At 43.8% G+C, this 144,179-nt stretch overlaps 1 protein-coding gene across 1 annotated transcript; it reads left to right on the top strand.

The window, feature by feature from the left end:
• Window positions 1–24,551: 24,551 nt before the first annotated feature.
• Window positions 24,552–107,367, top strand: meis1b (Meis homeobox 1 b). The gene is made up of 13 exons (XM_083923589.1): window positions 24,552–25,231; window positions 26,980–27,200; window positions 28,284–28,425; window positions 28,753–28,803; window positions 29,402–29,452; window positions 30,664–30,810; window positions 40,405–40,516; window positions 63,182–63,327; window positions 82,624–82,700; window positions 97,334–97,392; window positions 99,088–99,177; window positions 100,363–100,460; window positions 105,389–107,367. Exons 1-12 carry the CDS (start codon window positions 25,220–25,222, stop codon window positions 100,419–100,421), a joined length of 1,167 nt encoding a protein of 388 aa, XP_083779715.1. The 5' UTR covers window positions 24,552–25,219; the 3' UTR covers window positions 100,422–100,460; window positions 105,389–107,367.
• The last annotated feature ends 36,812 nt before the right edge of the window (window positions 107,368–144,179 follow it).

Raw genomic sequence — 144,179 nt, 5'->3', positions numbered from 1 at the left:
GGCATCAATATCATGGTATCCTGCACATACGTACTGAAATATGCAAAGTTGCTAGGAGCTTAACCGTATTTCATCTGTTGATATAAGTGAGCAGCCAAAACAGCAACGGTCATAACCAAAGGCTTCCCTCCCGTGTCTTACTTATTTTTCCAGGTCTGCCTTCCTTGCCAGAGAGCAAAAGGCCTACAGCATAATTTCCTTTAGGCTAATGACGTCTGTGGAAAAACAGAACAACAGGAGAAGAAATGGTGTTGGTTCACTGCCGCCGATTCTGTGTCAGACCCCGGAGAGAAATAGTGACTATCCCCCACGTCACGTCACGAGGTGTCAGTCAGCCAGGGTTTGTGTGAGGGCTCGCAGCTCCATATTTTAGATGCCACTTGTTTTGGGTGAATAAAACACACGCGTACACACTCAGGCATGAAGACAAATAAAAAAATGAGGAGACACAAGGCTGCCAACACTTGCTGCCAACAGCTCTGGAGCCACTAAAACAGCCAGCTTTGACCAGTTTCAGTGGCAGCAGTGACAGAGGGGGAGAGCTGTGGCTTCTGAGTAGAAAGCCATTCTGCTGCAGCTTGGCAAACGTGTGTGTGTGTGTGTGTGTGTGTGTGTGTGTGTGTGTGTGTGTGTGTGTGTGTGTGTGTGTGTGTGTGTGTGTGTGTGTGTGTGTGTGTGTGTGTGTGTGTGTGTGTGTGTGTGTGTGTGTGTGTGTGTGTGTGTGTGTGTGTGTGTGTGTGTGTGTGTGTGTGTGTGTGTGTGTGTGTGTGTGTGTGTGTGGAGTCTCCAGTGCTGGAAAGGCTTCAGAGAAAATAGAAAGTCTGTGTGTGTGTCAGTGCATGGCCACAGTAGTCTGGCAACCTAACATGCATACGTGCACATGGGGACTTAGTGGTGGGAAAACTCCTCTAACACTAGTGCACGCACGCCACGCACACACGGGCACACACACACAGTCAGGAGTCAGCTGTCTACCTCTGCTTCTCAGCTCATTAAACCAAATCCCAGGGACTGGACTGAAGAATTTAAATGAGAACCCCCCCACCTTTGAAGTTTTGCCCCTTTCAGCTCACTTCAGCCGTAGTTGCACTTCTAGCCTCTAACAGGTACAACACGTCCACCTTGTCAATGCTCCGTGGCCCTTCATTCTGTACTGCGTGTGGCCTGTGCTGCACCTTTGGGCGTCACACTGGTAGCTCAAGCCGACACTGGCGACACTGACAGCCCCTTTTTCCTGGGCTCTGACCTTGGGGAGGGGGAACTTAGTTTTAAACCCTGAAATCTTATATACGTGTAAATCCGACAAAAATCCCCCGCCCAACACTTCCAGCCAGCCCATGTTTGTCTGTGCCTTGTAGCTCCAGGTCCCCACGGAAACTGGATAACAGCAGTGTTTAGAGGAGCTCTGGATTCATTTGGGATAACAGGGCTTGCCTGACAGGCTGAGGGACCGTCCACGGTCTCTTGCAACAGTAACCAGAGAGAGAGAGAGAGAGAGGGGTGAAAGAGAGAGCAGATTAGAGGTTTTCAATGAAAGGACTAGAGGTAACTGTTTTGCAAAAGAGGCTGATCCTCTTGTTTACTTCACTGCCCTGACACTAAAAACACCCAACTGCAGTGCTTGATTTTGTGTGTAGAGGGAATTTCATGACCCTTGGGTAACATAAACCTGTTCACACCCCTCTCTGAATCCCTGTCTCCGGGAAACAATTAGTTTTTCATGTGGTTTACTTACGTTATACTGCTACGCAGCTCGTGTTAAAGAGAAGATGAGGAAATAGGTCAAAAGCTTTTATTTGGGTTTTTGTCAATGAAAGGAACTTCCTTGAAGTTTTCAGTGTGCTTACCAAGTTTTGACAGCTGTAAAAGTCATCGACGAAGACTCAAGTGAGCAGTTGTCTGCAGCAGAAATGTAAAAATCTTCTCTGTCAGTGTGATTTTTCGGATTTAGCCGTCATACTTTGACGTCTCTCATGATGGCTTTAGTTTAAGTCATATCGTTGTTTCTTGATTTACGCAGAAACACTTTATAACCTCTGTAAAAGTCCAGAATAGTCTCACAAGAACCCATGGGAGCAGCTGTCTGAGAATCTGCATCTCTATTTGAATTTTTTTTCACTGTCTCATCTTCCTTTGCCGTGAACTTCACAAGACATCCCTTTCCCCTCCCTCACATGTGACCTCCGACCCAACCTTGATTCTTCCTTTTTCACCGTTTGCCAATTTTTCTTCCCTGGCTGTTTCTCTATGAAACTATCCTACCCCCCTACCCCCCTCAGCCAGCCATCATCCAGCGGCCCTCACTCTCTGTATCAGCTTTTTGTCAGGGATTTGCCTCCTCAATCCCACAAATCAACAGAGGATAGATGCCTATTGTGCCTAATCAAAGCACTTCCTCCTGGGGTAATCCCTCAATTTGAGCAGGAAGAAAAGCCCAGTGAAGGGGGGAATGTTCTGGATCAATCCTATGAAGGGCCCATATTATGCACTCTCATTTAGATTTCACCAAAGAGACATAGCCAGCCAGCGTTCGTAACCCCCCCATACCCTCCCCTCCAACCACCTCTGACTGCTCTTTCCTTTTCTGTTTGTGTTTATCTTTATTTCACTCCCCTTTCTCTCTTTATTAATCTGTTTTTCCCTCTGTGTTATTGTTCAGCGAGTGTCCTGGCGTGCCGGCTGGTTAGCACGTGGCAGCTCTTTCAGCGCTGCTTGTTTACCGGAGGAAGGTTGAGGATGATTGACTTGTCGCTGGCGAAAGCTTGTTTGTACAGTGGATGTGGGATGACAGGAGCATCAACCTAGATGTTTCAGTCAGCCTGCACACAAAGGCCCAGTCAGCTTTTGAGGAGGTGGAGATGTAGAGACATTTGTCAGGTTAGCTTCACTGGGAACTGTGCCTATGTCATTTTGGTCATTTATGCTCAGATAAGTAGGAAATGTTGTTGGATTGCTTCTGTGTTTGGTGCATGTTTACCCCATTTCTCATCCACTGAAAGATTGGAGGGGGGGGGGGGGGGGCGTGGAAACTCTGGAGTCCAGTTTGAGTCACAGAACAATGCATTTAAAGTCTGCGGATACACTGCACAACTGTTTATGATACTCACAGACACACAGACATTTGCAGACCGATTTTTACAACTCTGCAAAATGATCATGGCAGCTATGGTAAAAATAGAGCGTTTTGAGAAAACAGAGTATATGTGATTGGCCAACGTAGCGCCTTGACCCTGGGCTGCTTTGCCGGAGCCCTCTGTGTTGGCAACCCTGCTGCTCCCATGGTCTCTGCTGAGCTAAAGTCAGTCTAAACATGGTCTAAGTCATTAGCCTTACTCTGACTTTTAGCTTGATTAGGCTAAACCTCAATTAACCTCTGTTAACTGGCATTGTTGCGTAACTAACAAACTTTGGCAGTAAGCAACAAACAGTTTTGATGAGTTAGTGTCACTTTTGTGTATTTGTCATTTTGTAATGAACTGGTAAAATGAGGCACAGCACTTTTTATAGTGAAAGTGTCTTTCTTTCTCTTTAAGCTCTGCCAACACCTCTAACAAGGCACATAAAAGATATAGCTAGTTCTAATTCTCAGATTAGGCGTTGCAGTCTTGTCCCGCTCTCAGGCTTTCTTAAGGAGTTGCTATGGCTAGACGGCAACAGATGGTTCTGTTGTGTCTGTTAGATCTTTAAGTAGTTGTTGTGTTAAGTCTTAAAGACAGCTGCCATTGGTTTCTGTGCCATGTCTGTCTTGAGAAAAGATTCCTGCACTCAGTCGGACTAACCAGGACGAATAAAAAAAGTTATAAAAATATAATCCAATCGCCCCACCTGTTCCTTCTACTCCTCGGGTTTATTACTACCTCTAATGCTTATATAAGGACGCATTCTCTCTATTTTGACGCCTTTGATGTTGAAGTCTCCGTGGAATATCTCTTTTCTCCTCCGATTCATTGATGCCGTGTAACCTAAACTCAGGGTTTTGTACATGGGAGCTGCATCAGTAGATGTCATTGAACAAAGCTGACAGAACATGACCTTTACCGGAGTTCTGAGGTTACTGTTCTCAAGCGGAGGAAGTCAAAATAGATGAGTGGATTAAGTGAGAGCCAGCGTCCCTCGAGACTCATTAGAATGGGAGAGGAATAAGGAGAGAGAGAGAGAAAAGGACCGATACCAGCTGGACCGACTTCCCTTCACATCTGACCTCATCCCCAAGAAAAGGCTTTACGGATGTCCATCTGGTCAGGTACCCAGGCTAGACAGTGAAATAATCTGTGCTCCGTACATCCGGCGTCTTTAAATTGCTCTTTTGAGGCGAACAAACAATCTCCAAACCTAAAGATATTTAATTTACAACGAAGAAAAGCCGCAAACCCTCATATTTGTGAATCAGGAACAAACCACCTAATTGATAATCTAAAGTGTTGCTGATTAATTTTCTGTTGCTCGATAAATAACTAATAATTGACTTTGTATGACCAGGACCCAATCAGAATCTCTGTGAGGATTCGTCATGTTGCTTAATTCAAAAAAGTCAGTTGTTCCTGAACATGTTTGGTCTTCACACAGTCACACACGTACACTCCTGTTCTACTGTACAACCACAACCCTCTGCTGTTGGCCCGTGCAGTGTTGCTGCGCTTGAATAAGGACATTAAAGTTCATGAAAATCTTAAGGACAACACTTCTCACAGAGCGAGAATACAGACAGGTCCAGTGTAAAATGCCAGCCATGTGTGGCCCAGATTGTGATGATGTGATGGATGATGTGAGTAATTCTCATTAACTGGGAAATGGCACATTAACATTTATTACTTTTGAAGGAGGAATGATTACCTGCGTGTGCACTGGTTGAACACAGCCCTGTGTGCAGGCACTTTAATTCCCAGATTACGCTATCCTCATATATACCGCCTTGTGAAACAGAACACACGGCTGCTTTATTTTCTTGCTGGCTGGCACTTTGGGCAACTGCTGTAAACTTTTGGTCCAACTCCTCTTCTTACTGCCACTTCCTTCATTTAGAAATTATTATTTTTTTCTCCCTCCACCGGCAACAGAACAAGTTCTTAGCCACCGTCTTACTTTCCCTCCGTCTGCCTCTGTACACCATCCTGTTCTCCAGTGAGTATGGCTCTCTCCTCTCTCTGGGGCCCACAAGTGTCCCAATCCCTTCCTCTGGCCTCGGTTTCTAACCTAGATCAAATGTTAGGCTTTAAAAAGCTAAAGTTTGATGTGGATGAGCAACTGCCTATGAAACACTTTAATCCGCAATGCTGTAATGTATTTAATTTCACACCCTCTGATGGTGTTGCCCCTTCTTAGGATTACCCGAGGGAAGACGGGGGTGGGGGTGGGGCACAAGGGCATGGCAGCGGAGGAGGGGGGCAGTCACTGAAGCCCTTCGTAGGGAGAGAACAAGATTTAGGAAAGACAGAGAGAGGGAGAGAGAGGCAATCAAGAGCTGTGCGAGGAAAAGTGGGGAGTGACAGTAAACAATAGGGGGAAAAAAAAGATGCAAGAATCTACTGAGACAATAAAAGTGATATATGTAAGCAGAGAGAAGAGTGCGAGTCAGGGAAAAAAAAGTGATAAGTGAGGGGGTAAAAAATCATTTCTTAAACCGTGGAGAAATCTCGCCACAGAGCTGGCTTCACAGAGAAAAAGAAGAATGCCACTTTACAATTCTGAATGCTTGTATTCAAATAGGAAGTCGGAGCTTTTGGAGCCCGAAGAATGCAGCTATATCTGCATTGTCACCCCTCCCTCCCCTGCTTGGATAAGGGGAAAAGACACCCTGGCAAATCCCATTGTAGAGCTTGGGAGCTGCATAAAAGTTAAGGAGCGATGGATATAGTCTTGGCCCCCTTATGAGATGAGGATCTATCTGGCCTGGCTTCGGAAGCCCTAGACGCATACGCAGGGATATTGGAGGCAATAATTCCCCGGGACGGGAGCACACACAGGCTCCTTTATATCGCCCCCTAATATCCAATTTACGGGCTCAGGCCCTCCGCCAGAGCAGCCCCCGAGAACTTAGAATGCACAAACGCCAGCGTGAGATGGAATTAGGGCCAAGTTCTCTTTTCTTCTGTTTGCCAAAAGTTTGAGGCTTACAGAAATATGAAACTGTTTTGCTCTCTCTCTCTCTCTCACCCCTCAATCCCCCACCCTCCTTCCCTTCCCTCCCCTCTTCTGTCCGTTAACCCGATTCATCCATTAAATAGACAAGGAACTGAAAGCAATAAATAATTTGGGCCCGGGATGGAAAATGACTTGATGTTGTGTGGTTTTGGTTAATATACGGCGAGCTTTTCCAACACAGTGAGTAAGAAATGTTGTAAACAAGCATCACTGATTGGAAATAAGAAGCAGTTGTTAAATATATTTGGTTTTTCTTTGAGATTTGTCAAGCTGGGGGTATTATGGCCGTGCCAAGAGTCTGTAAATAAGGGAGGTTTGATTATCTAGAGGAAAAATACAGAGGGGTGAGGGGAGTCTATCACGCTTAGATGAGCGGGGATTTATTTAGGTTTTGGGTGAAAAAGTAAAAGTTAGAAAGTGTATACATGCTTAAGAGGCGTGATATTCCCCCTCTGCTGATCTCCTTATCCTCTCCTTAGCCTCCCTAAGCGGTATGTGGTCTGCATACACACACAGTGACTTTCCCTCCACCATTGCTGGATGAATCTCCTGTGAACCTTGCCTGCCTGCCTTGCCTGTGGATGTATTTACTCATAACAAGGGCTTAGGCCAATAAGAATATATGGTGATTTATACTGTGACCAGCAGAGGATTGTGTTGCCCTGATGCTTTAAGTATTTTACACTTTGCTAAACTCTCTGACACCTCCGTGGATAAAATCCCCCATTTGTACCAGCACCGTCTCTGCCTGCTCACAACTCTGCACAAAGCAACAAAACAAAACCACGATTGAACCTTGAAAGCAACATGGAGGCGAGAGATGGCTCACGGGGTGCTTACACCGAACAGCATTATGTAACGAGAGACTGTCCTCCCATGAAAAACAAGCAAGCGCCCCAAAAGGTTTACGTTCGAGTGACAAAGGCTGCTAGCGGCAACAGCAATTATGACTCTTGCGTGTCGGGAGCAAATTAAGAAGTCAAGTGAAGTTGTTAAAGTGTAAAAAAGAGGCCCAGGTAGATGATGGATCAAAGAACTGTTTTTTCCCTTTCCTATCGTCATGGCTAAAGTTAAGGAATGATTGACGAAACCAAATGGTATTGGTAACTATGCTAACCGAGTCCTCCCTATGTTAAAGAAGTAGTGATTTTAACCTAAACAACGACAAAACAAGCAATTTCAAAGCGCCATATTTTTTTGACCAAGCGATCGAGTAATTCATCGACAGATACCACCAAACATGACAGTTTTGCCCTTTGATTTGATCCAAATAGCAAGGGAGGAGGTGAGGTGTGACAAAGAGCATCAAAGTCTGCAGAGGGACGAGGTTCGGTTGGTCGATGGGCCAAACAAACACTGTAACAAACTTACTAATTTTAAAACTTTTCCTAAAGCTACCCAAGTAGCTTTGTTGCTTTAACTTGTCCAAGTCTGTTAAACAACATTAACCACGTTTGAAACTGAAGCTGCGGTCATATGTGTCACACTTTGGGAGTCATTGGCAAGCAACCTAGTCTGTCGTTTAGGTATGATGATATGTAGGTTGTATTTAGCAAATATACCTGTAATATGGAATTCAATTCACAAGGAGCGTCACTTCCCTGCGACCCGTTAATTGTGAGCTGCTGTGAAACGCATTCTGGTAGCATGGTGGCGAGTTTAGAGAGAGGGGGTGTTGAGTTGCCGGCTCCTTAGTTTCATAAAGTTGAGGTCCAGGCTACTTTATGTAAATCACAAGCATCTAGCATGACTCGCCCCCCTCTGGAAACAACTGAAAATATTTCAAACTAATTGTGTTGATCTTAAAATGTGTTCAGGAACAAATTTCAGTGAGTTATTTGCGTAATATAAGGGAGAGTTTCCGAACCAGCAGCCATTTTGGTCTGTTTTCAGTCTGGAAGCAGGCAGCCCAAGACTGACGCGTTTGTCCAGTCGGATGCAACCATTATGGTTATCGGAGTGTGTTGTCTGTTTTCTCAGGTTGTCATTGGTCATCGAGAAGAAATGAATAATTGCTAGTGATAAGCCCATCGAGTGCGCAGTACTGGGAAGTGGGTTGACCCCTCCGGTGCACAAATGCCAAAGTGGACACGTACCATCCTACCTTTATAATGTAATAAAATAAATTCTGTCAGTTCAAATTGTTTTACACTTACTGGTTTGTCAACCAACGCCAAGACTGATCACATTATTTTCATTTCTGCTGTCATTTATATTGTAATTCGAAGCCTGACAAGCTGATTTCCACCAGGCTGATAATTAATTATATAATAATATATAATATTTGACCCTTTACTTGAAATCGAGAAGTAACATAAAGGCAACCTCTCGTGCCGACTATTCATCTCCATCTCCATCTGTCTCTGTCTTCATTTACCAGGTCATTCTGGCCAAACTCTCCAAATGGCATCACACTTTAGAATCTGGTGCTGATACCATCCATCTATCTTCCCTGAAAGGTCAAGCAGAGTGTGCCCGAGTCATAAAAATCCCCCATCTCATTATTTGAGCATTTCTCCGCCCAGTGGCAGAGGTGCAGTGCAGAGGAAATGGAATGATATATCGGAGCTGGTCAATAGTCGATCTATAACGACTGTGTTGTTGGGCTTTCACTTTAGAATAATTTATATCCTCGCTGATCAATAACTAATCTTGGGCATAGTCAGTGCTGAAATAAAGAGGAGAATGATGATGGCAGGGGGGGGAGGCTCTGCTGGAATCTGTGGGAAACTGATGCCCCTATCTCACACACACACACACACACACACACACACACACACACACCCACACACACACACACACACACACACACACACACACACACACACACACACACACACACACACACACACACACACACACACACACACACACACACACACACACACACACACACACACACACACACTCACACACACACACACACACACACACACGCACACAGGTCTCTGATCCACCCAAGCATAAAGCAGATCATCGCAAAGACGCCAAAGTTTGGGCTGAAGTATACTTTATGGAGGGATATTATTGATTTTGTGTATAATAGTTCAGATAATTAGTTTGATCTAAAGGGACTGCTCATTATTTCTGTGTACTTTTGTCTGCAAGTATGTGTGCATGCATGTTCACACATCTGTACATTTCCTCGTATGCACGCGTGTGAGTGCATAAATGTGTGAATCTCTGAGCGTTTCTATGTGTTAATGTGTCTTTTATGTGTGTGTGTGCGTGTGTGCATGTGTGTGTGTGTGTTGGCCTGTGGAGATGAGGGGCTGAACCCTCTGCCCTCAGATTAGCCCCTGGTTGATAGGATTAGGCTCTAATGACTGGGACTTGGAAGACAAAGGGAGTTTCTGCAAAGAGGCTTAGATATGGAAGAATTAGCAGCAACCTTCCATTGCTCTTTCTTTCCCTCTCTTTCTTGCTTTTCTTCTGCCTTGTTCAACCCTTCTCTCCCTCTCCTTATGACCTTTCCTTTTATTGTCACTTGCACACACATTGTCTCTGTATCTCACTCTTAATGCTTTCTTCTAACTGTTTCCATCTGGTCATTTGACATACCTGTGGACCTACGCACCTGTCAAATTGTTATTGATACTCACTCATTTTGTCCATAAGTAAACATTCCCAGGAAGTGAGAAGATTCTAGGTGTAAAGGCACAGACTTATGCTGCATTCATGTGGTGTTAAAACATCAGAAAAACAAGTTCCAGATTCGAGAGATTCACATGAACGCTCCTGCAAGTTGGAACAACAACATGGCAATATGTTGGTACACGACTTTCCGAGTTAGCGTCATATAGAGCAGAAACATGGCAGGTGAGAGTAAATGTTTGGTTCATGGTTTATGGTACTAATGTGTTGCTCACATATAATTTGTATCATGGTATTAGATTATAACCGTTAGTTGCTGTCCACATAAAGTGAACTAGATTAGTTATAAAAGTTATTTATTAGCATCAACTCTGATAACACTTCAGGTAAAGCAATATTTTAGTGTTTTTTTTTAAATATAACGGTGCAGCAACAAGTCAGTGACAGAATCACTAATATATAACGCTTCACACTAGGAATAAATGCTGGAAACAGTTTAAACGCTCCAAGTAACAAAATACAATGGATCTTCTTTGTAGTGTCCATGTTGTTTCCACATTATGACTAAAAGCTTGTGAATACACCAAAGTCAGAAGAACAACTTCCCAACGAGCATGTGAATGCAGCATTAGTCTTGATATCTAATGAAAAAAATCACAGACGCTGTACTGCATTGCTGTGCCCGCTAGCAATCTGTGTTTTATTGGCATATTTTCAGTATGCACATCAGTTTTGTTCAAATCTGACTCTGCATTAGGAATGAAATGCTTACCGGTTTAATGATGAACCGTGGTGAAATTCCAGACTGTTACTGTTGATTATCATGTACTGTGTTCGATGTGTTTGACATAAATACTGTCCAGCAGCAACCAAAGTTAGCAGCAGTCTCCCAGATGCAGGTGCAGCAACCTGGGTCTGTTTGTGCATCAATAACAACACGACGGAAGACAGTGACAGCGCTCCGCTACAGAGATTTATCAGCTTTCTAAGAGAGTCTCGTATTTTGTTTTTTACAGGAGTGCTGAGGGAAACTGAATAGAAAATGGTCGTCCTGTCTGCAGAACATCCAGAAAGAAGCTCAATACAAAGGGCTGTTATTAGTTTGATATTTATGCAAACAAAAGGTGAAAAGTACTGAGGTTTTCATGTTAACATCCATAACATTACATGACAGAGGAAGGCTCTATCTCCATGTAGCATGTATTTCTACAGCTGGTTCTATATCGGTCTCTTGTAAAGATTCCTCTGTGCTCGCCGAAGAGCCAATCTGGCCTAAAAACATTGGACTTTTTTTAATATAGTATTGGAAGGATGGTTGTTGTGAGTCCTAAGAGATAGAATTCCTCACATTCGCTCCAGAAAAACGATCCAAATTCGACCTTTCACCGGGAGAATCAAACATCTTGAAGCTCTTTGATACGATTCAGTGCCGTCAAATCACTTTCAATACGAACAGTACTGCAGTGCCAATAGGTCTTTTTTTTTTCTCTTTCGATAGCCGGCCTTATTAGCCTCTATGCTAAATGGTCTGATGCCCAAAGGCCCTGCTCAGGTTCTAATTGCCCTGGTCTCAGATGCTCTTGGAAGAGGGAGCACCAGCCGAGACGCAACACAACAACGGCAAAAGAGAGGGATTTAGGAGATTTTCTGCCAGCTTACGTAAGAAGAGAGGAGAGCAGCTCCTTTTGGTTGGAGCTGAGAGGCTGTTTGTGTGCCCAAAGATAAAACCATTGGTGGGTGAAACCATTAGAAGAGTATTGCTCAATAAGCCATGGTATTTTAATTTGGAGCAGGGCCTGTGTGTGTTGTGTTTGGAGAGTCTTGTGTGAGTTGCAGTGCGAGGCTGTGTTAGCGATGACTGTGAAGAGGAAAACAGCGAGGGGAGAACGACGGAGGACCCCAAAATAAAGAAGGGCGGGGTGGACGTCGAGATTTGTTTGGGAAGTCATGTATGGTGGTGTGAGTCCGAGGGCCGAGTGTTAGTTTACTGAGCCCCAGCTGGGCTCTAATCCGCCTGACTTTCATAAACCTGACTGGGCAAAGCAGGCAAAAGCACTGGCATTAGCACGAAGGAAGCACTGTGAGGTTGTCCACAAGCCAATCTCCTGTCACTCTTAATCCAGTGATTGAGCTGTTTATTTAGTTCCTTGCCAAAGTCATCGTCTTAAATTCATCATTTTGAAAATATAAAGGGCCCTATCTGTAAACGTGTTACATTTGTACAAGCCAGGGATAAAAGTGACCTACAATCCTTTAAAAACCATTGGAGAATGTTTAATTTAGCACTTTTAGTTACTCTGTAGTTGCCCTTTTTAAAATTTCATTTTTGAGTATAACTGTCCCAAATGAGCCTGTGGATGTTGTCATTTGTCCAGGTCGTCGTTATCCTCAAAGCAATTTCAGTCAAACGCAACTGGACTTGGTTATTTGTCTAGGAAGACATTTCACCTTTTATCCAAGAGGCTTTGTCAGTTCATGTACGCATCTGACCAGGCTGGGACTGGACCAGGACCAGGACCAGGACCAGGCTGGGACCAGGACCAGGATCAGGACCAGGCTGGGACTGGACCAGAATCAGGACCAGGACCAGGCTGGGACCAGGACCAGGATCAGGACCAGGCTGGGACTGGACCAGAATCAGGACCAGGCTGGGACCAGGACCAGGATCAGGACCAGGCTGGGACTGGTCCAACTAACTGGTGTGGCCGATGATGATGTCACTGGAACCCTTTGTGCTCCAAGTGCCAACGACCGTCGTGAGAGTGGCAGTCGTTGGTGGGAAGTTGGTTTGGACTTCGTTAGTGCTCTATTGAGTCTGAACGACAGTCGTTGGAGTCACAGGAGGCCATTTGTGAACAGTTGTTCCTTGAGTTTAGATTGTTGAATCTCCTGGCCCCAAATATTCCTGCAAAAGTAATAAAAGGCACACAATAAGTGACTAAATACCCGACTAATTTGGCCTGATGTGTTAATATATCACTTTAATTCTCACTAAAAAGTTCAAATCCTGCATGTGGAGGTAGGATCTGTGAGCCAGCATCAGCGCACGTCCGAGGCTGCCCGCATGCACAGATCCTCAAAGCCAAATCAACTGCGTTTACAGTGTAATAACGGTGACATCATGCAGTTTTCCTAACTATCCCCTGAGTTATGTTGAGTCCAATTTGCCCTAAAATGCTTACATACATACACACAAGCACACACCAATATATGAACACACACACACACACACACACACTTCTCCCCTGCGTTGTACACTCGCAGCCTGTTGGCTTTTATCTTGTGCTTGGCACTAGATGAGGACCATATGCAGCTTCAGTGCAATTATAGTGTGGTGAATTGGTAGAACAACAAGAGGGCGTTTTAACGGAGCAGTAAACGCAGGTAAGGGCTTTTATTAAGCCGGATCAGGTTGCACTGATGTTGTCAGCCGGGAGACTGGCTCTCAGACTGTGTGTGTGTGTGTGTGCGTGTGTGTGTGTGATATGTAGTCGTCGGAAAATCAGAGAAGATATTTACCTGTTAGTTTGAGGAGCTTTTGGGTTCACATGAACTGACAGTGACTCTCTGCGAAGCCTGATCCACGCATGCACACAATTTACCTGTCTGATGTCTGAGGGGAAATTGCATGTGAGCTGTAATGGTTTTGGACACGTCACCCCCTCCAGACTTTTTTTTTTTTTTTTTTTTAGTGCCTGACGGGTTAAAGGTCAATCTTTAAAATGTTTATACGCAGCCCTGTGATGTCGAATCCCTCTGGAGCAGAGTTTGTATTTCTACCAGCAGGTCGAGGAATATTTGCAAAATAATCGTAGCACTTACTCTTAACTAGATTTCTGTCACAGATGGGCAGCGGCGGAGGCAAGAGAGGATTTTATTCACCAAATACTGTTTAATGTAAACGTCCTGCATGCAAAAATGTACATACATAAACTTTTATAATTATTTTAATCAAAGATACAACAAGAACTAGAAGTAGAAGTTCTCATGCAGAATTTTACAGACGCTGCATCCTAACATTCCCTCTCTCTACTGTTTCTTTTTGTTGTTTTGTTTTGTATATATTATTATTGTTTATAGCACACTGTGCACTGTATATATACACTATATATATATTGGATTCTATTTGTGTTATGTACAAAGTGTTTATTTGCTGACCCACTACCGCTGTAACAAAATAATTTCCCAGTCTGGGATCATTAAAGTCATTCTATTCTATTCTATTATACTTATATTACTGGACTGTCGTTTGCCTAACTAGCTGCTCTATTTATTTATTTAATCTACAAACATCTGATTTGTTGATTTTATGATACATTTTTGTCAAATAGTAAACAAAAAAACAGTATCTCAGAATTGTACTAGACGACAGTACTAGATACAATGTACTCGGTTACTCTCACTGCAAATGGTTTGCGTTAATAATTTAAAGTGAGTCTAATTTATTTCTAATGTTGTGGTGTCGTGCAATACTCTCCTTGGATCTGTTCTAAGACTCCATCTTTTCATTTTAATTTTAATTTAGTTTTATTTTTAGTCTGCAAATTTATTTTTAGCCTTTTTAAAATTCTATTTCTGACACTGTTTAGTTAAATATATATGTTTATTTCATTTTTACTTTCTTTGTGACCAGGGAGATGTGCAAAGTAAGAACTTCATTGTGCAGTGGGACGTCTGTCTTGAACATGACAAAAAAAAGCCATCTTGAATCTTGAATTTCACTTGTGATACTAAAAAGTAAGAGTGTGACGCAGTGGACTCACTCGTCTTATGCTTCAGCTCAACTTGCCAGTCCTTATTAGTCAATCCTCCTCTGTTTATGCTCTATTACCTGCCACATGTATCAGTCCGCGGGTCCTGCTGTGAGATTATGACACGTTATATGTAGAGTAAATTAGATTTTAGGTTGAATTCCAGAATTTGGTGAAAATAACAGGAAGTGGGGATTGAAACCCCGCTGCAGTGGAAGTTCTGGCGGTTTGGTGGTGAGGAGCAGATCCGGGCACAACGCAATCACTGCCGCACATGTCAATCCGCACTGATCAACTCTGTCACCGGTTCTGCGTGGAAGTCCTTTTCTTTTCCTATTGGGAAAGCACGAGTGGTCAGCCGCAGCAGCTCTGTTTCTCTCTTTTGTTGAATTACAGCAATATTTAGTCTGTTTTCCAGTTCAGTTAGGTTTACCCCAAAAAAACTACACGGATCTATACTAAAAATAATGTTATGTAACTTTCTCCAAGTGAAAACCTCAGATCACTGGAAACATCTCTTATTTGAAGACTGAGTTTACAGAATCTAATGTGTATTTTCTTTTTAAAGGTTTTTTTTGGCAAACCTTTTATTAGATAGGACAGACAGGAAATGGGGTGAGAGAGAGAGACAGGGAGACATGCAGCAAAGGGCCGCAGGTCGGAGTCAAACCTGCAACCGCTGCCTTGAGGACCTTCAGCCTCTTTACACGGGGCGACTGCTTTAACCACTCAGCCACCAGCCGCCCCTAATGTGTATTTTTTTTTATTTTAAAAGAAGAAGAAGAAGATTTCGTCCCGCAATTTGTCCCGCATTGGGGAAATTCGATTCTCACTCTATTATTAATTTTCATGTTACACACAAACACAGGCCCGAAATACACACATGCACAGACAGGACCTATATACATGCAATTAATGGAGTAATGTCAGAGCGAGGGGGCTGCCAGTGACCGGCGCCCCGAGCCGTTGGTGGTTTGGTGCCTTGCTCAACAGCACCTCAGCAGTGCCCAGGAGATGAACTGGCACCTCGAAGCAACGACCCTCCAGTTCCCAGCCAAGTCACCTATGGACTGAGCTACTACCGCCCAAGGCGTGACAGTGTGAAACATACAAAACCAATGATGGAGAACTTTTCCAACCCCAGAAGAATTTTGAAAATTAGGTTTTGTTATTGAAAACAATATTCATGTAGATGTTTACTTAACATTACACAATGTTGTGTGTATGTGTATAGACGTAAATGAAAGGAATCACTACATAGACAAAATAAGCCAACAGTGTTTTTTTTTTAAACTGCTTGTACTGAGAGTGTTAAAGTGCAGGTCGTATTAAAGCGTTGCGTTCTTAGGCTTTATCTCCTCTGCCTTCAAACGCTTCACCCCCAGTAAACGCTGACCTTTTCCAGTCTTTTGAAAGCACATAATACTTGCATTGACTATCTCAGATGAGGAGTTTAATTTTTGAATGAAATAAAAAAACACAACGTGAAGTGTACCTGCTTATGCAAGAGGATTTATAGAAAGCAAAACTAGATAGATAGATAAATATAAAGATAATTTGCATCCATACAAAAGCAGAAGTTAAGCAGGTACAGATCATTTTTAATTCAGTGCAACAGCTTTTTATTTATTATTATTATTCCCTGCAAAGTTGATGCAGCGTACGGCTCTTTGGAATAGAAATCTTCAAATTCACAGATTGTGTGTGCATTTAGAAATTCAAGGACAGGCAAAAAAAGTGAGAGGGAAGGAATAATTAAGTGAGGCAGGTGTGGTATAATGTATGATACACACAGGGAGGGAAGAAAGAGCGACAGAACAAAGGATTTAAAGATAGAGGTGTCAAACATTAGTCGTCTGTTGTTGTGTTTTGATGGTTATGACACTTGTGATAATTAACGAAAGCTAAGTGGAATAAATTTGCAACAAAGCACGCTACCTTGATTCTTTGACAGCTTGCGTGCAGAAAGAAAACAAGTTTGTGTCTCATTGTTTGAGAAAAAAAAAAAAAAAGCCTTGGTGGATTTTTTGATTTGTTACGCTTCCGTTTATTGCAGCGAAGCCACGGCAGCAGAACCAGCCCTCCGTGCTTTACTGTATCTCTGATGTCTGTTGTCATGACGGGAATTTATGCTTTGAAAGCTTCTTTATTGGGATCCTGCACGGCCGTACAGTATACGAGGGGATCTGGGATGAGATGATGTGACCACTGACCTCTTCGTGAACTTCACTAGAGATAACTTTGTTTAGAAGAGATGGCTTTAGGTTCACAAGCAACCGCTGCAGTCAATCAGTGTGTTTGGTAATGTGATTCACCGCTGCCAGGATGGACGGGTGCCCCTTTGCTGAACTGCTGTTCAAGTATCCGACCTGATATGTGTATATACTGTGTATATAATGCCAAATACTTGCATCATATCAATTGCATCTCCACGTTTTACTGAGTGATTCTACTTTATTTTGAGGTCCACATTGTAACTATTACCGAACCTGCCTTTTATCTGAGGCACATCATCAAGGTGTCTTATTTCTCTCAGAGGCAGATACTAAAAGACAAAACCTAATTCTAGTCTATCAACTCCAACAGAGGATTAAGGCCTCTGTTAAAATATAATAATCTGTTTCTTGCGTCACATCATTAGATTTTTATATTTTAAACACTCACCTGTGTTTTCCCGTACATAAATAAAAACATTTCCACGACAGTTGGTGCATTAAAATACGCACAAATGTAGGAAACGAAGTGTGCGATGGTCAAACCTTTCTGGGGGTGGACACCCAGACCCCTTCACCTAATGTGTCCCAATCCAGTGTTCAAAAGAAAGTCTACGTCCTTGAGGCAGCAGTCCTTAAAACACCTGAAGGCACAATGAATCTGATGATAGTTTCAAATGAAACCACATCTTTTTATCTCTGAATTTACATTTACATACATAGATGACAGATACTGTTGTAGCTAGTACATTTCTGATCTCTTAAAGTGCTGCATTAGAGGACATCAAACCCACAACTACTAAAATATCAAACGTGACGAGATCTCACAGTAGTTCCAGATAACACACTACCCTTTATTAACTGTTATCTATACGTCGCTTGATAACGTCACTATTGTTTTGGATATCGTTACTGTTATTGACGTTTAAATTAATGCTTGATTCATATTTCAATGTTTGTGTTTCATCTATTATTTAGATGTTTTTCTGAATTTGTGTGTGTGTGTGTGTGTGTGTGTGTGTGTGTGTGTGTGTGTGTGTGTGTGTGTGTGTGTGTGTGTGTGTGTGTGTGTGTGTGTGTGTGTGTGTGTGTGTGTGTGTGTGTGTGTGTGTGTGTGTGTGTGTGTGTGTGTGTGTGTGTGTGTGTGTGTGTGTGTGTGTGTGTGTGTGTGTGTGTTTACTGTGGGCTGGGAGATACAGATCAGCCACAAGCCAAATGCTGGTCGTGGTTAAGGCTTTTCTACTCCACCGACCGCTCGGGCAAGAAACCGGTCATCATCCGGAGAAATGGTTTTACTCTGAAACTCAAAATAAAGTCAGTGTGGCACAGTTTGGCTGTGAACACAGACACATATTTTAATTAAAGAAACATCCTAAAAACAGAGCCGACAACTTGTCTGGAGGTTAAATCCTTGCTTTTCAAAATAAAAGTCCTGGTAGAGATCACCTGTATTAAATTGAACACCCAACTTTAACTTGCTGTTTATTTATGTTATGGACAACGCCTGTTAAAATCCTTCCAACATGACACTTAATAATTATACACACATCTCATTTTGAGCTATAACTTTCCTCTATTGTTGTTTTATAGAATATGAATGAAATGGTTTGATACATGAAGTTTTGTCTGTTTCGTTTTAAGAGAAGACATCTTTAAAAAACATAACTAACTGGACAAAATAATAAAAATCCTCACATTGAAATAAAACAAAGCTCCTGAGATGCTGCCTTTCAACCCAGTGAGGTTGTAACCGCTGTATTATTGAATTATTGATCTGTGAACTTCAGTAAACATGCCCTGCACAGACTGAATATTACATTTGGATTCAAAGCCCGATCGTGTGATTCCCTTAAAGGCTGATGTCGGCTCTTTCTCTACTGGGGGTTTGCTGGTTTATTACCACTAGGCTATGCTGTGCTCCCAGGCCACTCTCTCCACTCCAGCCTAAACTCACACCCATCCAGGAAAAGATGAGTCTTCACACCTCCTCTGCAGCCTTCCCTCACTCCTCCCCTCCTATCGCTCTGTTTTTTCCCCCTCCTGGTTTTATAGCCCGGCTCCAACACCCAGCTTTTTCCACTTGTTCTCTCCTCATCGTCATCCCTCATCTCTCCTTTTTTTTCTCACTTTCCCTCCCTCCCTCCCTCTCTCTCCTCGTCTCTCTCTCTCTCTCTTTCTCTAAGGTGCTGATCAATTCACAGTCTCCCTGGGAGGTGTGAGAACCACCTCCCTCTCCTCACCCACCCACCCACTGCCACCGTGAACGGTGCGACTGGCCGACGCAGGACTGCCCTTACCCTTCCCTCACCCGAATCCTTCACCCCTGAATTTTGGGCGAGACAGAGTCGTCCGTGTGATATCGGATGATGACAGTATTCCTCTCCGTCTTCTCTTCCTTTTCTCCTTCGATCCTCCTCTTTTCACGCCGTCCTCTCTCAGCAAAAGTGTCTGCGACGCCATTAGCACACCTGAAATAATAGTGGCAAATGTTGCTGGAAGGGGAGGGCGAGAGACACAGAGAGAAAGAGGGAGAGAGAGAGAGGTGTGTGTGATAGAGTGATGAGCTCTCTATCTATCTGTGGGGTTAATTCAGACTCAGCAGCCTTTCAGAGTGAAAGTGGAGCTGCTGACCCGGTGGCCAGTGGCAAAATGTGAAAATTGACTGGCAGCATTCAGCACAGCTATAACTACAAACCTAGTGTGTGTGTGTCTGTGTGTGTGTGTGTGAATGTATACGTTTACAACTCAATATATATGTGTGCACGTCTGATTTCACACAATTCTCACCATATAGGAAAGCAGCTGTTCATCACATATGTACCTATAGGTGTGATGCAGTGATGTCAGTGGATGTCACAGCTCTTGTGTCTGTTCAGGTTCAGTTGTTTGCAGTTCTTTACCATCAATCCACATGTTCACATTAATGCAACACCTCCGTACGAAGTGTTCAGAGAGAAAGCAGCAGCAGCAGTCCCACACGTTTAGGCTTTAATGGAGCCGAGTGAAGCTTTAAATAGCCGCTGTTATATTTGAAACAGAGAAATGTAAGTTAGGGTTTTAGACGGTGACATTTAGAAAGGATGTTCTGTGAAAAGTTCATAGGAAACCAGAAATGGAGGAGAGGTTAGACTCGTATTGAGCTTTGTGATTTATGTGTCATAACCAAAAAAATACCACACACTGATAGTTGAAACACAAAGGCGCTAAGCCCATTTATTAAAGGAATTTATTTTTTTATAAAACAGTGCGTCTTGGTGTGGTGGTGGTGTTTTTTAATTATGATCACAAAGTCTAACCTCTCCTTTTTGCTCTCATATGTCCGTGAATGCACCTGTTTTTTGTCACCTGCATTAGTGAAGCAGCACTCTTCAGCTAACCCACGTGCTCTCTCTGTGCAGCCGATTGCAGTTTCATCAGTGCAGCAAACTTAACTGAAGGTTCCTATGCTCACCGTCTGTCTTTTAAGTGTAGTACGACTTTATCTGGAGTTTGTTTGTGTTTTGGTCCCAACTAAAATGTTACACTTCCACAGTGAATGCAGCAATATAAGTGAGCACGTCTCTAAATAAATAAAACAAACTCAAAAACAGACACATTTTCAATAACACAAAAAGACAACTTCACTAGTATATATTTTATTAGCATGTTCAATTATTCACATGAACAAAGATACAAAGAAATATGGCATTTTTTTCATAGATTCAAGAAGAATATTCTGCATGCTGAAGAGGATAAGTGTGTTAAAAGTACACAAACTGTGGATTTATTTGATTTTTTTATGTTAATTGTGTGAGCATGACTCTTCCTCTGCCTCCCTGCGTGTAATTTCCAACAGCTCCGGTAGAAGGCGCAAATGATTAAGCATTAATGTGTGAGAGAGGAGAGAGAGCAGCTCGGATTAACATTTGGGCAGAACTGCAGGACCCAACACAAGTGAAGAGTCCCAGAGGAAAGAGTTCACTCTGATAACAAAAAAAATAATACTGATTTTATGGTTTAAAATTAATTTTTATATACATTAATTTATTTCTATTATACAAAAGCCGAGTGCTCTTACACCATTAAACACAAGCCACAGTATTTACCAGGATTTAATTCTACTCTCGAGATAAAGTCACATTTTATTTGAAATCATCAAACTTTGGCAAAAAAAATCACACTTCATCATCCTTTTACAATAATTTCAGACAACCTGTATTAAAGTAATTCCAACCTTTGTACATTTAATACGAGTTTGTAAACGATGATGGGGTCTCGGGGTGTAATCCGTGCCTTTCGCATACATGACACTGGATGCTACCTCGCAGCTCATCGCACTACCTTTGAAATAAATCTCGGAGGAAAGTGAAATAATGTGCTTGTGCAGAGCGCGTTTGTGTGAGAGTGAATAATTTGAACTCAGAGCTCACAGCGCCTACATGCATCCTTTAATGAACCCGGCTGGTTATTCTGACAGGCGATAATATACGAGTAGTTTCATATAATTAGATGAGCTGTGAAAACTTTGCAACAGGTCTGCGCGTCTGCCCGTGTGCTGCGGCGGTGACGCAAAGCAGAGCAGAGGGGCTCGGTGGCCTTCTGCAGATCCCAACACGTTTTGGGCGCAGAGCTGCGGGGCTGCAAAAAAAAAGTTTGACCTCGGTTTGACTCCTCGGGGGGGCTGCCAGTTGCTCCTAGTTCCTTCAGACGGGCGGAGATACGGGCGAGCACAAATGGACAGTCGTTCCCTGACCTGGAGATGTTTTTGTTTTGTATTTATTCTGCTCCAAACTGCAGAATTAATAGTCAAATGAATTGCATTATTTATACAACACGGTGTGAAGTAAAAAAAAAAACTACCTGGCAGTGATTTCAGATAGTGGTCACACTGGATGAATGCACATCGTTCTACTTCAAACTAACATAAAGGCTGTAACTCGTCTTTGTCTCCCAGCAGCACGGGTCGCTCCGCGCAGGCCGTCCAATAACACGTCCATTTGTTTGGGCGCTCAAACGCGCTGTCCACTTACATGCAGCCGTTTGAAAGTAATACCTGCTGATTTTATTGAAACGACTCAAACTATTACCGTCATCCCAAAGCGGATTAAACACAAATGAAGGTATTTGCCCCCCCTGCTCTCTTCCAGGATGCCAAAATGTGCTGACCCTCACGAAGGAGCAACTCCACAAGAGAAAGTGGAGCTCCAGTTTGCTTTTATAGACGCTAATTGAAGTGGCTTAATTGCTTTATAATGGCATTCTAGTTATTTTACAGTGGTCAGCCGCTGATGTGCTCTCCTTTCATGTTAATTTTGCTTTGCTTTTTTTACCCCCTCAACGACCCTCTAAAACGCAGTGTGCCTCGTGGTATAGTGAGCTACATGATCCTGTTTACGTTTCACTAAAACCTACACATTTAGCTGAACGTGGATTCAAATAGCAGCGTCTCCATTAATTAAAAACAGCCTCTCTTTAAGGAAATATCAGTGGCAATAATGAGCTTTTATTTGAGGAAAGGAGAGTTTCTACTCACCAATAAAAAGCTGCATTAACAAACTCGATGCGTGCAAGTCAACCCGGTTTATTATTTGATCCGGTGCGTAAAAGTCCGTGCGTCCTGCGAGGCTTCGTGGCTTCTCTGCTGTCCGCGCCCCCGGAGCCTCTCCGGCCGGACTGCAGGAGGCTTTGATAGTAATTTTATGGCTCTAAATGTATCCCATCGGATCCCACCGCTCGGGTTTTACCACAGGAATAACCGCAGAATGTGTGAAGCCGCATTATCATGTTATGACACCATTTCTGGCACCGGGGGCAGATGATCGATGACTGGACGCGCTGCGCGGAGGAGAGCAAAAAAAAAAAAGAAAAACTTCAAACAGGCTGTCACCGACCAGCAACACCTTATGAGCATAATCAGGAGATAATGTGGCTCTTTTACGCACTCTTCGTTCACGTGTGATGGGGCTGAGAAATACATGCAGACTCGAGTAAACCTGTAGTCTGGGATCATCGTGTGGAAAACAACCACACAAATAAACAAACATCTACTGGAATATGTGGAAATCCTTCAGCGTCTTCCCTTAAAGCTCATCACGTGCTTGCAACGTATCCTGTTTTTATATGCCATGAAATCTATCATAAATATTGTATGCAGATTTGAAGCAGTTCAATTATTTTCGTAGTAAATAAAAAAACCCAGACAGACTAAATGAAATAAGATTTGCAGCCGGTTATATCCCAGTGAGGAATGAGATATAACGTAGTAAATTCAAACAATTTTGCTAATTTACATCAGCACATTACTCAGTGATGTCATTACTTTCCTTCACATCCCCCCAGAATCTTCTTCCCCCCCTCCATAAATTAAAGCTCATCAATATTTGACCAAACTTATACAACCTCTGCACTACACACCGTGAAACTCCAGTGAACGGTTCATTATGAAGAGACACAAATGTTATTAATAACTTTTGTGAGAGAAGAAAGTTGACAATATCTTAATCTGAGTGTCGAGGCTGGTGGTTTGGAGAAGTTCAGTCAGTGAGAGTGAATTAAAAACAAGTAATGAAGTTAGAGATGTGAATATTGATGTGTGTGTGTGAGATGCAGATAGATTTATAGATAGAGAGTGTATTGGTCTACACACACATATATACAGTATATATATTTATATTTCTATGTCTTGGTGAGTTTACAGCCTGTAGAAGTTGCCAAAAAAACACAAAAGTGTGTGTTTTCTATTAGCGGAAGATGTTTTGCTTTGCACCTCCTCGCAAATGTGGCCTAAAACCGATCAATCAGCCCCGGATCGATCATGTGGGGAGCCAATAGGGGGCTCCCATCCCTTAGCCTCTCTGCCATTGGACAGCCAGGGCAGACTGGAGCGACCCATTCGGCGCTGCTGTGGGGGAGAGGGACGGACAACACGAGAGCTGAGAGCTATTTAGTCGTAAAAGACGCTTTGCACGGCTTCTGTAACCATTTAATTAGTTATTTCACATTTCAGCATTGGAGACCACCGCTCAGTGTCGAGGTGTGGGCTTCAGGCTGCTTTTAAACAGAAAACAATCCACTATTTAAAACGCAATATCACCAGTGCATCCAAATATCTTGAATGAAGTTGGATTTATTGTTATTTTGTATCTGTAGTTGACACTTTTCCAATGATTTTAAAGGCAGTGCATCCCCAGTATTGCATATTATTCACATTAATACAAACGTAACAAGCCAAAAGACTGTATGGAAGTTAATGTCGAGCTACAAGAGGTCCCAGAACCAAAAGACTGGATGTTTGTCTCCAGCCTACACTGGTGGATACCATGCAGACATGATGTTGACAGGCTACGAGAACCAGACTGTAAAACTATTATGAACTGCAGTTGTAACCTGTGTGTTTGTTGACAGGGATGAAATGCATGATTATAAAAGGTTTATCCGGTCCTGACTTCATAAACAAATCAGGCCATATGGTCTGTTGATAACATACCTGACAATATGTTGAAAGCTGCTTCACTTATCCGTTAATAAACTGTTTACAAGCAGAGGAAGTGGAGCTGCTCTCCTCAATCCCGAACACACAGACGTTCGCTTTTTTTTTTACAAACGGCTCCGGACTGAAGATTAAAGTCACTTTGTGAGAATGAGACATGAAGCCGGAGTCAAAGGTGGATATTCTGTGTTTATCCCCGTGTTGTTGAGCTCGCGGTGCGCGGCTGGCTGCTCTCTCACAGGGTCCTCCCACCCCCCCTCCTCTCCGCACGACTTGCTGCAGCCCGGTGCGTTGTGTAAGACGCGACCTGTTATGGCCACCACTACTTCCGGGTTTCAGCAGTCTGGTCCAGATCCTCCGCTCCTCCTCAGCTCAACACACACATCCATTGTACACAAACGGGCAGGCGGCTCACGCATACACACGCACTCACACACATACAGACACATACACACACACACAAACATATATACGCACACTCGCGCAGCATCGATCGTGGCTCCTTTAAGAAAGCCTAAGCCAGAATTATCACCCCACCTCCTCTTGATCTCCTCTAGACGCTTTTGCATAAGAAAATCAAGCCGGGAGCCGAGAGTGATCAAAGAAAACGAGAGGAGAGCTGCTTCATTTTTTAACTGTGATTGTGACCATTAACATTTAGGTGGTGCCGATCCCGTGGAGACGCGCGTCGGACCATCATTCATCCGGTACTTTTGACAAGCCCTCGCGTTTTGACTGACAGGCGGAGTGGCAAAAAGCCATGAGAGTCGCCAGTTTTGTTTGAGGGGCTATTTTATTTTCATCCTGGTTTTGGAGAAAGGAGCCTGGCGCCGCTGCCCCGAGGATAGCCGAGGACCTATTCGCCGCGCCTGGGCTAAACTTGCGCAGAACGCGGGGGCTGGCTTCACCGTTCCGTGGACAGAGAGGCATACGGGATTTTGGCTGAGACATCTTCCCATTTATTTGGATTTTTCTTTCTTCATTTCGTCTCCACCCTGGCCTCAGAGGGGATTTATCTAAACTGAAAGGACGACCAGGGAGTCAGGAGGGTTATGGCGCAACGGGTACGTAGGGCAAAAAAAAAAGTTTCTCTAAGTCTGCTGTGCTTGAATGCAATCCTGCACTGTAACGTGGCTTAATGACACACGTACCCGCACGGACACACACACTCGCGGCGAAAGTTTCTGTCGTCTTCCTGACACATGGAGGCACAATTTCAATGTTGGCGTCTTTTGGCACGGTATTACGCACGGCCGCCCTCGTTAACTCCACAAACCGGCCCACTGAGGGACATTGGACGCGTGATCATATCTCACATCGGCTATGTTTTTTAGATTAGTTATGACAGGCCAGTTACTGCAAGCGAAATGGGGGAGGGCATAGCGGCAAAACAAATCCCCACATTTCTCCTCAGACTCTCCAGTCATGATTTCATACTGAGTGGAGCATTTATGAACAAAACAAAAATCCCTATTTCACCGTCAGTTCTCCTTCCTTACTCCACAAAAATGTGCCAAAACGTGCAATATTAGCGCAAAGACAGAGGGGCAGTTTTTAGTAATGAGGTGATGACAAACGCTTTGATTCATAGACTCCAGGGTTGCTTCAGTACAGCGGCTGGGATCTTCCCTCGGATAGTAAACAGTGCAAAAGCAGATATGTTGGGGACAAACCGGACACGTTCAGCTACTTAGTTTGGCCCTGGAGCTGCAGCACGCTACTGGGGTTTACACCTCTTTGCCTTTAGGGTCGAAATACTCCAATTTAAGTGATAATGCTTTTTACTCTTTTCCCCAGCACTTGTTTGTCACTTAAGAGAGCACCATCAATAATGCAAGCCTCTTTTTTTTAATCTGTAACAAAAGAAAAGGTCGAATGAAGCTTTTATTTACGCTTCTGCGTATCTGAGTCAACATTTCTGCGTTAAAACACACCAGCACCTGTTAAAAAACTGCCAAACAACTGTAAAGTCGAGGATACACGATTGAACTCAAAGCTGACACGTGAAAAAGTTTGAATATGTAGCTCGAGTGCAACACCGCCTGGGAAACGCAACACGCGTTCACTTGCATTTGTTGCATGCGGTAATCACAGTGTTCTCGATGGGTAATAACACGCTGCACAATTATGAGCCTTTAAAATAAGGAAACACTGCAAATAACAAGTCTAAGACATTTGTTGTTGTACACAGTGAAAACACAGGAAACCAGACTGGAGGTGTTAAACCGTACGTACAGCCTGGTTAAACATAATAACAACAACAACTGAGCCATGTAGCCCTAGTTTTACTTTGTTGTGATCTCACTATTTTTGAACATAATGAACAATTCATAACTATTTGATCTACAAGGGTCACCGTGAATAAGCTGATAGCAAAACTAGTTTTCATTACAGAATAAAAATGCTTGTTCCAGTGTAAATACTATCGTGCTGATCAAGTCACCTAAAAACTAGTTCTTCTGAAAATTAGTAAATATAAATGAAAATGTCTCTTGGTTTGCAGGAGTGTCAGTATTTTTTGGAAGGAAGCAGAAAAGGGCACCTCAGTGCACTAAAGTCAATTACCCACTTTGCATTAGGAATAATGTTGAAACACTTGTTTAAGAAATTAATGAAACTATTTCGCCTGGTTGCAATATTTTGAACTTTTCTATTAGAATAAAACTTGAGACTTGAGTTCTGACTTCTGCTACTTCATATAACTTTCATAATATATTCCTGACTTGTGGTTTTACAGCAAAGTTACAACTAGAGTTTGCCATATTCCTGTGCATGTATGTTCACTGTGGACTCGCGTGTTTGTTGTGTGCAGTACGAAGACTTGCCCCACTACGGGATGGACGGGGTGGGCATCCCGACCACCATGTACGGAGACCCGCACGGCGCCCGGTCCATGCAGGCGGTGCACCTCAACCACGGGCCCCAGCTGCACTCCCACCAGTATCCGCACACAGCCCACACCAACACCATGCCTCCCAGTATGGGCTCCTCTGTTAACGACGCTCTCAAGAGAGATAAAGACGCTATATACGGGTAGGTGCAAGCCTCAGGTCCGCGGGGAAACTCGCTCTTTGGCGGGCAGGCGTGCATCCTGAGGGGGAGGGCTAGTGGCTGCAAAGTCAGTTCCGAGCAGGGGAAAACACCGGCTGAATGCCCGGGACTGCCGTGCGCCTCGGTGAAGTGTTTCAGCAAAGCACTGGAGTCCAAACTGCAGAGGCGCTGGGAAGGAGAGGCTGCAGCTCCTTTGTTCCTTTAATTCTGCACAGCTCGGAACTGTGTTCTTTTAAAGTCACGTCATGTTTATCAGGCGTTTCTGCTGATAGACAATTGCACAAATTCTGGAGGAGTAAAATAAAAAAAAGTTATGGAGTTTATCTCCCAAATGTCTTATTTTGTTACTTAAAAATGTATTTCACTGTTAAGAATAATTATAAGGCAAAGTCCACTTTAATTAGAAGTCCTAATATATATATTTATTCGAATTTAAATTACTTTACTTTCATCGTTTATCGCGAGAAAAATAATTACCTCCTGTATTTTAACCATTTTAATTAATTGTGTGTAATGTGCCAGGCTTCGGCAAATTAACAATATATCATGTTTAAAGGAAATCCCACATATGCATGTCATTTATTAATTTACAGGAGTTAATTAAAAAAAAATGCTGAGCATGATACGTCCACCGAGGCTAAACAGGCCAGTGACAGTGTCTCCATCTTACGCCCCACTGACACAGTCTGCACATATTTACTCTGATGACTTTTAACAATAAATAATCAACAAATGTGCAAACACGTCGAGTCGCCTACAGCTCCAGAGGCTCTCGCCAAACGCACACACGCCTGGGATCTAAACGGAGACCTGTGCAAGAAAATTGTTTGACCGACTCTAAAGCTTTTATGCTATTAGGCGCGCCTAGATTTAATCACAGAAGTCTGCCCGCTGTTTGCAGCCTTTCTCCGAGCCTCTGCATAATATAATAGCATGGGCAGCAGCAGCAGCAGTCCCCATGGGCGAGTTGTTGGAGAGTAGCATGGCTGGCTAAATCTAGCCTGGAGTCGTCTTGACCCCGGCGCTGTTCTCTCTGGTGACATTTGCTATTGTGTGTGTTCCCAGGCACCCCCTGTTCCCCTTGCTTGCACTGATTTTTGAGAAATGTGAATTAGCGACTTGCACCCCCAGAGAGCCCGGGGTGGCGGGAGGAGACGTCTGTTCATCGGAATCTTTCAATGAAGACATAGCAGTGTTTGCAAAACAGGTCAGGAAAGTTTGACTTTTTTTTTTTTTTTTGTGTAATGTGCATGCCAGGGCTGAACTCTCACCTGCATGCATTAAGTGTGGAGCTCTGGGTAAAGTTAACCATGCATTGAGAGAAAAATAAAATGGCATTCACTAGTGAAAAAGTTCTTTAAAATGTTTTAATTTCATAAAAGTGTGTTTGCTGTGCGTAAAGAAGAATTAACACACCACGCCACGTCAACACTCGCACGTCACATTTAAATCCCAGGTTATTAGTTAGTTGAATATTTTTCAACTTTATGATATTTTATATTTATATATTCTGTGACAATGTTTTTGCTTTTAGATTCGGGCAGAAAAGCCTTTATTTTCATCGAATCCAGAATTGGATAATCTGGTAAGATCCATTTTATATCTATATGTTTGTATGACAAATGACATTTTCTGCACTTCCTCAGAGCATTTGTGAATCTAGCAGCTGTTGTTTGCATGTTTATTAGCGGGCTGTGTGTGTGTGTGTGTGTGTGTGTGTGTGTTTGTGTCAGAGCCATGTGGTGGTGGAAAAGTCAAAGCAGGATTGGAGGTGATGTTCCTCTTTCGGGGCTGTTTGATATCATGATGGCCCCCGGTTGTATCTGTAGATGAAGGGCCGCTTTTAGACAGCTGACACAAACCTTTGAACCCCGCCTGCAAAGTTGTTCTACCCATGCCTTCCACTTTGTACAGTTTTGTACTTTGAATGTGATGTGAGAGCAACGTTTTTCCTCACTACTCGTTGGTGCCTAATAGATCTCTGACTCTGAGGCTTATTGCAGCGCCAGTGTGTAATGTGTGCCTGCTCTCCATATTGCAATAACATCCAAGTTTAATATCAGTTCCACATTCATATGAATATTTTCCTCGTCTGCAGTCACTTGTATTGAGAAAAACGTGCCTGTTTAATATCAAGAGATGTGAGCAGCTCAATTTTTTTTATTGTTATTTTAATTTTTCAGATGATTCAAGCCATTCAAGTTTTACGATTTCATCTTCTGGAGCTGGAGAAGGTAATATTCTGTCGACGTCTCTGTCCGGTGTGCCACCACAGACCTATGGGCTCTATTTGCAACACAAAAATGTATTTTTGCTCGTCGGTTATAATTAGCGTCCAAATCAATCATGGGGCCATTTCTCTCCCGCGTTTAATCACGACGCAAGCTGTTACGACTGGAACGGATATCTCTGTGCCCAAATCTCCCCGCATGTGTTAATGAAGTTTAATGTTGGCACAAATTGCATGCAAGGTGAAACGTACAGGCGAACTTTGTGTGTGTGTGTGTTTTTGTTTTTTTTAGAAATGATTCTTTGTGGAGGGCAAAAGGCCCCAGGCAGCCATCTGTGGATAGAGGGAGTATATGGGTGTAAAACTCTGATTTGTCACCGTATCAGATGGACTACGGTAGCCCAACACAGTCAACATTAACCTCAACTTTAACATCGTGGAACATTATCACAGCTGTTCAAAGTTAAAGTTTTTAAAAACTTATTTCTCACGCACCGCCTTTTCCCACACGATGCACCCCGCGCCGTAAACAGGAGGCTGTGAACTTTATACTATAAAGAACATTTTAATGTAAATGCAGTAAAAGATGGTTTGCGCTTCTCTGTATTTCTCTGCCCCGTTTGACATTTTTGCGTCTCGGTGATGCGATGCGCCGCATTGGCAGTGATAATGTAATAAATCGACTAAATTAAACAGTTTACCTTAAATGTCAGTCAAGCGGGTCACCCTGCTCTAATGACCACTACCCGGGGCACCGATGATGAATTTAACACGGGTGTTGAGTGCGTTGTAGCCCCTGAGCCCTCTTGTCACTGTCAATTTTCGACGATATCTCTATTTTGAGAGGAGGGGGAAAAAAAATAAAGTTACTATCACAGGCCGGAGGGAGCGCACTGCCATGGCACGGCACGGGAACTGGACACACCTTAACTTAAATTAGTCTTATTGTAGTTTTTTAGATTTCAGAGCAAACGGGTAAAGAAATATTAAATTAATATAAGAGATAATTCGGTATTTTAGATGCAACAACTGTGCTGTGATCTTCGGGTTTGCCACATTGCCTTAAAATAAACTCTTTTGCATGTCAATGTCATGTCGTGTGTGTGAGTGTTTGTGCGTGATGGAGCTGTGTTGTGGTTGCACATGTCACTGTTGTGTGAAGATGTCCCTTTTGGGGGTGAGTCTGTGACGCCTCTGCCCCCTCTCCCTCTGAAGGTTCACGAGTTGTGTGACAATTTCTGTCACCGGTACATCAGCTGCTTGAAAGGAAAGATGCCCATCGACTTGGTCATAGACGACAGAGAGGGCGGGTCCAAGTCAGACAGCGAGGAAATCACAAGATCATCGGTGGCCCTTGATCAGGTACATCTCTCTCTCTCCCTCTGTGTGTGTGTGTGTGTGTGTGTGTGTGTGTGTGTGTGTGTGTGTGTGTGTGTGTGTGTGTGTGTGTTTGTGTGTGTGTGTGTGTGTGTGTGTGTGTGTGTGTGTGTGTGTGTGTGTGTGTGTGTGTGTGTGTGTGTGTGTGTGTGTGTGTGTGTGTGTGTGTGTGTGTGTGTGTGTGTGTGTGTGTGTGTGTGTGTGTGTGTGTGTGTGTGTGTGTGTGTGTGTGTGTGTTCTCCCTGCTGGCTATTCAGCTATTCTGGGTCACTACTCCGCACCGCCGTTATTTGCATATGATTAAGGCCGTTTTACATTCCATCCATCGGAATGAAAAAAAATTCTGAATAATGTTGCTATTATTGGCCCATTAAGACTTGAACCCGGAACCGACCTGGGGAGATTAGCTCCAAAAAGCATCGCCATAAACTTGACCCGCTTCGTGTCGATTTTAATTTAGTGCCTCTTTCCATTTTTCTCTCCTCTCGACGTCTTTTTGCACCAAAGCGAGGAGTTCTCATCCCTCCTGTGCTGTCTAAGAGCTCAGGAGAGCAGCAGCAGCAGCAGCAGCACGGGCTTCAGACTGTGGTGGAGGTGCCTTGGTTCCTCCACTGTGGAGTTCACGGTTCATTACGCGTCTTGTCAGTATTTTCCCTTAGACATGAGTGCACATTGCTTATCGAGACCCCTCGTCTCTCCCTCTCCTTATTTCGCTCCGAGCGCGCAGATTCAGCACCAAATATAAGGTTGATCTTCGAGGAGCTGTAGAAGCAGCGGGCATTAAAGGTAGATTAGGGAGTGTTTCCTTTTGTGCCGATATCAGAGATAACCACAGCCTTCATTATGTGCTCCACTGAGTGTTGGTACTCCGGGGACATTGTAGTGTGCGCACAGGCATGACCCTAATGGTCCATACACTGCCGTTAAATAATGATAACAGCAACCGATGATTAGAATTATGCAAATCTGGATTTGCGGCCATTAATAGCTGGAGTGATTTGCGCAGGAGACGGGGACTGCAGCCTATGAGACCATGTTTCAATAAGTTAAACTACCCCAGAGTTTCAAGGAATGGCTCAGGAGAGCGGCGGCAATAGCCTATGGATGCCGACGAGGGGAGAAAAATCAAGTGGCCAAATTAAAGGGATTAGTTGGATAGTCCGACATAAAAAGTAATGAAGCGATTAGGCTAAATAATTTAAATCCGCGGACTTCCATATGGTTGAGTGGCTGGTCTGAGTGGAGCGAGAGGCAGCCACCGGCTTTTATGTTCTCAGCTGAATGGCAGGACTGGGAGCGGACTGGGGCCCGACTGGGAAGCCCCCCCCCTTCACCCCACCCCACCCCGCCGCGCATGCACTCCTCCATCCCCGGCCCTTATGTCTGATTATGGAAATGAGAAAGATCACCCGGAAGATTATACTTCATTTAATCCACGGGCAGAATTAAATAACACAGACGCCACTTGTGCATTTAAGTGTCTCTTTGAACGGCTTGTTGTATTCTCTCTGGGATTCAGTTGTCAAAGTACTTTTTTTTTTTAATAGATAGGTCAGGACATGGAATGAAGCCTTATGGTATAGATATGGAAATAGAGTCTGCTAAAGCCCATGGGTTTCTAGGTATATGAAGAAAATGATGTTGTGCTTGAGGCACTGATGTGGATCTTTAATTGACTGTAAGATGAAGACATGGCCTATTTTAATGGTCCCTACATATAGCCAATTCAGGGCAAAATCACAGAAGCTTATGTTTACGCTGATGTGACAGAATAATATAAATGACCTACAGACACAGTTTGCATTACAGTGCAGTAACAAGTTTTTGACGGATGTGTAACATTGAGGGACAGGCTGATGTTCCAGTAGGATAACATGGAGACTGTCCACAACAGCAGGCTGTGTGTAAATGGGCATATCCAAACAGGCATAGGGTGCGTCCCTCTTACTGCTGAATACTTATATTGTCAGTCTAATAGCCCTGCACTACATAACTTACTTGCAGCTTAATATATATATATATATATATATATATATTTTGAGTTTTGTGGGCTATTTTTGTGTGACATCTTATCTGCGGTTGTTAGGCAGTGACATCCTTAACGAATTTGCGTTGTGTGCGCATTATCTCTTTCCATATGTATTTTTAATATATGCCCTCGGGCATAAAGTTGAAGTGGACTGGAAAAAAAATGCTGAGAATTTGCACAAAAGAACAATGTTAACAAGACAGAGAAAGCAGGCTCATTTATTCATAAACCAATTTATTCCAGTGAGGCGACTGTAGCAGAGGAGGAAAAAAAAAACGTCAGAGGAAAAAATACTTTGAATTTATTAAACTCAACAATCCAACAACGCTGACTTTCTTGCTGCATTATGCACCCTTGCGTCATCACAGTAATTTTCAGAATATTCTTTACATGTCTTTACATTGCTTTGTCAGCCTGCCCATGCAGGCAAGTATGGAGGGACGCGGGGCGCCCCTTTCAAAAGAAAGCAGAGCATAGCTGAGAGGTGAAAAAGTCAGAGAGGCTCTGCACTGGCTTGCGAATGCAGCCCAGCCAGTTTGGGCTCACCCTCCTGTGTTTGTGTGTCTCTCTCTGTATAGGTGTGTGTGTGTGCGCAAATGTGCATGAGCTGTGTGTATGCATTTGTCTACAAGTGTGTGTGTGTGTACGTGTGTATGTGTACGTTTGTGTGTGTGTGTGTGTGTGTGTGTGTGTGTGTGTGTGTGTGTGTGTGTGTGTGTGTGTGTGTGTGTGTGTGTGTGTGTGTGTGTGTGTGTGTGTGTGTGTGTGTGTGTGTGTGTGTGTGTGTGTGTGTGTGTGTGTGTGTGTGTGTGTGTTCAGACTGGTCTGATAAATGCAGCACCCCCCTCAGGTGCTATGTGAGTGGAGTGACTGGTTAGCACCAGTTGGACTTTATTAACCCTTTCCCTGCTGCTCCCTGGAGAGCTTCCCACCATGTTTGCCTCATTTCTTGACTTGAGCAGCACATTTCCAGTTGCCCCATTAGACACTCTGCTTTGAGTTCAGCCGTATATAAACATAAAAGACACAATAAAATGCCATTATTCTGAGTGAATGTTTCAGAGGCCCTTTAATGTGGAGAGGCTCGTGTCCACACTGAATATGGCTGCGTCTGTCTCAGTTCTTGTTGTTGTGGAAATGGGGCGGCAGTCGCTCCGCTGATTGCGTCCCTATTTGCCTGCTGCACATGTCCACCTCGGTCTAAAGAAGTGGGGAGGTATTTCCACGCCGCCGTTCTGTCATTTGCACGGTTGCCTTTAATTGCGCAGAGAGCACAGGGAGGGGCACAGCAATTTGCTAATGAACTCCGAGGGCCCGGGCTCTCCGCTGTAGAGCAGAACACTACTAATAGTGCTGAGGACTCACTCCAAGTCTCAAGAGCTCCTCCACTTGATTGAGCCATGCAGGCTGAAGTGGGGCTGGAAATAATTGAGATTTCCCTTAAAAATATTCTCCGCCTGCCTTTTTGTGGATGTGAGAGAGTCTTAAATGATTACGAATGGGCAGCAGTTGATCTGCTGAGTTAGTGTAGTGGAGCTGTGTTTTTACATTATAGAGGCTTTTGTGACACGTTATGGACTTTTTTTCCGCTGTTGAAATCATGTGAAAAGAATGTAAAAAAATAACTTTCAGTCTGAAATAACATCTATACATTTGGGATCCCTTGCTGTTTTTTTAGGTCCCGCACAATCTTTCCTAAACAAACCCTGCCTGTGTGAGTTTTTGTGTTGTGGTCACTGTGTAAGAATTCACTCTTGATAGCGCTATCGCGGTATCTTTTCCCAACAATTGGCGCTGTTATGCCATACAAGTGCTGGTTTCCAGGTCAGTGAGACCCAGCAGTGTTGGTTTAGGTAACTCTGGCGGTCAAAGAGTGACCCCCGGCCCCCTCCCCTCCTAACTCAATGGAAACCCTGACCGCTGGGGTCAGCCACTATTTTCCTAATCAGTACAACGCTATCACTAATCTATCCGCTTCTCGTTGAAGTATGGATCAAGTTACACCCAACTTAACGGGCACACACACACACACTCTCTCTCTCTCTCCCTTTTTCATTCCCCCTCTCCCCTACAGTGGCACGCTGCTGGTCGTGATACAAACTTTTGAATCATCGCGGTGATTGTCGGTAATAGCAGCTTTTGTAGTTGAATAGAAGAGAGGTTTGACCCCCACTCGCCCCCTCCCTCCTCTACACCTCCTCCTCCCTCCTCTACCCTGAACTCCCCCCCTTTTTTCCCTTTGGGGAGTGAATGCATGGCGGCTGTTAAGGATTCAACAAGTGATACAAAGAGGCGACCACGTGACTTGTGTGTTTCTTAGCCTCTTCATTATTGTGGTGGAATAGCAAGTAGGGGTGATTCTGATTAAGCAAATCAAGGCCAGGGTGACTTCAAAGAACAAGAGAGTCGGGAGCTTTGTATACTTTCATGCATTCTTAGTTCGTTTTTTTTAGTACCAGGTTCTCAACATTTTCAGTTGATTTATTATTTGTTGTTTCAATAATGCAGCAGTGCTGGAAACTAGTGCTCACTGGAGCCGCACAGTGTCATAGCTAGTTTTATGTGACAAACAAAATCCCAACTGCAAATAAACTTCTTGGCATGTGTCTCTTGTTACTTATGATGGGCGACCATGTCTGTCCCCGAGGCCTGCTGTGGTTTCTTCGGCTAAGTAAACAATAACCTGGCTTAACACGTGTGTACTTAGCTAATGGAAAGTTCCTCTCCCCCTTAACCCCCTGCGAGCCTCTAACAATGGCCGCCGTCACAAACAGCCCGTCTCCAAGGGATCCGCCGAGAACATCCCGGCGCAGCGGCTGCAAGTCAAGCTAGGCTAGGCTAATGAAGAAGCCACGGCAAAACGTGTCATTAAGAAATGATGCCCTGCCTTTTCATCCTCAGCTCAATAAAAAAGCTTTGTTTGGGGTTAGATAGCACCGAGGGGAGAGCACTCGAGTTAATGTTTTTGTTTGGATTACAGCTCACAGAGTGTAAACAAGGAGTCCGCGTCGAGAGCTGAAGTGGAAGAGGCCACAGAGAAAGAAAATCAGTTTGTCAGTTTCCGCGAGTGTCATCTAAATGGACTTTGAAAGCTCTGGTAATTATCTCAAACATGTAATTATCTCTGGTTGTCTCCACGAGGTTAACCCAGCAGTTTTAAAAAGCCGCTCGAAGAGTACCTGACGGCTATTCAAGTTAGCATACTTTACTTACTCAAGAGACCAAATCCAGTTTTCTCCCTCACCCCCTTCAGCAATTATAAGGTTATTTCTTCTTTCTTTGTCTATTGTGAAGAGTTAAGGAGGAAGGGGAGTGGTGAACAGAATGGGAGGGAGGAGGGTCCTTTTGCTCTCTCTCTCTCTCTCCCTTTTTTTTTTTTGCAGCAGCACGCATACCATTATCAGCCCCGCTTTTCATTTTGGAAGCACTAATATTGAAGCGGGGGAGGAGAGGGGTGGAGGGAGCAGAGAAAGCGGAGGTAGTTGGGCAAGCACTTGCCTGGCCGGTTATCAGAGAGGCAGATCCTGCTTTATCTAGTCACAGTGGAAAGCAAAGTAAACACCGGTTTACAATAGCTGGCCTTTCAGTCCCTTTCACTAACAGCTTCCCGACTAGCATTCAGCTGAGTGGGAGAATGTGTCCCGAGTTATTGCGAGCCATCTCGCCGCTGCAACACATGGCATTCTCGCAGATTTCAACTTGAGGAAGCGGCGCTGTTGCAAAGGTCAAAAATGGTGTTAAAGAAAACAACCGCAGAGAACATACGCACCAAAGCATTCTGGGGGATGGAGTAGCCCGACTGTCATCTTTGATTCAGATGTACCACCAGTGAAGAGTGTATGTGTGTGGGGTTATTTGGATATTTATGTCTGTGCTGTTAAGTATGCACATATGATTATTCCTGCATGCTCGCTGGCACAGAGTGAAAAGTAAATATCCATATCATCACAAAAGATATTTCAGAGTGAGGGAAGGTGGGGAGGGTTGGGGAGGGGGGCAAAGCACAACAACCTTAACCATTTTCTTTATTATTGCAAATGAATTGGCAAGGCAACATTTCTTGCATGAGCGCTTGTATGATATGGGGCCTGGCACAGCGAGAAAGGGAAGCCCCCCTCACATCTTAGACGCAGCACAATGAGAATGCATTGGATTGGAATGCCTCACTGATCATAGCGGAATCAGAATTTCCAGCAAGGAAAATCTTTTCATGGCGCATTAGGGCGGTGGAAGGAGGAGAAATGGTAATGAAAAAAAAAAAAAAAAAGGTATGCACGGCTCACAAACAGGGTCCCTTCAGCTTGGCGTGGCAGATTTAAGAACTTTAGCTAAAGCTAGGCAGAATAGAATGTGGAAAATTGAATTTACTAAACAATTAAGCATTGAATTAATCTACAGCGGTACAGGAGAGAGCGAGAGGGAGGAAGAGAGAGGGGAGAGAGAGGGAGGGAGAGAGAGAGGGAGAGAGAGAGGGCGAGAGACCATGGCGGCTCATTAAGGGGGCAGAATAAATCAAGTGTGTGGATATGTGTGCAGAGGAACAGCTCTCTCTAGCTTTCTGTTTATGCATCTATCTCTCGTGGATTTACATATCCCATATCTTAAAGTCACTCTGTGTGCTGTAGTCTTGTTGGCAGAGGGTGTGTGTGTGTGTGTGTGTGTGTGTGTGTTTTTGTCTGTCGCTGTGTGTCTTGTGGTCAAGGTGTGTGCTTTGTTAAATATGGACTGTGAGTATGGTGGTTCTGTGACGTGTTTGCATAAGGTAGATAAAAGGTATGTGCAAGTGTATGTACAAGCTAAGTGACCAGTTTATTTGTGTATGGGTGTGTGCACACATGCTGTGCGATCTGTGTGTGCTGGCATGTGTGTGTGTGTGTGTGTGTGTGTGTGTGTGTGTGTGTGTGTGTGTGTGTGTGTGTGTGTTGTGTGATCTCAGCCGTGTGTGTATTAATTGAGTGTTAGATCAGTGCCGGGCCTGTTCCGTCCAAGGGCGGCCTGTGATTATAAATAAACTCCCCGTCCCCGCGGAGATGCCACCAGGCCCTGTCTGAGCCCCGCCCCCTTTCCCATGGGGCCTCAGCGGCCACCTCCCAGCAGGCAAAGCACTCTTTTGTTCAATTACAGCTAATGCAATGGTTTGCCACTTCCCCCTCCGCTTTCTAATTATATTTTCAAGTGGAATTTGTTAGAGAATTAAAACAAAAAGAAAATGAAAAAACATATCCTTTTTTTTGCAGAGCAGAGTCTCTTGGGTTTTTTTTATTCTTGCCTTTCGACATCCCCGGGGTACTGCGCTCTTCTTTTTTCTTTCCACAGAGGTCTGAATAAACAAGTTCTGCTCCTTTTTTTAAAAGCTGCACTTTCGGAGGAGCTGGCAGAAGCCGGAGTTAACCGTTTGCGCGCTGAGCATGTGGTCTGGATTACCTCACTTCAAATGTTCTCTGGAGTTACTCGGCCATGCAGGGGTGTTTCATTTTTCACTGTTGTATGGTCAGGGAAAAAAAGAATTTGTGGGGAGTGGGAAAAAAGAGACCCTCTTGGTGTCTTATCCCTGTTAAAATCAACGTTTATCTACCCAATCACTATCCTAGTTATGCCTTTGTGCAGCGACTTTCCTCTTTATTGCAAAGCCTCAAAACCTAATTTGGAAAACAACGATTATATCGTCCATGTAAGCACTGGATTATAATTTCATAGCCCAGGAACATCAAACGCGCTCTAATAAACCCCAAATGTGTTGCATTTGCTGAGTTGTATATTCTTTTTTTGTTATTTTATTCCCTCTAAATTTTGTTTAAAACAACCCTGTGTCATGAATTAACGTCTGCTCCTTTTTTTCATAATTCTAAACTCGACTCCAAATCCTCCTCGCGGAGAAAGCTCTGCTTGTAGTATCGCAATTGAAACCAGTTGTTCCCCAGTGTGTTTCTCTCGTCTCCCTCCTCTCTCCCTCCATCTGGGTTTCTATCACTCATTTTGTCACGTAGCCCTAAAAGCGTGATGCAAACGCCACATTGCCCCCTTGATATCTGCTTCATTTGATTTGACAGAGCAAAGATAGGCACACGCGGGGCGGCAGAGCAGGCTCCAGTAAGCGTTTGTGTGTGTTTTGTGTTTTTTGCGTGTTTGCTCGTGAAAGCTAGCCGCGTGTGATAAGACATTAGCTTCCATTATCTTCTATTTTAAGGTCTCTTTTCTCTCCTGTCCTCGGTGCTAATGTTGCTTATTAGAGGCTCTGAGAGATAAGAGGTAACATCTGGTTAAATTTCAGTAATATGCAGCAGCTTCCTGTGATTTGTGTGTGTGTGTGTGTACGTTGTCTACTATGTCTTTGTTATATGTGTGTGTGCGGGAACTAAATATGCTAGTATCTGAATTTGTGTCTTTGTATGTGATATCTGCTTACCTGTTTGTGTTTGAACTCTATTTGTTGTGTGTGTGTGTGTGTGTGTGTGTGTTTGTTTCTTCTCTTTATCCTCCTGCCTGGACCATTTGCTCCCCTGCTGTCCAGTGTGCAGCTGACACTCATCTGGCCTACGACTGTCCTTTACTCTTCTCACACACACACACACAAACACACATACACATACACACACACACACACACACACACACACACACACACACACACACACACACACACATACACATACACATACACATACACACACACACACAAACACACACACACACACCTTGCTATATATAAACCCAGGTCTCCCGGGCCTCTTTTGTCTAGTCAGCTGCTTGTGTTCATCTGTTATTCTTCCTGAAGTCGTACAGAGAGGAATGAACGTCCACTCTGTGGTAATACCTCGACTTTTTCATTGTCCGTATAAAGTTTTAAATCAGCGTCAGTCGGTTGGTCATGCTGTATTTCTGTTTCATTTTTTGTTTGAGGAAAGATTGTGGGAAAACTTCAGCTTATTTGGTTATGTCTCCGTCTCGGCTCTGCCTTTCAAAGTGAAACTCAAATCTACATTAGTGGGATTGGTCATCCATTTTTGTTTCATTTTTTGGACAAAAACAGAGGATTTATACGTATGTAGCAATACTTTGAGTTCTTTACCTCTCTCTCTCTCTCTCTGGTCGGCTCTGCTCGGATGACATCACTCTCTGGCGCTCGCTGCGGCCTATCTTAAGTTGTAGCTGTTTTGTATTTTCATCTGCTAGTGGTTTGAGCCAAATGGAGGCAGCCGTGGATTGCATGCCTCAGAAAGCTGGGAACTAATACAACATGTTCGCTCGCTATTCGTCTGGGCCCTTTCTCTTCATCGAGCCCCCATAATCGTCATTCCATAAGATTGTTGCGGGGGCTCACACACACTGCGTGACTGGGCTGAGATGAGTGTGAGCTTGTGTTTTTGTGTGGACTTCCTTCCACACGCTGCTTATACTGACACAAGTTTTCAAAACAGGCTAATAAAATATGCCCCGTTAGAAAATAAGTAAAAATCCACACAACTGATGATGGAAGAATAACACAAGCAGTTAATATTCAATCAACTGACGTCTATGCGCTCTCTCTCTCTCTCTCTCTCTCTACGACAGACGTCCTGGAACAGAGATCATGATGACACGGCGTCCACACGCTCTGGAGGAACGCCAGGGCCGTCCAGCGGCGGACACACATCACACAGCGGCGACAACAGCAGCGAACAGGGTAAGGGATTGACTTTCTTCGTCTGCATCTTTTTCTTATTAATCAGTTGAAGGAGCGTTTACATGTAGACCCCCGGGCTGAGTTTATTATTTATACCATTATATCGTCAACTTCATTACGAGGTCAGATGAGGTTTCACACGCTCATTCAGGATGTTTGAAGAGGGAGTTTTGCAACAGTTGCTGCAAGTAGCTCAAAGAGAGGTCAGAGGTCACGGTCTATATAAGATCACTTGTTAGGCAATCCTCGTCTTGTTCTGGGACACATCGGCAGAGAACACACGGTCTGGTAGGTGGCTCATATCCAAGTCAAGAGAGCGGCGCTTGTCCTCTTGGTGTCACCGGAGCAGTTGTTTGGATTAATGCTAACAGTCTGTTAGCATGCGGTCTGCTTTACATCTGATCATATCATGTTTATGTTCTCCAACTTTAATAATATTCCAGAATATAGAGCTCATAATTTGTGTACTGTTTGACCACTGAGTTTGCAGAGTAGGTGGCTCTCTCTGCCCTTTGTTCTGTTGTCATATGATCCCCTTGTCATACGATGGTGATGACAATTTGCATGTTTTAGTGGTGTTGAAAGGATTGCACGCACCTGTTTGTTTAAGGAAGTCGAAGTTGGAGAGAGGGATACTTCTTTGTTACGTTAATGATCAGTCATATACCTTTTATTAAGCAGCTTTGAAGCATCTTGCATCTTTGACAGTCTATGCACTTGAACTTACACTAAAATGCTCTGGGAAGGAATTGTAAATGAAAGGTGCTAAATTTAAAATGTGCATTATGTTTAGCCACAGTTTTGAATGGCCTAACACATTCATCCACATTCATGGACCTGCTCCCTCTGCTGAGGCTGGATGTGTATGGATTGTGTGTGTGTGTGTGTGTGTGTGTGTGTGTGTGTGTGTGTGTGTAGCAGTGGGAGGATGGGTTTGCGGTGGTGGGGAGCGGCGTGGCAAACAAACTGTAGGCAAAAAAGCAACTTCATATATTATTGAAGGCGATGTCAAGGCGAGTAGTCTGCGGGGTTGCCAGTGCCAGGAGGCAGATCCTGGGTGGGAGCAGAGAGCGCCGCCATGCCTTCCACTCCAATGAGCGGCCATTTATATAGTCAACGCACTCTCGATCTCTCTTTGTCTCTCCGTCTGTCTCATCTTCTCTCTTTCTGTCTTTCACACACATTCTCTCTCTCTCTCTCTCCCTCTCTCTCTCTCTCTCCCTCTCCCTCTCTCTCTCTCTCCTTCTCCCCCTCTCTCTCTCTCTCTCCCCCCCTCTCTCTCTCTCTCTCTCTCCCTCTCTCACTTGTCATTAATGGTCGACAGGAGCTGAGGGACTGAGAGGTGAGACACGAGTGGAGATAAGAATAAAAGATAGACAGATGATGTGCAAGAGGAGAAATTACAGTGAAACAGAGGAAGACAAGGCAATATTTGTGTGTGTGCGTGTGTGTGTGTGTGTGTGTGTGTGTGTGCGGGTACGCCTCTACCTCTGATGACTAATGGTCTGGGGTAGCCAGGCAAGATCTGATTGGTCGCTCTAATGAGCGCGCTCTGTGCCGAATTTGGGCTCCTGCTTCTGTGACCTTTGCCCTCTATTGACCAAACTGACACTTCATTTTTCACATCTTTCCAATTATAGGCTCACTCCTTATGTTGGCCCCGCCTCCTCTCACTCTCTCACACCCCCCCCTTTTCCATTGTAGGTTTTTGTTTGTTGTTGAAGTTCATTAGAGGGTAAAAAGTGGGGTTGTGAGTGTGTGTGTGTACATGTGCAAGTTCTGCATGTGTATGTGTGTTGGTGTGTGTCAGTGCAATGAATAAGGTGCTTAGATTTGTCCCAAGTGTTACAGGAGAGCACTGCACGTATGGAGATATCAGGGTGTCTCCGGGTTTTGAAACATGCTTGTTAAATTATGTATATCTAGGATTGGGGGAAAAAAGTCGAAAAATCACACAAAAAAACTTCATATACTATAAACGTATAATATAATCATAGCATAGATATTTATATATATATATAAACTTCATATTCTTGCATCCACACACATTATAATCACATCATCAATATCTTATTGTTGTAATTTCTCTTTACAGTTGCAACTTTCATGAACTATTTTGTACCAGTACTTATATCATTTTTACGCTCACACACACACACACACGCACACGCACACGCACACGCACACGCACACGCACACGCACACGCACACGCACACACACACACACACACACACACACACACACACACACACACACACACACACACACACACACACACTGTCTCGAGGATCAGGACACAGTTACTACCGGAGGACATCTTGGACTGGTTTCAGGTTTATGTGGGTTAAGAGCTATCACTGCTGCGTCATTTTGGCTCTGGCAAATTGTGTGTCAGACACTTGGTAATCCCAGTAAGCTGGTTATTTATCTGTTTGGCACTTTGCTCACTCTCTCCCCAACATATTTACCCCACCGTCTCTCTCCTCCCTCTTTTCTCACTCTTTCATCTTTGCATCCTCCCTCTCTTCTCCAGTTTTCCCTTGTCTCCCACCTACTCTCGCGTCTTCCTCTTTCATTTTGTTCTCAGTCGGTATCTCTCTCCCTGTGAACCCACCGTGCTTTTCTCTCTCCTCCCCCTGTTTTCTTCCGTGCCTCCCACTCGCTCTAACATGTTACCTTTGTTTATCCTTCTTCTTACTTTCCCTTTTCTCTCACCTGTCTTTGTTCCCTTTGCTCTCTCCTCCTTCCCCAGGTTTCTCTCTTCCACTTTTCAAATCCGTGTTTTCCTCTTTGTTTTCATCTTTTTCTCTAATCTTTCCTCTTTGTGCTGTTTCTTTCTTGTTCTTCATCCCCCTTTCCTTATCCTGTTTATCTTTTAGTTTTCTTTCTTCCTTGCTTCTCTTCTCAAGCTTTACTTCTCTCATCATTCCCTGGTTCATTCCTCCATGTTTCATTCTTGTATTTCCCCCCTCCTCTGTCTCTCTTCTACCTTTACAGATTGCGTTCTCACTGACCTTTCCCTCTCAGTCTCTCTCCTCCACTTTCTTCATTTTCTTCCCCTCTGCCCGTAGAGCTGCACAGCTAATGGCCATCTTTCTCTCCTTTCACTCATTCTTTTTCTCTCTGTCATCTATCCTTCAATCCAACCCCTTTACTCCTTCTCCTCAGTCTATCAAGCCACCTACTCTCCATCCAGACCTCATCCTTCACTCAATCTTTCCCTGATTCTTTCCTGTTTGCCTCTCTATCTCCTGCCCCCATCTTCCCTCCACCCTCCCCCTCCAGCAGAGCGAAACAGCTCAGAGGAAGGATGCTGGATGTTGGAGGGCCTTTAACTAGTGAACTCCAGTCTCCTCTCAGCCTTTTTTCCGAGGCTATTCCTGAGACAAACACATGCTCCGCTCTGCCCTCTCCTCTGAACGGTTCAGTGCCCACTAGTATAGAAATCCCCTTTTCTACCCGGAAACGAAGAGTTCACAGTCTCAAATCCAAGAGCTGCAGGAATTGCGAGGAATGTCTCCGCATTACTTAAGACCAGAGATCTCCATGCACACGTTGTTAAACCCGATTGCAGGACAAGATACTCTTTGTAATGCAGAATAATCAATAACATGATAAAGTGATTTTAAAGACGTAATGGTAATTCCTGGGCCTTTTATTCATCAGTGTGTTTTGCAGTTGTTTGTCAGTGTCAGTAAGAATGTCAGCAGTTAAAAAAACAAAATATTTTTTATTTTTGCATGTGGTGACAACGCTCGCATGCTCGCAAGTTCTTATGGGTGTTTATGCTTTGACCACAACGCCAATGGTATTGTTTTTTTTAAAGCACTGAATTCCACTGGCAATCAGAAGAAAATGGAGGGAGGATCACATTTGCTTCACACACATTAAAATCAGTCCTGGGTGTCTCCTCTCTCCCTAAAAGAGCAGACAAAGAAGAAAGCCTCTTATTTTTCTCCTCCCTTTCTCTGGGAGGTCTTTGTAAACATCCAGCAAGCTTCGACAGGGAGAGTTGGAGAGCGGCCCTGTAGTTAATTAGTCCTACTCTATTAGCCCAGCTGTTTGCTAGCTAGTTCCTACCAACAGGGCCCTTTGTTTAATACCCAGAAGTCCACTGGAGAAGCTTGTTGTTGCCTTGGATCATCTTCTCTGTGAAGAGTAATGCTCGAAGGGCAGAGGAAAAGCCAACAGATCATGTACGCCTGTGATGAAGGGGGGGGTCCCTCATGGCCATGAGCGGGCCCTCTCTTTTTCTCCTAGTATAAAGTACTCCTCTTTGCCTGCGTGAATTTGTAAGGGCACCCCTTGGCTTCTCCAAGGGCCTGGCGTGCGAGGGAAACAGAATAACATTCAGGCACTGAATCGGGCAGCTGCAGCGATGTGGATGCGAGTCGAGGCGAGGAGCGGGGCAGTGTGTTTGCTCTGTTTTTGAAAGCTACAGGGTTTCCCTCTCCGCTTGTCAGGAACATCCAGGGAGTGAGGCGATGACTGGCGATATTAGATATGTATCACCAATTACCCAGACCGTTTGTAAAGAGTACAGTGTGCCGCGCCAAGGCAAATAGCTCCCTGTAAGGCAATGTGTTAGTGTCTGAATACATTTCTAGTGTCTGAGGAGAGGCCTGAGATTTATGGATGGTCTGATATCTGAGTGAGAGTTTTTTTTTTCTTTGGCTGGTGTAGTCAGAGGAATGCTCAACAAAATATGTTCGCTGATATTTGCCTTCTGACCCACCTAAACTGTGTGAATGTCGAAGTCTATTATGTGTAGATCATAGTCTATATATTAGTTCATTCCTGCTGCACATGAGGCCCCTTTATCCTTGAACTAATTGCTCCAATCTGTGCAATGAAATGTCTGCATGTTTATTGTATTTGATTAGAGTGAATTCACACATTGATGTATGAATGAACCCCGTGAAATATGGATGGAAACAAGTACGTCAGGAATATACTGCCATTTAAATAAAAAGCAAACCTTTGCCTGAGGAGTTGCTAGTTTGAATCCCAGCTGGGGGGGTGTGACACTCTGGTCCGCCCCTTCTTCAGGATGTGTCCCTAAAAACAGGTGGATAGTCAGCGTTACTGTTTTGATACAGTATATTTGTTGCTCCGTCCGTCCATCCACACACTCCGACCTCTGTGCCCTCCAACAAGGTCAGGCCACAGAGGAGCTGTTGCTCTCTGCCTCCTCATTGGCCAGTCTCAAGGGCAGGGACGAGCAAACGAGGACATGGACAGGGGTGCCAGGCAATCAGCAGCCAGATCCGGCTCATCCAATCACTCGCCTTCACGTGGCCCCCTCAAAGTCACCGATTAATTGGTCCGATTGTCCAGTAGACTGGAAAAGAGAACTGTGTGTGTGTGTGTGTGTGTGTGTGTGTGTGTGTGTGTGTGTGTGTGTGTGTGTGTGTGTGTGTGAACACATTCCCCTCCCTGGTTGGATTTTCTCTCCCAGTAGCCTTTAGCTGCTCTTGAAAATGTTCTGGTAACAGGAGTATGAGGGTGTAGTGGTTGCATTGGCACACACATACAGTGACAGCTTTTAGAGTGTTTAAACTGATGTCGGCTTGCAGCTTTAAAATGACTTAAACACAGCAGTGCTGTGATGTTGAATTTAACAGTGGGTCACATATCAGTTGGTGATCATAAAGTAAACAGACGCTAATGTAAAAAGCATACATTTTTGCACATATCAAAACTCTTAAGTGTTAATTATTGTTGTCCAAACTTTCAAAAATGCATTCAATCTGCAGAGAACCTCAGTTTTGTGTGCTGGTCGTCTCGATGTTATCTAGACGTTATCGAGGAAAATCCTCAGTCCGCTAATTTTCTTACTGGTGTCCATCCTTCCTGGTACTCTGTTAAAAGTGGTTTAAAGGTATGCGGTTCCCGGTTCTGTTGATTAGACTGCAGTCTGTATTACTGGAGGTGTGTGTGTGTGTGTCTCTGTGTGTGTGTGTGTCTGTACAGTAGCTGGCAGACACAAACAAGGATCTCACTTTGATTTTCCCCGAGCGCGAACACAGGGAAATAAGAGGGGCGGGAGAAGACAGAAGTAAAAGAAAAAGACAGAAAGAAAGAGCATAATGAGAGAGTAAGATAAGGAGGAAGGAAGAGAATCTCAGAGCAAATGCTGCGAAAACATTTTACTGCTGACTGGAGCAGTGTGTGTGTGAAAGTCAGACAGTGTGTGAGGGAAAATAAAGAGAGACAGAGCAGTTATCCCCGATGAGTGTGTTAAGTGCTGCTGAGTGTTGTACGGGAGTCTTTGAGGCGTATGCACCACCGCTAGCTAACGCAGCAATATCTTCTTTGCCAGTTCAGAGGTGAGAGAGTTGTGGCCGGGCCACCTGAAGCACAGCATGTATCCCATAGCTATTTAAAATCAGTGTGTGTAAGCATGTGTTGAAAACGCTTCCATATCTGCAGAGTAACAGGAGTGTAAGCCTAACTTCCAGTTCACATGCTTTTTATGAAAATCAACGAGTGGAAGACATAAAGGGAAATTACGTCTCAGAACAACTTGAGAAAACATCCCTCGACAACTCTGCCTTGCCGGTAGGAATGTTTATTCAGCTTCAACTGGATTTACTGCATCTCAAACATTATTATCTCTGGTTACCTGGGAAAAAAGACGTTTGTCCTTCCAGTGTCCAATCACGACATCCCTGTCTCAGATTCACTGAGATCTTTATGACCTCGCTCTATCGCGGCGGCCGACGCGTCAACCAACATGCAGTGACTCGCCTCGCCTCGCAGAAAATGATAGGCCCTCAATGACTTTTTATTGCCTCGTAGGCAATGAGCAAACTCAGAGTGGCCTGAGTTTGCCCCTCTTGAAAAAGAGGAAATTGTATCAGGTTCCCACAGCGAGGGGCCAGTTTGCTTTTAGGATTAAGGCTTGTGTCACCCGGCTGCTGGGGTCGTGTAGAAGAAAGACTCAGAAATACGAGTAAACAAAGTGACTTCCTCCACCCTCTCCAACCATCTCCTCTCCTCTGCCTCCTTTCACACATGAAAACCACCGTCTGCTCTGTCAGTCAGGATCACTAACCTGTGTTTTATTGGCCCGAGCGAACGTCTCTGGGAGAAGATAATAGTTATAAAGCTGTTTGATAAGTTGTCAGAAGCTATTTGAGTGTTTGACTGTGGGGTTTATGGACTGTTTGTGGCGGAGCATGTGTACACATCATCAAACTGGCCTCATATTTGCACAGATTATCTTTATTTTCTCTTAGGCCCCTTCTCTTTTCTCCTAATATGCCTTTCGCTATCGCAGCATCTTTGTTTTTGATTTCCTGTTATGACATTCAGAGGTGAATAAAATGTTTCCCCCTGTCTCTCTGTTACATTAAATCTCCCCTGCATCCACTCAGTTCGTCTCTTTCTGTCTGTTGGTTACATGTGGGCATGTTTGCATGACCAAAGAAATGCAAAGTCTAGCCCAGACCATAACAATATGCCTTGTGTGCACAATTTACATGAAATCCATATTCATTCATGACATGCATGCTCACAAAAAAGCTTCCCTCTCCTTCTTCCCCTCTCTCTTATGCCTTCACTCAGTCCTCACGCTTGCTCTGGGTGTGTTCTGCTCTGAAAGTGTTGTTCAAAGTATCATATATGTCTTGAAAAGTTGTCTGCGTTTTTATTTCATCTTCCCTATTTTACCCATAAATGCACCTGGATCACACCGTAATTTGCTGCTTCTCCGAGAACAGCCGTGATAAAAAAAAGAAAAGGAAAGATGTTCTACTTCATTTGCTTCACTGAGGGAATGCAAGCAGGAGGGAAATGTATCTTTAGCTCCAATGTTATAATTGTGGCACGCTAATGATGTAGACACATTCTCGCTGTCTGTTTACAGGAAGCGCTCTTCTTTAATTTGCGACCGGCATGAATGCCAAATGCCTATATCTAATTACTGGTGTTTGCTAAAAGATACTATTTACACACTTTTTTTGCCTCGCAGAGAACTCTTGTGTGTCGAGGTGCAGAGATTATGACAAGAAAAGTTAAACGTGCAAACGTGATAAAGACCAGTTTTTCTTTTATCTGCCAAAAACTTCAGTCTGTGCACGGGAAGTGGAAATTAGAATCAGAGAAGGTCTATTCCACGTGTGATTTGCACATTTAAACGTGAATATGTTTTCATTCAGTGCCTCTCAATTCAAGATCATGTTGGAAAAGTGTCAACTGAGGACTCCATTCAGGTTTATTTCTGTATGAACACCATAATTTGCATCACTCTCATGTAATCATGTCCTAAAAGAAGATGCCACTTTTGTCAAATTACTGGATATCTCTTTTTGGAAGGGATTTCTTTAGCTTTGATTTGCAAATGTAAACATGTTGAAATGTGGTAATGCACTTGTCATGCAAATGAAAAGGGGGGGTGGGGGGGGCATGCCTACTCATTTGTGAAATTATTAGTGTTTGCTTGGAGGGTCTTATGTCCCTGCCATGGGAAACTTGTCATTTGTCGAATAGTGACAAATTCCAAATGATTTTGTCTGTTTCCAGTCCAACTCTAAATTGCCTGAAATCGCACAGGGACACGCTCATGCACAACACACAGCGACACACACGTACAAGCTCTCACAGTGCAGAAAAAGTCCCGGTTGTTAATCGTGGCCAGTGCAGGTTGATGGGGAATCACAGCGACTCATCACTGACGTGTCACAACACATTACATCCGGCTGATAAAACAACCTTAAACTATCTGTCCTCCTCCTGACTTTCCATTTCTCTCACAGCTGTCTGTGCCTCCCTCTTCCTCCTCCTCCTCCTCCTCCTCCTCCTCCTCCTCCCTTGAAAGGGAGCTGAGCCCAGGGCCCAGGAGGCCTCTGATCAGATAGATGTTAACTTTTCGGGGAAAACCCTGATAGCAGGCTGGAGAATTCACCTCTGACAGTGGATGACAGGAGTGAAGGACCAGATGAGCTCTCCTACTGTTTAAGTAGGAAGTATTCATTTTAGAAATTTGTGGATATGAAAGAGATACTGTAGTTTGGACATCTACTTGTATGTAGAGAGGAAAGAGAGAGAAGAGATGGAGGAGGGAGGGGGAGAGCAAAGAGACAGGGTATTAGCACTTTGTTCAGTGGAGAAGCATTGTTTGGCCCCTTGGCACACACACACAAATAAGCAACTCACACACACACACACACACACACACACACACACCCACACATGCACAGAGCACCAACGTTTATTTAAGCTTTTGATAAAGAGATTAGCCCCATCATCCTACGCTTTTAAGCTAGCCGAGGGGGTCCGTGTTCAGGAAATCCTGGCTTTCCTGACACATGGGCTTATAGGGGAACCTGGCTCAAGCAACACTTATATGATATTAATACAATTCCTCGTGGTCAGATTAACATGAGTTGGTCTTAAAATGGAGGGCAGTTTGGTCAGATTGGTCTATTTAAGTGAAGATGGATAGGGACGGAGAGAGGTGGATATAAAGTTAGTAATAGAGAGAGAGATAGAAACGGAGGAGGAGGGGGAGAAGTTGTGCCAGCCGGCCTGTTTTTTTCTTTATTATTAGCCCTATCAGTGTGGTTGGAGTCCAGCTTAAAGCTACAAACAGCAGAGTGCTAATTTTAGCCTCCAAAGAGGATAAGGATAAATAGCTTGCTGCCAGTTTGCCATATGGTCCCCTGCCGATTATATTGTGTCAGGAATATTTCCACCCCCACCCCTACCCCTACCCAAACACACATATACACACAAACACACTCACATATCTGATGTTTCGGCACTCGTGACGCTGGGGGGATGGCTTTATCTATACATGAAAATACGATTGAGGGGTTCATTTGCAAAAATTTAGAGACATAATCATTAAGTAGAGAAGGCGTTAGGGGTGGGCGATTCATCAGTATGATAATTTAGAGTTTTTCAACAGAATCAATAGCGTCACAAAATCATATTTGACACAAATATACACAATGATGCAGTCTTAATTGAGAATAACAAGCGCATTAATCAAACTTCTCATGTTATCTGAAATACCTTTAAAACTTTACATAACTACACAATTCAATGCGGTTAACATCAACTGGATGACATAACCCATGATTTCACATACATGACCAGATATAGTGATATAAAGTCCAAGAAGGCCATAGAAGAAAAATATGTATTTTTCTACAGTATATTGCTTCTCTCTCTCTCTCTCTCTCTCTCTCTCTCTCAGCCGAACTGCGTTACGGCAAAAAGTTCTTCATAAAATGAGAAAATGCTCCGTACTTTTAATTTGTAAAGTATTTAATTCACACGGTTGTATATAGAAATAGGCGTTACCATGCGGCCATTTCCCATAGACTCATCAGAAAACATGTTATATTGTGATATATGTTGTTATCGAGATATGAAACAACCTACTGTATATGAGGAGGGAAGGTTTCGACCATATCACCCAGCCCTAGAAGGCGTTACCATCCCTAGAAAGGCACAGGATTGTTATTATTTTGTACAGTCCATCTCTTTGTAACAATAGAATATTGAAACTGTACATTTCAGACAGGAAGTTGTTGTCGTTGTGGCGAAGACAGCTTCAACCAGCAGATCTTTTTCTATCCACTTTAGCTCCCAGCTGCAAGGTAACATTTGGCCTCTTCTGTAATCTCCTGCAACTATGGTTTATATTCTCACTTGTAAATGTGAGCCCCACAGAAGAATAAAAATGAGTCTCTCTCTCTCTCTCTCTCTCTCTCTCTCTCTCCATCAACACACATGCATATCTTCACATGTAAATGTGACTCACACTCACACAGCCACTCTCCATTATTCCCCTCACTCTCTCACTCTCTCTCTCACTCAAATTGAAATAATTCAATTTATGGACACAGTTCCAGACCTCCCTGGCTAAGACCATTATGCATGGAGCCCCCCCCCTCTTCTGACAAAAGAACGGGAGAATTTACCAGCCGGCTCTTCCAACGACACCCACACAAAGCCAATTTCATGCCAGAAAAACCACCAGCAGTCGTGCCATTTTTGGTCAGAATCAGCATCCCTGTGGATTTTATTTATTTTTGAATATGGGTCGATGCTACTTTCATTTTTGTTAGGGCTTATTTTATAATCCCGATATGACACATGGAACTCCCTTTGCTTCTAACATTCAAACTTGACCTTTTTTACAATTCATTTAAGAGTGAAATATCCTGTTGATAATAAGTTAAACGTGCAAAGATGTAACATACAGTTGAAGTGACTGGGCGTGTTTGAGCCTAAGTAACCTGGGATGCAGGACGTTGGTGGTAAACGGTGAATTTAATTTACGTCAACTGGGCCAAAGCTTGACCCGGGGCTAACCCAGACCAAACATGCAACCCCCCTGAGGGCCCCCTCCCCTTGGTCCGTTTGACATGGATATCTGCTATTGGGATTTGACTGTGAGATAAAGACCTCAGCAAGCTTTTCTAAGAGTTTAGGGAGAAAGAGAGAGAAAGAGGAAAGAGAGGGCTAGATAACAAATACCTGTAGGTAAACACAAGAGCAGCAGGGTGGGCCGGAGGGCAGCATTGGCGTTTACATTGTGTGTTTGCAGAGCAACACAAGGCATGCCACTTACCATACACACACACACACACACACACACACTCATGAACACACATTTGGATGTAACCCGATCGTCCCTTCTTGCTCCGAGCCAGTGAAACTCAAAGAGATGAGCGGTGACTGGGGGCTGAGATTCTCACAAGTGATAACCTTTGGAGTAAAGGCCTGAGTGGTGGTGTTAAAGAAACACACGCACACGCACACACACACACACACACACACACACACACACACACACACACACACACACACACACACACACACACACACACACACACACACACACACTGCATACATATATACTGACACACTCCCATGTTCATTCCCAGGTCTTTTACTTCTCTTTAGGCGGAGAGGTCATACTTTTACAGGAAGTCACCCCAAGAGAGGGCTGCCTCTTTCAGGAAGTGACTTGGTGGGGACTGTGTGGCGAGAGCGCCGGCGTCCACGGGGGGCATATCATTCCCGTCCACATGGGCCCATGCTCCACAGGAAATAGGCCTGCTGTAAACCCACTCACTTCCTCTTCCTCTGGCCCGGTCTCGCACGTCTTATCAGGGCTGCGTATGGGGAGGCTGATAGGACTACAAATCCTCCACATCCCCACAACACCACATCCTGTGCCTATCAAGGACACATTGACGATGAGGAGGAAGTGGAGACGCAGCATTACTTTGGAGGGAGAATCTATGGGTTAATTTAATAGATCAGCTTATGAAACAGGAGTCGTGGGGATATCAGAAATGTGAATATCTTACGATCCGGGTTGAAAGAAGCCTGTAACACTTTCCCAGTTCCCTGTTTACTCATTAAAAACCAGCTAAGACCCTAAAATGTAAATGCAAGTGAATAGAGTAGGTTGTTGCTCTGATAATGACTTATCCTGTTTTCCTAACCGCCCCTTCAGTAGCCTGAGCTTGTGGGTGCAGACCGTATTATATTCCGTCATAGCACTAAAACCTTGTTATTCCCCCCAAAAAATTCACTGGTAGTGAATGCGCTATTATTAGTCTGTGCCACCGCAGGGTTAGCGTGCCTCTATTATCTAACTATGTACTGCAGTTTGGCTGGCGCTGATAGGTTAGCATGAGTGGGAAAAGCCTTCTGCATTCAAAGCCTTTATCAGGGTTTCTGTCATTTAAATAGAAACCACGTAGAAAAAAGCACACACAGGCGAGAGCTGTACACACTGTGCTAGCTCGGTAAAATAAGGGGAAACTTGAGTTAAGTCCATGGCGCGATACACCCATACATGAAGCCATGATTACAGACACAACCGATTGACTGTCGGTACTGAAATGATACATTTCCACTTCATTTTAGTTCATTAAACGGACAGATTTGATAGGATGGTTTGAATTAAACAAGTTGGTGCTGCAAGATATAATTTCAGTAAATGTAGCTCATCTGTAAAAAAGCTCAGGACACTGACAGGATGTATTTGGAGTAAATTCAGAGTGGTGAAAAATGATACCTGGATACTGTAGCTAAGTAGAGGGCTGCTGAATGTGTTTTTGTGCTGAGAAAGATTTACTTTGAGTTTGCTGAAAAGGATACTTTGATGGTTTGTTAGAGTAAATATGTTTAAGAGGGTTTGAGTTGTTAGAATGTGTTGTTAGTCCACAACAAAGTTTGATGTAGGATGTTTTCCCTTTAGTTTAGCTGAAGGTTCCCTCTCTTTGTTCCATGTCTACATTGAAGGACTTTTGAACGCCCTTCAGCACATCAGCTGACTTTTGGAAAAAAGGGCCGCCGTGCCATTGTGCTGTTAAGTGCTCTTAGCTTTTGTCATAGTCCTTGTCCTCTCTGCCATCCCTTCCCCCCTTCCCCTCTTCTTCCACGTCCATTTGACTCTCTCCCTCACTCTCTGTGCATTTGTGTGCAGGGTTTGACTGAAGCTTGCCGAGTCGAAGGTGTCAAAAGCCATGTGAGAGGCAGCGAAACAATTGAGAGAGTGAGAGTTAAGAGTGAGAAAGCAGCAAAGGAGGCACCATTTAAGGAATCTTACAGTGTGTGTGTGTGTGTGTGTGTGTGTGTGTGTGTGTGTGTGTGTGTGTGTGTGTGTGTGTGTGTGTGTGTGTGTGTGTGTGTGTGTGTGTGTGTGTGTGTGTGTGTGTGTGTGTGTGTGTGTGTGTGTGTGTGTGTGTGTGTGTGTGTGTGTGTGTGTGTGTGTGTGTGTGTGTGTGGACTCTGCCTCAGACTACTGCACTGAGGCAGAGTATCTGTGGGCCCCCCTCACAAGTGCTCTCGTTTGAACCGAGTCTGGCCTTCTGTCTTCAGGTTAGAAAAAAAAGAAAATGGCAACACAAAAGCAAGAGGGGAAAAATCAATAGTTACACAGCAAAAGTGCTCCACATGAAAGGGTGAATTCTTCGCCTTACACTTTCATTTTAGCTTGTACCCTCTGTCTCGTTCCCCCCTTACTCTTTCTCTCTCGACTGATCTGGAAGTAGGAATAAAAGGCAGTCGGTGTGTGTGTGTGTGTATGTGTGTGTTTCTGTGTGCGGAGGCATACTGCAGTTTAATGTCGTGTCGGTGCCCTGCGCTTGAGGCAGTTTCCAGCGTGTCAGGCAGCCTGTGGTGATGACCCTTTACGGGAAAATGGCACAGAGAGAGCAGTCACATTTACACTGACATTTTTGCCATCACCTATGGCTATGTCAACAGGCCTGATCACACACACACACACACACACACACACACACACACACACACACACACACACACACACACACACACACACACACACACGTATACACACACGTATACACACACACACACACACACACACACACACACACACACACACACACACACACACACACACACACACACACACACACACACACACACACACACACACACACTCTCTCTCTCTGTCTCTCTCTCTCTCCGTCTCTCTCTGTCTCTGTCTCTCTCTCTCTCCCTGTCTCTCTCTCTCTCTCTGTCTCTGTCTCTGTCTCTCTCTCTCTCTCTCTCTCTCTCTCTCTCTCTCTCTGTCTCTCTCTGTCTCTCTCTCTCTCTGTGTCTCTCTCTCTCTCTCTCTCTTTCTCTCTGTCTGTCTCTGTCTCTCTATCTCTCTCTCTCTCTCTCTCAGCCAACAGTGGATGGGCCTTAGCCGTAACACACAGAGGAACAGAAACATTTCACAGAGAAAATGAGCATTAACAAAGGTCTAATATTCAATATTTCATAAAAGGTTACTAATGTAGTATATAAAATTTCATAAAACAATGACAAATACCCTGCACAATTGCCCAGAATCCAATTAGATGTCTTCAGACGGCTTGTTGATTGAAACTTTACAACCATAGAAAACTAAGAAAAGCAGCTCGAGTAGCTCGTGACATCACTTTTTTGTGTGGATTCACTAATTGATTCATCGATTTAAGTGCACAATGTTACCTGCACACATGTTAATACGAAACACATGGAAACACATGCACCAATGTCCACTTACATTCAATGTAAGCACTGACAACATACTGCACACTGAAATCCCCTCTAGCGAAAGCCACATGAATCTTGTAGACCTCAAGCTCTGCAGCTTTTAATTAACTCATAAATATAATAACTGGCCTGTGTTGTTTTTTTCTCCTTTTGTTGTTATTTAAACACATTCCCTGTCTCCGGCTTCCTGATCTCCTCCTCGTCAGATCACCACAAATGAAATAATTGCTCCAAAATTGGCTCGGATTCTCACAACAAGAAGTCTCCAGTGTGCTTTAATTACAAATAACCCTTGTAAATGACTCACCAGTTACTGCCATTATTGAATCTGTCAGCGCCGATCCACACAACTGTCATCATTCAAAGTAACCTGCTTTGTTATTGCAAAGCACTCTTTATTTACTGTAATTACTTCAGTGGAATTGTCTTTGATTACAGGAAGCAATTACTTAGCTCTACCGTGATTGTTTACCTGGCAAGTCCCATTTTCTTCTTTTGTAATAACGACAACTTTCTTCTTCTACCTAATCCGTTCATTATATCGTAGTCTGTATGTTCTGCAGACATTAATCTGTTCTTTAGAGCAATATGATCCAAATGCGCTCGCTGAAGTTTTGAGCACATCTGAAAAGAGTGGAGTGTCTCTCTCTGGCAAAGGCAGGAAGGGAAGTCTAGACTAGCCATATTGTTTTGTCGACAGCGCATGTCATTATCTGTAGAGCATTCGAGGGGATTTCTCTATGTCTCTCCTTCTCCTCTGGAATAGAAGGGAGGTAAAACAGCATTGGTCACAGAGAGTGTTTTGTACTGAAGTAAGTGTGTGTGTGTGTGTACTGGTCTAGAACAAGTTGGTAGTCATTATTGGAAAGTTGCCTCGTGGAAGACTTTGGTGCACGAGAGCGTGTTCAAGTGTCTGTTTTTGGTGCGGTAAAGGGAAAGACGCTTTTGAAAATGTACCCCTGCTTGGGAATTGTGTTGCAAGGAATTCCTGCATGTTCAGAATATTTGCAGGTGGGAGGGGCCTCCCGAGCCATGCAAAAGGAACCCCCCACTGCCCGCCATCCCCCTGTACTCCCCCCTCCCCAAGTCTAGAGCTTATGAATGGCCTGAATACAATAAACGCCACTTTTTTCTTCCCTCCCTCCCTCTTGCGAGCCCTTCTTTACCTCTCTGAGGATTTCTGGGAATGCAATGTATGTGTCTGCGAGTGTGTGTTTGTGTGCGTGTGCCACAGTTGAGAAGGAGAGCACTTTAGTGAATGTACATCAGCATGCATGTGCGCGCTTCATGTATCATGTTTTGAGTGTGTGTGTGAATGCATGAATTTCTCGCCTGCCAATATGAGATGTGTGTATCCCATGTGGAACAGGATAGCAGGTCCCTGAGGCCTGGGCCTTGCCTGGGCAGCCAACCCAGGGTCATGTGAGCTTTCTGGGGTGTGAAACTCTAGGAGTGGCCCATGAGAGATCAGCTCTAGGTCGCACTCAAAGTGAAAGACACACTCTCTCTCTCTCTTGCATCAGATACGGCAGTATAATGCACTGTCATAAGCTCAAAAGACCTGTCTCCATTCCTTCCCCCACTGAGTCCATCCACAGGCTATAAAACCTTGCAAAAACATCTCACAGTATCCTCCAAAAATGTTAAGCCATCTGTGAATGATTCCTCACACAGGATCCCACTCATGACATCTGGCACAAAGCTAATATTCATAACCCTTATTCCTCAGCTCAGCAGTGCCTGTACGAAGGAAAAATTATTAGAAAGCTAAATGTCATTATTCTCTCGCGTTGCGCTAGAAGGGACGTGGCTGACAAGATTGCTGTTCGCAGATGACTGACTGGTGAATCCGCCGCTGTTAATTTGCCAGGCAGCAGAAAAATGGCTGACACCTCGGAATGGCACGTGTGCCCGCGTGGAGGGGGCAGGTAGTACCAATATCTGTATTACGCTGAGAGATGGTTCATAATCAGATCATAACAGATTAGCCTAGATACTGCTTGATAATGTCAGGGTATGCCTTGAGACAGAGAGATGTGATAAAGACACAAGAGAGGCAGACGAAGAGACAGAAGAGAGAAAGCATCATTAGTACTCACTGGCTGAAGAGCAAGACACTGGGACTGAGAATATCGAACAAAGTTAACCCAGTTTAGGTCAATTTTAAACCATATTTAAGTGTTATAATATCATTTACCGCTGTATGATTTACAAAGAAAGAAAACGTGCAATAACAGTAGCTCATCATACATCCCCACACTGTGCAAATATCCTCCACCCCAACCCCACACTCCAGCAGACAGAGAGAAAGGGGACAGAGAAAAGTAATAAAGCAGAAAGGAGGGGAAGGCAGGAATGAAACATGAAGTGGCGGAAAGGCTTAAATAAAAGCCATCAAGGCTGAATGAGCATGGAAGTAAGTGTCTGTTTAGCTAATTCTAACGAAGGCAGCGAAAACACATGAAGAAAGCTAACCTAGTTTTTTTTTTTTGTTACGTTATTATGTGTTTGCTCATAGTATGTGTGTGTGTTTGCGTGAGTGTGTATTTTTGTATACAGCGTGTGAGGGGACTGATAAAATATTCCTTCCCTTGGTTGGCCCCGGGGCATTTCAACTGCCCCTGGCTCCTTCCAGTCACTGGCCTGCTCCCTAATTGCCACACACACACACACACACACACACACACACACACACACACACACGCACACACACACACACACGCACACACACACACACACACACACACACACGCACACACACACACACGCACACACGCGACATTCAGAGCCTCTGTGGTTGGAAACACACATGCATAAAGAAAGACAGAGATAGACACACATACAGGCGAATGCACATCCATGCATGCATGGATTCTTCACACACGAACATGCACCCCCACTGCCCTGCATTGATTCACCCCCCTCCCCCTCCCAGCCCCTCCTCTAACTAGTTGCAAAGACGTTGTCATGGCCGATCAGTTGGCCAGGCCCAGAGTTGTGCTCGTGGCTTTTCCTGGTGGGGAGACTGGCGCTTGCTAGCCTAGCTACCCCATGTTGTATGTATGCAGCCCAGGGTTACAGCCTGCTGATGCTCTTAATGAGCCTGGCAGCCTGTGTATGGAGAGTGACCGACAGGTTCATCGGCTGACTGGCTTACTAGCTGCCTGGCTAGCTTTCTGACTGACTGACAAGGTCGCTTTCTGACTGGCTGGCTGACTTGGTTGCTTTGTTATAGACTGGCTGGGTTACTGACTGGTTAGATTTAGAGTTTACTGGTTGACTGAGTGGACTACAGAGTGGACAACTGCCTGACTGACCGACTAAAGGGCGTATTGGCTGAATGATAAACTGGCGGTGACATCACTGAGCCCACGCTTACACCGAAGCAGATACACTTGGAAATCGCCGTTCGCATGCCAGAAGTTTTCGGCCCATTCAAGTGTGCAGTTTTTTTTATGGGAAACTTTTTGCGCCGCTGTCTCGGCCAGGACTCCACGTACAAATGGTTCTGAATCTCAATGGGAATACGGAAAAATAAAGGTGAAACAGGATCGAATAAACAGTGAAAGTGACCAACACACAAAAATTGTTGGAATCTGGTCAGTTTAGTATGCCCAAGATCAATCAGCTTTAAGGGCAAGTGCATCCAGACTATGCTACAGACATTTACCGACAAGTGTAAAACAATGCTGAGCTGCTGACAACAGGATTGTCTCATTTTTCCACAAACGTAAACTTGTTCAGAATAACTTTAAAATGCTTAAAAATGCCATGTTTTCAAATGTAGAAGACAGTTCTGAAGTCCTGTCTTCAGTGTTAGAAAATGTCAGCGTCAAAGGGCAAAATAGAGCAAAGAATTATCTGCATTACAGTGGACACGATCTGACTGATTGTCCTGCGTCTGATTTTTTTTCTTCAGTTGATTAACTCCAGTGTGCCTCACAGCATCTCTTCCTTCTCCTATCCATTATTTTCCCCTCCTTCATCGCCTCCTTCAGTGAGTTTTTTCACCCTCTCTTTTCCCTCGCTCTCCCTGATTATTCCACATCCACTTCTCCGCTCCCTATTCTTACCCTCTCCATCTCTCATTTGCTTTCTTTTCCTTTTGGACCCTTCTTCTTCTCTCTCTCAAGCTGAGGTGACACCGTAGACATTTCCCCAACATGGACGCCAGACACAGCTTCAACACCTTTCCCTGCGTCACTCTTCCTCACTCTCCCAGTGTTTCTCTTTTCTCTCCTCCCACCTCCCGCTCTTCCCTTGCTTTGCTCGAGTTAAGGCGAAGCAGAAATTAGCCCCAGACCTCGCAGAGGTGATTGGTATCAAATTGCAGTGAAAATGGAAATGCCAATAAAATTGACGTCCTTTTTTTCCCTGCTTTCCCCCTCCTAGGTAAAGTAAGTGTCTATAGGTCAGACTTACTTAGAAGTATTGGGAAGGGAAGAAAATACTGGGAGGGGTAAGGTTTCCTCCTGTGGCGTAGGGCCTGGGTTATGCATGACTTAAACGGTCAAACTTTGCCTACAAGCTGCAAAATCGGGGGTCAATTCAAATTGTTTCCTCATCACACACTTTGTGTTAATGTTTTGAGAAGATCTCGTGTACGTTGGACACGAACAAAAGTAGTGTTACTGTGTTCTTTCCGCATGGTTCATTGATACGAGACAGATATGATGGCGTTAAAGATGTAATGCAACCTACTTCTTTCATATCATGCATCATTGTGGTATGTGATTAATTACTTATCCTGTCAAACCTCAACCTCTGTTCTAAGCTTAACCCAGTTGTTAGTGCCTAAATCTAACCGTCATCCTTTGTTGCCTTAGCTTAACTGGTCACGTAACGGTAGCTTTGGTGCCTAAACCTAACTCTCACCTTAAAAGTCACAGTCACTTACGGACCATACATATTTCATACAAACTTGTTGATGAGAAGAACTACTTTCATGACTTTTTCTGTGCTTTCTCTGTTCCCTTTGTGTTTTCTCTCTGCCTTGTTTCCACTTCTCTCCATGCTTCTCACGATTTCTCACCTCTCCCTGAGCCTGTCTGCTCACCCGCTCTCTCGGACCTGCTCGCTATGCTCGCGTGCATACTCACCGACTCACTCCCTCACTCACTCATACACTCATACACTCACTCCCTCACTCATACACTCACTCACTCACTCATGCTCTGAGCTGGTACTGCAGCCGTTTGCTTCTGTTTTACCAACTCACATGGGACAAGCCCCTAGGTTTGTTATTGTAGGCTTTGCTGAACATGATCCGGTCTTTACAACGGATTGAAAGCATTTGCTTCCAATGAAAATCTGGTCTTAGATTACAGGGCCTCGACTCGGCTCACCCCTCTTTTCCACCAGACACAGAGATGCAGAGAGGGAAAGAGGAAGAGGGAGACAGAGTAGTGGGTGTATTTTAGCCCTGAAACAGTAGACAGAAAAAAAACTCACTTGTTAAGCCCAGGCTGCGTTTGTCCCGGACTAATGATGTAACTGTAGCTTGCAATGTGAGCGTGGTTTTAAACAGAGGCAGAGAGATCTAGGAGCTGGGTGTAAAGAGGACATTGTATTGAGTGTTTGAGGGGGTTATGTGTCTTGTTGAAACAGTCAATTAATGGATTAGTAAACTGACAACAATAACTGAGCAATTGTTGAAGTTGTTCATAAAAAAAGAGTCAAAGATTCACTCTCTCAGATGTAATGATTTGCTGTTTTGTAAACTGAATATCTTTAAATCTCACTTGTCCTTCGAAGTCACCTCAGGCTCTGGGAAACTCTGATGGGCAATTGATTGATTAATCGGAAACAAAATCAACAGATTATCTAGTCATTTACAGTGAACTGGCAGGGGTTAATGACATCCCAATCCAGCTTTTTGACCTTTTGGTGCTTACAGTAGCCCGACTCTACCACCATCTTTATATGCACGTGTGCAATATTAATGTGCAGTGGGTGGCATTTGCATCAGTAGTGCAACATCTATGAAAATCAAGCTCTTGTTTTACCCCCCGCCCACCCGCCCACCCTCTGTAGCGTCACCTCCGCTTCCACAGAAGGGTTCATTAAACAACCTTCAATATGTGTGCATATGTATCTCCTTCTGCCAGAACAGTCGGAGAGAGAGAGTGAGAGCTAGCCAAGAGTTGTTTCGTATGGATCGTTGAGAGCCTCTCTCTCCTAATGGTGTATATAATTCAGGTGCCCTGCAGGCATGCTTTCAGGAATTCTTTTGCCCGAGGTAATGGGGAGCAAAGGCCTGGGTTTTAGACCCTTGATTATTCCATTGATGTGGCAGCCTGGAAAAAAGTCATCTCCAACCGGATTAGCGCCAACATCCCCATTAATTATCGATGAATCGGGGGCTTAGGGTTTAGCTAGGTGCTGGGTGTCGCCCTCTGTAAGTTAGTGGAGCGCGGGCCTGCTCAAATGCAGTTATCTACTCCTGTAGCAGTGAATAGACCTAGAAGCTTTAGAAGTGCTTTGTGTGTAATCAATAAATAACTGGATCCAATTTTGTGCACTGCTTCAGTGTGTTTTTTTCTCTTTTTTCTTTCCTTCCCCTCACTTCCAGTCAAGAGAGGCGGCACAGGACAAAAGTCAGTTATCAGCTGCAGAAATTTCTTGCAGTGAGGGTGCCACTTGTTTACCTTGCCTCATGTTTCTTTTATGATTATCATCTTCATTGAGGGTGGCTTGCATTTTTGAATAATGATAATAACAATTAGGCTTTTCACAGCCAGATGGGAAGAGCCTCTTCTTTCCTCTGGAGCTGTATTGAATGTGTACAGTAATTGGGTAGTTTTGTGTATGTGTGTGTGTGTGAGTGTGAGTGTGTGCGTGTGTGTGTGTGTGTGTATGTGGCGGGGGGGTCATGTTGTTGAGTCTGAATGCAGAGAAAAGGCCCATCCTTTCACTTTTCCTTTCAGTGCTCCGATACTCTAAGCTGTCTCAGTGTTCCCCTTAGGTGAGGTTAACTGGCCTTAATAGAGTCTTATCGAAGCCCTACAGGTTGCTGTAAGCAGCCATGACGCCATTGTTATGAAAAGCAGCTAGCTTTGTTAGCGCTGTTTGTGCCTCTGACTTCCCTTTTTTCCACCTATTTTCCTTTTATTTCCTGCCTCCCCCCCTCCACGCAACCTCCCCTTTTGTAGTGGCGTGTTACTCTTTCCACCTCAGGTAAAATGGCAGAATGCGCCGGGGCGACGCTTCAATAACTATTTTCCCCTCAGGATAATAAAGACTAAATCTCTCTGTCATTTTCAATTCTGCGCAGGCTTGGATGGGAGAGTGGGGAAATGCGACCTTACAAGTCCTTTGTGCTCCCCTTCTCCCTCTCTTTCTCGCAGAAAGATGCGAGCACTTGCTGTGTTTTCGAGTGGCGGGGGGAGAGAAATGAAAGGCAGGGTTATTTATAAATGTATTAAAAATGAATGCATTTATGAGGTGCTGTTTTCCAGCCATTCTCTGCTTGCCATTGTTGTGTCTCTATACCCCTCTGACTGTGCATACAAAGCCCCCCAGAATTCCTTCGAAATCGTATTTATTCCCTTTGAATGCAGAGGCGCAGCAAATGCAGGAAGTAAACAAACCGTTTGTCTGATCTCTCTCTCTCTCTCTTCCGGTTTCTTGTCATGTGACAGGTGATGGCCTGGACAACAGCGTGGCTTCACCGAGCACAGGGGACGACGATGACCCGGATAAAGAAAAGAAGCGCAACAAGAAGAGAGGGATCTTCCCTAAGGTGGCCACCAACATTATGAGAGCATGGCTCTTTCAGCACCTTACAGTGAGTTGAATGAAACATCATTTGTTCTCAGTTGCTCTGAGTTTCATATCATGTGTGCACACTGAACTTCACTTCACAGCTACAGGCTTTCTTACTCTTACACACACACACAAGCACACACACACGCACACACATTTTCTATCTTTCTAGAACTGCGCCTGTCTCATTTGGCACACATACACTCGCACACAAAAGTACACACAGACGCACTCATTGACACACTTTGACACACATCTACACACCACCAGAGCATCCCTCTTCTCCACAATTCATCCCTGTTCGTACAGTGAGCACTTCAAAGACACAGGCCTGTGTAATCTGCCGGCGATCTCAGCAGCCTGCGCTCTCGCTCCTCATCTGCTGAAACTGAATAAGGTTGAAGCCAAGGAGAGACGCCCCTGGCCATTACTGCAGATACATAGATGAACCTTATTAAGAACAAATATGTCATTATTTAGCAGATGCCTGCGATGCTGCTTAGACCTGTGGTTTGGCTTTATTTTTTACTCAATTATAGCGTGGAAAAGCAACGCTGTTAGCACCAGCTGACAGCATTGCAAATTGTTTTATGGGGAAATAGTGTGGGAAAAAATGTATTTCGACACTGAGACACCAATGTAACTGTGGAGATGGAGCCAGCACGTTCTAGTTTCTATCATACCAATATCATCAATTCACCAATGAACAGACACAACAAACATGTTCCAGAGACTTTAAAAAACGCTGGCATGTTTCAAACTATAACAGGCTTAAGACCTTTAAATCACCGTTCACATCTCAATTATTCAAGTTATATATCAAATGTAAACAAAGTGGCAATTCAGGCTCAATGTCAGGCTAGATTGAATACATAAAAAAGTAGGAATAATCTAATCTAATTTGATGAAATGCAAATGCAATACGTTGACAACAGCACTTAAAATTACATAAGTAAACTGCATCGTAGATGGATTTCATGGGTGAAGCAATTTACATTTTAAAAAGCTTGAAATAGGGACACCTTTACGGTGTTTATGTTGCATGGTGTTTTATTTGATGACAATTTGAATCTAGTGCTAAACTAAGTTCAACCAGCTTTGCATCACACACTTTCTGCTCATGTCAGGAGTTTGTGTGGACCACGAAACAGTTTGGCTGAGAGGGTGTTAGTTCGAATTGCACAAGCCAGCAGGGAGGATGCTGGGTAAAGTTATTTTGTTGTTGGATTATGGATATCGTATGGGCTCCACTTTTTGTCTATCTGTAGCTTTGTATCGTTTAAGTGGATGTACAAAGTCTTTTTCTGTTTCCAGCGGTGTTAATGGCAAACTGCAGGAACTTCTCCCAGTGTGTACACTATATATCTGCACACAGAATACACACACACACACACACACACACACACACACACACACACATCTCACAAGGCTTCTTATACTTTTTGTTTCTCTTTGTGCTCTCCCCTTTCCATCTGACCCTCACCACCCCCTTCACAAACCACCGGCTCTCCATCACCCTGCACACACACACACACACACGCACACACACACACACACACACACACACATCATCATCACAAATACACATTAACATCTCCTCCAACTCCCTGACCTCAACCCGTACACCCCCCGAAACCTTCGGGGCTACAGAGGAAAGGTGTTTGAAACATACACACATCCTGTCTGTGGAAATACTGTTCAGCACACATTTGCCGAGTGAAACACACATATGCACACACACACACACACACACACAGAAACACACCTACTGTGTCATATTACACCATGAGTTTGGCTTATGGGAGGCTTCTGCACTGTTGGATCTCAAACAGTGGGAAGGATATAAGTGAGTGTCGAGGGAGAAGAGGAGGAGGATAAGGCGAGGAGGTGAAGAGGGGGATAAGGAGGATCCATCAGTCTTATCCTTCTCCCAGGAAAGAGGAGAAAGAGGAACTAAAACATGCACACGTACGGGCAATCAATGGCACATTGGATATATTGCTTTATGGCCCAAAACAGGAAGGAGCTTTTTTTTTTATCACAGTGCAAACAGAGCTGAGAAGTAAAGTGAAAGGTTGAGAGAAAAATCACTTCCAACGTATGTACGTCCTCTCCAACAAAGCCAAATAGAAATGAAACCCAGGCGGCAGAGAACAACATCTTTGTTTATGGGTAGTGTGGTCTTAATTCTCAGCAACAATGACATTAACAATACCACTGGTGTCGCATAAATGCTTTCAGTGGTCTCATTTGTTTACACTCATCCTTCTACAGTGTCACCGTTAATTTCACCACCATATGTCTGTGTTTATAAATGCTACACATAGCACATCTAATGCAAAAACATTTACAGTATCTCTTACACTGGCAGTATGTCTCTCGGTCTCCGCTGGTACAAATATAAACACGGGCGGCTGATCCCAGCTCATCCACAGTATCATCAGCTGTGCCTGCCTTTGTTTCACAGAGGGGTGGATGCTGTGAGTCTGGCCTCTTAGAGATAGACACAATGCCAATTAGGCACACACAGACGCATGTACGCACGGACGTATGCGCACACAAATTCATGGCAGGGTGCTGTGGTCCTACACAAACCTGAATAAAGGAGTCAGACGCTTCTCAAGTATAAACAAAATGCAGGATATGACAGTGGAGAGACAGTGGAACAGAATAGGGTAGAAGTCTGGATACCCACCTTGATGTATTTTCTGTTATTCGCCCTCACACTTGGACCCTCAGGGGAGTTCTCATTGTACCGATGCGGAAGGGTAAGGTGGGTGGCAAACTGAGGCTGCCAGTGCACCAGCGGGGTAGGTGGTAGGTGGCATTTATAAGGCTGTTTTCATTACTGTTGTTTTGGGTCTCACTTATCCATCAAGGATGCTAATTTCCAATGTCTTGTTCCAGCAGTAAAAAGGGGAAGATTTGAAAGTAGAGAGTGCCATAGAAAGAGTTGCTTAATATTGCTAAATTGCTGGTATTTGCCACAGTGCTTTGGGTATAATGAATATTCCCCTGTGAAGGGTGACAATCTAATACCAAGAAGTATCAGGGAAAGAAAATGTGAATCTGCTTCCATCTGTTGTGTGATGGGTCCAGTGACAGATAGAGCAGCGGCATTGAATTTGTGATGATGACGGCAGTCGCAGCTCGCTGAGTTCTCTCCAACACGCCCAATGAGCTCATGTTGTCGACAGCACTTGTGGGACAAGATCATTGGAAGAACTTGGCTGCTCGGACTTGGAGCGACTACAAAACATTAGCGTTAACCACCTGTCACCGATACCCGGATCACGCAGCTCGCTGCCAACTTGACTCGCAGCTGTAGACTTGGTGGGGAACCAAAATAAAGGGCAGTGGAGGGCTTTTCCACTTGTGTCCCCATTGCATTTAGATCTTTGTTTTCTAGTGACATTCCTAATTCAACATTTGTTGTATCATTTGGTTTCAGTGACTAACTAAATGGGACATGTGATGAGGCAAACCCACCTTTATACTGTATCTGCTTAACGTCAATGAGGATGTGTTTGACACTGATGAGAACATGCTTCACAAAATGATTTAAGTAGTGGAATCATTTCTAAACCGATTGCATAACTGGCTGAGCTACCTTGTTGCTTCGTGCTACAACCGAAGAGACAAGCATTCAGATGAAGAAATACCCAATCTCTGTTTCCTTCATTCCTCCTATTGTGCAGTTGGAATCCACCTACCCCTGACTCACCCGCTCCTCCCTCATCACAAATGGTATTTTCTTGTTTAATTTAACAAGAAATGAGTAGTAAATGAAAGCTCAGGCCTCAAATCCCCAACGCGCCCTGTGCTCTGCTCTCCACTCCCCTATGAAAAGGCAATTTGTGAAATTATGTGATAGAGTAATTAGATGGAATTTACCCCCGCCTCTCCACACTACACACACCACACGTATCCCCCTTTAGATTGTTTCCTCGCTAAACTGAAGTGTGTGTGTGTGTGTGTGTGTGTGTATGTGTGTGTGTGTGTGTGTGTGTGTGTGTGTGTGTGTGTGTGTGTGTGTGTGTGTGTGTGTGTGTGTGTGTGTGTGTGTGTGTGTGTGTGTGTGTGTGTGTGTGTGTGTGTGTGTGTGTGTGTGTGTGTGTGTGTGTGTGTGTGTGTGTGTGTGTGTGTGTGTGTGTGTGTGTGTGTGTGTGGCAGGGGGGTTTGGCATCCAGAGTGTTAGCATCAGTATACTAGCATGGCAGACTGGGACACACACTCGCATACACATTATCACTAACACTCTCCCATTCTGGCTCTCCTCCCCTCCTATTTGTACACAGACTCAGTGTAACGAGGGGCAGCCGTGATCACAGCTCATAAAAGAAGGCAACCCGCAAACCCTCAATGAGCTGCTTTTTTTTCTCCTCCTCCTTTCTCCTCTTAAAATGTGTAAAATGCACACACAGAGAGAGAGAGAGTATAAAAAATCCAACTGGAAGGCATAATCCCCAGTTAATACAATTAAAGTCTAATTTAACCGCTCGTGTACGCAGATGTAACCGAGCTTTGGGTGCGCCGTTACCCCCCTTGGAAATGTTTTTTTTTTTTTTTTTCTCAACACAGCAGTGTGCAGAAGGCTTTTGAGCAGAAACAGGTGTGAAAAGCAATATAATTCATTTCTGCGCTGGCAGAGGAGGGCAGGAGCCTGGCTGTTGTGGGCCCTGGGTAGGGGTGAGAGGAGGTGATATATGGATGGATGAATGGATCGATTTATAGATGCACTCATCATTAAAGGCAGTTTGTTTTGCCTTATCTTAATGGTTTCGGCTTCGACTCTTAACTTTATTGCCGAGCTCGTTTGGAAAATTGCTTTCTGTAGGTTGGAGGAATGTGACAAAGATAAACAACATAACATTTTTGTTGTGTGATTTTAGTAAGAAATTATTGTTGCCTTGACTGAAAAAAAGCACAACTTCCGAGGAAGAACGCAGTTTGAAGTGTGAAGTGTTCTTTTGATGCTCATAGAGTGACTCCCTAATGTGTTGTATCTCTCTAATAGAGAATGTATAATTGATATGCAAATTCAGCAAATCTGTACTGCAGCGTGGTGCCAACTCAAGAACTCCTATCACTTCCTGAACCTCTCAGCTCACAGAAAACCAGATATGCAGAGCCTCGCCTGAACAACAGAAGGGAGGGGGGGAGAAACTTTTGAGGTCAGAGTTTGCCATTGCCTCAGATGCCATTAGTCTTCGGCTGTTTATTGCTGGAGCCTAGACATGTCAGCACCCTGGTCACCCACGACAACCCTGACCCGCCATGGCAACCCAGGTCTGGAAGGGTGATATCCTACTGGTTCAACCAGTTTACCTTTTGCGCCTTATGACACACTTATGGTGAAGACAAAGGGAGTTGACAGTATGCCAAAGCTACATGTTTATGACTAATGTCTTCCTGTAATTGTTGTCTGACATGGCCAACAATAATAATAACTGACATGCTGTGTTGCAGGTACGACACAGCATGGCTCTACTCAACTTTTGGTTTTTCTATTAGCAAACATTATAGATAGTACGTGGTACTTGTTTTTGGTACCACTTCAGTCGAGGTTCCAAGCAGGATGAGCTGATACTGAAAGGTTAAAACGCTGCAGACAACTGTTTGGTCAGAGAGAACTGTCACTAGCGCAGCACAAGAAATCCTGCACAAACTCATAATTTTCAACAAAACACGACTCTATCCACTCTCCCTAGATTTAAAAAAATGGCATCCCATCATTGTCCTATGAAAAATCCAGCGAGTGTTGCACTGAAGATGACGTCGTGTCAGTTTCACGCAGCCTCATTACGGTGATCAGCTGAGAGTCCTGCCCACACAGACGGGTTCTATCCGCAGTGCAAAACCAAAAAGAGACCCTGTACCAAAAGTGAGTTGTAACGAGTCGAGCTTAACCATGCTGTGGAAGTGAGGCATTAGTTATCCACTGCACAAATGAAGGTTTGTAATGAAGAAAAAATTAAATAAAATGTCCTCATTAATAGCTATGAAAAGACATCAGGAAGCTATCTTAAAAGGAGAGAATCAGCTGAGGATACGTTTTCATTCATTAATTCATCAAGGGCAACAAAGGCACGATGTCCAGATTAATACTGTAAAGTAATACAGTGGCCTTTGTGGCCTGGTGTCTCCGATTATGTCTTAATTCAATCTAAGTGGCAGTCAGAATCTTAGGCGCCACTGCATTAAGATTTCAAAGAGGTCCTAAGAGACGACAGACAGACGGACAGCTCTGCCAAAGGCCTGGCGTGACACTGTGATGAGACAGAACGGCGGAGAAAAACAAGAGAACAAGTTAGTCTTATTCTCAGCATTTTTATTCGGTTTCAGACAGTTTATCTCTGGGAATGGAAATGGCTTTGGGCTGTGTGTGTGTGTGTGTGTGTGTGTGCATTTATCTTTGAGGGCTTTAGTTTGTGTAAATGTGTGTGTATGTGTGGCTAGGACTGTGTGTTCTGTGTGTGTGTGTGCTATTACGAGGACATTTGGAAGCAAAGACTTGTACGTACCAATCGCAGGAGCGGTTGGTGTCAAAGAGGAGGCAGCTGAGTCAACCTGCCTACCCCCACGACACACACACACACACACACTCATACTGTGCCCCAACCCCCACATTACCCCACACCTTGTAATGAAAACATCATCAATTATCCCTCTTGACAGGCCCCAGGGACCAAAGTCAGACAGCTCTCTTTGGGGGCTTCTCTTTGTGGACTGACCCTCACACAGACACACAGACTTGCTACTCACACACTTCGCAACCATTTCCTGAGCATGCATGCTTATTGTGTGTGTTTTTAAAGTTGATGAAATCTCCTTTCTAGGAGGTTAGATAGTGATCCATGGGAGTGGATAGTAGATGATAAGACCGGCGGTGGAGGTGTAGGAGGCAGAAGGTGTGTCTGTATGTCTGTTGGTTCTGGGGGTGTTGGTGGAGAGGGGGTTATGGTATGGCCGGGGCAGAGGGCCTCCTGAAAGGCCATCTGTTTCATGATTGATGGATGGAATGATGGATGGATGAGTAGATGGATAGAGGGATACAGTAGATGGGTAGAAAGACTCATGGCAGATGTTGGTAGTTCGAAGGACACATTAGTTTGCAGAAATGCCCGGATATTATTGGCATTTCATCGTTATTGATGACATTGGTGTTCCTTGCCCATTGTTGTTTAGAAAAACAAACCCTCTACATGCTTTCATGATTTATTTTTTAGAATTTGAAATCAGTTCCCCCCGCCGTTGGTACAGATGGTGTTTATGTTCCCTACTTTAGGCCAGCCAGCCCACCTTAATGCATGTCATGGTAACATGCTACAAGAAAATAATTATTCTAACGAACACATGTCCATTACAGAAAAGTCCAAATAAAATGTCATATACACAGCAGAAGAAGAATATATAAAGTCCAGTTTAGATCCTTTAAAAAAGCCCCTTTACATTTAATTCAACCTTTATTTCAGCCTTTTCTGCCACTTTCTCCTCTGGTTCTTGTATCGTTTTACCCTCCTATTTAAAAGCCCTCAAGGGCAGTTAACTTTTAATTCATACCACCTTTGAACTCTTCTAAAATGTCTGCCATAGATCTAGACCAAAAGCAAGTGTGTGTGTGCGTGCGTTCGTGCTTGCATGCATGCGTGTGTGTGTGTGTGTGTGTGTATGTGTGTGTGTTGATCTGGCCTTAGTCAAGGGGCGGGGCAGTGTGTTTCCTTGAGAACGTGAGAACTTTACAGACCCTCAAGGTCGATCAGCACTGGAGGGGATCACCAGTCGCAAGATCTTACATGGTTCCCCAGAATACACGCACACGCACACGCACACACATATATACACACACACGCATTCATCCTTAGTTCATGTTTAAACTGCAGGAGCTTCCTTTTTAGTTTCTGTTTTTACACATTGTTGTTAGACATTGCTAGCCCAGTGATTTACATGTTTTAAAATATTACATGTTTGAATGATTAAACATCAAGATGAGAACATTTTTAATCCCGCTCTTTAATTTCTCAATTACCATGTCACCACCATTTCCATCTTCTTCTTCCCTTCTCCCCTCCCCCCAGTTCTCATATAATTTCATAGCTGGGAAACTATGAAACAGTTCAGTGTGCGGTTTCATTGTTGTACGTCTGAATGATTGATGGCTTCATGCTGAAGCTGTGTTTCACACTAGTCCTATTTTTCATTATCAGCTGTGTGTTACACGTGTGTGTGTGCGTGAATGTGTCTGTCTTGAGAGTGGACAAAGGCCCAATAACTCAAATGTGTGAAATTGTTCTTGGTTTGGTACCCACTAATCAGTTTACGATGATTTCCAAATCCAAAGAAGAGGCCCTCTTCACACACACTCAGATGCAAACACACACACACACGCACGCACGTACACACACACGCACACACACACACACACGTTTGCACGGGTCGACAGCAGTGATGTCAGTGCCTGGGTGGGGTGTGGAGTTCCCCACCATCACTGTGGTATTTATTGGAGAGTGAGTGGCAAGTTGACGTGTGGAAGAGTCAGGGAAAAATATTGTCATAAGTCTGTGGTTGCTTTGGAATGATTCTATCCAACTCTTAGAGATTAGCAATGCTAGCACGTTAGCCTCTCGTACTCACCGCAAGAGAATACATTACCTCCAAGATACCTCCCTTTTTTTTGTTTAAAACTTTGGCCGTAAAAATATTCACCACCTTTCAAGACACAGAGTTTAGCATGGCTTCTGTGCGTAGCATGATTTTGTTCAGCCAGTGATATATTAAATCTGCTAAGTGTGAAATCACATTAGCGCTAGCTGTTAGCCATTATCCATTAGGCTGTGTTTGGTGATCCAGAGGATTGTGGGATCTTTTTCTGGCTGGAGTCAGCAGCTCAATACCTTTTACTTACAGCAACTGCAGCAGCCTGCCCTAGATACGTTTGGTGTGTGTGCGTGTGTGTGTGTGTGTGTGTGTGTGTTTGTGTGCGTGTACACGTGCGCGATTGCATATGCAGTTGTGCTATTATTTGTATGTGTCAGCTTCATATCTCTTTTGTTTCCGCCGTGTATGAGTGTGTACGCGTCTTTGTCTCTCATTCCATGTGTGTGCCTGATGGATCCTGTGGCTTTGTCGTCGTGGTAATCAGTTTGCGCGTTGGCTGAACTAATTTATCAATTCAGTTCCTCCCACTTGTACTCTCTCCCATGCGTGAACCCTCTCTCTTTCCCCTACACTCTGTCTCCGTCTCCGTCTTAGACAAAACACTTCTTTCTGAAAAACCATAAGGGTATCTTTTATGCATGCCTTCTCCCTCTCTGACTTCTCTCTCCTGTTCCTCTTTTCTTCCATGACTCCCTCTCACTCAATTTTCCTATAATGTAACAGCTGCCTTACATTTTAATGGCCTTGAACCATGATATCATAGCAATATTGGTGCACTTGCGCTGTTTCAAAGGCATTGGGAAAGAGCTATGATTTATAGATGAGATATCTTGTGATATCTATCCATAACTCATCGTTTTACACCTGCTTGTCTCATAATGTTATGATTTAAGTTTTCTGCATAAAACACTGTAAGTCTCATGTTGCACTAAAGACAGGTTGTATGGAGGGTATATGGCCATAGGCTGGCAGTGTGTTTACAATTGGCAGGCTGACCCAAGGTGCCCCTGTGGAGCGGGTGTGTGTGCATGGCAATGTAAGTGCATCTGACACACATACACACACACACACGAGTATGCATGTTTGTCTGTGCTGTGTATGTTTGTGTGTCAGGATGTGTGCGTTTGTGTGTCCAGCAGAGTGAGAGAAATCATAGCTAGTGAACCAGGTGGTGAATGCAGACAGGCAATAACTCATGGTAGAGGAGTCGGGCAGAGCTGAGAGGGGAGATGTGGTGGGAAAACCTACGCCAACGCACACACACTTCAATTTTTCTCACATTTCACTACCCTGCCTTCTTCATACTTCTCATCCGCTTCTTTTAAACATTTGTGTTCCCCTCTGTCTTCTAACGCTCTCTCTGCAGTACATATTTCACATTGCATATTTGTCAGCTTTCTTCCCCTCTCTCCTTTAAGTCTCTCTGAGGCGTGCTGTTGTAGTGTTAGCGATGGCGGGGGGGAAGTGAACAGGGCTGAGGGTGCTGCTCACTTGTTTGTTACGACAGATTAAGTCATTGATTTGTAAAAGTGGTGCACTGATGGAGAAGGCCCTCCGCTTCTCATGTCGAGGAGGGAGCGAGAGAAAGCAGGAGAAGGAGATGGAGGGATGCAATTGGCCGCAAGACAAGAGAGGCGAGGATATTAAAATAGAAGGAAAAGATGAGAGCTAACGTTAAAGAGAGGAGTTAAGTGGAGGTGGGAGAAAAGAGGGGAGAAAAAGGAGGCAGCATGAGATAGTTAAACAAAATGCTAAATATAGAACAGAGGGACGGAGGGGGTGGAAACGGGTGAGAAAGATAGGGAGATACAGGAAGGAGGGAGGGTAGTAGCTGTACTTTGAATGACAGAGATGTCAGAGAAAGACAGAGGAGGTAGAGAGAGAAAGCTTAATCTTTCAACGGCATTGGCTGCGTCCTCCTTGCCTTTTATAGTTGCCGCTCCAAAGAGCATAAGGGAGCAATTGTGAAGTACCCTTACCTAGTTTCAGCATTCCCCCCAACCCAGGTTCGTTTCACCCCCCTAGGGGCCAACGGTGAGTTTCTAATTAAAACGTCTGGGGCAAAAGGGTAATTATGATAATAACATAATAATATCGCCGGGGTTATTAGAATGTTCTGTGGTCCCCAAATTGCTTCCTCTGAGGGATCAGATTTCAGTTGCATTACGTAAAGTCAAATTTCCTTGAAAGTCAGGTGAAATGAAATGGATTCCCACATGGCCGAGGTGCAATCTGACAATCTGATTCCCTCTTGTGAGTCTAAAAAAAGCCCTTTAGTTTCTCATCACAATGACATATCCAACCCAGACCCCCCCCCCCTCGCTTAGTTCAGTTCAGTTCAGTCAGGAGAGCGTAGGAAGCATAGTCGTTTATTTAATAGTTTTTGTTTTGTTGCTCTGACCTCTCTCCTAATAGCACTTTGTTTCCCCGCTCCACGTAACGAGCTCTGTGTATTGTAGCCGTGTGTAACGAGTGAACATTTGTTTTTAAGCTTAGAGATCACTGCTAGAAAGCTAGCTCCAAGCACTGTAGCTTGGAGCTAGCATGCTGTTGCTTCGAGGGGCATCCCGCTGCTTTCTCTCAGCTTTCTGTGGTACCTGACTGGGATGAGGCTTTGTGGATCCCCTCCTACTCCCCATTTACACACCCCCTCCATCCCAGGCAGCCCTGAGGCAGCCCACCTCCAGCTGTGGCTGCCGTTCACTGCCCCGCTTGGTGCAAGTACCGATTGCTTTGGAGTGCCTCCCCTCGCTCAAATAGGCAGTAATTACGGGCTTAAAGAGGTTTAGTGGTCCAGCAAACTACATAATCACCCCCTGAATTAGCCCCAGCTCATCAGCCTCAGTCCAACGAGCAGCGCTTACCACTAGCACTAGCTAGCATGTTGCACCCCCTTCCCTTTATTGCACAGAGGGAAGCACAGCAGCAGGTGTTGTACAACATCCGGCCCCCTTAATAAATTTAGCCTCCCCTGAGCTGGAATGGGGAGGACTAATGAAGCACGCCCTCCCTCTTAGTGAAGTACAGACACCACACAAACAGCACATGAGATGCTTTCCTCCAGTATCAACAGACCTCACCCTTTACATTCTAGGTTGAACACAACAATGCAGCACTTTGTTAAGACTTGAGACTTCGGTCATGTGCATACATGCTATAAGCTTCAGTATACATACAGACTAGAGACCCACCCAGCTGTAAAGCACACAGATCATTGTTCACACCCTGCAGCACAGCAGGAATAGCTACAGTGGTGGCTGCACTGCATTTCGTTACGTGCCCTTAGAGTTTTTTTAGAAGAGCGGTGCATGATGCTAATCATCAATTATCAGTGAAGAAGATGGTAATGCTGTACATTGTCTAATCCACTTTGTACTAGAGCTTTAATGACATACTTTTCACCCTTTGCCTCACCAGCTAACTAGATTTATCTCGTTCCCATAGGCAAGAGCGCTGAGAGATTTCCCTAAATCAACAAAAGCTGTTTTTTGAGAGGAAAAATGCTCATTAATGAATAAAAAGCCCAAGAACATCTGTTTTTTCCCCCCTCCAATTTCTTTATCTTCAGAAGAGATGGAGAGATTGGATGACAAAAACAGTTTGAAAGGGGGTTTCTTTCTTTTTGCCATTTCTGGTGCATATATCGGGTTTTCTAATAAAACAAAACAAAAGTATTATGAATTATTCATGGTACAAGCTTTTGGTTGGTTTACCATAGTCCGACGCCATAAAAGAGGTGGTTTCTGCTTTTTGCAGCTTTACAGCACTAAGACAGGGGGCGTTTATTTTGCACACTCCGAAACTCTCGTCCTGTAGTTGGTTCATTTTGAGTCTTTCTGAAGATCTGTTTTTGCTCTGTTTTGTTATTTTGCATCGGAGCAGCCCGAATCAGAGGAAATTAGGTTAGGGGTGCTTTGTTTTTTTCTGTTGTTGTTTTGTTCACTCTCACTCTCTTTTATTTTTTCTTTAATCCCCCCTTTCTCTCAGAGCAGGCTTTGTTGCTGGGTCCCTGCTCCCTAATGAAGTCAAAGGGATGTCAGTCGATGCCACCTACACAGAAAGGAATTTGAAATACCGTAGCTCTCACAGCGCAGTGTGAGCACGCACACACACACACACACACACACACAGACGCACACACACACACACACGCGCACAGACGCACGCGCACACACACACACACACACACACACACACAATGGATGAAACTTCCACTGAATGAGCAAGAAATTTAGGAAAATTGGAAGCTTGTTCTATGAGATATAACAGGCGTACAGTTTGGACCGCTTGTTTTAAAGTCTGCTTGTGCACAGGGTTCTGGGCATTTGTTGTTAGCATAACAATGTGCTTGCCTCCCCAAATATTTAAGGTAATCTCATACATGTCTGGCAGCAGAAAGGCTACAATTCCAGTAAAGTGTGTGTGTGTGTGTACTTGTGTGTGTGTGTGTAAGACAGTTTGGTATGATACTCTGATGCCCTTCTAGCCAAAAAGGCCCCCGGATTAGCCGTCAGGCATTCCTGATGGGCAGCTCGGTTTCCACGGTGATTTGACCTGGGAACAGTGAGGGGAACAGACCTGGCCAAGTCAAGGCTTTTCACTTTTACCTCAACTGGCAGTCAGTAAACATGCATGATGTTATTGCGGTAACCTTCTTTTGCGGAAAAAAACCCCACAACAAAAACGTTAAAGTATCTCACTGATAACAGGAAAGTACACCAAAGAAAATAGATGCACATTAGCATGTTGTTTACTATGATTCAGAGCATTTTCTGTCATTCTTGCGCCTCGTGGCAAACCCCAACCATCTGCTGGTAAAGAAAGCTTTCTGGAAATACCATTGACCCACGTCTGTTATCCACAGATTGTGCAGCGTCATGGCCTCTTTTTGTGGCACGTCACATGGCTGTGACAACATATGATTTTCCTCTCTCTTATTCCTCCCTCCATCCTGTTTCATGGTTGCAGTTTTATAAAGCTAATGTGGCGTGTCAAGCTTTTTTAATGGGATGCAAAGAGGCTCGGGAAGCGCGGCTTTAAATAGAAATATATGCAACGATAACACCATAACGTTAATGGCTGAAGACTGAGAGGACTGTGGATGCAGTGAATTGGTTTAAAACAATGGAATCACACACATTACGGTAGAGATGTAGGTAAATGCAGGCTATCATTTAAAATGCAGTATATGTATGCCAAAATATGTAAAGGTTGAATTTTACTACCATATTCAGAGTCCTTTTTTCAAGGATGGTTACCTTATTTTTGAGCCACAGCAAAATTAAAAGTAAAAAGTAAAAGTGGAGAGAGAGAGAGAGAGAGAGAGAGAGAGAGAGAGAGGGAGAGAGGGAGAGAATTGCTGAGGAGGCGAGATGAAGAGAAGGGAGAAGAGCAGGAAGATAAAAGACATTTCTGAAATAACCCTCTCCTCGTGGTGAAGTGCAGCATCCCTGACAAAAGAGTGACTCAGACTCTCTCTTTCTTTTCCATCTCCCTGTTATTGTTCCTAAGAGACTAAGGTGAGGCTTTTATACAATTTACAAGTCACAAAAATAACAATAAGGAAGCCACGACCTTTAGGAAGTTAGTACTATTCCATGTCAGTGAATGTTTTGGTGGGTTATGGCTCCCGCAGACGAGGGTAAGATATCGTTTGGACGGTTCCTCCTGTAAAGGTCAAAGGTCAGCTCTACACAACAACAGCCATGTGTCCTATCAAAGAGACCCTGAGGATCCAGCAGAGCAAATACTGTAGCTGCTCTCATATCGTGAGCCGTTCTAGCTTCAGGGTTATGGCCAGCAGCGGGCTTCCATGCAGTGTCTATGAAAACCAAGCTAAAAGTTGAGGATAGTTAAGCTGCGAAGTGTGTATCAGATAATAGTCAGTAACAGTGTCCTATGCCTCCTGTGACTCCTGACCTGTTTACAAAGAATGTATTCCTGCTTTAAACATAAACACGATTGCAATATGTATTTTTTGTAATGTAATATTACTTCTGTAAGTCCACACAAAATGAGATTCAATGAAAAGTATTAATTCAGCAGTTTTCTACAGAGCCTTAGGGCGCGCTCACACTATCCTCCCGGACCGAGACCCGGACTTTAGGGTACTTGTCCCCCCTCCCTCTCCCCCCCGCGCCCCAGCCCCGTTTGTACTCACACTACCAGGGCCTCGGCCAATGCTTCTTGCTGTCCATACGCCTTCAAGCCGTAACACGTCACACGCATTGATCGCGTGTGTGGCTTTGTTTACAAATCTTTCCATAGACCTCTGAGTTTTTGTGCGTCTTGTCGACTGTTTTTGAATATTTTCATCCGACCAAATCTGCAGTAAACACTCCACCTCCGCATCACACCAACGTGAACCTTTCACCACCATTGTTGTTGTTGTTTTTAATGTCCGCGCATGGTCCGTCCTTCTATTTACATGTCCGAACAGGCGGACATAACGCTACTGCCGTAGGGCTCGTGCTCGTGCGCGTGCACGTGCGCACGCTCGTGCTCGTACATGTGCAAACGGCTCGGCTAAAGCCCACCTATTTCAAGCGGGCCGTGGCGGCCCAGCTGGCCCCAGTTGAGCGCGGAGCGGGTGCGCTCACACTACTTAAAGGTACTAGACTTTAGCTGAAAAACCGGTTTTGGCCGCGGCCAAAAGGATAGTGTGATCACGCTCTTATTCATCTAAAGCTGATGACGCTTTATTATAAATTATGACATTTTTCTACTGCCCTGCCCAGAATAGTTTTCTCCTGGGATAGACACGGGGCAGGGGGAGTAAAGAGGGGTCTCGCAGAATATGTACGCTGTTATCTCTTTGTTAAACCCCCGAGGCTCCAGATAACCATTGCCATGTCTCCTCCTCTGCCTCCTCCTTCTCTCTTCCCCTCGTTCCTTCTCTCCGTCTCTCTCTATCCCTCTCTTGTTCTTGTCGGAGGGGGTCAGAGAGGAAGACGGTCAGACAAGGAGGGGATGTTACTGATGCTCTGTTACTCAGCCCCCCACACACATCTGCACGCAACACACACACACACACACGCACGCACACGCACACGCACACGCACACGCACACGCACACACACACACACAGCTGAACTTGTAGGCCGAGCAAGCTCTGTGGCTCAGATAAGAAAAATCGCACACGTAAACACACACACAAGAAAAATCTTGACTCATACGGACACACGCAACACAACAGACACGCACAGTCACACGCACACTCTGATTGATAAGACACACAGATGAGAGAAGCGAAAACACACACCCCTCCTGGCACCCACATGCTTAGAGCCCAGCAGAGAGCGGTGAGCAGGGTGGAAATTCTCATGAAAGGAGTTGTATATTTGGAGAAGACATATCATTAAGATAGGCGGAGGGAAGGGAGGGAAGGATGCGCAGAAACTTTCCATCTGCTCTTTTAAAGAACATGTTATTGCTCTACTCACTGAACGTCTCTCTCACTCTCTCAGCTTGCTGAACTTCTGCCAAAGGCCGTTAGAACACCAAAATCACTCACAGACAATATTAAAACTGGGCGACTTGTTGCTGAGCGCAAAACTAAATCATGGTGTTTTGACAGATAGGGGCTAATTTAGCAGTTTAGGAAAAGAAGGAGGGCCAAAAACAGTTTTCGTGTATCAGCTTTCAGGCCATCTCTCCCTGGTAACTCTTCCAGTGTGTGTTATTTAGTATTTTGTGAAAACTCATGTGGCACATGTAGGAGAATGTGTTAGGGGCAGAGTGCAGTGGTGGATTACATTTTCAAATCCTCCAAAGTGGAAGTCTTCACATTTTTACCTTAGTAAAAGTTGTCTTCTTAGCAAAAGGTACTTGTACTCATGTTTAAGCAGCATTACTATATTGTAGCTGATGCAGGTGGAATGAACAAAACACTTTTATACGCTGCTGGGCAGTTATCTCTGTAACTATTAATCATATTACCAATACAAGCACCTCAAAAGTATACTTTTCACTCATGCAACCAAGTGCGTATTTCTCACAGTGCTGCTGCTGAGATTGTCTGTGTCTGTGACTGTGTGTGTGTGTGCGTGTGGTGGTAGGCCAGAGGGAGGGAAGTATTGAAACAGGGTGTATTTGTACTGTACTATGTCCCCTGGCGTGGCCGCAGCCCCCAATATCACGAGGCAGACACTCCTGCTTCCCCTGATTTACGACACGTAGAATGGACACATTGGTCTTTTCATGTTCAATCAGCTTTGTTGAGAGGGAAGATTTAAAAAAAAACAAATTTTTCACATGATTAGCTTCAATATGTCCGCAGTGAGTTTGTGTGGCGTCTATATATCAAGTGCTGAATGCGTCGAAGCATCAGATGACGCAAGCCTGAAGCCTGAAGAATAACGTTTTCTCACTTTTTTAAACACGCAGCCAGACGAACGGCGCCCCAGATTTGTAGTTATTTTAAATCTGAAATGATCTGATCACTCTACAGTATGGGAGATACTTGTGTGCGCACACACACACACACACACACACACGCACAAACGCACACACACACACACACACAATATCAATGGACGGACTGTTCACATGCATGTATGCACACACAAACACACACACATAAAGACGCACAAAAGTGGCTGTAGGAGTGGACACAAATTTGGCCAGAGGCGACAATGCAATTATAACTTAGCGCATGAAATTAGCCTCCTTGTGTTCCCATTCCCCACAACCAATCACATGGACAAGGGAAGGCTGGGAAAAAAAACACCCTCGACTCTCTCCGCTGGGTTGTCTCAGCATTAAACACAATCCTGTTCATTGTGCTGGAAAAAACTGTCATAAAAAAAAAAAAGAATACTCTGGCGCCACTGATTTTGCATGTCTGATTGACTATCAAGTATGTATGTTCTTCTTAGAAAGACTAGATATATTATACAGTAGCCATATGGGTGGCGCCTTTCATCGGTCACCATAACACAGATTAATAATGTCAGGGTTGTGTCAGGGTGGCCTGATCCTTTCATTCAAATAAATACATTTCTAATCACTGAAAAATGACTTTGTGTTGGCACGGCACAGCCATTCCCCCTGTTTTTTAGTTAGAAAATAAGGAGTAGGGGAGTTTTTGATGGTATTACATTTAAAATGTCTGCGTGTAGCTACTGCTACAGCGTAAGTATCTTAAGTGGAGCTCCTGGCCTCGTTTCGATGAAGTAAAAGTGACCTAAAATAAGTTTTCTTCTGCCATTCATTGTCATCATCAGAGAATGTGGAGTATGCAAAATGAAAACACTGCAGAACGGACCCTTCAGTGATCTTTATAAGGATCCTCTTATGTATCACTTCTCTCTTTCCTAAATATATACATAGCATTTTGGTATATGCGTAGTTTCCACTTCCAGTTAGTGCAGCTATCCCCTTCAACAATCTATTCTCTCCCCCACTCTCCTGCTCCTCCCTCCTCTCCTCCTCTTTTATGGCCTGCCTGTGGTGTTCAGCACAGTCCATGTCTTGTCTCGGTCATGAACAGCACATTGTCCTTCACGAACAAGGCCCCGTGCAACTGTGACACCCCCCCCCCCCCCCCTAATATAAATCAACACACACCCAGAGTTCACATTTATCCAATTTATTCATTCTATATATTTAAACAGGTGGCTCGACTTTTTACTGTTCTCAGCTGGCTCCTCCACGAGGGGCTGCAGTCGGTAGTTTGTATTTAAACGGGGCTCAAATTCACTTTTGGTTGTATTTCATGTGTCAAATTGTTTAGAGTAAGGTAAAGTAATATATGTTATTAGCGCTCATAGAACAAATTCCTATTAGGTGAAGTTAAGACAGTATACAGATATAAGTTTAATCCTCGGTGTGAAAAGAGATCCACAGTAATGTAACATTGTTCCACCCTCTCACTGGCAGATATTTTAATATCTAAGGTTTGAAAGACTGAATATTCGATTACATGACTTGAGGAAACTCCCGCTCTTGTTATAAGCTGGTGCTCAAAAGGACGAAACTTAGAACGCTTTCCGTACTTTACGTTTCTTACAATACGTGCAAATCAATTGCAAAAAGAATACGACAAAGTGGCAAACTAAACAAAGTCATGTTATTGTACCGGCTGCAATAAGGATGAAAGCAAACAGCAGCAGGAAAGACAAGAGGTTTCACGGTCTCTTGTCTGTATTCCATCGGGTTAACGTTACATATTCCCTGCTCACTGATTACATATGCAGCGGGGTGAAAGGGGGGCCGCCGCCGCGAATATATTTGTGTAAGAGGCTGCCTAATTACCAGAGCTGGTTCTCCACTTCACTTAACTTTCTAATTGGCTTGCCTTTTTGGCTGCCATTAATTACAAGATTTCATATTCCATTAATGATCGGGGGGAGGGAGGCCCGTTAACGTGCACACACTCACACATACTTACAGTATACATCCAGATAGACACACATGCACACACACAGGCTCATACTGACACCTACGCACCAATGAACATGTGCACACGTCTCATTTTCTACCTCTCATTACGCAGTGTGATTTTGTGTGTGTGTGTGTGTGTGTGAGTATAACCTGTGCCCTAGAACAAGTCTTTCTTTACTAAAAGGCACATCAGACCCTTTTTTTCCAACAACAAGAAGCTTCATTAAACAATTTGCGGTCAGCTTTTCCTCATAGATGTTATCTTTTTCTCCCGCAGCATCCTTACCCGTCAGAAGAACAGAAGAAACAGCTGGCGCAAGACACAGGCCTCACCATCCTACAAGTGAACAACTGGTAAGTCATTTCGGAGTTTACATGCAGTCGATTTCGGGGCTTTGTACCCCGAGGCTATCCAAGTTCTTAATGATCGGAATTAATGCCTGCACTCCACCCCTATTTTCATCCTACGCACACACAGAAAGGCACACACCACTTACCGAATCATCCTCACCTAGATCAATCCATCTAAAGAGATATGGCCTGGAGTGATTTTCCAAACCAACAGCCCAACTCAGCCCAAACATGAGCGTCCATGTTAATTAAGAGTCAAACTACCATCTGAAAAACATCCAATAAAATCATCCAACATGCAAGTTGGATGATTTTATTGGATGTTTTTCGCAGCCGCACAAGAATGATTACTGAGAAAGTGGTAGCTCTGAGACTAATTATATGGTTTCACTTTGACTTATTTTGGTGTGTGTGACTTTTTGTAGCACCTTTTACTGTGATAATCATTTGGTTTAATCAGTCGGGAGAACATCTCATTTAGCATTTATTCCCAGTTTTGCATCCGCATTGTCCTTGAAGCTATCTTATAGTTAATTTTTCAGAGCTAGTTAGCCATGCACTGACACAGAATGACTCAAAATAACACTGTATACTCAAATTAAGAAACAGAAAAGGGCAGTTACTTTTTGGCATTAGATCTTGGCAAGAGCTGCTCATTATTCTGTAAAACAATAATTTTATTGGGTGTCCGCTGAACATATATCCCTTTATTTCATTATTATTTAGTACTTTTTCATGATGCATTTGGCGTTTTAAGTTGTCCTTGTTAGTAAGGAGCCTAGCTTAAAAGTGCACAGCCGTCGTGCCTTTGCAAATTAATGCTCTGTAAGTGCCAACTAGCCTGTTAATTTGGCACAAATGTGGCCGGCTGGTGCCATAAAATAAGGTTGCTAACTAGCCCTTTTAACCTTAGGTAGCACTGTAAAAGATAGAAAGGGGCCCTCTGTCCTCGTGCGGCTAGTCTTATCAGAGAGATGGCTATCAGCGCTTGCTTAGTGTTATTAGCCATGTCTAATTAAAGGGGCTGCAGTCTGGGTAGCCGAGGCAGAGTCCAGGCAGAGGGTGTTTGATCTGAGCAGCCCTTAAAATAATCCTTGAAAGTAGGAGTTAGTTGCTAGGTACGGGGCATGAAAGTGAAGACTGCAGAGAAGCAAAGTGCAGCACAAGGAGAGAGAGAGAGAGAGAGAGTTAAAGAGCCAGACAGAGTGAAAAATAGATGAAGAGAAAGAGAGGGAGATAAGGAGAGAGGGAGAGAAAGAGATGAGACATGATGAATCCCCATTACCAGCAGTCTAATGATGTTAACATTATTCCCAGCCATTGTTCAATCTGAGACCTCAGAGACAGACAGACGTTAGATTAGGGTATGGTGTATCAGTCTATGGAGAATTCATTTTATACCCGGCCAAAAATAATGCGTACCACACACACACACACACACACACACACACACACACTGGCAGAAAAAGGCCTCCTGACCAGAGGGAATCCTGTAGAGGTTATCAAATCACGTGACCCCTCTGAAATCCATGGGGGATCAATTCTTACAGCTGAGCTAGAGCCAAGCTGTGTGTGTGTGTGTGTGTGTGTGTGTGCGTGTGTGCGCGCATGCGTGCGTGTGTGTGTGTGTATACGTTTGTGTGTGAGTGAGTCAGAGAGTCAGTCACATGAACAGTAGCTTGGTCACTTAAGGCTCTCATTCTGTTTGTTGTTTTTATTGGTAGGGGGATAGCAACACACCCTGAAGGTGTATGTGTGTGTGTGTATCTGTGCGTGACCAACACACACTGTGTAAATCGTGGGAGGTTAATCTTGGTTTGTGGAAGATGTTCTGTGTGTGTGTGTGTGTAAGAGAGGGGAACCGGGGGTGGTTAATCTAAGGGGTATTAGCTGTTAAACCCTGCATGCTGGGATCCCGCTGCCCCCTCACATTTTGTTGTATACAAGTGTGTGTGTGTGTGTGTGTGTGCGTGAATGTATGTGTGTGTGTGTGTGTGTGTGTGTACGCTTGTCCAGAGGCATATTTCCATGCACGGTTGTTTGAGTGAGCTAGCGAGAAGGAAAACAATAGAGTGTCTAAGGTGGGGCGAGGGAGTGATAAAGACAAAGACATGGAGAGAAAGAGAAGAAGAAGAGGAGAGAAAAAAGGATGACAGAAGAAAGAAAGATAGATGGAGAGGCAATCAGAGAGAAAGAGATAAAGAGAGAGAGAGAGGTTACGTTAGGGGAACTGCCATTTCGCAGGCGTGTTGTTGTGCTGGTTGGGAAGCCCCGTCATTGGGTGTCTCCATAGCAACCCCTAGTGATGTTACCTCCTGACCCACTGATTTGGTGAAGTCAATTTCCCTTGCTGTGATTCTGTTTGTCAGTGCTGTTGATGAACACACACTTGCCCCCCCCCCCCCCACACACACACACTTTCTCATGCGTTCACTTGCACCAAATCAGGTCTACAACTGTGACATCGAGGCAAAGGGGACTTCAGAAAGCGTAAATCACTTAGTGGGAGCGTGTTTCACGGTCATACGCTGTCCATCGGCGCTGGATTCATGTCGAATGGCCACAGATGAACCGCGGGTCATTCATGTTTTTTTGTCCCAACAATGGGAAAACCTCACAATCACATGTACAACTGACACATAAAAAACACCCAAACAGCACAAACACACACTCTTCCTTCTTCTTTATGTCAGACATACACAATCTCTTTATTCATGTGTGCAATGTGCTTAACATATATACTCATACACCCACATTCTCTCTTTCTCTCTCTCTCTCTCTCTCACACACACACACACACACCATAGATGTGTTAACACACATGTCGGTGTGTATTATTGATGAGTGAGCACGCGGTAGGGCTCAGCAGATTAAATAAAAATGCTAAAGGCCAGCAAGGGGCGCAGATCACTCATGAATTATTGGCAGAAATACACTGCACAAGGGAATCTCAATTTGAATGGAGAAAGTGCATGAGCGTGTGTTTGTGTGTGTGTGTGTGTGGTAATGCGTGCACATTACACAGCAAAATCATATGCTGAAAATGTATACGTGTACTGTACACACCCAAATGTAAATTCTGCAACACATCAGTACATTGCACAGTGGCTTATATATACACACCTGCAAAGTCACATGCAGACTTTGTAGACAGATATGTAAACAGAGTATAAGAGTGTATTGTGTATTGATAAGTCACCACATGCCACATACATAAACACTTATGCTCACAGTTAAATGCTCAACAAGGTTGTTTTTTTATGTATACACGCAGGCACACAGCAACACATATGACAAGCACCGCAGAGCAGATGGATTCATGTTCATTAAACATATTGTGATATAAGCAACATTCATTCATTCATTCATCTTCAACCGCTTGTCCCTGTCGGGGTCGCGGGGCGGCTGGAGCCGATCCCAGCTGACATCGGGGCGTGAGGCGGGGTAAAATCCCAAGTCGTAAATGAAATACACCAGTATTCGTCTTCTCCGCGTTTGTTTTTCTGCATACATTTTGGAGAAATGAAGGATTATGTCATGCAACAGACTTGATTAACATCTCATTATGGTCGCAGCCAAAAAGAAGAAGGACAAAAAGTCTGTTATAAAGCAAAACCAATGCTGTCAGGTACACACACAGGCGCGCGCGCACACACACACACACACACACACACACACACACACACACACACACACACACACACACACACACACACACACACACACACACACACACACACACACACACACACACACACACACACACACACACACACACACACACACACACACGCACGAGGAGAAGAAGCCTTTAGAAAGATTAGTTTATTCTAACTGTCCTCTCTTTACACATTGTAAACGACTCTGAACGGGCAGCAGCTAAAAGCTCAGAGCGTAGCATATAAAATGTCTTGCTCTCCCTGCTTTCTCTTTCACCGGCGAGAGTCAGTATCTCTCTGCTAAGTTCTCCTAACGCTCCGGTGATGTAAAAATCGATGGGGAGGTCATCAGGTTTCCCTTGTTGGCTGCCCCTCCCCTTCCTGCTTGCAATTTAATAATGCCCCTTTAAAGGCAGTGTTTAAGCCTCACCGAGCGATTGTTTTGTCAATAAGACCTCCTTTTACGAACGTCTTAAAAGCATAGACAGGGAGAGAGAGAGAGAGAGAGAGAGAGAGAGAGAGAGAGAGAGAGGGGCAGTATTTAAGAGGGCAGAGTGGATGGACATCTAGGCTTCTTGGGAAGGAACGGCGTGGCACGTACAGTACATATATACCGCTTATTGGGTTTCCTGAAGGGACGGAGGGGAGGAAGGGTTGAGGGAAGGGGAAGGAGAGGAAAGAAGTGGAGCAGGGTTACACTGTTTGGCCAATTGCAATGTTCACGGTAATAAAGCATAGGCTACTGAATCAAAATTAAAGTATCGTTCTGGTTTATTGGACGTTAGTGTTTTCAAACGCTGTGACAACGCTAAAGAGAAGTCCTGAAGGACAAGAAACACAGTGGGACGATCACAGGTTAGTGGGACGATCACAGGTTAGTGGGACGATCACAGGTTAGTGGGACGATCAAAGGTTAGATGGACGATCACAGGTTAGTGGGACGATCACAGGTTAGTGGGACGATCACAGGTTAGTGGGACGATCACAGGTTAGTGGGACGATCACAGGTAAGTGGGACGATCACAGGTTAGAGGGACGATCACAGGTTAGTGGGACGATCACAGGTTAGTGGGACGATCACAGGTTAGTGGGACGATCACAGGTTAGTGGGACGATCACAGGTTAGAGGGACGATCACAGGTTAGTGGGACGATCACAGGTTAGTGGGACGATCACAGGTTAGTGGGACGATCACAGGTTAGTGGGACGATCACAGGTTAGTGGGACGATCAGAGGTTAGTGGGACGATCACAGGTTAGATGGACGATCACAGGTTAGTGGGACGATCACAAGTTAGTGGGACGATCACAGGTTAGTGGGACGATCACAGGTCTTTACAGTCTACAGACCAGCACACTCTCATTCACCTGTGACCTGCCGTACTTATTATAGTTGTGTGTTTCCCAATGCAATGAGGAACTGTTTGCACTTACGTCCAATTTTACCACCAGTTAAGTACAATTCTGAGGTATTTGTACTTTACTTTAACATCTTTATTTTATGCTGCTTTATGCTTCTACTCCACCACATCTCAGAATGACCAATATACATCAACTCGTAGATTATGATGTTTTATTCTAAATTAAACTAAAACCTATTTCATTTCTCCACCTTAACCAGCTGCAACATTAAAGTGATTGACACGGGTAGTGGTTAGAGCATCGCCCCGTGTAAAGAGGCTGAAGGTCCTCCAGGTAGCGGCCGCAGGTCCGACTCCAACCTGTTCGACTCCCCCTCTCTTTCTCTCACCCCATTTCCTGTCTGTCCTATCTAATAAAAGGCTTGAAAACTGGCAAAAACAGGACACATTAATGCATCAATAATTACAATCAAATTATATATTTTATTATAACATTCTAATACTTCCTTTCAAGTACTTCTTCCACCACTAGTTACTTAGCAGTTTTCTAAAATCTGGCTAACAGGTTATAGTTGCTTTGTTACAACCTCTTTTTTGTTTGAGAGAGAGAGAGAGAGAGAGAGAGAGAGAGAGAGGGAGGCAGTATTTAAGAGGGCAGAGAGAGAGAAACAAACAGGTAGAGTGAGATGATTTGCATGGTTCAGTATGTTGACAGGCTAGAGAGAGAGATGCTGGAACTTGTTCGCAGAAAGACTTCTGAGGTGTGTGTGTGTGTGTGTGTGTGTGTTTTGGAATTAGCAGGCCCAGTTTCAGTCCATGCCCTAGAGCCTGTTTCATACACTGCAGCTCTGTCAAGTTTCTTCAGCTTGAAACTCCCCGACATTACAGCAAATACCTCACACACACACACACACACACATGAACACACACGTTTCATTAGATAATGACCTCACCCTCGGATTTCAACACGGAGTTAAAATGTGAAAATCATCTCAAAAACAATATTTTTCACCCGAAGTCTTTTGCTGCCAGTCACCTTCTACAAGAATCTTCAGCCTGTGTCGACACGACCCTGTCTTCACTGTATTGTGTCAACACACATGTGTGTAGTCGTTTGTGTGTGCTTAGACAGAATATAGGTGTCCATGTGCAAAGACACACTGTGAACCAAACACCATCTCTCCTCCCCCCTTCCTCTCTCTCTCTGTTTCTCTTACATCACAGCACGCCGCCAGAGGCCAAACCTGCATTTCTCTTCATTCGCCTCTCTCTCTGTCTTTTATGCCCTCCTCTCCTCTCCCCACTCCTGTCCTTTGCTTTTCAACCTTCTTTTGTAGTAGCGGAGGGGGGTCCGACACATGAAAGGCGGCAGAATGTGAATGCCAGGGTCTGTGTTGAAGCACACACGGCCGCTGTCGTATTTGCCCGCCATCAGTCGGTTGTTGTTCTCACGCTGGTGTTTTCTAGCGTTGATCAAACGCCGTTGCGGAGGGAATCAGCAGGGACACGGAAAATGCCCCCGCCAAAATTAAATATCTAGGAAAAATAGGACACCTACTCTCACAATTAACGGGCAGACGACTGACATTGATTTCACGCAATTAAGAGAAGTGACGGTTTTATGTAAAGGATTTGCAGACAAAGAGTCAAATGATGAGGCAAACAGACCGTTGATGACATGAACTTAATCAGGGATTGTTCTGAAATCCTGCAAACGTATTCACCACCATAAAAGATCTTAATGACTCTTGTAAAAGTGATTATTTATTGGCTGGTTTCATCTTCTTTTAGAGATGTGAACAACTGATTTATCTCCTTAAAACACATATATGGAGTATTATCAGCCTATCACAGACATATTTATCCATATCAGCATATACGTTTTTCAATATGCGCCGATATGAACATCTAATGCAGAAAGGTATGCTTTGGGTGATTTAGAAATAGCTATTTCATTTTATCTTTATTAACAGTGTTCTAGGTATATCTCCTCAGTGGTAATTTCTAGATCAATGTAATACATTGTATCTGGAATGTATAATAATGTCAAATATTTTTTAATAAAGTTATTTGGCGGTCCTATCAATGCAAATTCAGTGTGCAATCCACAAGGTCTATTTTCATTCTGGCTCAAACTGCACTAGCACATCGACCACCTTAACCAAATTTGTCCACTCTAAAATCGGTATAAGTATCGGTCTTAAAATTCAGTCGGGCCCTATTATAGTGACACACTTATGTATTTCCGCTAATGATAATAAGTTCAATTCAAATGTAAGGATCTACATCTGTAAAAAAGATGTGCACCCCCCCTACACACACACATCCACTCCTTTCATGCTTGCGGACTGTGGATGTTGTTAACCGCCTGAAAATGCTGTCGCTAGTTTCTGAGATTCAGAGGGATCCCCATAGCGATGGCTGCTGTGAGCCAGCGGGGGGAAGTGACACGCGCAAAGACAGGATATGACACGGGCGGTATGGGGGGATTTAGGTCAACCACTGTGTGTTTGCAGCAGTCCCCACCGCAAGCCCTGTCAGCAATACTGGCTCTGTGTGACACTGGTCATCTGTGTGTGTGTGTGTGTGTGTGTGTGTGTGTGTAAACTGAGATTTTTTTTCTCAGTGGCCAAGTTTGTGTATATCTATGGTGAACAGAGACACACACTGTTTGTATTTACATGCAAATACATATACAGAAACACACTTACTGCTTACAGAGCTTTACATACACCCCCCCCACACACACACACATAGACACACAGCATACATTTCGATCCAAGCCCAAAGGCTAAAGGACACAGACTCTGTCCAACGTTGTGTTTGTGGAGTGGGCAGTGCAGGACAGCCATGTTGTTTCTGGGTAAAGCCAGGCTTCAAGCCATACCCTCTCTCTGGCGTTGATGGATGAGCGGCTGACTGCGTCCAAGACTGTCTGAATGTGTGTGAAGGGAAGCAGGGACAGAGATAAAGAGAGCAACGGAGGTCACATGTGACAGCTACACGCTCCCCTCTGATGTCTTCCTCTTGTCCTCTCTTCTCGTCTTTATTTCTCTGCCTCTTTTATTCTGAACTTTTTTCCTCTCTCTTCCTTGCCCCTTTCTTTCTTAACCCCTCTTTCTTCCACCCTGTTTATAGTTTGCCTTTTGGCGAGTCCCTTTGAGAAGTCAGTGAATGTTGCAGAGGCAGCCCAGTCAGCCAATGAGTTCATGTATGTTTTTCAAGTGGCCAACATTTCCTCTCTCTATAACTCTGAGAGGCACCTGGTTGTCATGGACACTCACACATATATACTAAACACTCACTCATACACAATGAGCTCTTCTCCTGTGGTTGCATGTGTGTGTGTGTGCGTGTGCGTGTGAGTGTGTGTGTTTTGTTACCCACCATGTCGCTCCACTCTGTAAAAACAGCTTTAGTGGTAGATTCATGGCTCTCTTAATGGACGCTGGGCTCTTGGGTAGTGGAGCAACAGTGTGTGTGTGTGTGCTTACTTATGTGTATTTTATGTGTGCGCAGTAATGGGGATTAAGTGACCCTGTGGCTACTCTCAGTCTAAAGCTCCTTTTTAAAATTTCACACTGTTTTCTCATGTTTCCCTCCATATGTGGCGCTGGATCCAACTAATCCACATCATGTTATTAGGAGCTGGATCAGCAGACCAGCATGTACTGTTCAGTGTGTCTGTGCATAGCTATGCATGTATTTGGAGATGGTTCAGGGACTACTTCCCTGCCAATAAAGACTCATATGCATTACTGGCTCAGAACACAGGCCTCCTGTCTAATAACAGCAGCACTTACAGTTGATCATGTGACTCCCACATGACCTCACTTCAACCTTACTTGTCAAGTGTGGGTGTGTGTATTGTTTTTATGTGTCCATGCATGTTTGTTTATGTCATGGTGCCACAGTTAACCCCAAGGTAACATGTAAGGTACCACTCTTTCGCCACAGACCTAATGCACACTGTCTTTAATAGAAAGAGGTTGAGAAGCAGAAAGGATCATGAGAAGGACGTATGTCTGTGTGTAAGAGTGTTACGAACCTGACTGTGTAGCTATTTGATTGTTCTGAGCAGCTCGGGGGAAAACAGTGGAAACGATGACAAGTGAGCACATGCAGCAGAATGAGTGCCTTGAGTATGTTTAACGTGTAACTCTCTGTGTGCATGTCAGTGTTAATATGTGTTTAAAGCTGCACACACAAATTAAAGACAATCCAGTCTCTTTGCACTATATAAGGTATTGCTTATGCACAGATCATTTACAGTCTTTGCACAATCCTAGCTTAAAATTCCGGGGGGTCACCAGCCTAAAACTTCGAAAACCAGTGCTTTAATTAATGTTCTCTATCATTTCATCTACATCTCCATCATAGTAAAGATTTAGAAACATATATTTAAATAAGAGTAAGATAATGCACAGTAACATGATGCAATCTGATACCAAAAAGTGTCACAGTCCTTGCAAATGTAAACTCACTCATTCAGTGTTTTGAATACTGCGTAACTTGGTTTAGTAGTATTTGCCCAAATACAAATAATGCAGATACAATATGATGCAAAACAGTAATAGCGAATTGGAAAAACAAAGTTTTGTGGATTTGTGTGTGTCTGACACAAATAGTTCTGCAGTGAGCAGCTGCATCAGTTTATTTAAACTAACCTGAAGCGTCTAATCCAAGCATCTGACCTGAGAACGACACTGAGAGGAGTAGAGAAAGAGAAGGAGGGAGGGAGCTATGTGGGGAAAAGAGAAGGAGGTGATTTACGAGTTAACTCGTCAACTGAGGAGAACAAGGGGAGAAACTCATAACTGTAATTCCCTCACGCACCCACATGCAGTACACTCACATACCTACATAAACACACACATGCAGTGTGGGGGTGCATGGACGCAAATGCACTGCCACCCCCTGCTGTGCATAAGAGAGTGTGTGAGCTCTAATAAAATAACTAATTACTTAAGAAGATGGAGATGTGCTGGGACACAGGACCTGATAATAAAGTTCTGCAGGGATACAAGGTGTGACATAACACTGGGAATGGGTTTTGTGTGTGTGTGTGTGTGTGTGTGTGTGTGTGTGTGTGTGTGTGTGTGTGTGTGTGTGTGTGTGTGTGTGTGTGTGTGTGTGTGTGTGTGTGTGTGTGTGTGTGTGTGTGTGTGTGTGTGTGTGTGTGTGTGTGTGTGTGTGTGTGTGTGTGTGTCTGAGCTCCTACATACTGTATGAATGCTAATCTTGTGAATTTATGACTGGTAACTGACTATATACGTGTGGGTATTATATTATGTAGAGACGCGATGGCTAAAAAGTTATTTCAAAAGACATAATTCAGAAAAAAGACAACAGAACAGTGTTTTGTGTTTTATGTGTGTGTTCACCAGTGAGTGAGTAGGAAGGATATATGGGCTTGCCGTTAATTGTGGTTGAGCAGCAGACAATCGATGCTAGCCGCGCTGTGACAACCTGATGATAAGCTACATGATTCTACCCGTCAGAGCTCGCTTTCTTTTTAGTGCTTTTAAATCACATTGATTGGCAGGCAGGAGGAGTGTGTGGTTACACAGTTATTTTAAGCGGCTCTCAGATTTGAATATGCATGTAAACCTCTGTCGGCGTGCGCTGAAATCCACCACCGGCTCCTGAGGCGCGTGTGTGTTGCTGGAATATCAAGCTGCGTATAAACATGAGGCCTACACATACCGTGCATTTGTATGCACGTTCTCTCAGATTACTAATGTTCTTTTGGTAGTGAGTGCAGAGGATGTGTATATGTGTGTGTGTGTGTGTTTATGTGCACGTGTGTGTGTTTCTGTGTTTCATATTACTAATATAATATAGGTGGTAGGCTCAGGAGATGTGTGTAAGTATGTGTGCCACAGAAATTGAGAACTCCACATGAATTTAAATCAACGAGCTCGCTGAGTAACCTTTTGTATATCCAATCTGCATCTTTCCACTGCTCGTTATTAAATTATCCCCTAATTGGTCACGCAACAAAGGCAGCTGATGAAAAAGACAATTTCTTGCTTTTAATTGGGCATTTCACGTGTGCTTCGTGTACACCTGTGTGCGGCTGCCTCGGCCTAGTGTGTCTAGTGTATGTGTGTGTGTGTGTGATTGTGTGTGTGTGAGTGTCTCGGGTGTAATGAGAATAGGACATTAGCAAGGGCTTGGCAGACGCCGTCGCAATCAGTTCCACTCTTTCCAGAGAAGGAGGGAGAAGGCGGGAGGATTAATCCAGACATTAGCAATCTCAGACGGAGAAATAGATTGGAGGCAGAACAACAAAGAATTAGAGTCACCCAGTTTCCTTATATGACTTCTGAGAGCCTTCCGGTGTAACATATGGCCGACATGTTATCTGTTGCACTGTGCCATGGAAGCATACTTATATCAAGCATGTGTGCCCACAAACTCATACCCGTGGTAGTGTTCACACCATGCTAGATTCCCCTGAACTACACAAGGCCACATTTTTTTTTATGTCAAGTTATTTTCCTCCCTCCTGCTTGTCATTTGGTGTTTTTTGCCCAACTTTAGGCGTAGCACCAGTGTGGTGTGTCACGCCAAAATAGCCCCAGCTATTGTTGCACTGAGCGGAGCTGAATAGTGCAGCTCATTGTGTTGTGATGGGAGGCAGGGGAATGAACAGGCCATAAACACTGGCCTTATAGCACCCAGGGGTCGTGCAAAGGTGAAGCCCGACTCTCCCTAATAGAGGAGCGCCGCTTTTCTCCTCTCTCCCTTCCTCTCTTTCCTCTGTGTCTCTCCATCCCTCTTTATCTATCCAAGTCTGTTTTCCTTTCACTTGATTCTTCCCTTTTTCTCTCCCTTACCCCTACCTCTCTCTCTCTCCCACAGTCTTTCTCTCTGTCGGCTTATTAACGGTCACAGCAAGAGTGTCTGGTTTGCAGACCAGAGCCCCTTGCCTTTTTTTTCCCCACTCTTTCACTCCTCCTTCCCATTCTCCCGCTCTCCATCGCTCCGTTCCCCTGGCTGCTATTATGAGAGGCATTTTATCCTTTGTTCCAGCCCCCATGGTGCATCTGGCCTCAGATATGGGGACGACAGGGACAGGAAACCAGCGAGAGTTTTTTGCGAGGAGGAGGGGCTTTGGTGGGTTAGAGTGTGGGTTCGTTGCTGGGAGGTGGACCGCTAGTTTCCACCATACAGGGAAGGAATGATAAGGAGGGAGCAAGCAGGAGAAGGAAACAGATACAGAGGGGGACAGAGAGGGTGGTATGAGAGGCAGAGTCACTGTAGTTGTTCTCTTAGAACTGCAGCACTTGTAGGTCTAGTAGCAGCAGTAGCAGCAGTGATAGTAGGATTATTACTCCATTGATACAAAGTCTATTTAATCCTTCGAGTCAATAAGCACTGGTGCCATATTTCTGGGAGGTCACATCAAGTTACAAGTCTATTACATTCCTCCCTGAGCCCCATTGTACCAGGAACAAATGCCCGACTTCCTAAGAAGTACACACCTATTGCCAAAACAACCTCCTTTGTTGCATCAGTGTATTTTTGAGGGGGGCCAGAAAGAATCACGTTTTGTAAAGAGAAATAAAGGGAATGGGAAAGAAGAGCACGAGGGAGAGAGAACAGAGGCGAGGAGAGGGCAATGAAAGACAAGAGGAAGGAGGTGAAGAGAAGGAGAGGTCAACAGTTAGCCAGTGCTGGCCTCAGGATGACCTTCCATAAAGGGCCTGGAGAGGAGAGGAGAAGAGAGGAGAGGAGAGTTAAAGGAATGCTCAGGCCTCCTCAACCCTCCTTGCCCTCTCTTTCTCCCTCGCTCCTCCTCCCATATCTCCCCCAGCAAAACAGGGTAGCGAGCGAGTGAGTGAGTGAGGGAGGGAGGGAGGGAGGGAGGAGGGTGTTGGTGATAAAACTCCAGACGTTCCCTCATTTGATGGTGCTCTGCCATGTCAGTGCATTCTTGCATTCCTCCCTAGCTTTTTCTGTCTCTCTCGACCCCCAAATTCCAATTCAACATATTGTAACAGACAACAAAATTGCACAAAGAATGGAGCTCAAAAGTCCGATAAGATCCCTGTCGCTTTTTCTTTCTTTCTCTCTTTTTGTCCATCCACCACACAGAAAAAGCTCCTCCTGCACCCCTGTCAAAAATTAACAATTTTTCTAAAGCGGCTCACGAGATGTAACAGTTCTACGAAAACAATGCTGGGGAACAATTAGGCTGCAAATCACTCTGGCTTTCTCTCGCTCTCTGTCTCATCGTTACCCTGCAGCTGTCTGTAGAAGGTGATACAAGACAGATAGCGGGTAGAAAAAAAAAAACAGTTAGATAAGGAATATTAAAGAGATATAAAGCCATTCACTTCTTAGGGGTCAAACAGATGCACCAGCTTGTGTCCTTTTGTTTCTGTTCCTCCTCCTCTCCTTTCACCTCTTAAATGCTCTTTTTTTTCCAGCTTCAGAGGGGTTTGCATGGCTATTGTTCCCTTAAAGCTCCGCTAAAGCTCCCCCTTTTTAGAGATGAAATAGAAGTGTCCGGTGGCGCAACAGCAGGAACACATAAATCAAGTCAGAAGCCCCAAGAGCCCTCTCTCCTTGGGGTCATCACAGGTCAAAGGGTCATTTCACAAGAGGTTAGGCTGAGCAAGGCCAGAGCACTGCCTGTGTGACTGTGTGTGAATGGACGTGGGAGAAGGAAAGAGATTAAGAGTGTGTGTGTGTGCGTGTGTGCGTGTGCGTGTGCGTGTGTGTGCGTGCGTGCGTGCGTGCGTGCGTGTGTGTGTGTGTGTGTGCCTGCAGAGTTGAAAATGAGTGAGATTTTCTAATGAGTGACGTGTCCGTGTGTGCACAATAAATGTCCTGACTGCGTGCTTTTATTAGAGGTCACGGGGTAAAGAGGTTTATCCAAGCCTATATGTACCAAATCCTGCTCCTGTGAAAACACACGCACAGTCACTAAAAAAAGCTCCTGCTGTCACAGAGTAACACACGGTCACCTGTCTTAACAGGGTATCACCCAAAACAATGCCTCTCACCAGTGGCAACGTGACACGTCTCTGTCAGCAACACTTCCCACACCGCCGCGCTCATAAGCCAAGTGTGTTAAACAGTCAGCAATCTCAGCCCGTTGCGAGGTGGAACGTCCCCGACAAAGCGAGATGGTTCGACATGTTTCGAACAGGCAGGGAGAAAATCCCGGCTAAGCCTCGCCCCACAAAGACCCTAGTGTTCAGGCCGATGTGACTGTGCAGAAGCTGAGGCAGTGCAAGTTTATACAAGTCGCGCACTTCTGTGTTTTGAAAGACAACTGCCTCGGTTGGTAGGGCTGTTAAGATGTGACTTTTGCCGTGACTCTACTGTGGCTTTACCTGGGCTCAGGGTTGCTTAAGGGGAGAATGATTTCTCCATATCACTGTTATGGTGAGCTGAGAGGAGGAGACTGGTTTGGCAATGTTTGTGTTTTCATGCTGTGTGCCAAGATTTTCAAGGTTCTAGTCAGCAATATTTTTGCCTGATCTTGTTTTGAGAAATACATTGACAGTTTCTGTTTTCTATTTTTGTCTTCCATTTCCTCCTCCTCCTCCTCCCTCTGTCTATCCACCCTCTTCCTCCTCCTTTCTCTTCATCTTCTCCAGGTTCATTAATGCCCGGAGGAGAATAGTCCAGCCCATGATTGACCAGTCAAACCGTGCAGGCAAGTCTCCTATAGTTACTGTATTCAAGTCGCGCAGGCGAAAGCCGTCCACACTCCATGCACCTGGAGGCCCCTCAGCTGGTAAATACAGGCCTGATCCCCCCCATCCTGGAATGTCCCAAACCTCTAAGGGCTTTCCCCTTCACTGTCGTTACTGACCACTAAAATTAAGAAGCAAAACATCACAACATTAACAGCAACTATTAATCAACTTTGACGTGCCATTTGGCGTGAGAAACTATTTATTAATTATAAAATACAATAATTTGGCTGAAAATCATTTAACGATGAGTGGATTTATTTATCTTAGCCCATAAACAAGACTAGCTGTGTTCTCAGTAAAGTTTGCTCTTAACCCCTTCCTCCCCCCCTTCGCCAGCCAGGCAAAGGGAAAAAAAACACAACCCTTCCTCCCCGGCTCAAACCAAAACATAAAGCGAACTACACCCGTTTCTTTTTTTGGGTGACCGTTGTTTGGCTTTTTGGCTCCAGACCTCCCCCCCGCGCCCTCCCCTCCTCGACCCTATTTGTGGCTGTTTCAGGGAGCGAGGGGAGTGAGCGGTCCCCCTGGTGCATGGCTTGGTTTGGACTGCTGTAAACTTTATTACCTGTAATAGGGGTCAGAGGTCAGGGTGGCATTAGGGGCGCAGTAAAGTTCAAAGGCATTCAGTGGGGCCGAGTTCTTGCTATTGCTTGACTGACCCCCAAACAGCCTGAATCGAAGGTAAGTGGATTTCTATGAGAGCAGAACAATGGAGGCAAGCAGCAAAATAAGGAACCCTATCAGGTTTCACTTATCGTTGCTGCTCAGTTATAGGCGGCATTTATTAGATGAAACATTTAGGTAGGAGCAGATTCTGAGGCCACTCTGCAAGAATGACTTACTGTTGATCAGAGCTTCAGTCTGGAACTCATTTTGTTCTTTTGATCATCAGAATCGCTTTATTCGTCAAATGTAAAAGTGCACACACAGGAATTTGACCTGGTGATACAGTGCAGTAAGTTTAAAGGCAAGTTAAAAAGTTAAGGAAAAGTTAAATATATAAATTATTCATACATATACACATGTATCTATGAGCATACATTTACAGGAGGAGCAATTATGTGTAAGGTCATAAACATAGCTGTGTCAAAGTGCCATTTTTTTCTGCACAACAGGTCATGAAAAGTATTATTTAAATAGAAAGAAGGGTTTTCCACCTTTGCGTTATATAACAACAATGTTTTGGATTAAAATTTAGGCAATATTTAAATATTTACAATGATATAATATATATATACATGATGCTGTCAGACAGTGTGGAATAACATCAATTAAACAACCCCAAAGCTGCTTTAAAATGGTAAAATAAAAAAAATTTGATTCACACAATGAGATGCTCTCAGTCCTTCTGTAAACAGTTGTCACTTCTTCCAGATGGCTCAAATCTCACCTCAGTGAACCGTAGTGTGTGTTGAACTCTCTCAGTCCGATCCCTATTAGAGCATTTAGACGCATTAAAGTCTACCAGGGGCTTACAGTGGAGAGCCGGCTGCACAGACACGGAGCAGAGTGACGCTGAAACACAACGGCGGCTCCCTGTGCGTGCACCGGCCAACAGATGATCCCGCTTCGGCCACTGAGCCTTAATTAAAAGCACTAATTGACCACTCCGTCCCCTCCCTCCCTTCCTCCGTCTCCTCCTCCATCCACAGTAAGTCAAGGAGCTCCCTACAATCCAGATGGCCAGCCGATGGGGGGCTTCGTCATGGACGGCCAGCAGCACATGGGAATCAGACCACCTGGTAAGGCTTTCTCTCTGCGTGTCTGTCCCTTTCTTTCCTCCCTCGCTCTTCCAATCATACTCCTTTCTTTCCTTGCCGTCTCATTTTCACGGCTTTGCCCTCCTTTTCCTCACCCTTTTCTGCGCTTCTAACAGTATCTCTGTGTTTCGTACAGTATCTGCCATGTTGGTGGTTTATTCTACCAGCACACTCCATGTCTTTTCTTAAACACACACACACACACACACACACACACACACACACACACACACACACACACACACACACACACACACACACACACACACACACACACACACACACACACACACACACACACACACACACACACACACACACACACACACACACACACACACACACACACACAAGCACTTAGTGGAGGCTATATGGGCACTGTGTGGTGGTTTAAGTGTAAGCTGGGCAGAATGTGCACCCTCAAACATAAAGATAAAGATACACACTGCACACACACATACTTTACACACTGCTCCCTCCCCCTCTTTACACACACACACACACACAGACACACAGACACACACACACACACACACACACACACACACACACACACACACACACACACACACACACACACACACACACACACACACACACACACACACACACACACACACACACACACACACACACACACACACACACACACACACACACACACACACACACACACACACACCAGAACAGGTGTGGTCAATCACATTACACAACCATCTCCTTCCTCACTCCTACTCCCTTGCTCTCAGTCCCTCTCCCTCTCTCTCTCTCTCTCTCTCTCTCTCTCTCTCTCTCTCTCTCACGCCATCAGGTCTAATCCCAGAGTTTGCCCCTAAGCTCCTCTCCTCCTCCTCTATCCCCTGTTTTCTGGGATTCTCTAACCCTATCTCACCCTCCACTCAAAGTCAGCAGGTTTGGATAAACTGTAAGGCTACTTAACCCCCCCCCCCCTCCACCACCACCACCACCCTCCTCCTTCACCACACCTCTCCCTGCCCGATTTAAGCCACTATGTTTCCCCAAACATTTTCCTGGTTACACTTAGTTGCAATAACATAATGAAAGTAAAAGCCTTCGCTGTCTCTTTAAATAACTTTAGATTGCATTGACATATTATTGTTTTTAGCATGGGTTTGCATTTAGATTGACTCCCTCTGTGTTTCTCAGGAGCAATGGGTGGAATGGGCATGAACATGGGCATGGAAGGTCAGTGGCACTACATGTAGCCCCGCTCCAGTCCGACCAATCGCAACACAAAGGAGGATGTAAGTACGCATTGACACACACTGACTTCCAGGTTGTTATTTACTTTCCAGATCAGCACAGACGTGTATACAGTACAACAGTGAATTATTCATGTGTATGTCAAACCCATTGACAGATTAGGGGGTGTGTGAGGTTTTAAGTTTGAGATAGCACAAGTCCTTGTTTTGCAAATGGCCGTTCTCCAACCTGAGATATCTGTACTGTTTTTCTAAATTGTTCTTTTTGGTTACAAACACGCTCTTGTTCTTCCCGGAGTGATTTCCCTCTGTAACTCTTTCTCTAACCGTCCCACCCTCGGTCTGGTGATAAGAGCCTTTGATTACAACCTTGTAAGTCTTTGTGTATGCACCGCTTGTGCGAGTGTGTGTAACATATCCAATAGCTACAGGACTAAACATCCTTCATATCAGTGAGGAGAGGAAAGAAGAGAAGGCTTTCAAGATAAAAACAACGAGAGAGAGAGAGAAAGGCAGGGGGGAGAGATAAAAACAGACCGTTTGAACACACGTATGCGTATACGTACTCGTGTGTGTTGAATGTTGAAGAGTACTTCAAAAATGGACAACTACTGAAATCAAGCGTTTCTTATTTGGTACAAGTATTTATATGAAACATTCTTTGTGTTTGTGTTTGAAACAGATAGGAGGCGAACGGGGCAAAGAGGAGGAGAGGGGTGATGAGCAGGAAAGAGGGCGGGGATGGGTCGGGACAAGGGGTGGGTGGTGAGATTGGGTGGGGTAGGGGACTTGGAGGGGGCGGGGGGGCAGGTAGGACGTTGCCATGGCAACAGACTGATTGGCAAAAATGTAAGCAGTCGTCGCTGGTGCAAGGAGAGCGAGAGAAGTGAGCGCCCCTTAAGTGTCATAAATCTGCCGGGTTGCTGTTGATGCATGAGCCACATTAATACACACACTAACCAGCTAGAAGACGACTCAATCCCCCTCCCCCCTTCTCTCTCTCCCTTACTCACTCCCTCTTTTTGTTTTTTCTCACTGTCAATTTTCCTCTATCTCTTTCACACAAACACCTTTTTTCTTTTTCTCTTTAATTCTCTCCCTCTCTCTCTTTCTCTCACCTCCTATCCCTCCCCCTCCCTCTCTCTCTTGCCCCAGGGCCAAATAGACTCCCACATAATTCTGGATGTATACAGGCTTGGTGTTGTCACAGTGCACAGTGTGTATAAAGAGGCTACGGGTCCAATTGTTGTGAGACACCATTGTTCAGTGTGTGTGAACCTGTGTGTGTGTGTGTGTATACCTGTGTGGGTGCCTCTATACCATACACAAATATTCATATACGTTAAATACATGCATTTGTCCATGTGTGGGTGTGTGCACGCATACAACTGTGCATGTGTGTGTGTATGGTAATAGGATTACTCCTGGCACAGGGAGGGGACACAAACTAGTGCAAAATGGAGGAGGTAGCCAGCAGGGTATGGAGCTTAGCTGGGCCTAATTGACTAGATCCAAATTAAATATGCCATCAGCAGAGGTGTGACCAATGGATTTGACTTATTCAGTTTACAAAAATAGAGACCATTAACCCTCCACAGAACGCGCGTGCATGTGAAGGCGTGCCGCGATAAAAATATGCTACCCTTGTTTCTGTCACAAATGTCCAAAGCGAAGACAAAAATCTCACATCGAATGGCATCTTTCAGGTTTGAAATGTAGGGGAGACATGGTAGTAGAATGGCTGCGCTTTCGGGAGAGGTGTGTGTGTGTGTGTGTCTGTGTCTGTTTGTGTGAGTGAGTGTGTAAACATGAGGGCTGGTTCGCCGTGTCCAAGCTGCCTCTTTCCAGCAGCTGCTAGCCTTCCCAGCAGACCTTGCTTTAAACAGCCTCAATTTGCCTGCTGAATCTCGTAATTGGGCCACCAGAGGAATCCTCTGCGAGACGGGCAAAGCACAGAGAGGACGAGTAGACAGCGGAAGAAAAAAGACAGAAAGAGAGAGGGAAGGGTGGATGAAGAGATGGCGAGCGAGAGAAGCGTAAACGACAAGAGGGAGGGGTAGAGGGAGGAAAAGGAGGGAGGAAGGAAGGAAGAAGAAAGGAGCTCGGAGAGAGATGGTGACAGAAATATGTCTCCTCTTCCTCACGACTATTCATTTCTTTACAGCTTCATCGGCTAGCCGACGCTAGCTGCTAGCTTGCCTCTGTCAAATATTGCTACTTTCCTTTCTAGGTCAATTAAATGTAAGTGATGTGTTATATTCTTTCATGACCAATTAAATTAATAGGTTATTACAGAGGGAGGGGGGGGGGGGGGGGGCGCTTTTCTTATTTGATTATGAGCGCACAGGTTCATTATATTTTATAAGCAATTTTCATTAGCAGAGTTGAGGTTTTGTTACCGCGGGGCTAAATTGAGCGGTTATTGTGCTGGGGAGTGCTGAGCCTTGATACAGAAGGTGTGTCTAGCAGTCACACTGAAACATTAGTTAAAACTAAAGCCAATTAGTCCTGCTTAGTGAAGAACGTTATGCTTTCCACCCAATGATGATTACAGAGCTTATATCCCTTTGCGAAACAATACACCTGTCAGCAGAGATGAAGCCCAGCAAGTGATGCAGAAGCGAGCCGAGCCTTTGATAGTGACGAGAATGACTCTCCGATGACCCTTACCCCCTTTCCCTTCTTCCTCTCTGCTGCCCTCTTCCGCGAAATTAGCCAGGGGTGGCCCCTGAAAACTGTAATTTTCAGTTCCAGGACAATAGTTATCACGGGGTGGAAGAATTAATTATGGCGCAGAGCGTATGGAATTTTTTCTGGCCCTCCCCGCTCGCAGCTTTTTCCAAAAATGTCGGGCAGAACGCTTGAGTGAACGCTGCCTGTAACCCCTTTGCTGCCAGTCTCGGCTGGAGACCCTTTGTCCCAGGATTCATTGCTCCAATCATTAAGCACAAATTTGGTAACCTTCTGCCGAGGGGTCAGGAGACCCCCACCCACCCCCCACCACCACCACCACAACGTAGCCTCCCACCATCACCCCCCTCCACCCTCAACTTCTCTTTCTGGTGGATGAACTTTTACTATTAACGAACATTTGGGAAAAAAAACAAGGTTCCGATGGGGATTTCGTGCCCCCTCGTATTGTCCATGTGAATGTGTCCCTGTTGATTTGGCCCCTCTGGAATCCCCCTCGGACTCTAAGAAAAGAGGCCTACAGCTCAATGTATTGATCGGCTTATTAAGTGAAAAACCTTATTAGCAATGCATGCTCTTTCAAGCACGCATAGTGTTTATTAGGACCCTGACATGGGTTTACTTCATTCATGAGGACGCTCGACTTAACCAGCAATCCAACAGATTCTGGATTATTTCGCTTTTTTTTTAGCTGTAAATGTTTAATGCTGTCGTGTTTAATCACTTGTCGATCTAACAGTTAATTCTACTTCTTGGGTTTTCTGCTCGATTTTCGTTTCTTTCTGCAGAAAACATACTAAACTAAAAATACTACAATTTCCAGGAACGTACGTTCAATTACATGGAAATGTAATGGAGCATTCTATTAAGCGTGTACATGGTTTGCACTGCATTTAAGGTAGCTTCCCTAATGGCTCCGCTTGCCACAGGTTACTTCCCACAAAAGAAAAGGTCACAGGTTTGACGCCATTAGGTCCAGAAAGATATGTAACCCCCCCAACCCCACCATCATCTCACTCGTTGAAAGGAGGCTAATTGAAGCTAGCACAGCTCCCATAATAGCTCACCCTTCTCTTACGCAAGTCGCACCTATTCTCCTCAGTAGCCCAGGTGAAAACTGATGGATGTGAAGAATAACAAATGTGGTTCCTTGCGTTCACTCCTCCATTGTCCTTTTCCTTGCCTGCCTTTGTGTTGTCTGTAGTGGCTCCTCTTGTGTGTGTGTGTGGCAAACGCGTGGACGGGCCCCGGGCGCTCTCAGGTGACGGGCGGCCGCGAGCCTCACCTCTCCTCTTTGGTTTTTGACAAACAATGGCCGTGGTTCCTCAGCGGTGACTTTCCACCGGCAGAGATGGATGGCGGCCATTGTTTCGCTGTAAGGAGAGGAATGTAGGGAGAGAAGAGGGTGAAGATGGATTTCTTCACATCGTTTTTCATTGTATGAGGAGGTTTGATGACACACATGGTTGCGTCAGTTAAATGGGTTTCAATTGTACATCACACAAATACTAGAAATAGCTTTCCTTACGCAGTCACATGCTAAGAAAGATCAATCGAAGGTCGATTTAAGTTTCCTTGTAGTCCAGTTAAACAGATTATACAGGAAATATTAAGCACCGGGCCTCGGTATCACTTCATGTCGGTCATGTGTGTTTAGTGTTTAAGTCCTCTCCTACTGTTAAAGTAGCATTACTGAGGGTGTAGGATTAACTCACTAAACCCACCAACGCTCTCTCTTTGTCTCATATATCCACACAGTCTTAGCGAAGGGCATGCTCGGGTCTGTGTTCTGGCCCGGATTAGCACTTTGTTGGGTTTGCAGCAGTTGCCACATACCGTCCTGTTCCTCCTCCGGGGTCTTTTTCAGCCAGTTCTACCGTGTTCACGGCTATCTGCCTGAAAGTGTAACATGAGGCTGCAGAAGTGTGGTGTGATCCATTGTCGTCTTTAGTGAATGATTGATGACATCTAACTCATTCAGCTGTTTTCTTTTGTGATTAAAATGCTGGAGACAACATGGCAAGCTTGCTCAGAGCTTCGTAACATTTGCACATACATGAGTTTTTTATTTGCTCAACTTTTTAAATTGACTAAATTTACATATCGATGCCGACAGGTGAAACATTGTTGTGTCTGCAACTTCAGCACTGGTCACTCTGAATGTTTTTTTTTAACAAGGACAGAGTAATTCAAGTAACAGGGATACTGTTGGCCACACTCTCATTTACCTGATGCAAAACTGATCACTGCTTAACCATTTCGATCTTCTCTTTACTCAGAACTGCAGGGCAAACCAGGGGACGAGCTGTCTCACAGAGGCCTATAGAGCACGGGAAACGGGAGACTTCCTGATGACAACCAACAGCGACCCCTCTGTCCACCTCCAAGACCCAACTACATTTTATTCGGCCGATATCTGCAACACGGAAACCTTCCATGACCTGCCTACAATCCTTGTCTCTGTATCCAGCGACAGTGATGCGCAGAGGATCAAACTATGTCCAAACCCAGACAACCCTCTGCCTCGACTGACCCCTGCTTCTTCTCTGGTGGGCACTAGACTTTGCCCCTGTGCCACTGCCCACTAGGCTCACACGGATTCCTCCATTACAAGTGATTGTGATTGCGATTGCGAGCATAGACGACACACGAGAGACACACTGTGTTCTTTGCCTGTACCTTTGGTGAATGCAGCACCGGGTGATATATTCGAGACTCTTTGGCAAACAAGAGACTTCCTGTGATGAAGAGCACTGCACTCTTTGGGACGATGGAATTGGACCAAGGAGAAGCCAATGTCTGTATCTGACAGGACACTAACAAAGCAACAGAGGTGCCCTTAAAAAAATATAGTGGATTGAAACATGGAAGGAGGGAAAGTCAGAGAAAAGAAATTAAAAGTATAACTATATCAACCCCTAGTTTGGGAAGCAAGTGGAGAAAGAAAATATACTGTATACTGTTGTAAAATTACGCTGGACTCTCACAAGAACTGGGAATTTAAGTATTGTAAATGCTATTGTATTGTTCTGCATATTATGTTGTTTCTAATAGATTTTTTAAAAAAAGGATGTGAACTTTTTTCTCTTTTTTTCTGATTTCTTTCCACACTATGTGTGTGCCGTCTCTCCATCAAATTTGACCTCCTGCCCCCTCCCTCCCTCCATTGAATCACAATGCATTTTTTAAACGAAAAAAAAAAAGGTGAATAAACGGACAATTCGATCAGTTTGTCATTTCTTATAGGCCTTTACGTGGATGGTAAGAGAATCAGATGTCCTGTTTTTTTGTTTTTTTATATACAGTACGCACAGTCCATCCATGTACGTGCAGGGTGCAACCACCTTGTATTACTGTTGCTGTGTCTACACCATGTAACTCCAATTTTGTCCAGTTTTCTTTTAGCATTTTCATATCAGATGATTATATGTTCCTCTACTGGTGGAAAGTTTTTATTAAAGAAAAATTCTCTGACCGTTTGCGGTCATGAGACTCTCTACTCGTTAGATCACTCCAAACGCAATGACAGCAAGCTACACACAGTTTGTGAAGAAGCTAACATTTTTGGATGTACAAGGTTTTTTAATCCGTGCTATACTGACGAGGACACACATAATGTCGGTGTCAACATGGCTAACATCATGACAGGCTAACAAACATGATCCAGAGCTTCCACTAATGCTCACAAACAATCTAAAAAAGTCACTGTGGATGGGAAACAACAAGTGTGTGTCCCACAAACATGTTTCCTGTTTTTCTCCATGTGAGTCTGTTATTGAGGGCCTCTGAACATCTATTCCAGTGCGCTATTGATGTGTTTTATGTCACAAGGCTGCGCACTTGCACGGCCAATGGATTCTCTTCCCCTCAGTGTTTGATGCGGCCTGATAACAGGGAGAGGCAGAGGAAATAGGAAAACACCATTTATACCACAGTCCATTCATTTTGATTTAACCAGATGATGTAATGCTGATCAACAGACAGGAGAGAATGTAAAAGTCACTGTGTGTGTGTGTGCGTGTGTGCCTATGTGTGTGTGTGTGTGTGCGTGTGTGAGGGGGGACGTATGTGTGTGTGTGTGTGTGTGTGTTGTGCTTGTGTGGGTTATCAATGCATCCATTATCCATTGCTTCAAACATGTATTACGCACATCTTTAAGATTCCTTTGAAGACAAGTCATTTTTCTTATGCTTTTACTTTGAAGGGTATATATGTAAATCTGTGTTGTAAATAAATACTTTTTGTTCAAATAACAGAACTCATAACTAGTCTCACATTATCTTCCTACAAGCCAATATGAAATGTAAAGAGCATACATATATGAACCTACTTTAGGTGGCACAAACATGTTTTCATGTGGACAGATGTCCATTGTGAGAAAGCAGAGGTCTATTTGTACTTAAAGAAAACATGCACTGAAGTCAACCTTCCTCCCATTGCTGTGGATAATGTGCAGCTAATGCATGCCTTGTGCTGTCATTTTCCCACACATGGAGGAGGAGGGCGAGAAAAGAAGTGCTCAGCGAGGAAGCGAATTATCCTTCATTTAGCATTAAAATTCATTTAGGTAAAACTGCTACAAACATGTAAATGGGAAGATTAGTTCTCCCTCACGCCTTGTTGCCCGCAGTCAAAGGGCTCCGCTTAAAGCCCAGCGCTCTGCAGCCGATGTTGTCTCCGGGATACACTGCACTTCAGGAGGCAGAGACTGAGCCGAGCCGAGCGCGGAGAGGAGAGGAGAAGAGCCCGGCGACTTTTGTCTAATTGATACATTTCGGAGAGCGGCTCTGAATCCCAAAGTCAGTGTCGTGTTATTTTGTTTTCTTTCAAACCAGCGAACAAGAGAGAGTCTGTTTTATCCATAACAATATGCGCGTGTAAATCAATACTCTCCCATTCCTCCCCTCTCTATCTCTCCTCCGCGCAACTATTGTGTTTTTACTGCCTTTTCTGAAGTGAATGCTATTTACACTAAAGAAGAAGAAGAAGAAGGAGGAGGAGGAAAAAAGACACGCTCTTAAAAAACCCAGGCGACGTTTTAATTGCTTCGCCTCTCCACCATGGCTGGAAAATCCGAGGCTGTGAAATGTGAATTCCTGAGCCTGTGGCCGCTGGGAGCTGTGGAGACAGAGCAGAAACCCATGCATGACTGCCCTCTTTAGGGAGGCCTGGTAACTGTCCGGGGCAGGGACGTTTGGAGATGGCGCACGGCACCACCTCTCCTTTTACGCACGGACGTAAACGACCAAAAAAAAAACGCGTGGGGAAGTTTGATAAAAGTGGAGACGAGACACAAAGAGAATACAGTTGCAACAAAAGAATGCACTGCAGGGATGAATTCAACAGAAACTTTTTACATCTCCTCTGGTCGTGTATTTAATAATAAAAGCGTCTGTTTAAAAAAAAAAATCTTCAGGAAAATAATGTGCCAGCGAGATAATTATTGATTTCTCTGCATCTTAATTTAATTTAAATGTAAACAAGAAAAAAGTCACTTCTGTCCACTAGAATAAAAAAGATATTTTGATTCAATTTGTCTTATTCCAGTGGAATTCAATGTATTTATTTATTAAGATATATATACTACTACTACTGCTATATACTAGGACTCAAATCCTGGTTAAATAATATAAATGTATTGCATACATTTATTAATATATATGTTTTTTTCTCATAATGATCATTAGTGCATCAGATGTAAAAACGTGAGTATAATTGTGCACGTTCAGGGGCATTGTTATCACACATGACCTATATTCCTGCTGAGATGCGAATGTAAGTTTCCCTTTGACTGTTTGTGTCTTCTGCGATTTAAAATAGTTTTTACCCATATGAATTTTGCTCATTTCAAAAGCTGAGAGCCAAAACTAACGAAGTTAATGATGATGGTAGGCCTACCCACCCTTCTCTGTCTCACACACACACACACACACACACACACGCACACACTGACCGCGGAGTGAACTGTCAGAGTAATGAATGGAGCAGAAATGTGTTCCAGAGCAGTGGAGGTGCCCGGACAGGCCTGCCTTCCTCCCACAACAACGCACATATTTATGCGCTTTTATGGTTGAAAAGGGGGGAACTTGGACCAGTCACCGTGCGCCTCGTGTTCTCTGTTACACTACAAGCCACGACAAAGCTCCGCGGCAGTAACGCGCGAGGCTTATTGATTCAAATCACGGCTTTCACACCGGTTGCTGGATGCCGAGGCCTGTGAGTCAAACCGTCCCTCTGTTTATATTTAGATATTTGCTTCATATACATTTATATTAACTACATTTGAAACTTGTACCGTTTCAAAACGAACGTGTTTGTCTTTTTTTAACGCAGTTATCCGTGATTTTTATTTCTAAAAACAGCTGCGACACGTGAGGGCTCAAGTTCAGAGTGTTTACGCTTAAAATATTAATAAATAAATGATGGAATAAAGAAATAAAATGGCAGGTTAGGTCTCAATTTTCACAAGACTCGAAAATATTACGAAGAACACGAATAGAAGCGCTATATGTATTTTTATTTTTTCCCTTTATTCTCCTCCAGAGAGCCAGGAGTCAAATGTTCCTCATAAAACGTGCAGATTATGTAGATTAAGCAAACCGGCCTCTGTCACCCCCGGGCCACTAAATTCAGCTCGAGATGGAAAAATGTAAGAAATAGAAGAGATGTTTCATGCGAGCGCAACAAAACAATACTCCACCAATCAATGTCTTACAGCCTCCAAAGCGAAAATCATTACGCAGGAAATACACATATGGCCGAGATGACATGCCAATATGGGAATATCTCAGATACTGAACGTAATCAATACAGACACGTACACAAATAAACAGTAGCTATGGCAGGACAAACTTTCCAACCCCCACCAACAAAAAAAAAACACCTTCAAAAGGTCGCGTAGCAGCTGGTTTCCAAACAAAAGGAGGAACGAATGGAGGGAGAGAAAAACTAAAAATCTGTTGGTGGGGAGGGAGAGAGAGAGAGAGAAAGAGAAGAGAGGAGGACTGTTGAGCGGGGGCCATTTTGGATGTCATCTGTCTCCTTGGCGACGGGGCCCCGGCCCTCAAAAGCCCCTTGGGCGCACGGATTGTTTGAGAGGAGCCCGCTATTTTCTGCAGCATCATTTATCACTGTCACCACATAATGATTCCCCTCGCAGCTCCTTATTGATGTTTGTAATTGCATTATCTCATAAGGGGGGATGATCAATGGAGCCGAGAGGAGCATGGAGGGGTCAGGAGATGCCGGATTGCTGTTTGTCCATTTAATGCAACCAGGCTCTCATTATCTGCAGCCTCTCTGCGTTCAGGCTAAGTAACGTTTGGGTCTGCTCTCCTCTTGAGGCTTCGCAGGGAGGAGAGGAAGAGGAGGAGGAAGGGGGGAGGAGGGGAGGAGGAACTGCTCGTTTCATTTGTTTAACCCCAAGCCACTGCAGATAAAAAATTAGAAATGCAAAGGAGAGAGAGGAGAGTGAAAGTAATGTGATTAAGTGTTATGTTATTAGTTCCATTAAGTCTGAGAAACGAGATCCTGAATTAAAGCGCACAGCTTTAGGCTCTCGGGCATCCATCTTGTAGTGGTCATATAACTTGGGATGATTAAACATATCTATAACAATATGCCCTCGTGGTTAAAGCGTTCAAATTGACCTTACGCGCATGGAGAGAGCGAGAGGAACAACGGAGGAACTAGCGAGAAAATAGGATTCAGGTCATTTTGTTGTTTCCTCCCAGGACAGAAATGGCGAGTTTAGATCCTAAAGTTTCGGGATGTGATGCGTCAGGGCCAGACGATGCTGTTCGCAGAGGCTCGTGTTGGGGGGGGGATGAAGTCATGAGATCCAGTTTCAGAGCCCGACTGAGGCCCCCGCGTCAAACAAAATGCGATTCTCCCCCTTTTCCAAACGACCAAAAGGAATACCGACGTAATTACTGTGACGTGAGTGACTTCAAATACCCCCCCACCTTCAAACACACACCCGGCAAATCACGCATCCAAAGGATTTCTCTGCCACACTTAATAAACAGGACGCGTGTTTGTTTTTTGGATGAATGGACTTCTCAGTTGTCATATATATAAATACATATATTCATCTTTGAAATAAACTCGCACTGAGCCGAAAGCATACACGTGTTAGACCAAAGCCAAAGGTTTTGGCGTGAAAACGAATCTCACGACACGTGAAAATGAAAGCTAAAAAATCACCACGTTAACGTTAAAATTAAGGAAGTTACTCAAAGATTTCCACCTGCTTTAAAAAAAACGATATTAAAAATGATTCTGGTTTGACATGAATTTAAAGGTTTCTTTTCTACTTTGGGGACATTTCAAAAACGCATTCGCAGAAACTAAAACGGCTCTGTAATAAACATTTCTGGCGCCGCGCAAACCTCCTGATTTAGTTCCTGTGGCTCCCGGGTGACGTTCTGCAATCTTGCACTGAACGCGCTGCGCGTCATGGCGCACAAGAGGGGGCCTGTCAGCAGGTATGAGTGTGGATATCAGGGCCAGGGATTGGAGACATGCGTACTAGTGTTTGCCAGACACGGGCAGGGACAGAGAGCCTGGCTCAGAGAGATACAGTCGGAGACCAGGTAAACACCTCGCCGACTGCTTTGTGGAGACGTTACGCACAACTCACCCAGAGCCTGGATCTTGAGTTTGTGGGTTCGTGGTGTGTTTTCTCCACTCTCCAGCTTATGACCAGAGATATCCGGTGCTTGGGATAACATGGTTTTGGCCTCGGTGTTTTCTCTGCTAGCTGCTCCTGCTGCGGGGAGGGAGAGGCGCCGCTGGCAGCGCACCTTTCCAGGGGAAGAGAAGCAAACCGCGGCTGGTTCACAACCAGAGATGTTTCTGTCAACACCTTCCTGAATATCCGCCTCTCTCTACCTCTCTCTCCCTCTCTCTCTAGAAGGTCACCTTGGCAGCGCCAGACAGGGCAGGAGGGCCAGATGAGCAGGGGGGTCAGATGAGCAGGGGGGTCAGATGAGCAGGGGGATGTGGGCTCCCGTGCTCACCTGGTGAGGCCGGATCCAATAATAGCGACCTCCCCCTCCTCTCAAACCCATGCTTCCCTACTCGCCCTCCACCTGCGAGTGAATATGATAATAACGATAGCAGAATAATCTCCTTCGCTCTTTGTTTAGTGCTTCTAACTTAGATTAAACAATTATTTATTTACAGTCATCATTCCCTTCCTTCTCTTTGAGCCACTGAAGCCTCAAACAGTGACTCAGAGGTGGCGGGTTCGAGTCCCACAATAAGAGCTCCTCACACAATAATATCTTTCATCCCTGCTGCCAGAACATGAGACCAGTGACAGTAGAATGGAGTTGTTGTTTGCAGAAGGGACTTCACCAATACCATTTAATTTGAGTTCTGGAAAGTATTGAGATCTCTATTCTCCCTTATTTTTAAAGGTTGTTTAGGAAATCAATCCGCTGCTCACTTGCCAGTAAAATAATCACCTTTTGAATATTATTATTATTATTATTTTTTTACCATTATTTGTATTACCATAATAACAAAAATGGCATTGCCCTACCCTGCATTTATCAAGCATGCAAAATTTGCTTTAAATTAAGATTCATGCTTTGAGATTTCAGCCTGAGCGTTTGCATCTTGATGCAGAGCCACCCTCATCAATTAGCTCACGCATAACTGCACGGCTGAGTTTAAATTCTGCCGTCTCGCGCCTCTGCACAGTCGGGCCATTGAGCGGCTGCAGCACTGACTGCTTGGCCTCCAAAGGTAAACAGTGAGGAGGCAAGTCAAGACAGGACAGAGGGGCTGAATTCCAGCCACAGCACAATAGCGAGAAAGTATTGGCCCTGAGCCACGTCTTTCATTAGTTTATTTATATGTTGGGACCACTTCACCATTCATCATACAATCCAATCTGTGCTCCAATCTCAAAATGTGTTTTGGGTGGTGGGGGTGTTGTTTAGAGACTCGCGGGCTGCAAAAAGTCAGTCAAAAAGGGAGCGTTCTTATTTGCAGAAAGGGACGGTCAATTATTGTAGCAGCTGCTTTAAAAAGTGCACTTTACTGAAGTCGAGGAGCCACCGAAAAGGGCTGGATAAGAGAAAGAATTATTTGACTTTTCTGAAATGTTTTTAACGCATTTGGAGCTGGTAGAGATGTCACAATCCCCAAAGAGATAAAGGAGTTGCTTTTCATTAAAAACAATATGTTAGCATCACACTGGAGTCCTATTTTTCCACACTTAACGACATTTGCATGTGGAATTTAGTCTAAACGAAGGTGGAAAGGGAGCACTCTCGCTGTAGTAATTAATAGAAGCACGGCTGTGAATGCATATTTAATCAGCCTCACATCAGTGACGGGTTTAAGAGAAATGTCAGCTCCTGCTCTCACCCTGTCACTCACTTTCCACCCTCCGACACTGACAATGTGCGTCTTTATCGCTGCTGCTGTTGTTGTGTCTCTTTCTCTACGCCTGCTAGAAATGCAGCCTCAAATCTGTGTGTGTGTGTGTGTGTGTGTGTGTGTGTGTGTGTGTGTGTGTGTGTGTGTGTGTGTGTGTGTGTGTGCTGCTTTGACCTCATCGTTTAAGTATAAGTTCAGATTTAATTTGTGGAGGTGGACGAAGTAATAGGACTAACAAGTAGTTTATTCAGTAAAAACATGCAGTGTTCTCCAGCAGGCTATTTTCTGTCTCTCCCTTGTGATACAAGTGTCTTTACACTTTTCTTTAATTAAGTAAAAGTTTGATTACTGTGAGGGTTTTCTGCACGTTCAGACTCCGTGTAGAGTTCCCGTAGTCGTTTTGATTTAGTTCGTGTCCCTCAGAAAAGTTTCGTCCGTATAGTTTTAGTTTTTATGGGATTGTTGAGATTAGAGTGTGTTCTCTTTCTCCTCCCATGTAAACCTGTCCTGTCTGTATGTTGGTCTCTGTGGATCTAAGGTATTTGCCTCTTTGCAGCTAACAATGTACTTTAACTGCGCAGGATAATGCAGATGATGTGTTTGGTATCAGATGTGTGGTTTACTGCTGTGTGTGCATTCTGCTTTCTCTTTTAAAGAAGGGACTTTTGGTCCTGATGATCATTAGGGGTACTAAAGCACTACAATCAATCCTCTTTTAAATTTGTTTTATTGTTTGACAATTGCGCCCAAAGTCATGCTTCCAAAGAATAATTATAGAGCTATTTTTTAATTCATTTATTTATTTTTTTACAGATAGTACAGAGAGATTGTCATTTCTAGAATGCACATTACACCTTCCATGTTTTTTAAAGCTCCTGCAGTATGTAGAATCGTTACGCATTTGTGTTTAAAGTTATTATGTCAAAGAAAGAAACAATCCCGGAAAGAATCGATGCAGGCTGTGTTGCTCTGAACATGCATTCTCAGTGTCTGAGGGTTGGATCCGAGGGGGAAGTGTCTCTTTATGCTCCCGGGAGAATTCGGCAAAGTTAAAAAATATTTAAATCCTGTATGTCGGGGCTTTAACTAGTTATTTAACATAATTTATTCCATAGTGTGACAGGATGTGAATGAGTGAATTCCCAGATTGGCGAGACGGTGGCCATGTAGCATCTCAACTTCACGAGTCAAAAGCCACTTGTCACATTAATGCAATGGCATACATTTAATTTGATATTTACATAATGAACGGTATGTGATTGCTGTGAATGTAAGCCCTTAATAATTATGAGTGTTCAAAGTAAATACTATAACAACAGCACACAATCTACTTAACACTATCAGTAATGCAAATACTGAAGCTGACACTGTCTCCATAGCTGCCTGATCTTTTTCCATCTTTACTCACGTTAAACACATGTTTTTCATATAGAAAGTGAACAAATGTGACATCTGAGAGTTGAATGATAAACACACTCACTCAAAAAGTGAAATGACACATTTAAAACTTTTCGACATGCCAATCTTTTCCCTGTCTTTTCTCTAAACACAGGGATCTCATCGCACAATTTACTAAGCAAATCTCAAACAGGGCAGAGAGAGACAGAGAGAGAGAAGAGGCGGGGGCTCAGACTATGCGTGTCCCTGCAGGCCGACACTGTGCAGTGTTATGCTCGGCGCTGCACAATTTATGGACCATGGACAGTTTATAAGAAGCAATGTAGTCTATCAGAGAGGCAGGCGAATTGAGGACAGGGGGGGGATCGTTTCCATGCAGGAAGCTGTGTTTTGGAATAATATACGCTGTGATAAAGATGTTTCCCCAGTGACGTGAAACAGCAGGGAGCACCAACGGCCACTTACTATTCCAACCAAATATGATGGAGGGTCTTTGAGCTGCCATACTTTTCTCTCTCTCTTGTGAACCTTATATATGAAATGTTGAGACGATGGTGCTTCGAGATGATTAATCCACCATTTGAGTTTCCAAAAGCAATTGTTGGTGACATTTGAGTCAGGATGTAAAGGATGATTATTGGAAATAGCGTGGTATAGATAGAAGAGTTATCATGCAAAAAGGGAAAAAAACAGCCCTGCGGCCTGACACTATAAAATACCACGTCTGCTACAAGTTTTACTTGTGACAGCAGCAACATTTACTGCAATACTGTACAGTTGAATTTACCACTACAACACTTTGAACTCTTCTCCTTCTAATTGAGGCATTTTTGTCTTAACTGAGTCCTGAAATGTGACGGAGAGATCGTTTAACCTGTTTCAAATGCAAAACAATTCATACTTTCTAAAATTAAATGTTCTACTTTTCTACTAGTGCAGCGATCTTTCTCATTCATTCTTTCAAGAAAAAGAAAGTTCTTAAAGTAAGTTGATTTCTGCTGTTGTTGGACTAGAACTTTGTACTGAACCAGATGATATTTGTCAAAAGTTACTCGCTAAGATGTAGATCGTCTGCTTTGTATTTATAATAATAATAATAGTCATAGAAGAGGCTTTAGATGAGACCAAAAAGTGAAATACTTTATATACTGTAGCTCATATATATATATATACAGTATATATGGTTGATAATATTCCCAATTACGTGTTAGCTGAAACCAAAAAAAAGTAGTTCTCCCACTCCAATAAAATCTAGTATGAAACTTTATACGTTCCCTCTGAAAATGATCCACTTTTATTATGTCCTCACATGAGGTTTATGTCTGTCAAGTGACTCCTCAAACGCTGACGACTCCAGCAAGGCCTCGATGAGACGTGACTCTCCTCGAAATAACAATGTCGATTGTAAAAGCGGAGAAAGAGCCAGAACAAAGAGAGAAAGGAGCTCAGAGATGACGGAGGGACATGACAAACTTCCCTCACAAGGCTGACATCTGTCGAGGCGTTTGGTGTCACGAGGACGGCTTCTTATGCAAATGGATGCTGCAGCCCCATGAGACACTGACAGGCCAAAGTGCTCGCTAGCTTGACATTAATGAAGACGTCACTCGTCCAGTTGGACGACACGTCGCCGCTCACACACACCCTCGTTCAACCGTCATGTGGCGTTTTAAATAAACCCGAGCTGGTGTCAGAGAGGGAGAAAAATGGGATCTGAGGCCATTTCTCACCAACTGGGTCTACGTTGTTTAATGTAGGTTATGGGAAAGATTGAAAGTGGAAAGTGGGTGACCTAAGAGCACTGAAACAGAACTCCTAAACATGTAAGAGTTTCAGCGATGTGCCTCTGGCAGTGCAACCTGCCAATGGTTCGGCGGTTGTTTATGTATGTGTGGGAAATCCTTGGCAGCGCAGATATCAAACACATCCATCTGATAAGAGGTTTGAGAGAGCTGCAGGCCCCGGGACACACACAAACACCAACAGCACACAATAACACACATGCACATCACGCTAACACACACCCAGCAGGTCTGCAGGTTTTACATGGAAAGCTTTTAGCCGTGCAGAAGCAGCTGAAGACACAGCTATTGTTAAGCTCCATGATGGATGACGCGGAGGTCTGTCAGCCGACTAAAACACAGCTGAATTTATTAGGCTAAGCAGGGTCACCACCTCCAAGTGGAATGCCAATGGACCAAATACAAATGAAGGTGAATAAGAAGCACTTGCGTGAGGAGTGGCAACCTGACAGCGTGTTTGACATGTGTCAGAGTCGAAGCATTAACATGAAGCTGAGGATCGAGGATCGAGATAAAAAACACTCACGATAAGTTAGTCATGGTGAGTTTCCATTATCGGCATAATCGTGAATATCCTCATGAGTGACTTGACCAGTGAACTGACTGCAGTTACGACAGTTTTGTGACATTCATTTGGTGTTTACTGCATGTACAATGAACATCGCTGTGCATGTATTTATCAACCACTTCAAGGTAGGTTTGATCATTTAACAAGCACTCAGTGATCGCTGCAAGTCTGTTCCTCTGTGATTTTTCATGACATACCATACTATGACTTTTTTATGACATCATTATTTATGATTACCTTATTTAAGGTTTGTTCAATGTATAAGATGCGTGTCCGATCTGTGATGCAACAAAAAATTAAAAGCGATTCAGTGAGTTTTTAGTATATATCGGGATAATATTGTGAATCATGATTATTGTGGCCAGGATAATCGTGACATGAAATTTTCATATCCTGCCACTCCTTATCTACTGAACATATAGTCTGGAGGGTCGTCGGTTCGATCCCCGCCCTGCTCTACTTGTGTCATGGTCGTTGTGCTCTTGGGCAAAACACTTCACCCACCTTTCCTCTTGTGAATGTGTTTGACTGCTGTATGTTTGAGGAGGTGGTCGTAGCTGCTGATTAGCAGCCACGCTTCCGTCAGTCTGCCCCAGGGCAGCTGTGACTACCGTCGTAGTTTACCACCACCATGTGTGTCTGTGTGAATGAATGGAACCTGGAAGGCACTGTTTAAATCCAATCCATTATTTTTATAGTTAAGTATTACTGTTAAGGGAAGGGGTCATCTTATATGTCTATAAAACAATAATTATGTTGACGACAGAATCATTCAGGACTTGAATACAGCAGAATTTATAACAAAACATTTCATTTCAGTCATAAACACTACACATGTCCTGTTTATACTATTAGATATCAGCTACCGTAGGAGTACTACCGTATCATACAATAAAAATAATAAAACCTACTTCTCTGCAAACATGAATCCAACCCAGAAGAAGAGCCAGCGCACATTGATGTAAGGCATATTTACTATCTTTTTTCTGTCTTATTAGAATATGACATCCAAACTTTGCAGCCAGACAAACAAAAAACCAACCACATAAGGAAAGGTACCGGAATCAGCATCATCATCGCTCACTGGGGAGACCACAGTGTTATCAAGCTGAAGAGATCCAAATACACAAGACCTATATTGTGTATGCCAAAGTGACAGATTATCTCATCATCATCCGGTAACGTACTTGCCATCAAGTACAAGTGAGGAGATCAATCAAAGACATGCTGCATGCTATCGTGACTCAGGAACACATGATGTAGGTGTGTCACAGCCACCAGGAGAAGTATATATGTAGACTGGCATTACATCTGTGCAGTAAGATGGCTTTAGTAAAACTATACAGAACAGAGCAAACTATCCTAAGATCACTCTACTACCAAGAGGTCCGAGCTGAGCCAAAGCTCTCTGAATACAAACGTTTAGCAACAACCATCTAAACACAAAATTGATTCAATGCACCAGTGACAAAATGATGAGTACACTTTTGTATACTCAGAAACACAATCCATTATTAACAGGTGCATTAAATGAGGCCCGCCGATCTGATCAGCCGAGAATAAGGGCAACACACACCAGGAAGCATTCGACACATGTCAAAACAGCAGCACCCATTATTTCCTACAGTATGTAAGCCTGCGTTATCAACGGTGCCTTGATGCATGTCAACTTGTCAGAAAAGAAGCAATTTGATCACAAATGAACAGCCAGGATTAATGATGTAATGCTTTGCAATGTCGTGACGTTCTGCAGCCATGTCCATGTGTGCATGACGGCTACACCGCACACGCTATAAGAAATGAATGCCAATGGTCTGCGAGACAGAATTAAGAGGTTGTGGCAGTGTGTCAGAGTGTAAAGCTGTAGATAATGGCTGTGAGTTTTGAAGAGAAGATACTGGAGGTTTTCCTGCCAGGTTCTTCGAGGGATAGTTTGGCTTTTCTGAAGTGGGGTTGTATTATCGTTAGTTAGTGTATTTTCTACAATTTGAAGAAGAAGACGGATTACTTTATTGGTCCTGCAACGGGGAAATTGAATTTGTTCACTCTAATTATTAATCATGTTACACACACAGGCCCGAAATACACACATGCACAAACAGGACCTATACATGCAATTAAGGAGAGATGTTAGAGCAAGGGGGCTGCCAGTGACCGGCGTCCCGAGCAGTTGGGGGTTCGGTGCCTTGCTCAACAGCACCTCGGCAGTGCCCAGGAGACTAGCACCTCTCCAGCCACCAGTCCACACTCCATACATGGTCCACATCGGGATTTGAAACAGTGACCCTACGGTTCCCAGCCAAGTCACCTATGGACTGAGCTACTGCTAGAATTTACTTTACTTTGGCACTACATTTTCTAAACGTATTCCTACGCACAAGTGAAACCGCTTTCTGCGGTTTATAAACAAATACAAGAAAATGAAAGTGAGTGATTACAAGAGCGATGACAAAATGCCGTTCGCTGTGGAGTGTAGAAGATCCTTTTATGAGCTGGGGCAAACACAAGAAGAACTTTTTCAGAGGTCACGGCCAAAAGAGAGAGAGAAAGGGAAAAGGGCTGTGGAAAGGAATGTGCTGTCTGACAGAAAGGTAAAGCTGTGAAAATATTAATATATATGTTATAATATAGTGTACAATTTCACTAAAACAGATTCTTTAGGTGTGAATTTTTTGTGGTGGCTAAAATACGTTTAGCTGCTGCCCCCCATTCACGGTGCCTTTCTTCCTTCCTACTTTTCTGAACTGGCGGCGTGCTGCAATTGTCATCTACTGTAGGTAAGACACTGACTATGGCTAAGAACATTATACAAACCCACTTAAAGAAAGCCAAACTATTCCTTAACCATTAACTGTAATATAGTATCCTCCATTACACAGAGTGCAGAGGCAAGTATGTGCAGCAACGTTGCTCAGACAATCATCTTAGCATGTGTTGCTAAAAGCAGGTATATCACAGCCTTACATTACCTGTAACCCCTATACTTTATGTTCTATCCCTTCCTAATTTACCCATCTCTCTCTCTCTCTCATTGTTCTCACTATCTTTAAACTCAGCATTCTTCTCCTCTCTCGTCTTCCTCTGTGACCCTGAGCGTGTGGGGCAGCAGTCGACCTTGCCCCCCCCCGTTATGGCAGCGAGCCTGTTAACAGCGGCGGTGAGTTGTGGCCTGGCGTTAAATTGTGCTCCAGCCGCAGTCAATGTTTATGTCTACCAATCAAACGCAATGTGTTTATGTTATATGGCATTATGGACAAGGAGGCAAGGCTCTCTAAAACACACAGGCTGGGAGGAGCGCCGTCCAAGACGAGGGGTTTATGGTCCGTTGAGCATCAGAGAAAAATTAAGCGTCAGTCAGAGACGAAAGGTTGAATAGAAAAGCTGGTTTGATTTCGAGAGTCTGGACACCACTTGAAAGAGGGAATGAGAACCCACAAGGGGGAATGAGGGAGATTGACGACACTTGCGAAATATTTCAAAATGAATCCTGTAGATCTGTTTTGTTAGGAGTGCTTTATAGATGATTTCTTTGTTGATATCATGTGAAGTCACAGCTGAGTCCACAAAGTCCGGGCCATACACTAGTACTCCTTTCCCACTAAAATTGAATTCTAAAAATAAGCTATGGACGGCATTCGCGTTGCGAGTAGACATGTTTTTTTCTTCTGGTGTGTCAAGTTCAACATCCCAAATGCAGCAGAAAACATGGATAGTAAAAACTAGAAATCAGGCGAGGGGATTGTGAAAACGTTACTGTGGTTACTTCTTTTATATAGCTGTTACCAATTCGGTTCAATTCAAAATGGGTCTCTTAGCATAGGGCAACGAAAATCAACGTATCCACCTGGGTGTCCTGTTTCCTCCCTGTCGATCGGAGCTGGAGCCAGTTAATATCTGTGACTACTGTAGAGTGAGTTGTCCCCGAAGGCACGAGACAAAAGTCGGATGTTAATGGGTTTTTTGTCAAGTGGAAAGGAACTTAAGACTGTCATAAGGGAGGGAAACCACAGGCCCTCTCAGGTGTCTACATTAAAATATCCTATTGTGATCCCAGAGTGAACACTTCAAATTAGTTTGTACTTAAAGGTAGACTGTTATCTGAGAATTCAGAAAATGCATCTCTCTACCTGAACCTATAGCCAAAATAAGACTAATGGGGCAGTCACTTGAACTTAAAACATTATTTAATTAGCTTCCAAAGCTTTAAAGAATGATTCATATGTGGAGGTGAGTCTGGTTATGGATATATGGAGATGTTTGTCTTATAGCATGTCAAACTATATTGTTGTTAAGGGGGTGAGAGGACGGCGGAGGGGCGCAATAAGTCACACTGTCTGCGTAATTCGTAGCTATGCCGTTATGCTGACTGATGACACTGTTGTGGTGGTTAATGTACTGACATCAAATATTGTGCTGAGTAGAGGGCAGATAAAATGACCAGCAAATTTTCTACAGTCAGTATGCAGGTTCCACTACTTCTACGATGCAAATGTGATTATCAAAACCTGGCATCGTGTAGTGCAGTTTGAGGACAGTAGCTCTGGCTTCAGTACACTTCAATGTCCCAGAACCCTGTGAGCATTTGTGTGTTTACACAGATTAGGTGAAAAGATTAGCCATCTCCTCCCTGTCCGGCCTTAAACACGAGTGTCTTTGTGAGGACATGGGGAGACTCAAGCTGTTTTGTCCTCAGCACCACGTCTGATCGCTAAGAAAACACACACTTAATCCTCCTGGATACAGAGACTTGACATCAATTTGTCCCTATAGGGGAGGGGCTCCGGGGTGAGTTTCCTAAACCCTCACTCCTCTCCCTTTAAAAATGTCCTTCATGCTTCTGACTGTCTTATAACCCTTAAAACATCTGGGTGAGAGACCTGACAAGACACTCTCCTCTACCTTCAGGGCTACCTTTACCTTGAGCAAGGCACTTAGCACCCCAAAATAGCTGCTGAGTGGTATGAAGAAGTCTGTGGTCGTACTGGGCAGCTTCCCATGATCAGCATCCACCCGCTCTGGGAACATCTCTGTCACACTGTTGCTGTAAATGAGACTGTGGTTCCCCTTTGAGTGCCTGGTGAAAATCCATGTTATGCTGATTGTTGTCTTGAGATCCATGGTGATAAGGGGTCACGGACAGTCTTCGCACTCCTCCCAGTTATATGGAAGTCCATTAATGTCAAAACTTTTGACTGAGAAGAAAACAAATACAGGCTGTAAGTACTCTGCATGCCAGGAACGTGAGGACTTGTGCTTACTTTAAGCACAGAAAACACTTTGACCTCAAACCCTGTTTTGTTCCAAATCAGCTCATCATTTCCTCCAGCTGTTTGGTCAGATTTTCACCACTTGAGATAATGAGACATCTGGGGCCTCATGTATAAACGGTACGCATGCATGAAAAGGCTGTGTACACTGGTTTTTGACACATACGGTGGGATCTATACGTGAAAATGTACGCACGGCAAACTCTTTCATGGCTCTAGAACATACCGATTTCAAACTGCAAAGTACTGAAACTCCCCAAATGTTTCAAAATAAGGTTTCCACTCCAGTTACTGTGACATGTCTATGAAAGGCCATAATTATTTCCATTGATACACCACAGTAGTTTGAACATTTAGTTGGATAATGTTTAACATCGAGCACAGAGCAGATGAAATGATCATCAATGTAGAAATCAAAGACAACGTCAAATAGCACTAAAGAACTACGGAAAAAAGAGCTTAAGTAGTTTTTAATAGAATCTTCTAATACTGTACATGTGTCGCCAATGATTTTAGTCGTGATATTGTGTGGAATCTACGCACAGTTTTATAAATGCGGCTCCTAGATATTAGGGTCATATCTTCTCTCAAGTCTGTACAGAAGTGAAAAACATGATGGGCAAAACAGAACTAATTACAGAACCAAGACTTAAACCTAGAACTTCAGTAACTTAGAAACTTACTGGTGAATTATACGGTTTTAATATGTAAATTGAGAAACTAGCAAGTAAACTAAAATCCTGTAAAAGTTGCTCTCTTTACCTCAATTTTTTTAGATACAGTAGTTGGGAAGTAGAATATAATATTCTCTCTCCCAAGCTCTTTTACTGATACTACTGACAACAAGTGCCTGCTGGCTGTGTGAATGAATTCTGTACTGAACATGAACAGTAGCAGCCTCTAGGGCGGCAGGGATGAGTCCTAATACCCCAAATGAGAATTCTGTACTGAACATGGACAGTAGCAGCCTCTAGGGCGGCAGGGATGATTCCTAATACCCCAAATAAGAATTATGTACTGAACATGGACAGTAGCAGCCTCTAGGGCGGCAGGGATGAGTCCTAATACCCCAAATGAGAATTCTGTACAGAACATGGACAGTAGCAGCCTCTAGGGCGGCAGGGATGAGTCCTAATACCTCAAATGAGTTAGCGTTTTTGCACTTTGGATTCCCTTGTGTCAAAGTCATTGGTTTTTTTTAATGGGTTTTTGGCTAGATGCCTGACACAAGGTCTGTGGTCAACACAGTCTTAAGGGAGTTTTACATTAAAGTCTATGACACCAAACACATGGGATCAGTTGGAAGATAGTGGTAGTGATGTTGTAGTCAACGTTAGCTCTTAACTTCTGCTGACTGCACTTACGCTTTGAAAATCTTTAAAGTCATGTTTATCTTGCTGAACAAAACTCAAGTTTCAAAATTGTCCCATTAACTTTTCCTCGAGGGAACCAGGGCGATGCTAAGTTCTGGGGTCGGGCGACACAAATACATACTCCCTGCAGCAATCTGCTCTTGGGAAATTGGAGATATCATACCTGGATTTTTCAGGATCGGGAACTACAGTCCAAGAACCAAAATCTCGACCACGGTTGCGCATATGTAGGTAAGTTCTTAAAAGGGTTCATTGGATTTTCTGCAGGTAATGCTCTTTGCTTTCTGTCTTGCTATCACGGCTCGAAGGAAATACACAGTCACTTTGTTTATCCCATATCATTTGTTATTGCAGAAATCTAAAATCCCTCACTTCCTGTTTTTCAGAGACTGTTTCCCCAGAAAAGAACTACGAAGCATCTGGTGGTTGGAGGAGCAGATGTAGAAACTCACTTGAACCATTTGGCTGTTTTATATCAGTCGAAAGTAGCAAAAGGGACAAATGATAGAAAAGATGAGGGGACTTTTTCTGTCTGAATCTTCTCTCTATCATCATTCTGTCCCCACCATCTGTGAGCGATAAAACAAAACCAATGGCTTTTTCATTGCTTCTCCAAAACATCTCACATTTAAAAAAAAAAAAACATTTGAAAACATCTGTTCCTGAAAAAAATATCTCAAAGTCCTGTAGTAAATATATCTTAAGGATAGAGGATCAATGCCGTTAACATTTTTATCATTTTGTCAATCATACACATCCAGTTATTTATTTTCCTTCTGGAGCAAAACCATATTTGTCCCATTCTTTTCCTCAGCACAATCCTGCCTCCTGTCCTTCATCCAAATGCTTCTGTCTCAACCCAAAGTAGAATGGATCAATTTTCTTGCACCCACCCCCTCCCCAATTCTCTTCCCCGATCCAAATATTCTTTCATTCAGAGTTGTATGCCACAGTAATAAATCCTCACAAGGTGGTTTCAGACAGAGTGCCATAACTTATGTCTCCACTGGAGCTAAATCTGAGCACAGCGGACAGTGCGATGCAAGCATACGGGAGATATACAGGGGGATTTATTGTGGCGTATTTCATCTGAGGCAATCCTGGGCCTGTTCTGATGTCTGTTTTGCACTCGTGAACTGGGATGCAGAGAGGCATGTGGAGAGGTATAGTGTAAGAAAATCCCTTAGATGTTATCACTTTATAGTCTCTCTATATACAGTGTAGGTCTACTGTATTTCACAAGAATATTATTTTAGAGCTAACTGAAACTCGAGATGTTTTGTTCTTATGTTGCATGCTTTTAAAGTCAGTCTGAATGAGTGCTGAATGTATAAAACGTGTGAGCTAACGCGTGTTTATGTGCCAGCAGAAAACTAAAAGTACACTGCACTATGTGGTGAATGAAAAGCTTTGTAAATCATGAAACATGAGCGAAATTAAAACACAACCAGAGTGGATTCTTTTTTGCTTTGAGCATTCTTTAAACTGGAGGACTCACATTGGTTTGAATGCTCAATTAAAGCTCACTTGGAGCAACAGCTGCTGCAGTTTTGTTTATAATTTACAACTTTCACTTATCTTTGGGATGTTGGTCGTAATTCTTGTTCAGCAATGTCATTCTGTATAACGGTTTCTTTATTATATGATATTTGTATTCAGGTTTGAATCTAAAAAGGACAATTAGTAAGCGCTTCATTAAATATAAAGTGTATTTTCTTGATTAAATGACTTTGAGTTCATGCCGTTTGATCACATATGCTGATGAAAATTTAAAAATCTGTTGCAGGAATGATGTATCAGCGCTTTATGCTGTAAGTGGTCGCTGAAACACATGTGAGAGATGTTGAGGAGAGGGATGGAGAGCATGAGGTCATGGGGGGGACTATGAACACAGAAACACATGAAAAAGCAAAAATAGTTATAGAGGAAAGTTAAAATAGTAACCAATGGATGGTTGACAAACATGCTTTTTTATACTTTCATCCCACATCTTGATGATGAGCATGTCCGCCATCATTTATGTCCCTGTCTCTGCTGTCTGAATGGGATTAAATCATTAGCATTGCTACTTTTGTAATGCTAACAGGTGGAAAAAGAATGTCATTGCAAGTCATAGACCTTCCCCTCAAGAATTCAGGTGGAACATGTGGATCCTTGGAAAGATATGCAGGAAATAAAATACTTCTCTGGCTTACATTTCCCTCCCATTTATGCTTTTTACTTTTCTTCCCTTCTTCCTTTAGAAGACTAAAGAAAAAAAAAACTCCAATTGTGAACCCGAGGGGTGAGGCAGAGAACATGGTGTCTTGTAAAACACATGCACTTAATATTAGGGCCATAAAACTTGTAAAATTAAAAGCTATTTTGGAAAATAGAAAGAGAAATATTTATACGTCTGGCTCTGGATAAAGGTCGTTTTATCTTGGGGCAGCGAGGGCCCGCTGGGGCACAGGTAACGACTGTCAACAGGCGTGGGGGGCGGGGGGGTGGATGCTGTGGTACAGCATGCTCTCCGTGTCCAACCAGATGTCCACATGTGTGACTGGGTTTCCCCTTTTCAGTCAGCCAGAGTGGCCATGTCAGGGTTTCAGAAAAGCGAGAGAAATAGAGGGAGAGAAAGAAACAACGTCTGCTCCTAATTACGAATAGAAAGAAAAAAAAGGAAAGAATCGTGGAGCTTTTTGACTTTTGCTAACGTTTAGACTCGAGTCACAGCTACGCGAGGGCAGCTACTGACACACAGAGCAGCCTCACTGATGACAAGGGGGAAAAATGAGAGGAGAAAAAAAAAATACAAAAACAATGTCCACCAAGTCGAGTTGATTGAAAAGCTGCAAAAAGCAATTATGATTGTGAGAATGTGCAGACCCCTCGTCTTAGCAGCCAGCAAACATCGTAAATCGTGTGGCGGTCTCTGTTTACATTGTGCTGACCTCTCTTTGCCCTCTGGTCCTTGCTGGGCTCTCCGTGCCCTCAGCACTGTTGACATTCATACACATGGAGGCTGGTTCATACATACATGAACAGTATAAATGAGTTTTTAAAATTTTGTCATGTCTGCATTCTATAGTTTCCATTCAGGTTTTCTTGCCACTGGTGTTTCTTATCGAACTGTCTTTGCAATGTGATTTTTTTTTACATTTATCTTCTTTTCCTCTACCTTTTAAATCAGTCAAGAACTTGCATAAACTGTATGTTAAAGGTATGACAAGTATACTATCTCCGAGGCTTTGCCACGGGAGGCCTAACGTTTGCATGTGTTTAGCTAATCAGAGTTAGCCCACGCTTGTTCAACAAAAGCGCATATGTAGCCTAAATGACATGTATAATGAGGACATCATACATGTCATTTAGGCTACATATTTTCAGAGACTCTAACATAACTGATGACTATGACAGTTAAGGATGAGTTTGCCCTTGATGTCTGACCAATCTCAGAACCCATCGGCTGTCTTTCAGATGAAAATTTAGCTTCTGAGGGCAACAGTTAATATTTTGGGCTTTCCAGTGTAGCCAGTGAATATCCAGGCGGCAGTCAATGTTTACGGTCCCGTTAGCAACTTGAGACACGAGAATAGAGTTGGAGTTACGAGATATCGTCTCTATAAACAGATACCTGCAGATGCAGATGAATAATAACAAAAAGCTATTTAAAAGGCAAATTGTCATCAGACAATAGCCGATCGCTTCCACGATTGTTTGGCGGCCAACACGTTCTGCCTCCTTTGCTCTGCACATGGACTGTTTACTTGCATGCAACCACAAACAGAAACCAGACTGCTTCCGCTGCCCAAATCTTGTCCCATTGCCTACAGGTTCTACATTCCTATGCAGAATTTGTTTATAGAGATTAGTGTCTGCCAGACTCTGCTCCTCTCACCCTCATGTGATCGCCTCATTTAAGAACGTTGCTCATAGTCTTTCTTTGATCTGGGCTGGACCAGAGGCCTGTACCATACGCAGCAGGATGTGCGGTTAGCGAGGTAACTTCGTGGTTAATACTGGATTTTCGTTCATGCGTCGGGAGTTCACTTCTGGCCGAGGTACATTACCACGGTGACTTACGCTGCACACCTAACATGCTCTGTAGCAGGTTATGTTCCAGATAGCAGATCAACCTACATAAAGCACCAACTACTGACCAATCAATTCTTTTGGAAAATGACATAATTCATTGAAGAACCTGAGATGTATAAAACTGTTATATATCGACACATTAATCTAATGGAATACATAAATGGATTAATAGTTAGATGGGGCAATGATCTAAATTGCCCGTAGGTGTGAATGGTTGTCTGTTTCTGTTCATCTCTATGTGCCCTGTGATAGACTGGCGTCCTGTCCAGGGTGTACCCTGCCTCACGCCCGATGCCAGCTGGGATAGGCTCGTGACAGGGACAAGCGGTTGCAGATGAATGAATAAACAGATCGTACTTATTGTGGCAAACATCTTCATATGAAACACTTTGTTTTTGCCCAAATATGAATGAGTGAACTATTACTTAATTAAGAAGACTATAAAAAAAGATTAACACCAACACACTCTTGCCAGATAACCAAGAGATCGAGGGTAAGTTGAACTTAGTAGAACAGGCCTGAGGTCGCTACACATCGCTGTCCCATTGTATTGTTTTTGGTGTCCACCACCTGCAGCCCCGCAGCTGTGATGGGTGGGGTGTGATAGCTTTATTCTTCCTAAGAAGGAACACTTAAGGCGTCAGTATGATTCACATGCTTGTGGGATTGGAGAAAAGGATCAAGCGATTTTTGTAACCTTCCGAAACTGTCAGTCTGACGAGCGTGCCAATTTTAGGCAGCAATTGGCAAGGTACGCAGGGGCGAGAAAGTGTGCGGGTTTGAACTTTCCATCAAGCTCTCTGTTATCATTTCTCACACATTTACCTCTGTTACCTTCTACGCCAAACAATTACAACACCATGCAAGACTGTGAGACTTTTGCCGACTCTTTTGAGTGTGGCCGTTCAGAACAGGTAGAAACAGTTTCACCTTTGGACGAGTCGACACTTTGTATGAACTAGTTACTCTTCAACACCCCCCAGCCTCAACACCGAAGTCTTCAGTGCAGCACATGGACTGCAGCCTTATGCTGTATGTGCTTGTGTGTGGTAACACATAGAATCGGCAACTTTGATGCACGTACAAGTGCAAACTGGACTGGACACGGTTAACAAGTTATTTCTGTAGTGAGGTGGTGTTGCTGTGGTGTTGAAAGTAGACAACCATAGCACACAAAATGACCACTGAGAGCGTACTCACACTGTCCTCCTGGACCGAGACCCGGACTTTAGGTTACTTGTCCCCCCTCCCTCTCCCCCCCGCGCCCCAGCCCCGTTTGTACTCACACTGCCAGGGCCGGCCAATGCTTCTTGCTGTCCATACGCCATCACGTCGTAACACGTCACACGCATTGATCGCGTGTGTGTGGCTTTGTTTACGAATCTTTCCATAGACCTCGGAGTTTTTGTGCGTCTTGTCGACTGTTTTTGAATATTTTCATCGACCAAATCTGCAGTAAACACTCCACCTCCGCACCACACCAACGTGAACCTTTCACCGCCATTGTTGTTGTTGTTAAATGTCTGCGCATGGTCCGTCCTTCTATTTACATGTCCGAACAGGCGGACATAACGATACTGCCGTAGGGCTCGTGCTCATGCTCGTACACGTGCGCACGCTCGTGCTCGTACATGTGCAAACGGCTCCGCTAAAGCCCACCTCTTTCAAGCGGGCCGTGGACGGTCCGCTGGCCGCAGTTGAGCGCGGAGTGGGTGCGCTCACACTGCTTAAAGGTACTAGACTTTAGCTGAAAAACCGGTTTTGGCCGCGGTGTGAGTAGGCTCTGAGTTAGAGTGAAGCTCACAGAGCTAATTGAAAATACTTCAAAACATAAAAACAAAACACTGACTCTGCTCATCAATGTTAAACTACGAGATGAGGACCGCTTTAACGTGGCGTTGATGCCGTGAATACGTTAAGACTTGAGCCTGAGGTAGCCTACAGTTGACTGCAAAGTCTTTACGGGTAAATAAGTTAGTCAGAGCGCAACACACATTTTGAAAAATCATTTGAAACAGCTTTATGAACACATTCTATTCACACATTACTGAGTGTATAAAAACTTTGGCCAGCCACAGAGCATTTGAAGGAGTTGGAGCTGCATGTGAGCAGCAGTCATAAAGACAGATTTGTGTGAGACACTCTCATTACCGCTGTTCACTCCAGACATAAAAAGGAAAATGATTTGAACTGTAAAAAGAAAGCAGCCCCTTTAAAAAAAATGTTTTAAGTAAAGTAGAGTTCAGATTATTATATATGTGGAGGGCTGTGGCAGTAACGGCACTGTTTTACTACCTGCTCCTGGAGAGGGATATAAACATTTTAAATGCACCATCAGAACAGATGGGAGCTGCAAGAAGTCAGGGTAGCATCTTAAAAAGCATTGGTTGCATGCAGTAGATACCGGATATATAGTTAAGAGGCACTCAGATATCATAGAATTTGTATAGAATAATAAAAAACACTTAATAATGATATTATCAAATAAACTCCCCCCATGTTTAGTGATAGATTTGTGTACAATGTTGGACATTAAGTGTGTCTGTTCTCCTGTCCTCTGAAGGCATCTACTGGGGCGTCATATTTGAAAGCGATAGCGCGTTTCACACATAATATACATGTTTTACTTTAGCTGTAATATTTTAGCAACGTCAATTATGTGTGTACTCCCTTTTCAGCTTCACTAAGCAGCTCTGAATTTGTCCTACGATCTCTAAAATTTACTCCTTTGATGTAAGCCGCAGAAGATGTGGAGGACAATTTATAGTCTATCTGGTCATTGAGTAGGAATGCGGAGTATAATTTGTAGATATGTGTGTGTGCGAATGCTGATGTGCATGTGTCTACTACTGCGGATGCATACATTTTGGGTCTGGCCGCTTCGACACAACTCTGGAAGACCGTTATGGTTTGAAATAATAAATGCACACACAAACACACGACTGTCCTTTACTCTTACGCACACACACACACACACACACACACACACACACACACACACACACACACACACACACACACACACACACACACACACACACACACACACACACACACACACACACACACACACACACACACACACACACACACACACACACACACACACACACACACACACACACACACACACACGCTCTTAACATACACCTCTGCACACCTCAGCACTGCCAAAATGCACTAAAAATTTACGACCTTAGCATTCCTGCAGGGTCAAGCAATTTATCAAATCCTGCACATTCTGGTTTCAATTACACAGCCAATAGTGGAGAGTGGTTATTCTAGCAGGTTCATTTGGCCCAGTAGGGGAGGTCGAGTCTTTTTGCTTAACACCCCATCCGCTGAACGCAACTGGGCATTTGCTTTCTGGATGGTCGCTCGCCTTTCCGCATGCTACAGATGGCAACAGAGAAATTGGCAGGCTGTTAGAAGGAGAGCAGATGAGCAGCGGGTGTCATCACACAACTGTCTCTCTCAATTTCTGTTCTCCTATTGTCTTTTGGCTCTATCTCCCTTCAGGTCTTTTTCAGCGGCTAACTCAGTCTATCATCCTGCATGTTCCTTCCATCCACCTCCCTCCTCCTTCTGAAGCTATACGATGATGAAAAGTCTGCTATCATTTTTTTGCCTCTCTCTTTATCCCTCTGCAGGTTTCTATTCCTGCCCCTATCTATTCTTTTCCCTACCACGTCACCCATCTCTATCTGACTTTCTTGATCTCTTTTCGTCCTTTTCTCTGCCTCGCACCCTCTCCCTCCATCTCTCTCCTCTCTCTCTGTGGTAGAGTGGTGATAAATCCCTATTTTATTGCTGGAGAATTCCTCTCTCCCTGCAGGGCTGACAGCTCCCCACGTTCTAAGACACTGCTAGGACCAAACCCAATCCTCCCTCCCTCCATCACTCCATCTCTGCCTCCATCTGGCCCTGATTACTGAGAGAGTGGAAGGGTGGCAGGGCGGGGGAGATGTTGGAGGGAGGCATCACACCATTAGGAGAGGAAAGGGAGAAGGGAAGGAGGGACGGTGGGAATAGATGATGCACAACATGTTGAGAAAGAAGGGGAGGATGAAGACGAGGACGAGGAGGAGGAGGAAGGACACCAGACGGGAAAAGGGAAAGAATAAGGATGCAAAAAGAAAAACAAGATACCTGAGGAAGATAAGTGGGGTCTTTGTGGTCTGATGAAGAGGAGGTGGGAGAAAATGAGCAGCAGAGGAAGACAAAGATGTTTTTTTAAAAGTGCATTCAGTAGATTTTTAAAAGGGAGCTGTCTTTGCTTGGATACAAATAAATAGTGGTTCAAAAGACTACATATTTAGTAAACAAGATTTAGTAGCAACAGGTTAAAATTAAATATATAAAAAATAAATATCATCAGGAACATGACATGTTCTAACCAGGACTTTAAAGCGAGGCTAGAACCACCTAAATATAATTGTTCCTTCACAACAAACAAGAAAAATGTTTCCAAGGAAGTGTAGTGACAACAGTGAACGGTAGAGTGGGAGGAAGATGGTGGAAAGGAAACAAAAAATAAAATAAAGTCAACAAGGAACAACAGGTGACAGCCACAAGCAACAAGCACCGAGACAACGGTTAAATAAATGTCCAAGCAGAGCCAACCCCCCACTGTTTATTGTGTGTAATCTCTGATATATGCTACATACAGCCCACGAGAGATGCAACATAGGACAGTGTGCATGCTGTGAAGCATTTTTTAGAGCTTTTCTTGCACAAGTCATTTGCATATAGAGCGGTAAAACATCACACTAATGATTGGCAAACTGGTTCGTTAGAAACACAAATAAAAATTGTGTCGTCATGTGATTAAAAAGTGCATTTTGATTCAACTTTGCAGACGCAAAATTAGGACTGTGAGTTTACACTAAATGATGTTGGGTTCAGAGGCTTGGGTTGCATATTTTCAAGTTTCACGTTACAGCACAGCACACCACTGACGCAGCAGCTGAGTCCTGCAAATGTAATTGAAAAGTGATAATGGCCATCATTTGGGAGGAAAGTGGCTAAATGAAGAAGAGATTTGTGTGTGTGTGTGTGTGTGTGTGTGTGTGTGTGTGTGTGTGTGTGTGTGTGTGTGTGTGTGTGTGTGTGTGTGATTGTGTGTGTGTGTGTCCTGGCAGGCCGACTCACTGCAGCAGGTGCCAGAAGAGTGTGTAATAAACACAACTGCTTTGGACAAGCTGGCCTCTCACATCAAATAATGTGTTTTGGCGATGTCCACCTCAGCTGTTCTCATGATCAACACTCAGCAGCAGCGAAGGCTCTCAAGAAAACACAACTAATTAATATCAGGGATTCTCACAGTGAGGCAGGACCACACAAGAGAATCAAAGTCTCATTAGGTTAAGTTATGGTTCTGTATAGTGGCCGTACACGAGGATATCAACTCAAGGGAAGACCTGTTTCAAAATAATTGAATTTGATTATCTGACATTATATAGAAAAGTAATTTCAGTATACTTCTATAAATAAATATATATATATATATATATATATATATATATATATACAGAAGCTGAAGTTTCTAAATACAATATCTTGTCGTATTGTGAACATAAAGTGTAATAAATAAACTGTAGTTGTGTGAAAATATACAGTAACGCCAAATTTTGTTACCTCTGCATTATGCTGTTGATGATTCACTGAAAAAGCCCTTTAAAAATAGCAAATATCTAAAGTGTATATGTAAAATTAGCATCTCCCTCTATTTACCTTCACTCTCGGATCATGTGAATCATGCATTTTACTTTTTGATATTAAGCAATCAACACAAATGTTGATTAAAATATGTAAATATGCAGCATTTCAGAGCCGTTCCCTGCATATTTCCCCCCCTATAAAAATGTTGCCAAACATTAAAGGAAATCCACGAGACATTGTTGACTAAGCTTTAAGGTTCACGTTACTGTAGATAATGAATCACCCCTCGCTCGCTCGCTCTCCTGCCACCTCCACCAAAATAATCAGGATAATTTCTATTCATTATTACACCTCCATTTATCTGCGAGACGAGACGTAGGGAGGACGGGGTATAACTCTGAGGAATAACAATACCATTAAAAAGCCTGTGCGGCAAATATCAATCATTGTTGCCGTTAATGTCCCTCCAGCCTATTCAGATGGCCTCTCTCTTTTCCTAATGTCCACCCATCTGTGTGTGTGTGTGTAAGTGATGTGTGTAAGTGTGCGAGTGTGTGTGGCTGTTATATTCAAAGCCCTTTAATCAACAATCGCTGCATCTGGGCCAGATAATGAATGGCATTGTTTATAACCTCACTCCTGTAGCGGGTGATAAATGCATTCGGGCCTAATGCTACCATTTGAATAAGAAATGAGATTGTGCTTTATTTTAATATGGAGGAGAGATTGTCTTAATATAAATTCCTTAGTAAAGTTGTGATGATGAGGGTGATGATGATGTTCTATTTTGTCAACCAGCCAAAGGATTAAACCACGGCAATAAAAACTGCGAAGATACAAAATGAAGTCACGGAGCAATTGTTTTTGATTCATGGCCGACGACAATAAGAAACAAACAGGAGTGGTTGAAAGAAAATGGAACTGCATTCAAGTGGAAAGTAGATTTATTGAATCACAAATTAACAAAAAAAAACACCCAACAAAATGCCCCGTGAGCATTACTCAAACCGTGGAACAGGTTTCTTAAAATCCCCCTGAAAAGAATTCCTGTATCACACAAGCGCTGATGTGTGTGTGTGTGTGTGTGTGTGTGTGTGTGTGTGTGTGTGTGTGTGTGTGTGTGTGTGTGTGTGTGTGTGTGTAAAAGCTCTTGTCGTGTTTATTTTCCATTCTGACACATTTAGTAAAACTGCCTTGCCATGTAACACAGGACCCTCTGTGCACTTTACAGTTGTAAATTGGTGGAGGCAAAGCAAGTCTCGCTCAAACATCGTCAAAATGACACAGGAGGTGTTGTGAAAATAATATAACGCTTGGTTTGGATGAGATATTTCACGTGTTGATTGCTAAATGGACTGCAGACGTTCAGTGTCGCTCACTTTGAACTCATTTAAATGGCAACAAATGGTCTTTTTTTCTACAGAAAACCTTCAACCAACGTAACGCAAAAATACCACAAAATAACTGAATTACAGTTAAGTAAAAGAACCAGAAGCTGAAATATTTTCTGTAATTTTTAACAAAATCACAGTGAAAATACCCCAAAATGTGTTAATATTCATATTGTTAGGTGTTTGACAAATTACTAAAATGTATAATTTTTAATAAAACAGTGTGGACGTTAGTTATAGCTGAGGTAGAAACAGTTCAATATGCTTTTCACATCGAGCTTTGTTGGATTAGAAAGGTGAAAATACTGTTTTTTACATTTTTATTTGTATTTTTCAAAAATAGGAACCACACAAAAATCCATTCAAACCCGTACAACAGATCCCATATCATGAAGAAAATATTAAATCCAGTGTAGACGACGTCCTGGCACTATTTCCTCAGTGACATTATCCCACTGGAGTAGCAGTGGTGCGGTGTTACAACCCTGCGTGTTGCCACAGTGGAATACAGATAGAGAGCAGCTCGCCGTTCGCCACCCGGGGACTTGAGCTGTCCAAATCTTTGACAGTTCCCTAGAAGCTCCCAGCCCCTTAAACTGTGAAAGATCCCAGCGACAGATAGGAAACCCCCAACCCCCAACCACCCCCCCAACCCTTCACCACCCTCCACACCCACCCGACTCCATATCAGGCAGAATCATTGATAAAGACAGCCATTCAGGGATGACACTGATAGCGGCTCCGAAACCATTCGAAAAGTGATTTGCCTTCCATTTTAGCTGCTGCTGCCCTCTTTATGATGCACACGTGTCCAGGAAGACAACGAGCTTGCTTATACAGAAGGAATTAGGAGGGGACCCTAAACGGTCATGAATAGGTATTCAAATTTTCCTCAAATATTAAACGCAATTAATCTTTACATTACTAAACTTGGGATTTGTTTGAGTGGATGAAAAAAGTAAAAGTAAATGCACTCTTTTGCAGTGTCATGTCAATTCAACATTGCAAGTGAATAACTGCAGAGATGCTTTATTTAACTTTGACATATAGAGGAGCTGCTGCATATTGTTAGCCAATCAGGGGCCCAGTATTGCAAGGACCAAGTCCGCACATTAATTAAATAAACACCCTTTCATTAATATTGAATAGATTTGTAAAGCATAATTAAAACCATTGGAAACACTGAATAATATGGGAGCTTTCAAAATCCTACAGAGGAATTAGAATGAAGTGATAACACAATTTTACACACATTATTTAAGTAAAGGCTGAAGAGAAAGATACACATAATATTGCTATGAATTACTGATATCTTCAATTATTTACCCCATAAATGTTTCAGCTGCGAACCAATGAAAAGCTGATAAAAAGTTGAATTAAAGCCGGAGCAGCCGGGGCATTTTAGGCTTATAAAAGGGAAGATCTAAAATGGGAGCACACCCTGATGACTTCCTTGTGTAATGTTGACAATGTAACAGCAGCAGTTTGTGGAGGAACTGGGACTGGACAGACTTTCTGAGAGCTGAGATATTTTTCTTCTAAACTGCAAAGTGTTCCATGATGGCTTTAATTCACTGCATTTGAAGGCCAACTCAGACATGAGATGGAGACAGTGTCTCTGCTCCTCTGTCTCCTTCTGCTCCTGCATCCCTTCGCCCCCCCTCCTCTCGCTTCCATCCCCATCTTCGGTCCAAATGAATGACGCCAGCTGGGGTCGGCTGGCTGATGCTGGGCTCTGCTCGGTGGCATTGACAGCTGAATTATCCCACAGGCCGCGGCGGCTGATTATCAGCGGAGAAGTCATCAGGGCGTCCCAGCCCCCCCAATCCCCAATCTCTCACCCCCCCTTGGTCCTTCTCCCCGTCCCCCTGTCACCCCTTGTCAAGAGAGAGACGCCTTCTCCAAGCTCGCCGCCGGGTCCTCTTGACAGGTAATCTCAACAGTAACAATTACCGCCATTACTGGTGTCATAAACAAGTGGCCGACCCCAAGCCAGGCCAATAACAAAGGCTTTGTAATTCACCATGCAAGGCCATATAAATACATGCCAACAGGTAACATGTAATCTAGCAGAGAGGATGAGGGCCGGTGCTCCCACACACTGCTGCGAGGAGCTGTGGGATGGAGCTGTGGGATGCAGCAGTGGACTGAAGTTGAGGCTGCAGACACACATTTGACTATAATCACAAGAGGAAAAGGGGTTTTCAGCGAGGGAATATATTTGATTGGGAAGTCACATTTTGCTGGGCGTTTGAATGAAGCGAAGCAGTTTCGTCAGGCTGTTGATGGCACCATTTTATCTGATTTTGAGCATGCTATTGATTTAGCAATAGAGGCCGCACTTCACTGTAAATCTCTGGTCATCAGAGAGAAAGAGATGACACTCAAATGCATCAACTAAATACCCTCCTGTCTTGAATATTGACAGAGGAGCAAAAAAAAAGAAAAAAAATCCTAATTGGCAACGTAACAGAGGCGTAATAAATTATTATTAATACATTAAATTTACAAAATAACTGATGTTTCAATATTTCACCCCATCAAGTATTATAATTAAAACAAACTATTATAAACAGGCTTATTTCTTATTTGTTTTGTTATTTATATTCATTCCAGTGTATTTTAAATCCCATATATTCATTCATAATGTCTGGATTTATTTATTATAGTGATCTGAATAGATCTGCCCTGACGTGTGGTGCCTGAGCATCTGAAGTTTGGGGCCCAGGTTCGCTCCCACTCCTCGGCAAAGCAAACAAGGCGTCGTGGCCTGGAGCGCTAAAATAATTTGAGAGTCCCTAATGAGGAGAGCTGAGCAGCAATTAACACGTGTCAAAGTCGACATCATCAGGTGCCACTCTCGTTTTCTCCCCAGGACTCAATAGATTTTTTCTCTTCTTCTTCTCCTCCTCCTCTTGTTGTTTATTCCCACCCGAAGGCGACGCTGGTAAAAGAGGTTTCCACGTGTGACGCGCTCGTACTGCGGCTCGTTTAACGATCACTGGTTAACGCCGTGGAAATTGTCACGCCGACGTCTCGCCTCATTCTTAATTCGTTTTCTTTCTTCTCCCCTTTTTTTTTTTTTGTGTGTGTGTGTTGTTGTTGCAGCGGCAGCCGGAGCAGATAGGCCCGTCACCGGTGCATCGCTCCTGCAGCGGCGGGGCGAGGAGCAAACAAACAGGCGGAGGAGGGGAGAGGAGCGCGGGCTGCGGACCGTTCTCTGCACGTTTGATTATAACAAACCCAGACCCGTTAAATAGGATTTCACACTTGCAACAAGTCAACTAGGTAATTTAAGATACATTCAAATAAAAAACATTTATTTCATTTATTTTAAATGAGTGCAAAAGGAGAGATATTTATTTGAATGACCCCGTTTTAGAGTTTCATTCTGTTCATTTGATTCAAAACGAGAAATATTCAACACACTAATTATTAAGTAAATAATATTAGAAATCAGTTGGTTTTGTTTTAATTTTTAGAAAACACATTTTAGAAGAATAACTGAAGTTTTAATGTATTTATTTAGTTTAAAAAAAAACAGGTTATTCACGCAGAAATAATAATAATGTTGTTTTTCATTTATTCAATTAAGAAATAAGATGACACATACAATGAAGAAAATTACATGTGCAAGGCAATATTACAAGCACACTAAAATACTCAAAATAAATAAATAAATTCCAATTACAAGTGTCTTGTATAATTGTTGACAAATGCGTTTTATTACAGAGCTAAAACAGGTCATTTCACTTACATGTGGACTACACCCTGCTGATTAAAACAGCCATGCTGTGAGTTTAAATGTCCAAATGAAGTGTCAAGAGAAGTTACTGTCAAATTACTCTCCTCCATAAGCACAATTAAAGGGCACGGTGTGAGTTCTCTGCTGAGCTCCATTTAGTCATGTTATTTTTTTTAAAAAGGTAATAATTTCTGACAATTAGAAGTATGGATGTAAAACACAGATGTGTTTAATCTCCAGATATTTTACCCCACACATGTCAGTGTGCTCAAAAAGATGAGATAAAAAATAAATCAGCCTAGCAACAGCAGTCCACAAACTAAAACACAACAGCAGCATTTATGGCAACACAACAAACTCGTCCCTGAGCTAATGTGTTCACCAGTTCTCCTCTTTCTCTGCTCTCCTACTCGCAGGACGAAGAAAGAGAAAGACGAGAAGAAAAGGAGGAGGTGTTTTGTTGTCATTCTTCTGACCTGAGCCGCTCATCTTCCTCAGAGCTCAGCGGGAGCTCGGCCGGCGCTCGCCTCGCCTACCCAGGGTCCTTTTGGTGTGTGCATATCATTTGCATACATTTCTCTCCGGCGGACGAGGCCCCCGCTCTCATTAAAGCCTCGTCTCACAAATTCCCCCCCAGAATCCTGCTGGTCCTTGCAGCCATGAATCCCGTACCTGTGGCGGTGGTGGTGGCGGTGGTGGTGGCCGCTGACGATGGCATGCTGTTGTCCAAGAGCAACAAGACGAGGGTGAGAAGATGGGGGGAGGAAAGGGAAGGGATGTATAGGAAGAAAGGGCAACAGTTTCTGTGCAGTGAAAACAAAAGAGAGGAAGAAAAACTGCAGTCAACAGAGAGAGAGTGAGGATAAATGAGTCCTCTGTGTGCAGTGGAGCACTGTCTCCCTCTCTCTCTCCCCGACTCTGTGCATGTCTCTCTCTCTCTCTCCTTCTGACTCTTGAACCAGGCTCCATTTTGTGTTAAGCAGCTCCCTCTCATGACAGATCTCTGGTGGGGTCAGGGGTCAAAGTTGAAGACAGGGTCAGCTGTAACACAACATGCAAGGGAACTCTGGAAACTCTCCCCCCCAAATTTCTCTTCCATCACTCTGTCCTCGTCGGTCAAACAGCGCTTCACAAGATCCAGGGCGATGAACTATTGTATCTTTAAAGTATCAGGATAAGCTTATTGTCAACAAATCCTACAAAGACACCAGAAGCAGCAATGCGTTACTGTTAAGTTCAGCCTGAAAGGAGGACTGCGTTAAAAAAACACAGGAGTTGGCCGGGCATGTTGCTTCAGGTACGATCCAGGAAGTCCAGGAAGACAAATAGATCCACACGCTTATGTGACACAAAAGCACTTCACAACTATTAATAATACCATGAGACTAGATTTAATAAGTTGGAAAAGTTATCACTGTGACAATCACGTCAATGATCATACGCAAAACAGTAGAAATACAGTGTTTACGCTACAAAGGAATATACCAAGAATGTGTGCCTGCACATATTTGACTTGCAAAGGCGTCAACCTGCCCGATGATGTTGCATTGAGTTGTGTAAAAAGTTCAGAGAATATCTTTTTTTTAGACGACCCTGCATTTTTCAATGCTGATACAGGTGTGAACACAGCTACTCAGTACTTTCCAGCTTTACAATTAGGAGCCAAGCACGTTTGTTCCAACTGACCATGTAAATCTTTAAAATAGGTGAAAAATTTTCACTTTTCATAGAAAAAAAAGGCTAAATGACTTTTTAAAACAGCTGGTAGCTGTAGGTTTTAAATATAAATTAATTAAACAGGACCAAATAGTAGCCTATTTGTTATTAACTATTTTCAACCAAGAATTAATACACATTTGGTGAGTATTTATGGCAGCAGTGCATACCAAACTTTGGTATGCGCCCATGAAATAGAGGCGCAGAAGAAAGAGCTGATGAAGTCACGACACACCAGAAGAATTTATTGACATACTGCATGTATGTAATGCTAGCACAGGCATGGACTCGCACACACACAATGAATCGACACAGTACAAACATGCGGGCAAACCACATCACTCAAACCTCCACACCACTGAACACAAGTGGAGGGCGAAAACCAGAGAGAGAGCGAGAGAGGGAAAAAATGATGAAGTCGGACTTGAACATCAAACAATAAACAGTCCATTAAGTCTGCGGGTGGAAGGGTTTGGGGGTGGAGGGGGTGGGAAGGCAGATATTGGGGAGGAGGGGGTAGAGGAGTGATGAGAGTTTATTTAAAGCATGGTGACCCCGTGGCCGAAGGCTGCCTCGGTGCAGGGATGAATAAAACTTTAATGGCTCATAAAACACAGCGACCCCTTCTCCAAGCCCAGCTTCACAGCGTTTATTCCTGTCGGGCCGACCAATGAGATCGCTTGAATCTCCAAACACAGAAAGGGAAAGGGAGAGGGAGGGAGGGAGGGGGGAGAGAGAGAGGAAAAACAGAGGAGAGTTAAAAGGCAAGAGTTCAACATTTTGGGAAAATTAGCTTTCAAACGTTCTTTCTTAGAGTGAGATTAGAGCTGGAGTGACACATTAACGCATCTCATTTGTCAACGGTAAAGTAAAGTAGTATTCTTAACTCTGTGCAGCATCTTTTGTTGCAGTGTTGGTTGCCAATTATCATTAGTGAGCACAACTTTTTGGTTTGCTGCAAACCTGGCAACCTCACAACAAGACTCCAGGATGCTTCCTGCTGCTGTTCGCCAGGGAATAGTTCCAGCCCTCAACTCCCACCAAAACCACACATTACCACATTTTCATTATTGTTTGTGTTGTGGTTAAAGTAATAAAATACAGCAGAGTAGATCTGTGATCTGTAGAGGTGTACAGGCTAGCCGTATCCCCCCTGCGTCTAGTCTATATGCTAAGCTGGGCTAACAACAACACAACCTCAACTCGGTAATTACCAAACAGACATGATTGAAAACGATCTTCCGAAATCACTCTTGGAAAGAACTCAGTTGTAGAGGCAGGAGAGAAGAGGCAGGAGGACCAAACTCAGAGGCAAGAGGAGAAAATGGGATGGAAGCCAATGACTACAGAGTAGGATTTAGGTTGCGGCACTGAAGTTAGTAAAGAGAAAACGGAGAACGGTGTGAGAAACTTTAGAGAGAGAGAGAGAGAGAGAGAGAGAGAGAGAGAGAGAGAGAGAGAGAGAGAGAGAGAGAGAGAGAGAGAGAGAGAGAGAGAGAGAGAGAGAGAGAGAGAGAGAGAGAGAGAGAGAGAGAGAGAGAGAGAGAGAGAGAGAGAGAGAGAGAGAGAGAGAGAGAGAGAGAGAGAGAGTAGACCACGGATGAGACCATGCTATTTGTCCAGATAGAGTTTCACACAGATATGTAAATCACACACACTCACTCACGGTACCCTCAACCTTTTTTTTAGCACAACACTGCAAAGGTACAAACTATCAGCAGCGGTTTAATGAAACTCATGTGAGCTTTTTTTTTTTTGCCAAACACCATTTGCCTCTCTGGAAATGGGCCTGTTACAGTCTGAAGCTGAGGTGTCAATCCACGCCGCCCTCACCCCAGGGTGCTGGGATCTGTAAACAAGCAGCTGTCACCGTGTTTAACGCTCAGCCATTTTCCTTCCCCGCCACTTCACTCAATCTGCGATGTTCGCGAAACTCCAGGAGTCATTACTGTATGTTGATGTGTTGAAAGTGTTAATAGCTACTTTCCCAGGATTGCTCGATCCAAATCTATTTCAGTTAGTGATAGCCTACATTTCCCACAATACTTTTTTGTCAAATCACAAAAACAGAGGTCTAACTTTATCACAGTACATAATAATCGCAATCATGTTACACGCAACACTAGATGGTCGCCATTGGCTCCAGTCTGTGCGTGTAAAACATTATAGATTGCAGCTTTAACACTTCCTAATAAAGTGAATTGGAAGCACTTGTGCAAGTTCATCTTGTATGTGTTTTTTATTGGTGTCCATGCATGGGAAGTGAGAGGAAAAGTAAAAACTGTAGAATCCAAAAACAGATAACAGATGCAGAAATGGGCAGAAGACCGAGGTATAAAAGGATACAACAAGAAGTTTTAAAGCTTGTGTCGAATCTGTTTTTGTCAGAGTGTATCCCCCGTTGTGACTGCATCGGATAAAACGTTGAATGTGTGTTTGTACTACAGTCCGCGGCCCTCCCTAGCCCTCTCTCCCCTCCTCGTTCGGCCCAGTGGGTGTCATTCTCAGGTCATGAGACTGTAAATATACACAGTTAGACCCCAGAGCCATTAATCAGAGTGAGCAGCCTGAACTCCTACATGGACAGATAACATGAGACAGACATGAAACGCCTGCTGGAAGAGATAATAATAGCGCATATTCATAGCTAACAGTAAGATATAATAAAGATCATATTAACACAACTAACATTTACTGTGACACACTATAAATATAAATCTAGAAGATAGTACATCTGTAACACACTTTGCAAAAGTACGACTACAACTGTCACATTTCCCAGAATAGGCCTGGGAAAAATGGAAAAAAGATTCACCTTTCATTGCTAAAATATTACTTGTACTACAACAAACACTGTAACTATACGTTATTGCAAATAGAATTACAAACACTAGAATATCAGATCACTGGAATTGAAATTAAGATAAAACTGATATACTGTATATTGACATCTTATGAGTATTAGTATGAGAAACACCATGAATACTGCTTTATATTCAAATATCATTACTACCACGACTTGTGCAACTACTACAACAAATGCGAAAAAAGAGTACATTTCTTAACAAAGGGGTACAAAAATAACTCTTAGCGTCGACTTTATCAGTGGCGTTCAAGTAGAAAAAGGTTCTCGTGTTCGGAATGCAGCGTTAGCGGGGACGAAGGAATTAATCAACAGATAAGTCATGGAGCACGCCAAAGTTCAGGAACACATCAGTGTGAGGGAAAGAGATGCATTCTGGGATGTATCTGTTTGTAAAGTTTCAGAAAATGCAGGAAGACAGCTCTGCAGCAGGACTGTCGTCGTGCAGATTTCCATTAGTTCTTTGTATAAATATCCACAATAGCTGTTGATTTATGACGTGGCAATGTGTATTATGCTAAGTTTCCTAGACAAATAACCAAGTCCAGTTGCTTCTGACTGAAATTGCTTTGGGGATTATGCTAAGTCTCGTTGTCTTTGTGTTATCAATGCCGTGAAGGTAAATTAAAGTCACCGAGATACGTTCCAATATATCGCCCCCCCTTTGGCACTTCAGAATGTATCGTTATTATCTTAGTCATTATATTTATTCAGGGAAGGTGTGATTGAAAACATAGATCAAATTAATTGACAGGACATTTGCACAAAGGATAACAAAGAGCCTCGGCGGCTGCATATTGATGATCATCCTGAATAT

This window comes from Echiichthys vipera, assembly GCF_963691815.1.
Source record: "Echiichthys vipera genome assembly, chromosome: 11".
Taxonomy (NCBI): domain Eukaryota; kingdom Metazoa; phylum Chordata; class Actinopteri; order Perciformes; family Trachinidae; genus Echiichthys; species Echiichthys vipera.
Note: the sequence above shows the minus strand (reverse complement) of the source record. Positions and strands in the feature narration are given on the sequence as shown.

Bases quoted from the DNA above. Each gene is read 5' to 3' on its own strand.
- meis1b (XM_083923589.1), top strand. The intron at 29,453-30,663 runs GTAATATTCTGT...CTCCCTCTGAAG, and splicing joins ATCTTCTGGAGCTGGAGAAG to GTTCACGAGTTGTGTGACAA. The intron at 99,178-100,362 runs GTAAGGCTTTCT...TGTGTTTCTCAG, and splicing joins CATGGGAATCAGACCACCTG to GAGCAATGGGTGGAATGGGC.